This window comes from Lissotriton vulgaris, chromosome 1_2 (genome assembly GCF_964263255.1).
Source record: "Lissotriton vulgaris chromosome 1_2, aLisVul1.2, whole genome shotgun sequence".
Classification (NCBI taxonomy): domain Eukaryota; kingdom Metazoa; phylum Chordata; class Amphibia; order Caudata; family Salamandridae; genus Lissotriton; species Lissotriton vulgaris.
The window spans coordinates 257,328,230-257,472,408 of record NC_141686.1 but is presented as its reverse complement, the minus strand read 5'-3'; the positions used below and the strand labels follow the sequence as shown (position 1 = coordinate 257,472,408).

The 144,179-nt window shown below is 45.1% G+C and overlaps 1 protein-coding gene across 1 annotated transcript; it reads left to right on the top strand.

The window, feature by feature from the left end:
* Nucleotides 1-23,526: 23,526 nt before the first annotated feature.
* Nucleotides 23,527-113,690, top strand: LOC147736454 (uncharacterized). The gene is made up of 3 exons (XM_086953184.1): nucleotides 23,527-23,689; nucleotides 56,897-57,003; nucleotides 110,380-113,690. The coding sequence occupies exon 3, from the start codon at nucleotides 111,403-111,405 to the stop codon at nucleotides 113,059-113,061; it is 1,659 nt and encodes a 552-aa protein (XP_086809310.1). The 5' UTR covers nucleotides 23,527-23,689; nucleotides 56,897-57,003; nucleotides 110,380-111,402; the 3' UTR covers nucleotides 113,062-113,690.
* The last annotated feature ends 30,489 nt before the right edge of the window (nucleotides 113,691-144,179 follow it).

The window sequence follows — 144,179 nt, the reverse complement described above, 5'->3', positions numbered from 1 at the left end:
ACCCACTGATACGAGGTAGGACCAGCGTTGGGGGAACGTTGTTCTGGAGTGGGGTGGAAACCCAGTGCGCTTCGAAGCATTGTTTGGAATGCTCGAGCTGACCCTTGGGAACTATACGGTAACACCAGATATGGAATTCCCTTACCCGTAGTATGTGGCATCAACCCACACACCCAACAATTAGTAGTGTTAACCACTAACTGATGCTGATGGAGGAGCTGGATAAAGGAATTGTTGCGGAATTCTACACGTCTAGCCTGTTCGTGTTCTGGTAACATATGAAAGGAATGAGGAGAAGCAGTAGAAGTAATGTTAGGGTAAGGAGTAGGAGTAGGGGTAGGAAGTAAGAAGTAAGACATAGTGTAATACACCCCACCCGCCAAAAATGCAGAAGCAGTTAAAAACAAAACAAACAACTGGGATACAAAACATTTCGTACGACTAAGTTTCTGCAGCTTGACTCTATATGCCTGAGCTCCTTCCAAATCATTCAGCTTCGAAAATGCCATTTCCCTACGACCGTCCGCAACGTTTCTTGACGCACTTCGTTCTGTGCAGCAATAGTCAATCCCCAGGAGTTCCTAGGAACCGACGGTCTTTAACCTAGTGTCAAGACCTACTGTCCAGAAGGAAGTACGCGCGCGGCCCTACGGCCCTCAATACACAATATGTATATATTAGCACAATATTTCTCAGCTGTGGAAGAAAAAGATACAAGGAAGAAGCTTGATATATATATATATACAAAACAATTTTCAATGATACGAATGTTCAAAGTTGATCATGGGAAACGAAGATATTGCAGTTATCAATTTCAGCAAAGCAAGCAAATTTTTATTTGTCCTTAGTGTGAGATCGCAAAGAATATCGATGTTTCCCGGGACGTGTCTGCACGTCGAACAAAGGATCTGTCGAAGAGACAGCGTCCTGCTGATCAGTTCGTTGGTCTGGTCTTGAGTCTCTTGCTGACAAATGTTCAACAGTGGCTTTCTGCTGCGCTGAGGGTTCTCCAACAAGCTGTGCGTCGCTAAAAGGTACAAACGCCGGCAATGTTTCTGTTTCTGTTGACGCAATGCCTTTCCTTACCCACGGGTCTGCCGACAAAGGAATAGGGACTCGCTTACAATGGGTAGCATGTACCCAATTTTTCCGCCCCTCAAGACGAACGGCAGTCCTCGTGGCCAGGAGCACCTGGTAAGGTCCGGTGAAGCGAGGGTCCAGATTGTTTTTTCGTGAAAAATTTCGGGTAACCACCCAATCTCCGGGCTGGAGCTGGTGGCCTGGACCCTCCGTCTGCGTCGGCAAGGCGTCGTAAACCTGTTGATGAATTAACCTCAGTTTAGCAGTCAAGTCATGTAAGTAATCAATCAACATCGGAAACTCAAGATCAGAGAATATTCCTGGCCTAGGAACCCCCCACACATTCGCAGGACGGCCGAACACTATTTCATAGGGACTGAGCCCTATTCGGGAGTGTACAGTCGCCCTAGTTGACAGTAATGCTAGAGGCAAAGCATCAGGCCACGAAAGTCCAGTCGTAGCTTGAATCTTCGCTAATTTTAGTTTAAGGGTGCCATTGTACCCTTCAACCAATCCAGCTGACTGGGGATGATTGGCGCTATGGAATTTCTGATTTATTCCAAGGCCCTTACACACACTCTTCATCACACTTCCAACAAACTCACTTCCGTTATCTGACCACACGACTCTAGGCATTCCATACCGAGGAAAGTATTCCTTCAGTAGGATTTTCGCAGTAGACAAAGCAGTATTGTCTTTGAGGGGATAGGCCTCGATCCATCGGGAGAATGCGCAAACCACAACCAAAACGTATTTCAGGTTATTGCATCGCTCCATATGGATGAAGTCCAATTGGATCACCTCAAAGGGATACAAAGGAGGAGCAAAACTGCCAGGGGGAGTTGGGGTTCCTTTGCCAGGATTGTACATTATACACACCATACAATTCTTCACCAAACGTTCAGCACACTTAGTAATTCCATCATTCTTCCACACATCAGCCAACAACTTGCAAATACCTTTCGCGCTAATATGTGCTAACCCATGTGCCATTTGCACAACGGCCAGTACATACGCATCAGGCAACATCCATCTTTTCTGATCTGACAAATCAATCCAGCAACCATTCACATCCAACCTTCCCGTACTTTCTTTCCACTTCATCTTTTCAGTGTCGGTGGCCTCATTCTGAATTGCTTTCACACTCTCTATAGTATTCTCACACATACTTGATTCTGTAGGCCACCTAACCGAATTCGTCACATACATTCGAGTGCTAAGGTTCCGGGCAGTCTCCTTAGCAATCTCATCTGCAAACGCATTACCACGACCAACATCATCCGTCACTTTACGATGCGCACTACATTTAACAATTGCAACTTGAGCAGGCAAAGTCAATGCATCCAAAAGATCGTTCACAAGCTGGCCATGCTGTATTTTCGTGCCATGTGACGTCAAGAAACCACGTTCTCGCCACAATCGTCCGAAACTATGCGCTACACCGAAAGCATACTGACTATCGGTGTACACATTCACACGTTTACCTTTTGCTAATACACATGCTCTAGTAAGAGCGATCAGCTCTGCAGCTTGGGCAGAATTCTGATTCAATCTCGCAGTCTCAACAACAGTATTCAATGTCACCACAGCATAAGCAGTAGTCACATCACCATTCGGCAATTTAAAACATGACCCATCCACATACAGGATGCCATCCGGGTCTTCCAATGGGGTGTTTTTAAGGTCCACACGACCTTTTGTTTCCTCCTCTGTCCGCAAGTAACAGTCATGTTCTGTTACTGCATCTGACTCTGCACTAATTGGTAACAAAGTTGCCGGATTTAGGACATTACAACGTTTTATCTGAATGTGGCTTGCCAAGAGCGTCAATTCGTACCCAGATAACCTCGCACTCGTCAAGTGCTGAGTTTTCGTACGGTTCAAAAGAGTATCGACTGCATGCGGAACCATCACCGTAAGCATATTATCCATGACCAATTCTGCTGATTGTCGGATGGAGACCGCAGCTGCCGCAGTTGCTCTCAAACAACTCGGCAATGCTCTAGCTACTGGGTCTAAGGTCGAGGAAAAATATGCACATGGACGTTGCTTACCACCAAAAGGTTGCGTTAAGACGCTTAAAGCACAACCTTCCCTCTCGTGAACATATAACGTGAACGGTTTACTGTAATCAGGGGTACCTAACACAGGAGCCGAACACAATGAATCACGTAATTCAGAAAAACTTTTCTGACATTCTTCCGTCCATGGTAAAGGAGTCGAAACATCCTTGCACGTAAGAGCCACCAATGGTTTCGCTAGCAATGAAAAATTAGGAATCCACTGCCTGCAGTACGATGTGATACCTAGAAAGGCACGCACATCTCTTTGGGTTTGTGGCACAGCCATGCGCGCAATCGCTGCAATTCTCTCTGGGGTCAATCTCCTTCCCTCCTTTGACAATAAGTGACCTAGGTAGGTTACTTCTTGACAACAATATTGGAGTTTAGAAGGTGACACCTTGTGATTTAACTCACAGAGATGTTGCAGCAACGACACTGTAGCAATTTTGCAAATGTCCTGAGTATCAGCAGCCACCAATAAGTCGTCGACGTATTGGATTAAAGCCGCACCAACCGGCAACCTAAACGCATCTAGTTGACCCTTCAAAGCTTGACTGTAAATCGATGGACTTTCACAGTAGCCCTGAGGAGCGCGTTTGAACCGGAAGCTACGTCCACCAAGAGAGAAACCGAAAAGGTCCCTGCTCTCTTCGGCAATCGGGATGCTGAAAAACGCATTTTTCAAATCAATCACCGAAAACCATGAAGCTGTAGCTGGAATCAGAGTCAGTAGCGCCGTAATGTCAGGCACAACAGGGAATTGAGGAACCACAATTTTATTCACCTCCCGTAAATCGATAACAAAACGATAAACAGGCGGTTTGGTAGGATCAGTACGTTTAAGAATGGGCAGTACAGGACTATTGCACACGTTTCCCCGAGTTTCTTCAATGACATCTTTCTCGATCAAATCATAGATGATCGCTAACAAAGCTCGTTCACCATCAAGGGAGATACGATATTGGGGAATACGTGGCAATCGCACATTCGATTTCAACTGAACAACATAAGGGGAGATATCAAGTAGGCCCACGTCATTTGGACCCGTCGCCCACAAAGATGCAGGAAGAGAACTCAATTCCGGTGGAAGCTTATCGAGGGACAAGTACATGGGAGAGACTACCCTCTCTCCTAACGTAAGCTTTACACCCGCAGGAGAACAATACAAAGTCGCATACAAGCGTTTAAGCAAATCCAGACCCAAAAGATTTTCGCCACAACCAGTAGACAAAATCAATGGAGCTTCGAGCTCACGTGGCCCAATTTTAAGGGGCAAAGGGCGCGAAACTGGATTGCTAACGGGGGCGCCAGAGAATCCAACGGAAACATTTGTTAAGCCAGACAAAGGTGCGCCAGGGAGTTTCGAATGCATGATAGAACTTTTCGCTGCACCAGTGTCCAACAGAAAAGGCTCAACGACGCCCGATGTAGCAACTGCGACGTAAGGCCCTCTCTGATCAACCGGAACTGATACCACTCCCTCTCCTTGTCTTTGGCTGTCCTAGTAATTACTATCGTCAGGTCCCTGATCGACGTAATAATCGTCTACATTGTACTGCGCAGATCGTCCTTGCGATGATCCACGTTGATCGAAACAGTTATTAGAATTTGATGAATGGTCAGAGCGATCATTCTGAGCACCACGACCTCTACCACGTGATGCGTGCTGTGCACCACCACGACCTCCTCTAGACGAATTACCACCACTACGGTCATTTAAAGCAGGACAATTGAATTTAATGTGTCCCTCCTGTCTACAATAAGCACATTGATTGTACCCTAATGAAGATCTCTGAAAAGATGAATCATTACGCGGCTGCGATCGATTCGATTGCGACTGCGATCTATTCTGCTGAGGCGCATTCTGATTAGAACGCGGCGGATATGCTTGTTGTAACAACACTTTAGTTTTCAGCTCTTTCGTCTTTTTATCGGCACGGTCATTTTCCTCTTTTTCTCTATTTTCGTAATATTGTGCCGTAGCCAATATCTGAGCTGAGGTAGAAACGGCCCATGAACTTTCTGAATTTTTCAATTTATGGCTCAAGTCGGGCAATAAGTTCGATACGAATTTATCCACAAACAACCTCTGTCCACCCTCAGTACCCATATCCTGCCCACTATGATCGACGAATGTTTCCTCGAACCTCGTAAAGAAGTCTGAAACACTCTCATCTTTCTTCTGCTTACAGGCTGACAACTTGTCCCAATTTACCCTCATAGCTGGCATAAGCGTTTTCATTAATGTAATGATTCGCTGGGGAAGAAGTTCAATCAACTGATCGGGTTTAGTAGCAGCCACTTGTCCAGCGTCTGCCGCTGTAATGGCAGCCCAATCACCACCTAATTCATTCGCGTGATCTTGGTGACGAATCTTGGCCCATACCGGTTGCGGTACGACATTGCCAAACAACATGTCGATATCGGCCAGATTCATTATCGTAGCGTCTACGAGCTGCGATAATTCTTTGTAATACCCCGCAGGATTTTTGCGAGGATCAGGCAAAGTTTGTTTCACCTGAAGCACTTCCGATCGTTTCCAAGGGAGGTGTATCCACACTCTCTGGAAATGTGCTGGTATTGGAGCATTAGCATTAGTATTATCAGCGGGTACCCAAACTGGCGGAACTTCACGCATAGGATATTGGCCAGACCCATCTCGTTGTTCAATGTCCTCAACGAACAATGCATGAGGAATAGGAGCGGGACGAAGAGATAGCAACCGCTCAATAGCACGTCGGACATTAGTGTCGACTATCAGTCCAGTTGCGAACTGAAGCCGGAGTTCAGACAGGGCGGTCAGCACCTCGTCAGGCGCATTGGCCGCTATCTGATCATGTAAGAACTTGCACATTTCATCAAACACATATCTCTGAGTAGGTATGTTGAATTGATCAAACGTTTCGAGGACAACACGAGGTGGATTTCTAACAGGGTTTATCATCCAACCCATCGCCATATTGTATAGCGCAACACGTTCTCTATTACCAGGAAGCTGGCTACGTCTCTGTGGACCATCAGAACCTGCAGACCCAAAAACAGGTCCGAGCGACTGAAAGAAGTTTGTCGCAAGGGGAGAATCACGATTACGAGTAGAGGGAGAAGAGTAAGACACAGGACTAACAAGAGAAGGAGTAGAGACGTTAGCAGCAACAGGGGTTAACAACACAGGAGCAGTAGCGTGAGCAGTAGCGGGAACAGGAGTATGTGGAAGCGGAGGAGCAGTAGGAATAGAAATAGGCAAAGGAGCAGGAACAGTCGGAAGAGCAGGTGCAGGTTGAGGAACTGGTGGAGGAATAACAGGTGGAAGAACAGGTACGGCAGGGACCACAGGAGCTGCGGTACCCTGTACGTACGGAGGTGGCGACTTCATAAGATAGGACATTAAAGAATCCTCAACTGCCTCTTCCTTCTTATCCGACTCCGTAGGCAAAACAGGATAGCATTTGTCTATGGACATACGCTGTAATCTCTCAAACACTTCCTTATCCTTATCCTCCTTATCACGCTGAAACTGCTCAGCTTTCTTCACTATAGTAGCAACAGTATCTCGCTGACTACGTTTATTTTGTCTGATCTCTTTCTGTCGGGCTTCTTTGCGCCAGAACCGAAAGGCATCAAACATGGCCGGCCTTGATTTACGTTCGAACAACTTTATTTCCAAATTATCTAAGATCGACGCTTCGAAGCTACCGTGAGGTGGCCAACGAAGATCGCCGTCTTTCTTTGTATATTTGATCCAATAATCGTTAAAAGCAATCGGGCCTAGCCCATGTTTGCTATATAAGTCATATGTAGGAGTTCCAACCGGAGGTATCGGACACGAGTCCTCCAGCAGGGAATCCGCACCACAAGGTCTAAAGCAACTGAACAAAGTACTGCGACCAGGCATCTTGCACACTAGCCGAGTTTCACAAACTTCAAGGGTTACGGGATTTCGGGATTTACCAAGTCCCAGCAAAGAACTAAACCCTCGGTCTTTGGCGGCTGCAGTCGTCAAACAAATACAACAACAACAAAGTACGCTAGCAAAGTGTCACCGACAAAAACACTCACACAGCGTGTACAACAAAGACACCCGCTAAAGTGTCTACAACAAAAACACTCGCTAAAGTGTTTACAACAAAGACACTCGCTAAAGTGTCTACAACCAAGAACTCTGGGAGCGACCCACAAATACTTAACTCAAAGATCAATGGCGTCCTCAGGAAGGCCCGTCAATCGTCTCGCTATACCAAGGTCTACGCCAGGCGCCAAAACAGGTCTACAGTCAGGGCAGCAGTCCGTCGCAGCCGTTAGGAGGCGGGAATCTTCGCGGGAAAAGTCTTCGGGCCACTTATTTCGACAACAGGATCGATGAAGCGGGGTGCACCTTCCCTCGGAGATTTCACACGAAGTTCCTCACGATCGTCGGGCTTGGACCGGTACCACTGATGCAGCCCCACGTTGGGCGCCAACTGAAGGACTGGGTTCTTTGGACCCAGCGGTGCCAGGGCACAACACCTGAAACCTTCGTGGGTAACCTGCTCCGGCGTACAAGTCACAGAGACACGGGACACTTCCTTCGGCGTCAAAGAGTCAAGGTTTATTTACTGCAGGGAACACAGAAGTCACAGGAAGTACATCGAGTGTAGTTCGGGGAGACTGCTTCAAATTGTATTTGTGGATCGCTCCTTTTATACAGTTTTTACCCATAGGATAACATGATACACAATAGTTTACAACCTGGTTCCCACAAGTCGCTCTCAGAGGGGTCGCTTAGATCACTTTGAAACACACAAGATCCGGAACATAAGTGCGGAAACATTTGGCGGTTCCCAACTGTAAAAACCCATCTTCCCACCATTAGCAAATTCCAATCAGCAGTAAAGTAGATCGAAATAGGAACGAAGACAGGTGCAGAGGAAGACGGAGACAGTAGGGAGATCGGAAAGGGTGTAAAAGGGGAGTGTCGAGAAGCACGAGATACAGGCATCAAAGGGACGTGCCTAATGAGATGCACGACTGAGACAATAAGCCCGTGCGGCAAGATGAGCCTCGAGCGGCGCCATCTGCCTTACAGTAGCATCCCCCTCGTCATAAAGACACTTACAAAGAACATGCGTCTTCCGCCATATCTTGGGAGTCCCAGGGTCGCGAAGCGGACAGCGTCCGTTCGCTGGCTACTTGAGGGCAAGAGACAAAATGGATGCCGTATCTAAGATGGAACCCGTGGGTACAGATGACAAACCCACATAACAAACGAACGGTTTAAGTTAGCACAGCGAAACTGCGCACACTTACAAAACTCGTCATTTGCGGTTCATAGATACTAGACTCGACCATATTCGTGCGAGTTAAAAACACCACTTACAATTGTCACGGAACCTCAGGCGGGCCGGAAAATCAGGCGAGGAGGCCGTATGTAGTGTGCAATGGTGGGTCTTTAATAGCGTCAAGAACACAGTTAGTACAGGTGATGGAAAAGATAGTACAGATGTACGGTCGTCCGCGACGGTTTCTTGTCTTCTCCCTCCGGTGATGGAATGGGTCCGCCGGGATGGATACGTACTGGGTGGTCCTCGGAGGGAAGAGAAAGAGGACAAGGAGCGGTTAGTCTAACCTGTCTCGCTATGACACTGTTCTACAACCAGCACCGGGAGTGTACGGGAGTAGAAAAAGACAGTGAGGGAAGGGTAGCGGGACGGATTCGGAAGGAGAAGAGAGACAGGGTGTAGGTGAGGGGTCGTGAGGGTTCCGCCTATGTACAAAGTGCTGTACAAGTGAGAACGTGCTATACAAAATCTTTACAGGCTTTGTGCTACTAAGGAGAGAGGGTCGAACACTATATACAAAGCACCTAACGTGCTACAGAGGTGGGTTCGGTAGTACTCACACGCTCCGCCGCAACTCCCAGGTGAGTTGCGGCCGCTCTTCAGCCTCCTCCTCTGGACTCCACCAGTCTTCGCTCCACTCTTCTGCCTCTTCTTTCGTCTGGTCTGCTTCAACGCCGGTCCGAGCCTCCTGCCACGAGATCGCTGCTCCGACGGCGTCTCTGTCCTTGCTTCCGCTTTTACCCTGTTCCGGTGGTGATTCCGAGGCGGGACTTCCGGGGTCAGGTGGTTGCGGTTCCGGGAATCGCCCGCTCCTGATTGGCTCCTGGAAGACAGAGAGGGGAGGGAAGCTGGTCGTCAGGTTGGTGTCCCAGGACGGTACCTCAGGGGCTGTCGTGAAGGGTGAGTGTCCGGGAATGGGAGGTACGAGAGGGGTTGGCTTGAGTCCCGTATCACAGTTAACAAAAGTCCATATGCCAAGGGTTACTTCACTCATTAGCATTCTAATGTGGTGACAGTTCATTTCTTGTGTGCACGTCCTGCAGTTGCACTCTCAGGGTGCTGACGGCTCTCCCTTGAGGCATCTGATGGTGTCCCCTGCCTCACACTACACTCACACTACACCGTCTGGGTTCTGCAATTGGTGGGGTGATGCTGCTTCGGCTGTAGAGTTCCTCATTGTCCCCTGAGCCCAGGAGACCTGTGCCACCTATGGTAGCTGTATGCAGCTGGTCAAATGCATTTGTGGCCTGCATCAACCCTTTGGCCACATCCTGGCTGCAGTGTGCCATTTCCACCTGCATGGTCACTGTGCAGCGTGACAGTACCGAAGTGGCCTTTGACAAGCGGTTGACCTCCTTGCTATATTTGTACAGACAGGTGAACAGACATTGTTTTTGTAGTGACTTAATTCTCTCTAGTGCATCCTCTTCTTAGTTGCTCAGCCAGAATGAATGTGATGTCTGTGTGGAATGTTGGAATGCCTGATGACAGTGTGGTTAACAGTGTGGTTAGAATGTGAGTGTTCTTGTTGGTATGTGAGGAATGACAGTTGAAGAGTGTAAGCTGAGCAACAACCATCTAGCTCCTGGTGGGACGTTATTTTATTATGGCAAGTTGGACAATTACAGTTGTGTGGAATTTACACTTTCTGGGTTTCTTGGGTGTCCTCATCTTTCTATGTCCTGCACTTTGCCTTGGCACTTGTTCTTCAGAAGTGCGTTGTGGGGGGTTTACCCACTTCTTGGTTGGCATTGCGCCTTGGGCGCTGCATTATTGTTGTTTTGTGCCTTAGTTGTACTTTGGGCTTTGTATCCTTTTGTGGATATAGATATATATATTACATGACTATTCATATTGTGTTTGAGGTGTGTGGCATAATTTGAGTGTTTGGATAATTTTTCTCTTTCTATTGTGTCCTCCACTCTCTGAGATCCACACCATACCTCCATGGTGCGATGTGTAGAGACATGGTTGGGTGTGGTACTTTTTGTATCTATTTCACTCAGCCTCCGGCTACACCTATTCTTTCTTGATTCTGATTCGTTCCTTTATTCATCACTAGTACAGAATGCTTTAATATTTAAGTTATGCACCTTTTCCATTGTTTTCCCTAGGAAGGGGCAAGTGCTGTCTTGCATCCTGAGCTTTAATCTGTGCTAATTCTTCCTTTGCATTTCTTCTACTTTTTAGATGAATTATGCACAATGTTTCTTGCACATTCATTCTATTGTTTATGCTGCATTGTTGCAACTCTTATTGTTTGTTGTTCCCAAGGGAAGAGGATATGTAGTGACTTAATTCTCCCTAGTGCATCCTCTTCTTAGTTGCTCAGCCAGAATGAAAGTGATGTCTGCGTGGAATGTTGGAATGCCTGATGACAGTGTGGTTAGAATGTGAGTGTGCTTGTTGGTATGTGAGGAATGACAGTTGAAGAGTGTAGGCTGAGCAACAACCATCTAGCTCCTGGTGGGACGTCTAATGAACTTAACAAGACTTACAACTTATATCTACTGGAGCAACTAATAAACCTTTACATGATAATACTTCATGGCTACCTCTGGTCATCCTTGAAATCTACTTATAACAGTTTTCCCCTACGTCTGGATGCCTGGTCTCTTTTAATCGCGGCACAGAGTTCTTTTATTGCTCCAGTCATTTCCCCAATGCTGTCTGGACAGACCTTATGTCCCTTATTGATTTTCAGATTGAGTTCTCTGACGCCCTCCTTCGTGTCTGTAAGGTTATGGTTAACAGACACCAGCTGCCTGTGTATTGATTTCATACTTCTGGCTTGCAGGCTCTGGACCTTCACCATGGTGCCTTCCAGGCCCCAACAGCGTCTGCGCTGGTTTGTGCCTTTGGCCTCCGTCTCCTGCAATTCTCATCCCTACGGTGCATAGGGGGTTGATCATGGACCTGATGTGCACGCTGTTCCTGCTCTGGCTGTGCCTCATCCTCTATAGATTCCAGTTCTCCCTTCAACACCGGGAGCGGAGGTACATTGTGACGGTGTCTCCGTGGGACAGGTGTTGGCAGTGTTGTCTGCTCTGTGTCCTCTCCCCCTGCCTGGTCCTGTATGTGCGCTGCCTCCTCGGCTTCAAAAATCGGCCTGGGAAGTGGGGCCACACGTACCCCCACCCCTCCATTTATAATATAAGCTACACCTCACAGAACCTGGCCCTCCAGTGGAGCATATAGAAAACAAACATAGGAGACCACACTTGTTTTTAGTTCAAAATGATTGTATTGAATTTTTTGGCAGAGAAAAACACAAAGAGAAAAATACAAGTCATATCATTAAATTACAAGCAAGTGAGCAAGAACAATTATAAATAAGCAGTCATAAAAAAGTACAATGCAAAGTACAATCGTCAACCAAAGGATAACCAAAATCAGGAAGGGAAGGAAGGAGTGAAAGGGAAGAAGGGAAAGGGGTAAAAACATTTAATAGCATAATAAATTGAATAAATAGAGTTACCAATAATAAGCTAAAAAAAGAGCATAATAATCAATAACTAAGACAGCAACAGTGAAAAACATGAGTCATAACTTTAAATATGAATCAATAGGAGACGAAAAAGATTGAAAATGCATAGAATTATTATGAATACCTTGTAATGATAATTGAGCACCTCTTCTTGTAAAGATAATCCAAGACCACCAAGCATGACCTGAAAGAGAAGTGGCATCCTTCCAACAAAAAGTAATTGATTTAACGCAGCTGAAACCATAAAATTAAATAACTTTGCCTCAGCATCTTCAAGAGGATGAATCAAAACAACTGATTTGCCAATTATTAATTTATAAGAAAGCAGATCAGAAATAGGCAAAATTTTCAATATTACATTCCAAACTTCAGACCAAAATTTCATAATAACAGGACAATCAAATAACATGTGACGTAAAGATCCAGGATGCAATTTACAGTGCCAACAGAGGTCTGATGGTAATAATTTAGCACAAAATAAACGGAATGGGGTCCATAAAGAATTAAACAAAATGTAAGCATTAGTTTGATAAAGTGAAACTGGTAACCATCCAGAAATACTATTGGTCCAAATTAATGACCAAGAGTCAACAGATAGGGAAATGGAAAGTTCAGCATTCCAAAAAGTTGAAATTATATCAATGTTGGAGCCCAATGAAGAGGTAAGTTTTTTATAAAATACAGAAACTGCTTTAGAAGATACAGAAATAGTATTGAGGTAAATTGAAAAATCAGCTGAGGACATAGATGGAATACCAGTTGGGAAGGAGTCTAAAATGGAATTACACAAAAATTGGTATTTTAGCAAATCGGTCTTTGGCAGGTTAAATTTTAATTGGAGTTGAGAAAAGGAAATAAATGCACCATCTGAAAAACATCTTTAAGATAGAAAATGCCTTTGTCAATCCATGAGGACTAAAACGTGACATTTCTATTTAATTTTATTAAAGCGCTGTGCCATAGTGACAAATGCACCGTAGAAAATAAAGGAGAGGCAAAATTAGAGTCCAAATCATTAAAAATTAATCTTGATGTTTTGATTATGGACGAGTAATGTACAACCTTAGAGGTATGAGACATAGTTAACAAGGAGGGCAATGGAAAAGGTTTTGCAAGTGATTTTTCAATATGAAACCAGATAGGAGGATTAATAACAGGTGAAATATTAAACCACAACAAACTCTGTTTTAAGATGAAAGCCTTATGTATGGTACAGATAAAAATCCGGGAGGGCAAAACCAACTTGGCATTTAGGAATCTTCAATTTTTTATAAGCAATACGAGGAGGTTTATTATTCCAAAGAAATTCGGACAATAGTTTATCAATATCTTTATAAAATTTGAGCGGGAATTGAGTGGGTATCATTGCAAGAGAATAAAATATTTTAGGGGCAATATTCATTTTTATAGATTCCATTCTCCCCCACCAGGAAAGATGAAGGGAAGACCATTTAGAAGTTTTTTGCTTGACATAATCAAATATAAAATCACAATTTAATTTCAACGTAGCATGCAAGGAGGATGAAAATAATATGCCAAGGTATTTCAACTTGCTTTTTTGTCAAACAATATCAGGTGAAGGTAACATATCGGGAGTACAAAGCATATTTAAAGGGAAAAATTCAGTTTTACTAACATTTAATTTATATCCTGATACAGCTGAATATTTGGAAATAATGTCAAGTAAAAATGGAACAGACGAAGTAGGATTATTAATAAATAATAACACATCATCAGCATATGCTAAAGTTTTAACAGTAACATCTTTGATGGTGATACCCTGAATATCCTCACACTTACGTATGAAATTAAGAAAAGGCTCTATTCCTAATAAAAATAAGAGAGGGGAGAGGGGACATCTCTGACGTGTACCTCTAAAAAGGGAAAATTGGGTAGAAATTTGACCGTTAATAAACAATCGGGCAGGGGGAGCATAATATAATGCCGAAACCATACGAATAATAGAGGGGCCAAAATTAAAGGATAATAAAGTTTTAAATAAAAACTGCCAATGGATTTTATCAAAGGCTTTTTCTGCATCCAAAGCCATAACACAAGCAGGGACAAGGAGTGTGGAACTCTGTTCAATCACATTTAATAACGTTCTAGTTTTGTTAGCGCAGTATCTATTCTTCATAAAACCTGATTGATCCGGGTGAATAATGGAATGGAGGATAGGAGCTAATCTAGAGGCAAGGATTTTAGCATATAATTTACAGTCTTGATTAATTAAAGAAATGGGACGGTAATTAGGGACAAGGGTAGGATCTTTATCAGGTTTGGGGAGTACAACAATTAAGGCTTCTGAAAAAGAGCCCAAAATGGTACCTGAGGAACCAAAATGTGAAAAATTTAGTGCAAATGAGGCAATAGATGAGATTGGAATTCTTTGTAAAATTCAGCAGGGATACCATCAGGACCTGGAGATTTATTTTTTGGGAGTGATTTGATGGCATTCAGGATTTCATCAGTAGTAATTGGTGAATCTAACCCAAGTCTGTCAGAAGGAGAAATGTGAGGTAAATGAGAAGTGTTTAAAAAAGTATCAATTAAAGAATTATCACAAAGATCTGGTTTGTTATATAAGTTGGAGTCGAAGTGTAAAAGTTCCTGAACAATATCATTATGGGAAAGTGCAACTTTTCCTTGAGGGCCCGGAATGGAGGTAATTTGTGCTTTATCCCTTTTAATATGCAAATAATTTGCGATGAGTTTCCCAGACCTATTAGAATTAAAGTGTAACCTAGCATTGGATTTAGAGAGCTGGACCCCAGCCCTAGTACTAAGGATAGCATTAAACTCATATCTAAGTTTTTGTAGTTTAATTTTATATTGAGGGTCATTGGAAGTAATAAATAAACGCTCAAATTGGGCTATTTGCTTCTCAAGAAGTTTGATGTTAGAGTTAAATTGTTTATTCTCATGGGCGATAATAGAAATTGTGGAACCTCTAATGTAAGCTTTAAACGCATCCCATCTATTAACAATAGAGGTAGAGTCTTCCGGATTGAACATAAAATAATCCTGAATAGCTTGTAACAATTTAGGCTTGTGAGTGTCATTGAGGACAATGCCAGTATTCATATGCCATCTAGATTGTTTAGCAAAAGTGGACGAAACATTCAAAACAAAAGAAATCAAGGCATGGTCTGAGATATCAATAGTTCCAATGATAGGATTAGTTGCAGATTGAATAAGAGAAGGGGAAAGTAAAAAATAATCAATTCTGGAATGGGAATTATGAGGGTTGGAGAAAAAAGAAAAATCTTTACCAGTGGGAAAGTGTAATCTCCAAATGTCAGCTAATTTGGTGGTATGAAGAAAAGTTTTAAAGGCATGGAAAATCTTGGACGGACGAAATCGAGAGGTAGATAATCTGTCTAGCAAGGGGTCAGCAATAACATTAAAATCCCCTCCAACAATCAAAGGAACTTTTCCCAACTTCAAAACTTCAGTAGTAACTGTAGCCCAAAATACAGGATCATCTGCTGTAGGGCCATAAATATTAAACAAAAAGAAAATAGAGTCATGAACTTTGATTTTAACTATAATATATCTCCCTTCAGAATCTGAAATCTTACTAAGAATTTGACAATGTAATCTTTTAGCAAAGAAAATAGCGACCCCATTTTTCTTACCTTTGGCAGGTGAGGAGACAATAGTATGTACCCATTTTTTATTCATGTACTGCAAGATTTTATCTTCAACATGTGTTTCTTGAACAAAACAAATATCAGCTTTGCAACTACCTAGATAATCTAGAATTTTCGTACGTTTTATTGGATGTCTCAAACCCTTTACATTAAGAGAAACAAATGTAATATTATGAATGTTAGCCATTAAGACTTAGAAGGAAGGAAAGAAAGGAATCAGAACAAGAGGAAGGAAGAAATAGCCAAGTTAAAGGAGTAACTCTATATAGAAAATATGAAAGGGAGAAACAAAAAAGAAAGAGGAATGAACAAACCCGAAACATGAATAGAAGCAAGGAAACGCACACCCGTTCCACAAGCATGGCCAGGAACCGTTGAAGCCCGTGAATATAAGATTATGCAGAGATGTGACAAGTGAAGTCAGACTAAACGAACTCAAGTATTAGTATCCTGAGTGTCCATGGATGGAGGAGCTTGTTGGTCAAGAAACAGCCGAAGATCTTCAGGTCGTTGGAAAGTTTTGGAGACATTGTCTTTCCATACATGCATCGTAGAAGGATCAAAAAGTCCATATCTGAAACCAAGGCTCCTCAGCTGCGGGCGAAGGGAAGAAAACTCTCTATGAATAGCCACAGTTTCTTTAGCAAAATCCTGGTGAATAAAGATTTTGGTTCCATTCATCAACAATGAAGGAATTTCTCTCGCAGCTTTTCGAATGAGAACCAAATGATGATGACGCAGGACCTTGAATATCATTTGCCTGGGTTTAGTATGTCGAGGATTCCGATGTGACGGGACTCTATGGGCTTTGTCAACCTCAAATTTTTCTGTGAATTTAATATTCAAAAGACCAGGTAGAAGAGATTCAAGATATAATCGACAATTTGTCCCTTCAACATCTTCAGGCAAATTAAAAATACGAAGGTTATATTACCTATTACGATTTTCCATGTCCAACAGTTGAGTATGCATTGGAACTATTTTGGCCATTAAAGGTGTGAAAGCGTCAAGTTTATTTTTGTTATCTTGAATTTTAATGGCATTATCCGAAACCTTTATTGATATAGAGGCCATATCTTTACGGAAATTTTTGACTTCAGAAGCAATAGTATCAGTGTTTAGACACAACGCTTTAATTTCCTCCAAAATTAGTGCAAGAGAAGGTTCTGAGGATTCTACCACCTTAGATTTGGTTGGAGGAGGAGAAACCTGCTGCTTCCTTTTATCAGTAGTTGAATTCTTGGAATCCATTCTGAGGTGAAAACATTTTCAATAATACGTAAAAATAATAAAGTGATGAAAACCACCTCAAAATGTGAGAGAAATTATGTAACTAGTGAAGAAAACACCAAAAATCTCTTCAAAACTACAGGTGCAGCAGCTAAATTGGACTGTAGGCGTGGTTAGGCCCAAGCCAGGCACTGTCATAGATATTACTCCGCCCCCAGGCACTCAAAGCCGGTAATACCTGCAGGTGAAGCTGGGAGCAGGAACCATGGAGCCTTAAAGAGCACTTCCGTCGAAGGAAATTGTCTATAAAAACACTCCACAGGTAGGGAATAGCATGTAGAGGCAAGCGCTGCTATTTTCGCCGACTTTTTGACACAAAATTCGTCGTCATAGAGAAATTCGGACGTAGTAATCACGGAGCTCCGGTGGCGGCGGCCATCTTGGTTGACGCGCTCGCGCCTCTCCGACCGCACTTGTTTTTATTTTCAGTTTTGCCACAAATTTGCGGATTAACAGCAATTTCACGACAAAATTGGAAACAAATGTTTTTGGTCGCTGGCGGAGTCCTTGTGGAACTCCACCACCATGCCTAGGGGCTCAGGGTATTGCTATACTGCCCCCTCATGTTTTATTTAACTTTGTTTTAGGGGACTCCCTGAGTCTAAGTTCCAAGATGACTGCCAACACTTCCTGGTTGAAGTGTTGGCAGTCAATCAGATCTCAGCATGAGATCTGTCGGATCTGTGGAGGATTTGCGTGCCTATATATCTATAAATCTTTTGTCTTAAAAACTCCAGAACTACTGCGCAGATTTTCACCAAATTACAAAACGTACTCTTTCTGGACCAAGAGCAACCTTTCTGCCAAGTTTGGTGTAATTCTGTTCAGCGGTTCGGGCTGTAGTTGTGTCTACAATCTCTATGGGAAATTGCATGGGAAACGCACGTTTTTTAACCCCTCTTTTTTCTCGGCCCATTTGACAGATCACCCCAAAACATTCCATGAAGAACTGGACAAAGTAGGCCACTAATCTTGGAAAATTTCATGAAGATTTGTCAAATGACCCAAAGTTATTAGCAAACCAAAAAACACCTTGTCAATGGAAACTAGGTCCTAACTATACCTACTTACTGGGAATATATATTACAATCCTACTATATATTACAAATTCTACTGGCAGTCGCCACTATGTAGTTATAGTTAAGTCTTCTTTTCCATAGAAGGATTATTTTTTTAATTTGCTAAGACATTTGGCCTTGTATGAAAATTTTTCACAAGCCTGTCAAAAAAAAAATTCACCTACCTCGGCTCCTTTCTATAAAGTTTTGGGGTGATCCCTCACACTAGTGCTGAGAGAAAAAAGGGGCGTCCCAAAATGCTAAATCTTGATGCATTTTCCCTAGACTTTTTAGACAAGGCTACAGCAAAATCTGGTGAACATAATTACTCCAAATTCAGCATGAAGCTAGATCTTGCTCTGCTGGTTGTGCTTGTTGTGATTAGGTGTAATTCAGTTCAATAGTTTTTGAGCTGGGTCTGGTAGCTCAGTGGAGTAATGCGTCCATTGCAAATGCCTGTGTTTGACCTCATGGTCACAAGTTCAAATCCCGACCGTTCTGCTCAGCCTTTAATCTATCTGAGGTTGATAAAATGAGTACCATTGAGTAGGGTAACAATAAACAAATCTTCTTCAGTGCCAAGAATGTGCGCTTTACAAATACTTATGTTATGATCAATATTCCCTCTAATTTTTTTCCTGTGTGTGTGGCTGTGTAAGGCCCATGTGCGCTGCAACCAAGGCTATGTGTTCCAGTAACCAGACTGCCCATGTGGGTGCAGCTCCAATTGCAGCTCATGACGGGTGCTGTGATTAACATGAAAACTTTACCAAATGCTCTCTGAGCATTTGGTAACATAGTTATTATCATTTTATTTTTTGCTTGTTCAGGGCTGGGTTAGGGTAGGGCCGGGCTGGAGGCACAGGGAGAGGTGTGGCTTACACACTCCAAGTGCACATGACTGCTTAGCCAGCCGTCTTGGTCCAGTCAAACAGTCATGCGCACTTGCATGTTACCCACCAGGCTGCATTACACAGCCTGGTGGGTAGCATGCCCAGGCCCCCCCCACCCCCATCTGAGCGCTCAGACCAATCACAATGCTGTATTGCAGCATTGTGATTGGCTATGGGAAACCTGGGTGCTTCCTGTTTCCAGGACTCGCCAGAGAAGTAGGAGGAGAGACGTGGCTGATGGAAGAGGTAAGTGGTATTTGTTTTCACGCACTTCTTGCACTCCCCTGGTCTCTTTCGCCCCATCTTTGTTTCTCTCTATCTCTCTCGTTCTCTAACTCACCCTTTAGCTCTGTATTTTTTCTCCCCCCTCTCACCATTCCCTCACACTCCTAGGCACACTCCACGGCACCTAGGGACTGAATCCATTTGGGAAAATAAAACTACTCTGGCTAAATAAGCCCGAGTGTAACAACAGGTAGGGGAAGAAAAGGATCAATTGTGATCCAGTAGGGCTTAGATTACCATTCAGAGAGAAGAGAATGGAAGGTCCAGCCACAGTCGTAGCCCCAGATATTTAGACAACAAAAGAAATGACTGGGCTGTTCCTAGAGGAAGAAAGAAGATGGTCACTAAGGTATAAGGGCTAGTGCTCAATGCAGGACCACCCCTGGGGATCCAATTTGTTGGATATAATGGCCTCACACACCCTTGCGAGTGTCATGCTTCATCACGGTGGCGGCCATCTTGGTTGACGCGCTCGCGCCTCTCCGACCGCACTTGTTTTTATTTTCAGTTTTGCCACAAATTTGCGGATTAACAGCAATTTCACGACAAAATTGGAAACAAATGTTTTTGGTCGCTGGCGGAGTCCTTGTGGAACTCCACCACCATGCCTAGGGGCTCAGGGTATTGCTATACTGCCCCCTCATGTTTTATTTAACTTTGTTTTAGGGGACTCCCTGAGTCTAAGTTCCAAGATGACTGCCAACACTTCCTGGTTGAAGTGTTGGCAGTCAATCAGATCTCAGCATGAGATTTGTCGGATCTGTGGAGGATTTGCGTGCCTATATATCTATAAATCTTTTGTCTTAAAAACTCCAGAACTACTGCGCAGATTTTCACCAAATTACAAAACGTACTCTTTCTGGACCAAGAGCAACCTTTCTGCCAAGTTTGGTGTAATTCTGTTCAGCGGTTCGGGCTGTAGTTGTGTCTACAATCTCTATGGGAAATTGCATGGGAAACGCACGTTTTTTAACCCCTCTTTTTTCTCGGCCCATTTGACAGATCACCCCAAAACATTCCATGAAGAACTGGACAAAGTAGGCCACTAATCTTGGAAAATTTCATGAAGATTTGTCAAATGACCCAAAGTTATTAGCAAACTAAAAAACACTTTGTCAATGGAAACTAGGTCCTAACTATACCTACTTACTGGGAATATATATTACAATCCTACTATATATTACAAATTCTACTGGCAGTCGCCACTATGTAGTTATAGTTAAGTCTTCTTTTCCATAGAAGGATTATTTTTTTAATTTGCTAAGACATTTGGCCTTGTATGAAAATTTTTCACAAGCCTGTCAAAAAAAAAAATTCACCTACCTCGGCTCCTTTCTATAAAGTTTTGGGGTGATCCCTCACACTAGTGCTGAGAGAAAAAAGGGGCGTCCCAAAATGCTAAATCCTGATGCATTTTCCCTAGACTTTTTAGACAAGGCTACAGCAAAATCTGGTGAACATAATTACTCCAAATTCAGCATGAAGCTAGATCTTGCTCTGCTGGTTGTGCTTGTTGTGATTAGGTGTAATTCAGTTCAATAGTTTTTGAGCTGGGTCTGGTGGCTCAGTGGAGTAATGCGTCCATTGCAAATGCCTGTGTTTGACCTCATGGTCACAAGTTCAAATCCCGACCGTTCTGCTCAGCCTTTAATCTATCTGAGGTTGATAAAATGAGTACCATTGAGTAGGGTAACAATAAACAAATCTTCTTCAGTGCCAAGAATGTGCGCTTTACAAATACTTATGTTATGATCAATATTCCCTCTAATTTTTTTCCTGTGTGTGTGGCTGTGTAAGGCCCATGTGCGCTGCAACCAAGGCTATGTGTTCCAGTAACCAGACTGCCCATGTGGGTGCAGCTCCAATTGCAGCTCATGACGGGTGCTGTGATTAACATGAAAACTTTACCAAATGCTCTCTGAGCATTTGGTAACATAGTTATTATCATTTTATTTTTTGCTTGTTCAGGGCTGGGTTAGGGTAGGGCCGGGCTGGAGGCACAGGGAGAGGTGTGGCTTACACACTCCAAGTGCACATGACTGCTTAGCCAGCCGTCTTGGTCCAGTCAAACAGTCATGCGCACTTGCATGTTACCCACCAGGCTGCATTACACAGCCTGGTGGGTAGCATGCCCAGGCCCCCCCACCCCCATCTGAGCGCTCAGACCAATCACAATGCTGTATTGCAGCATTGTGATTGGCTATGGGAAACCTGGGTGCTTCCTGTTTCCAGGACTCGCCAGAGAAGTAGGAGGAGAGACGTGGCTGATGGAAGAGGTAAGTGGTATTTGTTTTCACGCACTTCTTGCACTCCCCTGGTCTCTTTCGCCCCATCTTTGTTTCTCTCTATCTCTCTCGTTCTCTAACTCACCCTTTAGCTCTGTATTTTTTCTCCCCCCTCTCACCATTCCCTCACACTCCTAGGCACACTCCACGGCACCTAGGGACTGAATCCATTTGGGAAAATAAAACTACTCTGGCTAAATAAGCCCGAGTGTAACAACAGGTAGGGGAAGAAAAGGATCAATTGTGATCCAGTAGGGCTTAGATTACCATTCAGAGAGAAGAGAATGGAAGGTCCAGCCACAGTCGTAGCCCCAGATATTTAGACAACAAAAGAAATGACTGGGCTGTTCCCATTATATCCAACAAATTGGATACCCAGGGGTGGTCCTCCATTGAGCACTAGCCCTTATACCTTGGTGACCATCTTCTTCTTTCTTCCTCTAGGAACAGCCCAGTCATTTCTTTTGTTGTCTAAATAAGCCAGAGACCAGCCTTTGAAGAATTTACTGTTCGAAACTGTACTTTGCTTGGAGTCACATTTCTCGGTTAGACATGCATTTTTCAGCATTTGAGCTGGAAAAGTGGTAAAGTGTTCTGAATTCAGGTAGAATAACAAATAGTGGGAGAGAGAAAGAAAGAAAACAAGAAGTGCATATATCAGGTCGCGTATTTTCAAAATAGATTTCACTTTGTTTTGTGTCAAGAAAGTCCTTTTTCATTACGTGACTGTAGGCCTCTCACTTTGATGGTCGGTCTGTTTGCTGTGGCGGTTCTAAACCTTCAGATTCTTTTTAGAGCCACACTATAAGTTTTACGAGGGGAGTGCAAATGGCACCGTTTCTGAGACATTTGCGCATGATGTTGCATCCAGACTCAAACTGACCCATTATTCTCCTGGCACCCCAGACCATCTATCATTGGTTGTCAACTCAAATGTCACGGAACTTCCTACTGCACAATCATGCGCCATAGGATAACCCAGCTCCTTCAGCAAGTAATAGTTTTTCTCAACCCAAGCGACAGTCCAATTCTGTCGCTATTTATTTTGTGTAATTTTATATAGTGCAAACTTGTACCAAGGCCATAAAAGCACTTTTCATGAGCTCCGGATTACATTTCACATGTCAGGTTTTTAAGGCACCTGGAGATTTCGTTATTTTCCCAGAATCACAGGACTTTGAGTTAAGCTGGAACTCACGTTTCAAAGTCTTGCAGCTTCGGGCCGTTAAGTCACATGTGCTAAAAGAGGGGCATCATTTTGAGCTTAAATTTGTGTTATTTTGCCGGTCTTTCTGTCTATCTGAGGCAGCCCTGCTTGCTAATTATGCAGTACGGCTGCCTGTGAGGGAGTTTAGTTATGAATGCCCCTTTTTTTTATCTCTACATTTTGCCGTATTTCCATGTGTCGACAAAGTCAGGTCTAGCGGGGATTCGTTGCAGACAAACGCGCCATGCAACGGCAGCCCTACTATGTCTGCCGCTTCGAGTACGACATCTGCAAGCCAGGACTGAATCCAATGCGGGTGAGAACTCAGGGGGGGAATGACAAGAGCTAGGGGTTTGTGGAGGACGCAGGAGCCCACACAGATCTGTAAATCACACGTCTTTGTTCCTCTCGGTGCACCTGTGAACTCCAACATTCTAAAGCAAGCTTTCATTACATTCTGTTCAAGGGATTACCTCAAATAGATACAGGCAGAAAGGTTCCATTCTAAATCATGCAAGACACTACAGTTCTGTCATATTAATAAATTGTGACTACAGTCTACTTATTTCTTCGTTTTATAAATGAACCTTTGTAGGGAGGCTGGTGGACAGCAAAGCAGCAGACAAATGCAAAACGTAATTAAGGCAAGGCCACGGAATGTTGTTTGAGGATACGCAGCAATATTAAATATAAAGAATATCCCCCAGAAATAGGAACATTAGAAAACGCTGTCCAGTTTAATTGAACTACCTACATTTTCTTATATTCAATGAAATACAGTTCACTCTTGGAGAGTGAATGCGGAGGTTCTGTCTACGGCGACCAGAGGGCGCTCCTCGTTTACTGATGAAATCCACTGAGCACATCGTATGAAAGGGAGAAATGTTTCCTTTTCCGGGTCACTAGCGGCAGAGACAGCACTAGCAGATGATACTAGCCTATCCTTGTGTGTCCAGGCTGCTGAAGAAGAGGTAGGACCCCCCTGTCTGTGCAGTTATCCTCATCTTCATACCCTCACAGACCTCCGGGGATGAGGAGAGAGCCTGGAAATGTTTGCACCGGTTTCTGCACAGGTAGGAGATTGTCAGCACATTCTATCGTGTTTGTTGAAATAGACCGAATAATCCTTTAGGAAATCTCTTCAAGGACTTGGGCTGAGCTGGGCTTGTGTAGCCGGAGACCTGGTGGGGTGATGGGGTGGGGGGAGGAGGAGGGGGGGGGGGGCTTTCTTTCCTGCCCTGGGTGTGTGTGTGAGCCACATTTGTGTTATAGAGGGGATCTGTGCACTGTACTATATCTTCCTGCACTATATGGAATCTGTGCCAGGAGTAGGGTGACCAACTGGCATTGGTGCAAATTCAGGACGGTGAGTGTAAAAATTCAGGACAAAGGGTCAAAATTCAGGACACAAATTCAGGACAGTAGGTCAAAATTCAGGACAAAACTTCAGGACAATTGGATACGTTTTACAGGCACATCAGAGGTCGCACAATAGTATATAAGTAAGCCCAGCCATATATAAACATATTCAACTATTTGCAAACCTATCCATCATGTATCCTTCCATCTATCATTTCACTCATCCATCCCTTCATTCATCCTTCCACTCATCCATCCATTATCCATCCATCCACCCTTTCACCCTATCTATCCGTAGACTCATCCATCCACTCTTCTACCCATCCATCCATTCACTCATCCATCCAGCCATTTACCCTTTCACCCATCCAGCCATCCTTTCACTTACTATCCATCCACCCAGTCACTCATCCTTCCACACTTTCAGTCATCCATCCTCCCTTTCTCTCTCCATCGACCATTTCACTTAGCAATCCTTCCTTCCATCCATCTACCCACCCACCCATCTACTCATCCACTCATGAATCCGTCCATTGACCCTATCACTCATCCATCCTTTCTCTCATCCATTTATCCTTTCACTCCTTCACTCATCTATTTATCCTTTTGGCCATCTACCTTCCTTTTCACTCACTCACTCACTCATCCATCCTTACATCCACCCTTTCGCTCATCTGTCCATCCATTCACCCTTGCACTTATCAGTTCATCAATCCATCCATCATTTCATTCATGCATCCACCCACTCACTCACTCAGCATCCACCTTTTCACTCATCCATCCTTTCACTCATCCATCCACCCTTTTACCCATCCAGCTACCCTTCCACCTATACATCCAGCTATTTACCTTTTCTCTCTTCCATCCTTCCACTCACTCATCTATCCATCCATCCATCCTCTCATTATCCATGTATTCAATCTTTCATTCATCCAATCAACCTTTCACTAATTCATCCACCCTTCCCATCTCTTGCTCACTTGCCCATCTTTTCATATACATTTTGAGCTGAGCCTTTTTGAGAAGAGGCCCATCAAGAACTTCACCCTCGCTGCATGAGCCATTCCAGGACTGGGACAGAAGCCACCCAAGGCAGAGACAGGATCCACCACAGGAGGGGGGACAGGAGCCATCACAGGCGGGGGGCGGGGGCAGGAGCCATCACAGGAGGGGGAACAGGATCCACCAGGGTGGGCACAAGGGTGGGCATGCAGTATTCTGGTATCATCTTGGTCTCTTCCAAGGTGGGGTAGGGCTCCTCACCCCCTCCTGGACAAGACAATGAGACGACTTAAAGGAGATGCTCCAAGAGAACTGATTTAAATGATTGTCCTCCATCATTTGTTAATCAGTGTGAGTGCGATTGTGCCATTTCTTTATTTTCTTACATTATAGACTGCATGTTTGAAGAACCGAGGTTTGTGTACAATCTATTGACAGTAATTAAGCTCATTGAAGAGAACCACGTGCTGCCTCAGTGTAATCAGGGCCGGTTCTAGGATGTTTCGGGCCCTGTGCAGAAATGGAATGTGTGAAGCCCTCCTAAATCGCGGACGCACAGCGCATTCAGGGCTGCTTGCATCTGAATAGATGCCCTGCTCCTGAAGCTGCCGGCCCCCCCTCCCCTCCTCCCAGTCACCTTCAAGCACCTCTTAACAGGTCATCAAGGGCTGGAGGTGTGAGGGCTGCCACCCCGCTGTGCCTCTCCAACTCTGCTGGGTATGTGAGCTTTGGTCCTGCATCGGAGTCTGTTACACCCGAGCTCAGCAGCATCGGAGTCAAGAAGGGGGGTGGGTGGAAGCTGCGCCACCTTCAGGGAGTTGCGACCGGTGCCTGGTTAAAATTACGGACAAATGGCGTCCGTTAAAGAATCCTTCACGGACAACGGACAGACGGACGAAATTACGGACTGTCCGTGAAATTTACGGACGGTTGGTCACCCTATCTGTGTTCCATTTAATGCCCCCCTCCTATTCCCCCCCCCCCTCCACCAAACTTCAAATCTGCTGTCCTTGTGACTCCTGGGAGGTGGGTTCAAAAGAGGAGACCAGGGTGCAGTTTCTGGAAATCCCTCTTACAATGGGGCTCAGTAGGGGGTGCTCATTCCTGCCAGCACGGCTGCTTAGATAATTGTTGCTGTAATTCGTTGATCATCAGAAATCTTGAATATATGAGGAAAACATGCTAGAAATTTGCTGCACAATAAATAACATGGCAACATAACGTAAATTGTAAACTGGTTCTTTGACTTTCAGGTCTGCATAGTTAAAATGTTCCAGGTCAGATCTCAAACAGGCGAGCATGCAGACCGGTCAGGCTTGGGGCTCAGAGGAAGGGCACAAACATGGACTTAAGACATTCTTGAAAAGCACTGCGCTTGGAAAGCAAATTTCGTCCACAGTGCTTCACATTGTTCCACACCCACATCACCTTATGTTTAAAATGCTCCTGGAGGATGTGTAAAGGAAGCACAGGCTTTAATATTAAATCACAATGTTACATAAGAGCAAGTCAGTGACCTTCGTTGAAGGGAGGCAGATATTTGGTAATAGTACAAGTATGGGCACCTGGTAAAAATAACATTGGCAAAACCAGTATGTCTGGCTTACAAGAGTGCTTCTTCATTGATTGTGGAATTTAGTTACTGTGTCACTCTTCATACATATATGGACCTGTGCATTCATTCATCCACTTTTTGACTCATTCTATAATTGAGTCATCCATCTACAATACTCGACCTGCACTCGCACACCATCAACGAAGGGTCACATTAATTTACAAGCCAGACTTTCTTACTTTGCCAATACATATTGACAGACAATGTTTGTAACGGCACAAATCTAGCTATAAAGGCAGCTGAGTGCTGTACAAAATAGTATTTACTAAGTACATCATTATTTCAGGAGGAATCTCTTGTCGCAGTCATGTTAAAGCAAACTCTACTGCAGCCATCTGGACCACACTAGCACAACTTTGTAAACAGTGATGGTTTTAATTTCTTGCACAGTTTATTCACCAAAATTTAACCATTGCAGTGTTGATTGCACTGTCACTTAATCATTAAAAGTCAGAAGTAACATTGCCTTAGCAGAATCTCTACAGAGCATGTTTTGTAAAATGTACTGCTTAAAAACTTGGGGCCACTTCCATTGCATGCCTGACGCACCATGCGGACAGCTTTAAATTGCACGCTCCGTCTAACCAGCAGTGTAATCTACTCAAGTGGGGTAAGAATGATATATTCAAAGAAATGGTTGTATACAAGACGCATTCAGTGCTGTTTGCATCTGAATAGATGCCCCTGCTCCGAAGCTGCCGCCCCTCCCTCTGTCACCTTCAGCACCTCTTAACAGCTCATCAGGGCTGACGGTGTGAGGGTTGCCATCCCGCTGTGCCTCGCCAATGCTGATGGGTATCTGAGCTTTTGTACTGCCTCGGAGTCTGTTACACCCACCCTCAGCAGCATTGCAGTCAAGAAGGGAGGTGGGGGCCAGCTCTGCCGGTTGTGCGACCACTTAAAATTACGGACAAATGGCGTCCGTCAAAGAATCCTTCACGGACAACGGACAGACGGCCGAAATTACGGACTGTCCGTGAAATTTACGGACGGTTGGTCACCCTAGCCAGGAGCCGGGCTGCGCTGGATTCTTCTATCCGTGGACCTCTGCTGGGCGTTCCTTCCGGCCCTGGGGTTGTTTGTGCATAGCTACCAAGTTTCCAGAATGTCTCTGTGTGACATTTCCATGGTTAGAGTGCGTATGAGTGACATTCAGCGACCAAATGTGTGACATTTTGAGTGATACTTTCTTGCAGGTAAAACCAAGCAATGAAGTACAGGCAAAGATATAAATACCATAAATGATACAATTTTGAGCGAAGAGAAGCTGTAAAGAGATCTTCTAAATGATCGTACTGTAAAAGTGTATGGTTATTTATATGTGGTTACCTGTAGATGAAAAATCTAAATAGGTACAGAATAGCTCTCTCTGACAGACATTCCATGGAACTTCTTCAGTGCTCTGCTGGACTCTCATTTGTGCCATCATGACCTATCAGTGCCAGCCTGAGCCAGAGTGCGTATTTGGCCAAGTTCTTGGGTAGGGGGGCACTTAAGCTGCAGGCAGTAGTGCTGTAGGGTGGCTGTACATTGCTGTTGTCTGAGCTGCTCAGAGAGACCTGGTTGACTTGCCTGATTGCTGCATGGTGGAATACACCGGCTACCTAAATGGACTTTTTGGAATTTTGGGCCCCCACTTGCCAAAGGAGACTTCACCCCCTGTCTTCAGATGTTTCAGGAGGCGTGGGTGCAGTACGAGGCCAGCCAGCAAAGGGGTGGGGCCAGCCACACTCTGAAAATTGCTTCCTGTCCTATTGTAGCACAGGACGTGCCCAGGCAAAGGTCGGGCCAAGGGCAGCCATCCTGTGCCTGTCAGCAACAGGAAGAGCCGGGGCAGGGCCACCACCCTTGGCCCTGTAGTGTAAATCCTTCTTTTCTCCTGGTAAGGCTGTTTAGTTTCTTTTTCTCTCCACTTCACAAGGTGTTTTGTCTTTCTGATTTTATATCCCCGTTTGCCTTGTAGTGGCAAACCTTCATTGTTCCTGGGACTCAGTGTGAGCTTTGGGACAACGCCTCATGATGAGGAAATGCAAGATCGGTGTCACAAATCCTATTTACAGTCAGGCACTCTACCAGAAACACTATTATGGACGATTTCCTTGCTAAGGCTGCTGGGGTTCTTAATATTGAAATTTTGTTTGTGGAGAGGAGACTGTCTCTTATTAATGCTAGCCCGGTTATGTCTACTCCTTCCCATAGGACTGAGTCGGCCTCTTTTGGGGGCACACTATGTGGGATCTTAACATGCTCCGCCAGGCTCGTCTCAAGCCCTGGCCAGTCCCACGTCTATGACACTCTTTTACCTTCTCGACCTACAGCCGGTAATGTGACCAGCCACCATCCAGCAAATCGCAAACTGATGGACAAGCAAGCTACATCTTTGTGATTGCTTTTTACTGTTATTCAGTTCCTACTGTCTGTCGGGAATGGGGAGGTACCGGGCGGGTCTTGCTGTCTGGTTTAAAGTCTCCCTTGAATGTGTTATTGATCCAATCCCTACACACAACATGCTACTTCAAGATTTCTTTTTAAAAACATCTATTTTTATTGTAATAAGTAAACATAATGCTGCGATTACAGCACATCTCATGGTACATGGTATTGAAACACATTACAACAGTGGACACGCCCGATATATTTCTCAGATATTACAGGTTTCTCGTTTCTGCAACATTACAACATTTTTAAACCCCTTCATGCAATGATTCCATTGCGTTGACTCTATTGACATGAGCATAGCATTCCCCTATATTCATTCCACTTTCCCCAAACTTTCTTCCATTTATGTGGACAATTCTGCCTTCAGAGACCACCCTCTCATCTTGCATGCACCAGTCCATTCCTACACTGTTGGGTGGACATAGCTCTCCACATCTTAGCTATGTTACGCTTGGCCACCATGAAGCCCAGTGTCACCCAGAGACGATCCTTGCTGTTCAGGTCTGTTGCCTCCCATATATTTAATAGGCACCATTTTGCCACCATCATAATTTTTCCTCTGCATACTGTCATAATAGAGGACGTCAACGCAACCCAGTAAACCTGCAGTACAGGGCAGATCCACAACATGTGAAAGAATGTGCCCTCTTGACCGAACTCCCTGGGGCACACCACAGACTCATCCCTGACCATCTTGACCAGCGTTGTACAAGCGTAGTAGGACCAATGTAAGATCTTAAGGGCATGCCGTTGCCTCTTGCCATTCATCATCCTCCAACTGCCCCAGGTTCTCCACCCAGCTTTATCGCAGACGCGTCAAGAGTTCAGTGCAGTTGTTTAGGAATTTACGATACGTCAGTATAATTGCCTTTTTATCTATATATTTATTAAGCAGACTCTCTTCTAACAGAGAGAACTCCGGGGAGCTTCCCCGCCTCCCCATAGATTTCCTACTCATGAAAGGCCTATCCGGTTCCATTTATCAAAGCTGTGAGGTGTCCCATAATGAAGTAGCACGATTTGATAGTACCCCGCCATCCTAGTGCTGCCAGCGTAGCGCGCCACACCTGATTTGTCACCCAAGTCAGGGTAGGCATTGCCTTGTAGCATTTCCCCCCCTCCATAGATGGCTCTAAGGTAGCCCCCCTTTGCATATTTCACACTTCCAATCTGTACGCAGGTTCATGATGGAGGTGAACCCAGTGATTTACTGTTGTGAACTGGACTGCCCAGTAGTATTTCTGAAGGACCGGGGGTGGCAGTATTTCGTCCTGGATGTAACAACAACAAGAATTAAAAAACGCCAAATTGAAGAATCTGAACAGTGTGGACTCACCAAGTAAGTGATAAATGTGTGGTGTTTGCGAACCAAAAACTATTTTACCTATCCTATACTTGGGGTGAAAATAATTGTTGACGGGTGTGCTTATCAATGCTCTTTTTTCTATAGCTTGCACACACATTAGGCTTCTGTGTGTATTGCATCTTTTGGTAGTGGGTGCTTTAGAGTGATAAAAGCACCCCTGAATTAATTTGATAGACTTAACTATTATTTATTCACACTTCATTACTTTGTATTTTGATACTGATTAAGTTGTTGATGGGCGGTTCCTTTTCCTCCAAGGGAAAACACTACTACCTCCTCTACAACATATTTGTATTATTTGCGTTTAACTGCCAAACTATGGCGCACTGCCTCCTGGTCATCTGGCGCCAGGCGGGCCTCCAACTCCTGAATATCCAGCTCCAGGGATTCTAGCTTGGCTTTATTTTCCTTTTCATGTCCCACAATCAGGGAAATACTTAAATGCCTCCTATAGCCTCTGTGCAGAATCTACCATTCCTTCATTCTCTGCAAAATAATGATTGGTGGCCTCTTGGAGGCATGTTTGTATTTGGGGCACCTTAAGATACCAGGGGTTGAGTACCACCGTGCTTCTCTAATCCAGAGACCCCCGTCCATATGTTGCACACACTGGGAAGTGATGAGAAATACCTCACGTGAGATGATGTATCTCACTGAAAGAAGGAAGCTGATGGACCAGAGCGAATATGTAGTCAATGCAGGATAGGCTGCTGTGTGCTCCAGAGTGAAAGGTGTACTGACGGGCTGTGGGGTTGAAGGCCTTTCACGCGTCCGCCATGTCCATTGCGGATATTAGGTCAGCCAGGGCTGTGCAGGAGGCTTCCCCTTGACTCAAGGCCTGCGGTCGATACTTTAGCAAAGAACCGCGTTACAGTCACCCCCAAATAACAATTTACCCTCTGGGAGACGGAGGAGAAGAGTGCTTAGGTCCGAAAGCATCAAAGCATATAATCTCTGGGGGATATAGAGTGAGATTATGTTACCTAATTGGCCCTCCCAGTGCCACCAAGCACTTATGAGTTGTCATCTGTGATTTGTTGTATAATGAAAGGAAAAGAGCTACAAAGAAGTATGCCTACTACTCCACAGCTCCTCGTGCAACCAGCAAGGCCCACCATCTTGTATCCCCATCTATTTAACGCACATTAGGTTGTCCCCTGGAGGTGCGTCTCCTTTAGGAGGACTACATCAGGAGAGTGTCTTTTCAGATAGTGCAGGACCACCCCTCTTTTAATTTTATTCCCTAGGCCATTTACATTCCAATAGAGGAATTTAAAGCTTAGTGACAACAGTTTAGTATTCATCAGGTATCCTCATTGGGCACTCCTTGCAGGATCGAGACCGTCAACCACCATTTTGGCCCGATGGTCAAAGGAGGGGTTGCAGCCACAGAAACCTGATCAGTGTGAAAGCTCCCCAATTATCTGGCATATAGAACTGGCGGGGGAAATCCTCAACACTGCGGCTGTCTTTAAGTGAGGCCTGGGTAAGATAGCGGTATTTACAACAAGGGGTGGTGAGGGACAGAGTCTCTGAATTAAGCAGAAAGCTCTCACCCAGTCAAGAGATCAGGGCTAGATCCAACACCGTTTTTTAGCTCACTGCACCATCCCAGTTTCAGAACCTGGCTGTATGCAAATTAGTCTGTTCCTGTCCCAGTGCATGATGGGAACAGGACAAACCAAACTACAAAAGCCAATTCTTACACTGGGAAGGAAACAAGCTCCCGGGGACCGGTTTCTGGCATTACAGCCGTCTTCGGCCCGGTTTGCTTGAATCCTGATGGTGCAATGAGCAAGGGTCTCACATCTGAGAATACCCTTCCACGCTTAGGGTGGACAAAAATATTTACAACAAGGGGTGGTGAGGGACAGAGTCTCTGAATTAAGCAGAAAGCTCTCACCCAGTCAAGAGATCAGGGCTAGATCCAACACCGTTTTTTAGCTCACTGCACCATCCCAGTTTCAGAACCTGGCTGTATGCAAATTAGTCTGTTCCTGTCCCAGTGCATGATGGGAACAGGACAAACCAAACTACAAAAGCCAATTCTTACACTGGGAAGGAAACAAGCTCCCGGGGACCGGTTTCTGGCATTACAGCCGTCTTCGGCCCGGTTTGCTTGAATCCTGATGGTGCAATGAGCAAGGGTCTCACATCTGAGAATACCCTTCCACGCTTAGGGTGGACAAAAATATTTACAACAAGGGGTGGTGAGGGACAGAGTCTCTGAATTAAGCAGAAAGCTCTCACCCAGTCAAGAGATCAGGGCTAGATCCAACACCGTTTTTTAGCTCACTGCACCATCCCAGTTTCAGAACCTGGCTGTATGCAAATTAGTCTGTTTCTGTCCCAGTGCATGATGGGAACAGGACAAACCAAACTACAAAAGCCAATTCTTACACTGGGAAGGAAACAAGCTCCCGGGGACCGGTTTCTGGCATTACAGCCGTCTTCGGCCCGGTTTGCTTGAATCCTGATGGTGCAATGAGCAAGGGTCTCACATCTGAGAATACCCTTCCACGCTTAGGGTGGACAAAAATATTTACAACAAGGGGTGGTGAGGGACAGAGTCTCTGAATTAAGCAGAAAGCTCTCACCCAGTCAAGAGATCAGGGCTAGATCCAACACCGTTTTTTAGCTCACTGCACCATCCCAGTTTCAGAACCTGGCTGTATGCAAATTAGTCTGTTCCTGTCCCAGTGCATGATGGGAACAGGACAAACCAAACTACAAAAGCCAATTCTTACACTGGGAAGGAAACAAGCTCCCGGGGACCGGTTTCTGGCATTACAGCCGTCTTCGGCCCGGTTTGCTTGAATCCTGATGGTGCAATGAGCAAGGGTCTCACATCTGAGAATACCCTTCCACGCTTAGGGTGGACAAAAATATTTACAACAAGGGGTGGTGAGGGACAGAGTCTCTGAATTAAGCAGAAAGCTCTCACCCAGTCAAGAGATCAGGGCTAGATCCAACACCGTTTTTTAGCTCACTGCACCATCCCAGTTTCAGAACCTGGCTGTATGCAAATTAGTCTGTTCCTGTCCCAGTGCATGATGGGAACAGGACAAACCAAACTACAAAAGCCAATTCTTACACTGGGAAGGAAACAAGCTCCCGGGGACCGGTTTCTGGCATTACAGCCGTCTTCGGCCCGGTTTGCTTGAATCCTGATGGTGCAATGAGCAAGGGTCTCACATCTGAGAATACCCTTCCACGCTTAGGGTGGACAAAAATATTTACAACAAGGGGTGGTGAGGGACAGAGTCTCTGAATTAAGCAGAAAGCTCTCACCCAGTCAAGAGATCAGGGCTAGATCCAACACCGTTTTTTAGCTCACTGCACCATCCCAGTTTCAGAACCTGGCTGTATGCAAATTAGTCTGTTCCTGTCCCAGTGCATGATGGGAACAGGACAAACCAAACTACAAAAGCCAATTCTTACACTGGGAAGGAAACAAGCTCCCGGGGACCGGTTTCTGGCATTACAGCCATCTTCGGCCCGGTTTGCTTGAATCCTGATGGTGCAATGAGCAAGGGTCTCACATCTGAGAATACCCTTCCACGCTTAGGGTGGACAAAAATATTTACAACAAGGGGTGGTGAGGGACAGAGTCTCTGAATTAAGCAGAAAGCTCTCACCCAGTCAAGAGATCAGGGCTAGATCCAACACCGTTTTTTAGCTCACTGCACCATCCCAGTTTCAGAACCTGGCTGTATGCAAATTAGTCTGTTCCTGTCCCACTGCATGATGGGAACAGGACAAACCAAACTACAAAAGCCAATTCTTACACTGGGAAGGAAACAAGCTCCCGGGGACCGGTTTCTGGCATTACAGCCGTCTTCGGCCCGGTTTGCTTGAATCCTGATGGTGCAATGAGCAAGGGTCTCACATCTGAGAATACCCTTCCACGCTTAGGGTGGACAAAAATATTTACAACAAGGGGTGGTGAGGGACAGAGTCTCTGAATTAAGCAGAAAGCTCTCACCCAGTCAAGAGATCAGGGCTAGATCCAACACCGTTTTTTAGCTCACTGCACCATCCCAGTTTCAGAACCTGGCTGTATGCAAATTAGTCTGTTCCTGTCCCAGTGCATGATGGGAACAGGACAAACCAAACTACAAAAGCCAATTTTTACACTGGGAAGGAAACAAGCTCCCGGGGACCGGTTTCTGGCATTACAGCCGTCTTCAGCCCGGTTTGCTTGAATCCTGATGGTGCAATGAGCAAGGGTCTCACATCTGAGAATACCCTTCCACGCTTAGGGTGGACAAAAATATTTACAACAAGGGGTGGTGAGGGACAGAGTCTCTGAATTAAGCAGAAAGCTCTCACCCAGTCAAGAGATCAGGGCTAGATCCAACACCGTTTTTTAGCTCACTGCACCATCCCAGTTTCAGAACCTGGCTGTATGCAAATTAGTCTGTTCCTGTCCCAGTGCATGATGGGAACAGGACAAACCAAACTACAAAAGCCAATTCTTACACTGGGAAGGAAACAAGCTCCCGGGGACCGGTTTCTGTATCGTGTTCCCTTTTCTGTATCGTGGGTAAGATAGCGGGGCCCATCTGTACATTTCGTCTTCTAGAGATTGTCATCGCTACTACAAACACAATTACTAAATACATACTAACTATACAAACCTCGATTGTAGCCTCCCCTCCATGCCTCCCTGCGTGGCGGACTTAGGACTGCCCACCCCCCAACTTTGCAGAATGCCTTTTACCCCAACATATTGTAGGGGAACGTGGACCCACTATAATGCTGTCCCACCACACCCTCTGTGAATAACAAGTATAATCTGTTACCACTTAGTTGCATTCAATCTTGCAGTAGAGTTCCTAGTGTTCATGCAGTAAAGATTCCCCACAGCATGTGGAGAAGGAGGTAACAGTCCACCCGGCCCACCAACTCTGAGTATCAAGTAGTCATAAAGCGAACCAGTTATATACCTTTTGATTACTTAGACGGTTCATGTCCTTTGTGAAAGATCTCTAAGATGTCACAGTTCTGGATACCTCATCAGTGGTTTCCTCCTCAGCCAGGTCTTGTTGCTGTCTCTGAGGTCTAGGGTCCTTTCCATTCTTAGTCTGTCGGGAGCAGGAGCTCCTATCCTTGACAATTCAACAGCCATCAAGCCAATTTCATACCTCTTCCGGGGTTTCAAAAATCCAAGTATTACCCTTTGCAACGAGCTGCAATTTAGCCGGGTACAACCTTGCATATTTCGGTTCACTTTCCTGAAGCGCTTTTTTGACTTCGAGGAAGGAGAGCCGCAACTTCTGCACTTGATAGTAAAGTCCAGAAATGGGGTGATGGTATTATTTTCCAATTTGAGCAGTGGCACACTGTGCACCATCTGCAAAATGACATCACGATCTCTGTAATTGAAAATTCGTGCTCCAGTTCTCGGTGGGGCACAAGGTACATGATGTGCTCGCACAGTTGAGAAAGGATTTGAAAGTCCAGGGGGTTGCAGGTGGTTAAGGACTAGGTCTTCTATACATAAATCCATTGTCTGGACCTCTGATTATGTGAACATTATAGTGGCGCGAACGCTTTTCGAAGTCTTCCACTCTAGCCTCCAGGATACTTGTGCTGACTTGCAATTCCTTGACTTGGGACTTTAATGTTTTTGTTTCAGTCTTGAGTGTTCTTATTGACTCTTTGGCATCTTGGCAGGTATGTCCAAATTTTGCAGATTGGCGTGCATCAGAGTAACTCCGGTTATTACTGAATACATTTTGCCCTCCAGGGCTGTTCTGTTTTTTCAAGTTCAAGTAAAGGTTTAATGAAATAATGAAAGTGGTTACAAAAAACAATATTTCGTACAGACAATCATTTACCGATGCATAGTAAACGGAAAAGGATACTTAAGAATACTATTGATATACAAAATCTTCAAGGTAATAAAAGTATAGCTAGGAAATAATATGAATACATTCAGAGGTTCATAGATATCACTAATAATAATAATACATGTTCAAAAATATACAGTTGAAGAGGTATAATAGGGAGTAACAGATTGAACATAACTATGTAAAAACAAACAATAGGAAGTCAGGGAGGCTTGGTAACTTCTTGCATTGAAGGAGCTGGTGAAGAAGTGTTCTTTGCTGTTATATTTAGAAAGTGTGCGAGAGGAGACCAGAGGTGTAATATTTTCATAGCTAAAGAGATAGGGTGGACAAGGGCTGTATCTAAACAATGATTATGACTTACAGCATACCACCATGCTAAATAGAACAATTTAGAAGAGTATTTCCAATGTTGTGAAATCTGTTGAAACGCTACAGCCAGTAGCAGGTCAAAGAGTCTTAGTTTGGATTGATTCCCCCTCACCCCCCCTCACATTCCGGTGCTAAACTACTGAGGAAAATATTGGTAAGGGAAAGGGGTGTTGTGGTGTGAAAGATAATGTTGATTTGGTGCCAAACTTGTCCCCAAAATTTTAAAACGTGTGCATGTAAATAACATGTGTTTGAAATCAGGATTTGTGTTATGTATCTGGTTTAGGTAGAATGGGGTGAAAAATAACCGATTGTAAATAAAGAAAAGTGTTTGTGTTGTGCTAGCAGCTCTAGAGGATTTCCTGAGCTTCATCCAAATTCTATTCCATAGAGTAATGGGCCAATTTATTTCCAGATCAGATTCCCATGATAGTTCTACTTTGGTTTTGTGTCTAGTGGGAGGTGCCTTCAGACGAGAATAAATATTGGAGGTCTTGGGGTTTATGAGCAATAAATTGTGCCATGGAAATATGGGGTGGGATTGTGAGGGGGGTGAAGTGATAAGTTTTGCGTATGACTCAATTACGATCTGCAAAGTCATACATTTAGGTTTAAAGGAAGGAGGTAAATGATAGAGAGTTTGTATTTGTGTGAATTGAATGGATGAGCCTTGGACAAAAAATTGGTGAACCCAAAGTAGAACTTGATTCCTCTATACCTTCCAGTATATAGGTTTCCCTTTAAAAAGGATCGATTTGTTATGCCAAATTGTGGATTTGAGAAAAGTTTCTGAGTTGTGTGTAGCTAAGTGAGGTGCAGTAGATAATAGTTTACATGATTGCCTAATTATGGGAGTAGTGAGCTTTAGTGGCTTCCGGGTAAACTTGTCTTAGTTGGAAAGCTTTATGGTAATTGGAGAAATGGGGAAAGTTAACCCCTCCTTTGGATTTTGGTCTAGTTAATTTCTGTAGCGCCATTCATGATTTTTTAGCATTCCATAGAAAGCAAGTTAGGATGGAATTAATTTTTTGAAAGGAGTTAGATGGAATGGATGTTGGTATGTTAGAAAGGATATACAGGACTATGGGTGTCAGCATCATTTTAATAGTGTCTAGGCAACCCCACCAGGATAGATGGAGGGGATGCCATCTTGCAGCTAGTGATTTAAGTTTGGCAGAACATTTATTAATGTTTAGAGAAATTGATGTTTTAATAGAGGGAGAGAACCAGATGCCAAGATATTTTATATGTTTAGAATTCCAGGTGAAATTAAGAATCTAGAAATCCTCTTTGAAGGTGTATTTAGTTATGAGTAAAATCTCACATTTCCCTTCGTTTAGTTTATAGCCTGACACCACACCATAATCTTCCACTTCTCCTAGAAAGACTGTGAAGGAGGATTGTGGTTGGGAGAGAAAAACTAGAATATCATCAGCGTATGGTGCTAATTTAATTTGTTGAGGGCCCGAGACAAAGCCTATGATGGAATGATTTTGGCAATTTTTTGACAAGAAGGGTTCTAAAGCTAAATTAAAAAGAAAAAGTGATATGGGACAGCCCTGAAGAACACCTCGCTTGAGACCGAAGTAAGGAGAGATAAGACCATTAGTTGAGATTGCAGCTTTGGGATCTGAGTAAAGTAGGGCAATTAAGGATGTGATTTTTGGTCCCAAACCGAACCATTTGCGAGCGTGAAAGATAAATGGCCAATAAACCCGATCAAAGGCTTTTTCCGCGTCTAACGCAATTGCTGCCAGAGAATCCGGTTAGTGTGATGATTTGGATATAATGTCGAAAAATAGACGTGTGTTGTCTGTGATATTACGACCTTTGACAAAACCTGATTGTTCCTTACCAAGTAACAATGGAAGATGCGATTTTATAATCTACATTTACTAAGGAGATGGGGCTATAATTTTTGCAAAAGCATAAGTCCTTATCAGCTTTTGGAATTAGACAGATCAAGGCTTCAGAAAAAGAACCAATGGATTTACGTGAAGTGATAAAGGAGTATGTAAGTGTGGGAGTAATAAATGGGCAAAGTGTAGATAAAACTCCACTGTTAAGCCATCCGGGCTAGAGGCTTTGTCTTTTTTAAGGGGTTTTAAAGCATTCAATAATTCTGTTTGTGTAAGATCAGATTCTAGAATTGTTAAATCCATCTGGGGATTGATGTTTTTTTAAATTGTGGAAAAATAATGGGAAAGGTCTGTATCTGAAGGTTTGTTTTCTGGTGTATAAAGAGACTTCTAGAAGTGTACAAATTCTTGGAGAATTTCAGTGTCTTTAAGTTTTGGTATTTGATTGTCATCTATAATGGAGTCAATGTGTAGTTCTTTTTGTTTAATTTTCAAATAATTAGCCGGAAGTTTGCCTGATTTATTCTGGCCCCTGTAGTACTTAGCTGAAGATTTAAGTAAATATAAGGAGGCCTGTTTAGTAGGTGATTAATTAAAGGCGATCTTTGCATTAATGACAAATGTGAGAGATTCCTTTGATTTGGAAGTGTGAAAAGAATGTACAAGTTTTTTAATCTTATTAAGAAATGTGTTATGTGTTATGCGGCGAGCTTTGCGTTTGTTTGATACAAATCTAATGATAAAGTCTCTAGCAGGAGCTTTGAAGGCATCCCATACTGTGTGAAAGGAAACCTCTTCCTTTAGGTTAATAGAGAAAAACTCTTGAGAAGAGGAGCCAAAAGACAAGTTAAATTTAGGGTCGAGAAGTAAAGAGTTGTTGAAACGCCATTTCTTTTGGTGATATGGATTAGCTCAGAAGGTCCAATTGAATTGAAACAGGAGCATGATCTGAAATAAGTATAGGGCCAATATCAGTAAAGTGCAAGATTTGGGAAATGTTCCGTGAGATAAAAATGTGGTCAATTCGGGATTGTGTTTGGTGTGGATGAGAGAAAAAAGAGTATTCTCTTGTGGATGTGTTACAAAGGCTTCATGAGTCTTATACATTTCTTTGTTTAATGGTTTGTATGAAAGCTTTGTGCGCTGCATTTGAGGTAAAATGGGAGTTGGAGTGTCTGTCAATGAATGGATCCATCACTTGATTGCAATCGCCTGCAAGGATGAAGTTATCTGACGGATATTTAAATAACAATTTGGTTATGTGTGACCAGAAACTAGTGTCGCCGTTGGTGGGGGGAAAAATATTGAGCAAGGATAATGAGGTCCGTCCTAACAAGAGATTTGTAAAAACCCATCTTCCCTCTACGTTGGATTCTTGAGAGACAAGCTGGGCTTTCAGTGCTTTGTGGCAGAGAGTTATGACCCCATTCCTTTTACTATCTCCTGGCGAGAAGAAACCTCATCAACCCAATTTCCTTTGAGTTTTAGTGATTCGCTTTCAGTGAGATGAGTTTCTTGTAATAATACAATATTAGAATCCAACTTTGATAAGTGGGATAAGACCCTCTGTATTTAAAGAGGGGAATTCAAGCCTCTAACATTCCATGAGATAATTTTTAAGAACATGTGTGAATTAGGAGTACTAGAGACATAGGTGTACCAAGAAAACTTTGTATGTTGTGAACAATATTTTTTTTTCCAATAAATTCAGCAACAACAAGATAATAAAGCATTGGAGTAAATCTCATATTAAGTACAAAGGTATTGAAAGTGAAAACCAATTGAAGAAAAAAGAAGGGATAGAATATAAAAAGAAAGAGAGAAAGAGGCACAGGAAAGATTGATGCATACTGGAGGCAGAAACATATATGAACTGGGAGTGATAAAAGCATAAGTGAAACCGTAAAACCCGGTATACTGTGAACAACAATACTTGTGCAAAATTCAACAATGAAAGCAAAAAGAAACCTTGAAGTAAACCTTATAATGAAAGTTAAAACCAATTGAGAGAAGGTGGATAGGTAGAAAACATAAAGAAGAGAAAGAAGCAAGATTGAAAAATGAGACATATGATAGAAACAAGTGTGATAAAAAGAAAGAAGAGGGAATCAAGGAAAAGGAGAGAAGGCTGTAAATTAGAATATAAGTAAAAGGAACATACCTACATAAAAGTCAAAACAATGGAAGAATGGGGGTGTTGGGGAGAGAACGCATGGAACGATGATGCACCCGGACTACATGAGGTAAGGCAGGCAGGACTTCGGGTTGTAAACAAAACTAGTAGGTCAGGCATATCGGGTTAGGTCCTGTGTGAAAGGGGACAAATGAAACAAGGAACAAAAATGGTTAATGCGAACAGGATGGAATATGACATAACATATTGTAATAGCAAGCATTATAAAGTCATAACCTTCAATGAAAGAATTCTAAATTTTTGTAGGAAAAACAACATTCTGAAAATCTAAACCCTATGCAGGTGTATAACAGAAGAAGATTTATTTAAAGCGAGTACTGGAAGTTTCCATCTTTTCTGGGCATTGTGTATTAAGGAAACTCTTCAGCTTTGTTGGATCTTGGTAGGCCAGGGTGTTGTTGTTAAAAGTGACTTTAAACAAACAGGGATGAAATATCCGAATCTTGCTCCGATTGAACGTAATGCTGGATGCATAGAAAGAAATTCTTTACGTCTGTCCGCTGTGGATTTGGCATAGTCCTGTGAAAAGAACAGTTGGTGCCCTGAAAATGAAATACGCTTCAGGAGTCTGAATGCTGACAGAACTTTAAGGAGATCCGTATACTCAAGAAAATACAATATGACTCCTCTTGGTCTCTTCGTATTTGAGGATGATGAATGTAATGTGCCCAGTCTCTGAGCATGTTGTATGTTGAGAGTAATGACCTCTGGTAGATTTAGTATTGACGGTAAAAACTTTTTAAAGAAGGAGATGGGATCTATTCTATTCTATTATTCTATTAAAATTATTTATACAGCGCACTATCACCATCGGTTTCTTGGCGCTCCTTGATATAAAAAGCATTGATCCAGGGTGGGGATTAGTCCTATGCCGCTTGAAAAAGGAGAGTTTTTAGGAGTGTTTTTAGGATCTGACCCCTCCTCGCCTTCGGATAATCCATAAATGGTGAGGTTATTATGTCTGTTTCTGTATTCAACCTGTTTGTGCAAAGATGTAATTTGGGAATGAAGAATGTCTACTTTGGTAGAAGATGCACTGAGAGTTTCAACAGTATGGTCAACCTTGGTGACTCTTTCTTCCAGTTTTTCCCATCCTTCAGTTAGAATTTGTATCTTAGAGTTTGTCTCTACAACAAATGGTCGCAAAGCCCAAATTTCCTCAAAAGAAGATCCATGGAGACAGACGAAGGTTGCTTCGGAGGAGAAGGAGGATCCATTTTAAGGCGCTTAGTTGTTACTTTATTAAGGGAAGAGGAACCAAAAGCCATAGCCAAAGGAGCAGCTGTTTTGGGCGTTGGTACTTGGAAGTCTTCCATTTGAATAAAGTTCACACGTGGCTTTGGACGGATAATGAATCTGCGCTGAAATATTTATAAATTATCCATTCTAAACCTTGTGGGTACCAAGACTCCAATCTACTGAAATAATTCAAGCTGAAGATTCCCTGTGATGTTTGTTGCACAGGCATCTTCGATCGCCTTTTTAAACATCAATATATTACATTTGAAGGCTGCAAGACTCCAGTCTACCAGGGTTTTCAAGAAATGACTTACAAATCCTGAGGATGGTTTCTTCTACTCAAGATTAGAGACTGAATCGTTGACATATACGCTTTGTCTGCTTAATCAACAAATCAACTGTGAACAGGCAGATAAGCACATACAATTGTTATAGAGAGGCTTTGTTTGATTGCTACATCTGAAATATTCTTCCTATAACATTGTTATTTATTCTGTACCCTTGTCTCAAATCAATCTTTGAGTATAAAATACTATATTTTTCATACACATCTATTCCTCTCTTCTATATTGGATCACTTGAAGTGACTTATGTATATTGATTGAACATTTGCTAACTGTTGCTTTGCACTATCGGTCTCATGTGTATAGGGCCGCCAAGTATTGTTTGTAGTTCTGTTAGAAATATATAATAACAAAATCCCTTGAAGGTACTTATACCCTATCCCATCAATTATTTCTGAGTTTGTATAGCGCCTGGTTACACTGTCAGTGTGTCCCCGCGCTGTCAGAAGAACTAGTTGCTCAGTCAGTAAGACAAAGGCGGGGCTATTCTTTAGGAAAGAGGAATGTTTTAAGTTTCCTGCGGAAGATGAGCTCCGATGTTTCCAATCAAGAAGCGGCCATCTTGATCAGCGATTGGCCAAACCCTTAATTCAAGATTTCTTGGTCAAATGGTCAAAACCATTCAAATTTGTATTAATTAATTTTTATAACGATCATTTTACCTCTAACCGAACCCGAATTTTATTGTCCTTTTTGAATTTATTGCTGGTTTAAAATCTATTCACACTTTTCAAGACTGTAGTTTTCATGTTGTCTTGGCAGGGGATTTCAACGTCAAATTTGGGTTCAGGGGTGATTGGGGGCTGTGATTTGGAGGCTTGTGTCCCAGATTTGTATGACACAAATGTTGTGACCTGACCCAGTGACGAAAGAGGGCATCTTAGTTTTTATTTGGCTTGAGAATCCACTTCCCACCTTTCACCTTTGAACCAATGGAGATTACCTGCGGTTTCACCCAGGGCTCGTCCCTTAATCCCAATCTCTTCAGCGCATGTATGATCCCGCTGGCCAACATCGACAGATCCCACTGTCTCAAGATAATTTCCTACACAAATACACCCAACTCATTCTCACTCACCAACGACCCCACCACCACCAAAACCAAAACCAACTTCCACAGACGCATGACCAATGTCACCAACTGGACGAAGAACAACTGCCTGATGCTGAACACAAGACAGAAGTACTGATATATGGCAACAGCAGCAACACACAGAACAATTCCTGGTGGCCATCAGATCTAGGACCCGCACCCACTCCCTCCAACCATCCCAAAAACCTCAGGATCATCATTGACAACAAGCTCACCATGAAATCACAGATCAAAGCTGTCTCCTCCGCCTGCTTCCTCACTCTATTCATCAAGTTGCTACCCCTACACACAAGATGCACCATGACACAAACCCTTATCACCGACTACAGCAACGCCCTCTACATAGAAATCGGTATTCATCTTCTACGGAGACTTCAGACCAAACAGAAGGCTGCATCCACACTCATTATTGGCCTTCCCTGACGAATCCACATCACACCCCACCTCAGGAATCTTCACTGGATCCCCATAAAGAAGAGCTGCCAATTCAAGCTGCTGACCCACACACACAAGGCTCTGGAAAACCAAGAACCTTCTACATTAACCACCGCCTGATCTTCCACCAACCATTCGAGAAGCCTATGCTCCTCCTCCCTTTCACTTGCCCATGCTCTCCGCATCTACCGAAGCAGAAGTGGAGGATGCTTACTACCGCCTGAACTTCCACCAACCATCGATAAGCCTGCTCTCCGCCTCCTTTTCACTTGCCCATACTCCCCCTTCTACCACTTGGCAGCAAAGACCAGATACAGCCTCCCCATACACCTCCGGACCATCACCTCACTTATGGAATTCGGAATGGTCCTCAAGGCCTGGCTGTTCGAATAAACCTCCGGGGCCTGCAAGCGCCTGGATACCCTATCGAGTGATTAGCCGCGCTTTATAAATTCTCATTGACTGATTGATTGACTGATTTCAGAAAAGGTACTCATACGTTATGATGAATATACTTATTTGAAAGTAGATCATCCGAGGGTGCCTGTTTTCTGTTTAATCCCAAAAGTACCCAAGAGTACAACGAACCCCCTCGGGAGGCTCATTACATCAGTTATTGGGAGCCGACTAGAAAATACTTCAAAGTACATTGACAGCTTTTTATGACCACTTGTATAGAATTTGTCTTCTTATTTCACAAGATATATCAGATTTTCTCTGATGCACTTGTGACATTATCAGCGAAGATGACTTTCTGTTTATGACATTAGGTGTGTCTTCTCTTTACACCAGCATTAATCATACTGACAGATTAAGAGCAGCCAAACATAATTTTAGGTCGAAATCACTGAAATTGTCTTGTTACACCAAAATTCTGCTTGAAATGATGTCTTTCTTCGTAAATGAGAATATCTTCTTATTCAACAAAGAGAGGATTAGACATAGGAGAGAGACTACTATGGACACCTGTTGGACCCCAGCTATGCTAATTTGTATATGGGCTGGTTAGAGGAACAGGTGATCCATAGCATCCATATGGAACAGTGTCACATCACATTGTATTGTGGCAGCAATATATAGACAACCTCAGTGGTCTTCCTGGACCTGGAAGTCATAGTTGTTGGTCGAAAACGATGCGCTAAAATGCATAGAAGACCCACTGCTGTTAACAGCAGATTACATGATGACAGTTTTCATCCTATCAGACTGAAAGAAAGTATTCCACCCGGTGGGCTCTTACAATCTAAGAGAGTCAGTACCAACGATTCACTATATGTTGAGATAAGGGAAAATACACAACAAAGATTTCGGGACCTAGGGTACTAAGTAGACTGAGAGCAAAGTAAAAAGTTAACAACTCGAAGAGAGAAAACATATTGTTCAAAACAGAGGAAATAAAACAAAGTCTGAAACTGACTCTCACTTAAATATATAGCAAAAAAACATGTTATGTAATACTAGCTTACTTTACAGAGTGATCCAGTGCTAGGGGAAAATCTAACTAGCAAACTCTTTGTAGACCATCCTCCATAAGAGACATGGTAGTACCCAGTGATATAAAAGAGGAAGAAGCAGGGGGTTAATTTGAGCCCGAGAAAGGCTTTTTTTAGGTGTATGAAGTGTAAAGCATTTAAACATGGGAAGAACAGAAAGTTTGTAAACAATCCCTTCAGGAACTGAGAAATTCCTCATACACCACTACAGATGCGGGGATGATTTTGTGGTATAATTGTTAGTATGCCTGTGTCAGAAAAGGTATACAGGACTTTATACGGAAGAATGTTGCAACATCTGAGAGCAATTGAGAAACAGACTCACAGCTATCTGGTGGTGAGACACTTCCCATCACAGCCTCCAGTAAGCCAAAATAGTCTACTTGGCAGAAAACAAATACTCTTGCCTCGTCCACTCTTTTAGGAGTGGGGAGTAATGTCAGAACCATTCCAGGTATCCACAGTTTTAAAACGCAAGAACAAACTTTTTTTTAATTTAAGGATGAAATCAGAGGTCACAGACAAATGCCCAGGTACTTAACTTTTTACAGCGAAACCCGGCGTAGGCCAAAGTTCTGGCTTCCTGTGCTCCGCCAATGAAAAGACCAGTTTTGTTTCTGTTCATCTGTAAACTTTTAGTAGTCGCAAGGACTTGAATGGGTGTCAAGCAGACCCCAGAAGACTGATGCAATAGTCAGACTCTTTTTCCAGTCTAAGTAACAGCTGTGTGTCAACGGCTTAGGGTGATACTGAAGGAGTGGAATAACTCCTCTGTAGTGCACATGCAGAGTAAAGCGAACGGGTGAGAAGTAACATCCCATGGGCTGCCCCATACACTATTGCCTACATTGATGAGCAAAAGGACAGAAAGAGCAACAACCTGTGTGCACCTATACAGACATAAGGAGAAGCATTGGAAATCCAGGCCGCAATACCTGCCTCCAAAGGACGGCTGAACAATATCAATCAATCAACAATGTCAAAAGCAGACATCCGCTCTAACAGCACCAAGCCCATCATTGTGAGTAATTTATAACCTTGTCTTGGAAGGCCAAAAGAAATGTCTCCAAGCTATGACCAGGATGAAATACTGGATTTTACCCAAACAAAAATACATTGTTCTCTAGAGCATTAGTTGACATTGAAAGAGTATGCGTCTCTGAGATCCCTGCTCTACGAGGGAGAAGAGTGATTGGGCCATAGTTTTTGAGGATCCAAGCAATTTTATTTGTTAGTTTTGAGTTATGGTGATAATTACTCACACTCTCTGCTAGCATCTAGAACCAACTCTCAAACAAGGGATCAATTGTTAATCAGCTGGTGCCATTAGTGGACCCATATCTGTCACCATCCTCCCCAAAGAGACGCCCAATGAGTACCTTCAAATTATGAGACCAGTTGGGGCTGTGTAGTAGAACTATCATGTCACATTTTAGGGACATGCCATTTTCCTAGTGCTTATTGCCATTTCCTCATCTTCAAACTCCCACCACACCCTTCCACCCTTGCAGCCATCCGGCCTATCGCAATCAACATCCAACCAACAATCACCCAGAGGACTACCCTGGCCATCTGGCCCACCATCACAGTTGTGGTGGTGGGCTACAGTAACAATGCAGCCCATACACTCCAGACCACCCTCAGACCTGCTGCCCTAACTAGGTCTTCATCAAAAGACTGGACCCCATTAGTGCAGCCCTCGCCCCGATCCTGAATGACTCCATCAACACAGCCACTTTCCCACATGCCTTCAAACACTCCACAGAACCCCCACCATTCCTGGAGAAACTCTCAGCCAACCCAAAGACACTAACCAAATATCAACTCATCTCGCTGCTAACCTACCTGGCGAACATTATGGAAAAGATGATAAACTAACATCTAGCCATCAACCACATGGACTTTACCCTCTCGAACACCTCCTTAGTCTTGATTCAGGCACAAGAGAGGCTGCTCTCGTCGTCACCACAAACAACATATGATAGAGGAAAAACCTCTCCCTCATCCTACTGGATCTATCTGCAGCCGTCGACATAGTCTCCTAACCCATCCTAACCTAACGACTGCACGAAGCCAACATCCAATGACCTGCAATTTGCTGGGTCTACTCAATCCAGACAGGCTACACCCTGACAGTCAGCCTGACTCCCTTCATCTCAAATGCCAATTTCATCTGTAGAGTTCCTCAAGGATCTTCACTGAACCCCAAACTGTTCAATGCCTACATTGCCTCCTTCGCCAACATCATCCGCGTACATGGAGTCAACATCATAGCCTATGCTGCCAACATTCCGCTCATAATCTCACTCTCTGAAAACATGCCAAACATCCAAACCAGTTTCTCCACATGTGTGACGGAAGTCGCCAAATGGATGAAAACTGCCACAGGCTCGAAACAGACAAGACACGAGTAGTTATCTTCGGCAAGGAGCTCTTTCTCTGGGACTCCACCTGGTACCGTATAACATGCCCCGGGGCACAACATGCGTTTGCACATGCTTTGCGCGCCCCCAGGGCACTTTGGTATTATAGAAGGGGGCACAGACGCTTGTGCGCCCCCTACTATAATAGAGATAGCGCTGGTGCACTTAATACGCCAGCGCTACCTTCAGAGGGTGTTCCTTAATTAGCATCGGGGCGTGCCCTATGCACATGAGGGAATTCCTTTGACTCTGCGCCCGCGCCATATTACAGACGCGGGCGCAGAGTGAATAGAAGCCCTCAGAAGGCACACTGACAGTGCACCATTTAAAAGGTGGTGCACTGCCTGTGCGCCCCCCTGAGAGCAGCCCTCTGCAGGGGGCAAATGGGGTCCCATGGACCCCCCAGACATCCCCTTTCATTAGGGTGCAATCACTGACTACACACGCCTGCAAGGGGAACTCTAATCCCCTTTGAAAGTGCAGGCAGGTGCCTCCTGCACTGTGAAAACACAGAGCAGCTGCTCCTTGTTTTCACATGAATGCGCTGCTCTCAGGGCAGGCCAAGTTCGCGGATGCCCCCCGGCCAGCGGGTTCCCCATATTGGGGCGCATTGGTATTGTTTGCTCCCGGTGCAACTTTTCAAAGGTGTGCTGGGTGCAAACAATGAAAATACATAATACAGCCCCTGGTGGCTAACCAAACTAGGACCTACACCCTTCCCGGCAATCCATGCTAAAACCCTTGGACTAGTAATAGGGATCCAACTCATTATGACTGGCAGAGTTAACGCAGTCTCTGTCTCCTGCTTCCACGCATTCACAGTGCTCCAGAAGCTTTTCCAATGGCTCCCCACCAACATTCGCCTGGACTTTATCACGAGCAAGCTGGCCTAAGTCAATGCATTCTATGCTTGAATCATCACAGATGACTCAAGACCATGAAAACTCAGCAACCAGACTCGCGCTCAACCTCACTCCCTGCACCCATACTATCCCACATTTCATACAACTCCACCCTACTCTCAGTCAACAAAAGAGCACTCTTCAAACTCCTCATTCACACAGATAAAGCCGTACACAACAGACTCCTAGTCGCACACTTCCCTTGCTTGTGCAGAATCGGATCCAGCAGTTGTCTCTTCTCCTACGCTCCTAAAGCTTGAGACGACCTTCCCCTATATATCAGAGCCGCCCCCTCAGTCTGTGAATTTTGCAAGAAACGGACAACCTGGCACGGCTCATGTAGCTCTTGCTTTCAGCTTCAGGATACCCTCTTAAGTGAATTGTGTGTAATATAAATACAAATATCATAACATTTAATATAATGCCATTTTCCCAGTGCTTTTTGCCATCTCTCCAGTTTCTCTTTGCGGTACCTCTACGACATGCCACCAAGTTTGGTTGGTGATCCATTTCTCTTCCCACCCTGCAAGGCGAGTTACACCAGCATTTGTCTGAAGTAAATCTCTAAGAATTTCTAGCATGGGAAATGGTCACATTGAAGTTTGTGAAATGCACACATTCTCACAAGTTTGTGGTCATTCACAAATTGTCAAGGCTAACTACACCTTCCTCCTTCGAATCCTCAGTGTTTTTATGACTGGATGAGAATTACACAGAGTTAAAAAATGTAGTACTGGCAAGATCATTATGTGGCTAGCTATCAGGGGAGCCATTTACAGCAGTAAACATAGGTATACAACCATACACAGCTTTCTGACTGGACACAGAGTTTTGGCATCATAAAACGTATAGATTATGTGGCTTTTGCTTTGCTTAATTATTTTTTTCTACAAAGATGGATTTTAGATTGTTTATAATTAAAATACAGTAGCAGGGACTCCGACCCAATGAGTTGGCCAGTTTCTACTAGGCACCACTTTCCATTGACTAGTTTTGTTTTCAAACATTGTAGAAAGATCTACTGAGTCCAAAAGAGTTATGAGAAAACGCAAGTACTATGCCTGAGGTTAACACTTGATTCAATGTAATTTCAAACTCCAACTCTATGCGCGTAAACACGATAAGTGCTAAATATATGTATTTGTTATCTTTGCCCAAGAGGTGCCAGCACTTTCGGTATATTTTTAACTGCTCCTTTTTGTACCTGTGGATGAAAGACCTCTGTTTGTCTTTGACGTTGTACCTCTGGTTGGACGTTGGCCTTATTGTGTGAGTGTTACTATGTTGTGCCGTCCTGTGCCAGAGCGTGCCTTGACTGCATGACTTTACTACTTCACTGCCCTCCAGAGAGACAATTACTCTAAGGAATAGCTTGGATTTTCAGTTACAGCGTAGTAGACACCAAGATAATGTTGCTCCTGCTTGAGAGTACCCAGATAGTGTTCTACTGGGTGTGTTCAGCACTTCTTCCAGCTCCAGTACCTCACAGATCCTGCCTGAGAGCACCCAGATGGAGTGTCCTGGAGAATGTTTTCAGCTGTTCTGATCAGCACTTCTTCCAGCTCCCGTTCATTGCACTGCACTTGGATCCCTTAAAGTTTTATTTTCACAAAGATGATCTCTCTAATTCCTATAATCTCCATGCTCACTGGCTCAAATATCGTTTCATGTGGCGGTTGGGATCTAGACTTCAACTGCATTTAGCATGCACTGGTTTCTCAATCATTTCAAGAAGTCTCCATATTTAAATTCTCACCAAATCTCTCCATACCTGGAAGGTTTCATGGTTGTAAATTCTTTAAACCAGCCGCTTTAGATTCAAAGTCACTGCAGAAATGCTATTCCACCTCTAGAAAAGAATACAGCGTCAGCAGGCTATATTGCCAGAACATATGTCAACAAAAAGAGAGGTAGGGAGTAGTATGCAACACTCTTATTCCCCGGTTATATTCAGAAAGCAAAAAAAGAGTGTCATATGGTTTCAACGAGACCACACGAAGGAGCAACGAAAGTGGGGAAACGGCCTCACTCAGGACGTTTAGGAAAGCCCTCACTCACCACCTGGTGATGACATGCTTCATCATTGGGCCCCACTGAAGAGGCCGAGTGCCTCTTCAGTGTGCTTCGACGCCAGATCTACTGCGGAGCAGGATATGTGAGTTCAAGGCGGGCAGTGAAACATAAACTAAATAGTGGTGAGGGGATTAAAAATGTTTTTAGTGTATCGGGGGTCCGGGTCCGGTCTGAAGGTAAAGCAGGTATACTGAGGGTGCCTAGCATCAAGGGCGGTGTGCAATTACCCCTGTTACACCACAAAAGTGCAGAAACCTTAATGCAGGAAGCCTCCTAAACCAGGAGTTATTAGGAAGACAGTTTTTCTTCCTAATTTTTTGCACTTTTTTCACTTTTCTTTTTTCACTTGCACGTCCCTAGGTAAGGGTGGGCCTTAGTGTGCCCATACCGCCAGGGTTTAGTACCCCTATAGAGTCCTGATGAATGCCTGGTAACTTTACACCGTTTCAGAGGCAGAAACATGTTGACTGACAATTAAGGAAATAACCACACGATTAACTGTGGACTGCTTTCCTACACATAATTGTAATAATATGTCCTAAGTGATCACATATTAAATCATTTTTGATACACTAAAGACATTTTTAATCCCCTCACCACTATTTAGTTTATTTTTCACTGCACGCCTTGAACTCACTTATCCTGCTCCGCAGTAGATCTGGCGTCGAAGCACACTGAAGAGGCACTCGGCCTCTTCAGTGGGGTCCAATGATGAAGCATGTCATCACCAGGTGGCGAGTGAGGGCTTTCCTAAACGTCCTGAGTGAGGCCGTCTTCCCCCCTTTCGTTGCTCCTTCGTGTCGTCTCGTTGAAACCATATGACACTCTTTTTTTGCTTACTGTATATTGCCTGAACTGCATCTTGCCGTATATTGTGTCCTGCTGCTGAGGTGGGATTAATATCCCCCAGCAGCCTTGAGGAGCCTGCAGCATGGAGGAGGGGGCCCCACTGATCTTGCGCATAAAAGTGCTTAATGAATCACGCTATGCAGGAACGTTGACTGCTGCATATTGTGTCCTGCCGCTGATGTGGGTCTACATCTCCCAGCAGCTTTGAGGAACCTTCAGGAAAGATGAGGGGGCCCCCTGATCTTGTGCTTAAAAACACTCAGTGTGTTCGCGGCTCAGGACCTTTGACAGCCACATATTGTGTCCTTCTGCTGGTGTGGAACAACATCCCCCAGCAGCCTTGAGGAGCCTGCATCAAGGAGGAGGGGCCCCACTGATCCAGTGCTTAAATGCTCTCTGTGAGTCTTGCGGTCTGTCTTTGCCCACCATCAACTGGAAAAGGCCAGGCTTGGACATCTCTCTTTCCCCTGGACTCAATACTAACACACAGTGTGTGTTTATTAGCCTGGTGTACTGTGCACTTTGATCCTAAAGTGTACCCTAGGGGGGAAAACATGTCCGTCCTAACCAGGTGAAACATAGGCAAACAGAGCTACCTGGGGATAGAGACAATGCCAATACCAAACAAACAGGAGGTATCACGCTTGATTCCTTCCTGGCTCGTGCTGTTGGAGTAATTACCAAAGAAATTAATCTTACAGGGAGAGATGTCCATCTTTAGACCTTGGTGAGGACCAAAGCTGTCCTTTATTGGGTCAGCCTGGGCACCATGTACGTGCGGGAAATGATGAAAAGCCTGCTACATGTTGCCCATCGTCTTATGTGCCTGAAATACTAGGTCATTCATCATCTACCGGCTTACCTACTAACTCTGGTTCTACTAATGTAATTGACTGTAAACAAAACATAAACTCAAACAAGCGGGTACATCAAATATATTTCAGACCTGCCACTGCAGAGTCTGTGCACATAGTTTCAAACTGCCATGTTGACCTGGCAATGGCACCCACTTGCCTGGCCTAAACCTTCCCTTTGTATACATATAAGTCACCCCTAAGGTAGGCCCACGGCAGCCCCATGGGCAGGGTGCAGTGCATCTAAAAGGTAGGACATGTATTGGTGTGTTTTTAGGTGTCCTATAGTGAAATGCTGTGCATTTCTTTTATCACTGTTGCAAGGCCTATCTCTTCCGTAGGTTAACATGGGATTAACATTTGTGCAGATTCCCATTGGGAACTGATAGAAATTTGGAGTTTGGGATCTCTGAACTCACAATTTAAAAATACATCTTTTCTTGAATGTGGCTTTTAGACAGATGAGATCCAGATACCAACATCACTAAGACATACTATATAGTGTGTGCGAGGCAGACCCGCAAAACTAGGCCAATTTCCATGAAGGATAAATTAATTAGGAGGGTTTGCGATGTCCCCTATCTGGGCATTATGTTTGATTTGCGGAATTGATGGACACCTTGCCTCTTAAATTGTGGTATGCACTTTAACCAATCTTGCCGGGCACTGTTTGGGTTTGCTGTTAGTGTTGCCTGTAAACCTATCCTGCCCCTGATGGAAGTTCACAAACTGAAGTGCCTTCCCATTTTGACTTATGTTGCAGCCATATGATGGTACCGTGAATGTACAAAATGACAGCAAGAGGAGAATAGTTTTTGCAGACTGTTGTTGGGATTGGGCCCAGGTAAACATTTTTATATTTTATTTATGAAGAACTGAACCTAGCAGATGTGGGCGATACAATCAGATTTGACTCTTTGCTTTTAAGGATGGCGGTTTGGTGCAATCAGCATACTGCTTTTAACCGCAGTGTGATCCTGGATTGTTTTAGCTGTGAGCAGGGTCATAAGATCCAGTGGCTGGACTAACTGCTGAATCACTGGACAGACCTGGGCTGTTTACCTGCCCTGAAGCACTGACCAAGGGTGAGCCGCGAAGTTCAGGGAATTATTCCCCAAGCGCGCCTTTGAGGACAGAGAGAGTTTGGCCCTCGGAAAATCAGCATTGAGAGATTATTTGGTCATTATAACCAGTGATGGTCCGGAGCCTTATCTTTCACCTGTGAGGAATCCAAGGGAAAGGTCCCTTCTAACTAAATTCTGAATAGGCTCAATTAGATCTCCCCTCTGTTTCCCAGCTGGCCAGTTTGACCCAAATCTTATTTGGTTCTGTTCGGGAAGTTATTTCTTTTCAAACGCTGGAACACTTTACTCTACTTTGCACATTCTATGAACCATTTTGACGCAGACACTTGTTGTCCATTCTAAGGACCTGTGGTTTCTGCCAACACATACCGGCCTTTCTCTATCTTCGTATGCTGTTTGAGCCGGCAGTCTGTTCTTCTGTAGGTGGCCTTCTCTTGGCGGAATACAGCACATTTTTAGCACATCTTGATTATAAATGTGTATTCTTTTTTTTTTTTTTTTAAATTTTTGAAAACCTTTATTGGTGCATCCACTTAAATACATATACGGGCCCACAACCCTCAAGCCGGCCACGAACATCGATTAAGCACAGGTGCATACAATACGGTGGCGCGATAGCTCAACAATAGCAATAAGCAAGCATTCAGCAGTTACACAGTAAAGAACGAGTTATCCCGCCTAAGGAGCAATGAAGGTTAATTTTAAAGGTTTTATCTAGCAGCTATGAAAGTCCAACTGTTCCATTTTAATAAAAGGTAAAATATAAGCTAAAGAACAAGGTCCGTGCAGGCGTGATATGACAGTAGCGATTGGGTCACGTACAGCCCAGCGACCCAAGTGTCCAGTCTCCCCAGGCGGCACGGCGGTCAATCAAGTATGCAGCAAGGGTAGCAGAGCCAGGATCCCAACAAGTATGCACCGCCGCCCGCCCCCCAGCAACCTCGACACGGTCCCAAGATAAAAAGGAAAAGAAGAGAAGAGGAAATTAAAAAGAAAAAACAAGGCACCATAGAAACAGAGAAAAATTAAAAACCCATCCCCCAACCCCCGCCCTACACGCATGCGAAGGCTACGGCCTACCCCCCCCCCCCAACAGTGTGTCTGTCGCCCCATAAACCCGAAATATAGAATGGGAAAGGAAGAGAAAGAAGGAAAGAAAAATCTCATAACACCTAAGATATAGGGAGCAAGAAAAGGGAACCTAATCTAAAACTCCCAAGAAACACCCAACCCCGGGGGAGGCCAAAATTACTGAGTCCCGGACCCCGCAACCCGCACAACACCTACAACCCATCAACAAGGCCAGAAAAAGTACAGAAGTTGTAGCCGCAGATGAAGAGGGATATCTCAATGAGAGCCCCTGCATGTAACAAAATAGCGCTCCAATCCGGGTCTCCCCCAGCAGATTCAGATACAAAGTTCGAGATCACAAACCGCTACTTGTGCCCCCGGACCCACAGCTCGCAAAGACAATCACCCCACCAGGAAGGGATAAAAAGGACACACAATAGTACAGTCGCAACTCGAAATAGAAAAAAGAGCAGTGCACATAATAGCAATTGCAACCTGAAATGGGGGGTCATTGCATGTGGAACGCGACCAATATATCAACCAACGTGCCAGTCCGGGTCTCAGCCAACCAGTCAATCAGAACCAGTGAGAGAAACAGCATCAACCTTGTCCTGAGCGTCGAAACCCCAGCAGGCTTGGCCACCGCTGTGAGCGCACTTCAGGCAGAACAAAGGAGTAAAATGGCCGCCCTCGGCATGGAAGAAACGGAAGAGGAAGAAAGGAGTGTCCCCAATCAGCAGCCAGAGTGGCGTCCAAGGTGACGGGCTCTACTTTTTCCGCAGGGTGGCACACACTCCGATAGTGAAGAAAAGACGATGGCAGCATTCTCGTAGGCAAAGTCTCAATATTCTGAGTGGAGGGATACTTTGTAGCTGCAGCCTCGTCAGTAAGGAAACACTCTACACTGTAGCCAGTGACATGGCCGTCCTCCGTGTTCACATGTTGCAACACTGTGTCCATCTCGGGAGCAGGGAGAGGCAGCAGGGGGCCAGCCAGCCGTGATTGCCCCATGTCATGAGCAGCGCTTTCGATCTGCCGTTCCAGCTCTCGAGCATTACTACGCCATGTCGCCCGTAGGTCTGCAATTGCCACCAGGATGTCTCTATAAGTCAGGACACTCTGCAGTACTGGCCGGTCAGCTCTGCTCAACGACGCCCTCGGTGTAGCTTCGAGCCCCAGGACAGGCAGGGCAGCGAGTACTGGAGACAGGGGATCTGCCACTCTGTCGGTCCGATAGGCAGGCGCCATTACCACCCCTACAGGCAGCCTACAATGGAGGGAGAGGGGGCCGACTCCGTTACCTCATGAAGCAGGAGTGAAAACCACCAAAGGTAGCGCGGCTATCAGTCCGGGGGCTGCGCGAGTGAAAGCCCCCTCGCTGGCTGTTGGTGCAAGCGTCCCACGGCGGAGAAAGCGCTTCAAGATGGAGTCCGCTCAGATTGCCCGTCTCGGAACAAAGAAAAACGTCGCCTGCATAGCCCCAGCCCCACAAATAGACACTCCGTCGTTAAATGGGGTCTCGTCCCAGTAGAGAAGCAAATCCGCTCGTCTCAGCAATCGGTCGCGCTCCGCTCAGGATCGGCTCTGCCACAGCCCAGCCACGTCTCGTTCCACCCCCAAAGTCCAGCAGCGTCAGGCGGGGAACATCGGAGCAGATTCCAGGGGCTGCGTCGGAGGTCGGCTAACTCCACGAGTCCTCCATCAAATCAGCCGAGAGAGAGACCTCAGGAGAACGCAGTCATCTCCAGCGCGTTCGTGGCTCCGTTGAAGCTAGATACGATCGAGGATAATTATCAGGATTTTAAGTAAATAACAGACGGGTCGCGGAGCCGGGAACTCACACGTCCGTCCCGTCCGCCATCTTCATAAATGTGTATTCTTAAATCTAATGATTTTTAATGTTCTTAATGATTTTGTATTTCTATATCATCTGCCTATGTATTCTTCTTGTGCTTTTGTCCAATTGATATTTGTCAGGTGTATGTTTTACTCTTTAATGATTCTTTTTTAATAATTGAATAAAGATTTACAACAGCAGCATCTTGCTAAACTGTTGATTGCAACGCTATGTCCAAACATTCATGCTTTAGATTTATAACTATTTGTGCAAAGTGCCTGCCACAAAGTCTCGCAAGAGTTTGATCCTCCTAGAAACATCTAGTCCCTCACGAGATTTCCTCCCCATTGCTAGTGGTCTACCACACGAGTCCGCACCTGACTGCATGTGCCCAGTGGCAGCTGCTCCTCTTCTTGTGCTGAGGCATTTCCTTGTTTTAATTCAATCACCGAACATGAAGTATGATCTGTCCATCAAAGCATGTGTATATCTGTAATAGAGTCATTGTCTTTCTTTTTCAGCTGCAGAACACCACAGCCACTTTACCAAACACCCGCTGCACAGTCATGTGCCACAGGTTTGATCAGTAAATCTTCTGGGCTGCCAAACTCAGCAGGTCTTACACCTGGTAAGTCAAATTAGTTTATCAATGTGAGTAACTCTTCATATAATGTTCTTAAGATCTGGCTGCTGCAGACTTTGTTGTTGGGGATGCTGAGGACTACAAGGCCCATAATTCTTTGCTAAGGCCCTGCAGGGGTGGAAAGCTGAAGCGCCAGTCAGGCACATAAACTCCCACTGGGACACAGGAGATCTGACTGCTGCAGACTTTTGTTGGGGCGGCTGAGAGCCACAAGCCCCATGATGTTTTCCTAAGCCCCTGAGGCAGGGCAAGGTAAAGTGCCAGTCGGGCGCATACTCTCCCGCAGAGCGGGATGCATCTGGGCTGAGCCATTTCTTTTGGCTCAAAGTTCCAAAAATCCTCTTAGGTGAGCGGCAACCTTTATCTCATGATATTTATAGTTTATCTATGCCTTGGCCCGACTGCGTGGTAACTGCAAGTGTAAACATTTTCGGTATGGTTGTGTTGTTAATGTGCTTCCTATGATTGCTAGTCTGGTGGGACTTGTCTACAACCTGTCACTCAAGGGTATTTATTTTATTTTTCATCAATTAAAGATCTTATGGGAAAGAGACAGATGCCCCGGGTCAAAGATCAAGAAAAAAACAATTGTGGGTATTACAATGAACTCTTTCTGGCCAGAGCAGTAGGGGTGGTCTCCAAGGAGATAGACCTTGCGGGCCATCGCCTTTCCCCTGATTTAGGTCTGTGCCCGGTTGCTCCTGTTATTCTCCCCAAGCCAATCAGCCATCTGGGGAATCTTTAGCTACTGGCAGTGGACCTGCAGCTGATTCTGATGGCTTGTAATATTTGTAAAGAGAGTGGACTCAAATGACACAATAATCTCACAAGTGAGCGATGGAAGACCTCCAGCCAAAGGGATAAGACTGCCAAAATGGGCTGGTATCATGAATAAACACCCTGTCAAGTGTCCTGGTAAAGATTCCCCAGCTATAGAGTGTAATGAAGCTTCCAGGAATAACTTTAATGATAGTAATAAAACCATCCTGGATCTGCTTCTTGAGCAATTCAAGGTGATTATTGAGCCAGCTTGGCTCATTTGTTGGAGAGGTTGAGGATGATAGAGTCTACTGTTCAAGATTTTATTAGAATGCATAATGAGGGGGCAGTGTGCTGGTTGAGACCAATAATGCGGCAGTTAACCAGGAAGGGCCAGCACAGACACCGCCCTCTTGTTCTAGCGACGCAATACCTGCTGCATGTAGAGACTACGTTTTCTCTGGCCCTTTAAAGTCTCGTCGTAGGGGAAACTAAGAACAGTGCATTGGTACAGAAAATGAACGAGCAGTTTTTAGTTTTTTTAACACAGACTTTATTACATTTTCAGTGTTGATGAAAATCACATTACATTCCATCATGTGTATGCTAAATGCCTAACATCATATAGAACCAATGATTACAATGCTTACACAGCAAATCATGGATTTATAAACAATGCTTCTAGAGGTGATCCATTTAGACATACAGGTTGCATATATGAACAAGGTGGAGTAAACCAAATATGTATTACACATGGATAGATAATATGATGACACCAAACATAACTAAACTAAACATTATCGTGCAGCTAATCGGTAAATCTGAGTCAAGATTAGAACAAGCATTTACAATGCAATGGTTTCGCCTTTGGAAAAGTTAGAGCTATTGGCATTGTAAATGACAACATTTGTATTTATGTGTTGGTTTTCATAAACCATAAATAAATGGCATTGTCATTTACATTGCCATTAGCTTAATCTCTTGCAAATGTGGGACCTATTGTACCCTACGGACGAGCTCAGCAGACAGCAATTACTACCACACACCCACACCCAGAGCCACACACACACACCCAGAGGCACACACACACCCAGAGCCAGCCACACACACCCAGAGCCAGCCACACACACACACACACCCAGAGCCACACACACACACACACACCCAGAGCTGCACACACACACACACCCAGAGCCACACACGCACACACACCCAGAGCCACACACACACACACACACACACCCAGAGACACACACACACCCACACCCAGAGCCACACATACACACACACACACCCAGAGCCACACACACCCAGAGCCACACACACCCACTCAGAGCCACACACACCCACCCACCCAGAGCCACACACACACTCAGGAGAGCAAGCACATTGAGGGGGCAGGGAAGCAAGCACAGCGAGGGGCAGGGAAGCAAGCACAGCCAGGGGGCAGGGAAGCAAGCACAGCGAGGGGGCAGGGAAGCAAGCACAGCCAGGTGGCAGGAAAGCAAGCACAGCCAGTTTGCAGGGGAGCAAGCACAGCCAGGGGAAGGGGAACTAGGGGGCGGATGCCAATCATCTGCACTGGCACACCTCTGCTGTGTGCCGTCGCAAAGATACACGGTACAGGACAAACATCAACTGCAACCTACGTGTCTGATATGCATACCTAAAAGGAACAACTGCACTCCTAACTCCAAAGTGCCAGCAGACACATACATTGTGTGTACATAGAGCCATTTCAGGAACCTTTTCTTAGCGCCACCACCTCACATTCACACTTGGGCAACTCTCCAGGCGGGGCACAAGCTAGACATCCACTAGCAGCTTTTGAAGCAAAGAGGAGTATGTAGTCGAGGAGTACCAGCCATGTCATTACAGATAACCTCTTAAAAAAGTAATTTCTAAGTACTTGGAAACTGAGCAAAAAAGGGTCCAAATAAAAAAAAAGTGCAAAAATGTAAAGAAAAAATGCATATAATTCAAAACAGGCTTAACTTTTGGCAGTGTTTTAAATGTTTGAGACTGCATAACCCTAGGAACCACGTCTGAGATCCCTCATGGAATGGATAATAAAAACGGTAGAGAGGCTCATCACAGAATGGTGCACGACTTAGCAGTTTTTCTACAGAGATCCACACACATCCCCTGTCGCATAGTCCTCCAAACTCAGCACACTGTAATATAAAGAGATAACGACTTCGGCAAAGTTAACTGGGCAATGTGCGACACAACACACAAACCTAAAAGGATCCGTTTTAGGAAAGCAACTACAAAAACAAGGGACAAAAAATAAAGACAGAAAACCAAGGTAGAGAGATGAATGAGATTGGACAAGGGTGTGTGTGAGAAGCCCTCAAGTCGCATCCTCTACTCTAACTCATCCAAGCAGTGAGAGGGGTCATCTCTCTTTAAACAAGCACCAACATCAAGTCACTGCATGTGCAGGCAGCTACTTGCAAGCACAGAAATAGCCACAAAGCAATCCATATTCAGTTTGCATCCACCAACAGTATGTCACAGTAGAGCTCTGCCATGATTTTGACGCCCTCATCTAATCAAGCTTCGTGTGTTCTGGCAGCATAATTACCTTATGCAACATTGAGGTACTCTGACTTCATGAGGATGCCGAATCAGAATCTGTCAAAGGGTGGCTGTGACCTCACCTCTGCCACCTTCACAGGTCCTGGATGCATATAGCACCCTCCTTCTGCAAGCTCTGCATGTACTAGCTGCGTAAATGGACCTAACCTCTGTACTCTTCACGTGTTCTTCTGCATCAATTCCCCAACCACTTCTTGTGTAGGCTGACTGCATTCACTAACCCACCAATACAATCCTAGTGTGGGCCGCTTGAGTGTATGGACTTCGCCTTAACAGACATCACCTGTCACAGCTGCTTGCAGCAACCTCGCTCTTCAATACTGGCATGCTGTATCTGAATCCAGTAACCTCACCACTGAGTTCTTGTGAGAGTCGGCCGCATTGTTGGACCATGCCAGCGCGATCTTCACACATTCTTGCGGCATGCAGCCACCAAACCATACATTCCTTGCAAGTTCTGGGTGCACACAGTAAACTAACTACAGAATCTTGTGCTGACATGTTTGGGCCTTACATCTGCAATTTTAGTATGTTCTGACAGCAGACAGTGATCTCACAGTAAACTCTTTCTACAATAGGCAGAGATCTTACCATGCAATCCTAGCATGTTCTGGCTGTGTGCAGTGAACTACAAAACCTTGTTTGGGCAGGCTGCATGCTGTGCCCTCTCATCACAGACCTCCTTGGCAGTAACGAACTTGGATCAAGCTTAATTTGATGATCATCTTGATTTCAGTTTGCACAATAAGGCTCTCCAGAAAGCATACTGCTTGATAATATGGGATGCTCTCGTCAGGCATTGAGGTATCCACTTGCAGTGCTGTACATCAGCATGTACCGTTGGAACTACAGCATGAAGGCTCAACAGGACACTACACACCGTACTTACGGAAGAACTGAGCGGTGCACTCCCAGCTCAGCAATGGTGCAATGTGCTCCCTGTACAATAACTGTTACACACAGCACTATCCACTCTCCTCAAAATAGCATTACTGCTCCTCACAGCACTGGGATGTGCTCACCCAGCAGAACCCACCGAAATGATAACAAAAAGTTTGCTTCACACAGCACCACATTCCTCCCTGCAGCATTACCCCTGCACACAGCACTACCACCCTGCTCATCAGGACTCCAACGTCTCCATACACAGCTCCTCGCCCTGTGCTGTAGGCCCATCCCTCACCCAGCTCTGTGCAAGCAGCCGTGTCTCACACAACACCCAGCTCTGTGCAAGCAGCCGTGTCTCACACAACACTTAAAAGCTGAAAGTGCAGACAAAACAAACGAGGCGGAGGAGCGCCTTGAATCAGAGGTGAAGGTGGGGCAGCCTGCCAAGATGAAGACACGAGATTCCATGGGAGAAAAGGAGGGTGGAAGGGAGCGGGGGTAAGGAGGGCCGAGATGGGAGATGGAAGAGAGGAGACTGGAAACGATCCCAGCTCTGGAGACAGAGTGACTGACTCCGGATCAGCTGAGGGGGCGCTGGGACTTGTATAGAGAAACTCATGAACTGAATCACATCTGGCCTCGTGCTGACTACACGCTACCGTCCTATGCTTACACCAGGTGCAGCTTCATTCTCACCGAGGCCCTGGGATTTGCATTGCTAAAGGTCTCAACTATTAAGGCTTGGTCGATTAACTCAGAAGCGACATCCACTGGTGTCCAGCTGCTGAGACACAAGATGCCGAAATCGGGACTCGAACCTGGCCCCCAGTTACAATGCCGTTAGCCCCCCCTCCGCCCCCGAAAAACAAAAGATTCAAATATGAACCCAATAAAGTACTCTATGGCCGTTGGGGACGAACAACGTAAGCAGAGCTGGTTCATGCACGCAACACTGAAAAAAAAAAAGAGGAACCAGGCCGTGACCAGCGTTGACACTATACTCGTATGATACATATATCGCCGGGTACTGGAGAGGACGAGGGGAGATTAGCACCTCTGGGGCCCACAGATTAGGCGCCTGAGACAGTGAAAGGGTCCGTCAATCCCCGCCCAACACGAGGGCCCAGCTCGGCAGACAGAGGCGCTTTCAAAGGCTCCACAGAGAGGCCCTCAGCGCCCCACGGGGCCACTGCCAGCCCAGGCTCCGGGCAAAACAAACACAGCTTTCGGAGGGCGACGCAAATCATTTCAATGTTATGTTATGTTATAAAGTTTTTGTATAGCGCCTATCACCGCCGGTCTCTAAGCGCTTAAACAGAAAGAACTCAACATACTGTCACCCCGAAACCCTCTGCCATCTCTGATTAGGCCGGAAGTATTGCCTTTTTAAATAGGTACGTCTTCAATTTCTTCCTGAAGGAAAATAGCTGTGAATCTTCCCTCATACTGGCCGGTAGCTCATTACAAAGTTGCGTAAGAATCACAGAGAAGGCTCTGCCTCCTTTAGTTTTTAGTTTAAATCTGGGTTGAGTCAGATTGGAGGCCTGACCTGAGCACAGAGTTCTGCCGGGAACATACCTCCTCAGGCGCTGCTTAATGTACTTTGGGGCTTTACCAAAGAGTGCCTTATGGGCCACCCAGAGACATTTAAACTGAACCCTGAGCTTCACAGGCAGCCAGTGCAGCTTCCAAAGGAGTGGGGTTGCATGTGAGTTTCTCGGTAGAGAAAAAATCAGTCTAGCTGCGTTGTTCTGCACGACCTGCAGCTTCCTCAGTAACTTCTGTGGCAAACCAAGATACAGAGCGTTGCCATAATCTAGCCTCGAGATGACTGTAGCAGACACGATGGTTTGTAGGGTGGAGGCTGAAAGAATAGGGGTCAGCTTGCATAATTGCCTCAACACACCCGTGCAAGAGCCTACCACAGCCGAAACTTGAGGGGCCATGGTAAGATCTGCATCGATCTTTAGACCTAGAATTTTTACCACCGTACCGGGAGTAGGAGTTTTTCCTAATTCTGGGGGCCAGTACAGATCACCCGAAGGATTTGCCTGGTTGGTGAGCACCAGTACCTCCGTTTTCTCAGCATTCACCTTCAAGAGGTAGTTGGTCATCCAATTGACCGTGAATCTGAGCAAGTTCCTCACTGATTCCTGAGCCTCCCTTGTATCTTCTAGCTGCACCAGCAGCTGGGTTTCATCTGCGTAGTTAAAGATTTCACAATTCCTACGCATGAGCTCCTCCATCAGTGGTTGTAGGTAGATGTTAAAAAGTAAGGGGGAAAGTGCGGACCCTTGGGGCACACCCCATGTCACCTCACTAATCCCTGACAGCTGGTCCTCCATCTGAACCCTCTGAGTGCGTCCTGACAGGAAGGATTCTAGCCACTTGAGCGCCCCATGTGCGTCTCGCTCGCTTCTGCAACACTGCAAAAACAGCCGCCAAGCTATGAATTACCAGCCGGCTTCAATTAAAGAAATTCATTTGCATTTCATTTGGGGTGGAACTTTATAGCGATAAATGGCACAGATCTAGCAGTGCATGGCGCGCGAACACCACCACATTGTATGGACTCCGTTTACAGGGATCTTTTAAAGTTATAATCGTGCACACGGCAGGGTGGCCAGGGGTCCCACACACAGTGGGCATTAGAGTCACGGTTTTCACAGCACTTCATCCCACTTAAAAAATGTACTTTGTTTTTAGTTACAGACCTGATTCGAATCCGTAACTAAAAGTAAAAGTACAAAATGAAAAAAACGCGGCCACAGCATTTTAAGGGTCTCAACTGCATGGGTATTAAGGCTCGGTCAATTAACTCAGAAGCGACATCCACTGGTGTCCAGCTACTGAGACACAAGATGCCGAAATCGGGACTCGAACCTGGCCACCAGTTACAATGCCGTTAGGCCCCCCCCCCCCTCCCCCCCGAAAAATAAAAGATTTAAAGATTCAAATATGAACCCAATAAAGTACTCTATGGCCGTTGGGGACGAACAACGTAAGCATAGCTGGTTCATGCACGCAACACTGGAAAAAAAAAAGAGGAACCAGGCCGTGACCAGCGTTGACACTATACTCGTATGATACATATATCGCCGGGTACTGGAGAGGACGAGGGGTGATTAGCGCCTCTGGGGCCCACAGATTAGGTGCCTGAGACGGTGAAAGGGTCCGTCAATCCCCGCCCAGCACGAGGGTCCAGCTCGGCAGACAGAGGCGCTTTCAAAGGCTCCACAGAGAGGCCCTCAGCGCCTCACGGGGCCGCTGCCAACCCAGGCTCCTGGCAAAACAAACACAGCTTTCGGAGGGCGACGCGAATCATTTCAACCCCTTGTGCTTCTCGCTCGCTTCTGCAACACTGCAAAAACAGCCGCCAAGCTATGAATTACCAGCCGTCTTCAATTAAAGAAATCCATTTGCATTTCATTTGGGGTGGAACTTTATAGAGATAAATGGCACAGATCTAGCAGGGCATGGCGAGCGAACACCACTACATTGTATGGACTTGCGGGACCAGGACATTCGAACAAATGATGAAAAACAGCCATGTAAAAAAATAAAAAATAACTACTCGCCCACAGTGGACAAGTCTTCATGACGTTGCAAAAAGCCTAAAAATCGCCGGAACGCCCACGAATCTGCTCCGGCTATGACTGACAGATCTCTGTTCCAATGGCTAGCCTCCATTTATGGAGCTAGCCAATGGAACAGAGGGGCGGGACAACACACACATACTATACACATAAGATTTCGCCTGCGCGGAAAAACTGCGTGGTGCGCAGCTTTCGACAGGCGAAACCTAAAAATAAACAGAACAATACAAAAACACAGAAAAGGAGTGCTACTATGAACTAAGTGTCTGTTCCAATCCTTTGCCGGGCTTTGCGTGAACACCAGGGCCCAAGGAGGAGGGGGTGGGGAAGAGGGGTGCAGGGTGGGGAGGAGGGTCGAGAGAGAAAGGAAGTACGGATCAGTCATCGGCAAGAGTGTCATCTTATACTTTGAAGTGTTCCAGTAATTGGGCCCAGTCCAGCGATATTGGTTTCTTCCTCAGCCCTCTGTACTCTTCGCGTTGCAACGCCTCTCTCTCAGCAGTGGCCCATTTTATAACCTCCTCCCACCATTTCCCTTCGTGTGGCGCCCTATACGATTTCCACCGCTGCATGATGAGTCTCTTGGCCAGCATTAAGATGAGGCTTGTAAAACGACGCAGTACCTTTGCCTTCTTGGGAAGAGGAAAGAGCTCTAGCAGGCAGGCCTCAGGTGTATCCAAGAGGAGCATTCAGTAAGAAGTGTAAGGCCTTGTATAACCTATGTCCAACATTCTACAAGGGAGGGGCAAGTCCATAACGTGTATAAAGTCTGCTTCTGGGTTGTGACACCGAGGACACTGGGAGGATGAAGTTGGGTACATGCGCTTTATCACCATGAACGAGCAGGTTTATTAAGATCATACATGGCAAACCTTCCCCCTGATTGCTGCCCATATGTTGCGGTTTTGACAAATGTGCCACCGATGTCCCCTTCTGTTTGAGAATCTACCATCCAACTTAGAAATAAGGTCTGTTATTGGCAAAGTCAAAACACCAATTTTCATGTTATGGAAAATAAAGATATTCTGTTTTTCAGGAGGGTCAGGTGGATTAGCTCTTCGGCTACGCAAATGAAAGAGGATTGTATTGTTATCAATTGTCATTATCCAAGCTTAGCTCATCCTTGCAATAACCAATAAAGCCATATGGCCAAGAGTATTAATCTGGTACCACTGGGGTTCTTTTAAAAACACTCGCAACCAAGGGTGGAGCAGGCACACAAGTGACTTTTGACAAACATTATGGCTGTCGATGCTCAATTGCCACTCGAATTTAGCCTCTAGACTTTTGGGCCTCTCAAGGCTATCAGGTGACTACCATCTAATTGTAATATATCTGAATGTAATACAAATCGTTAAAGTACTGCCCTGACTCTGTGAGGCCTTTGTCTTTGGTTACCAACAACAGGATAGACTCTTTGATTCAATTAGTATGTTGGAATGTTGATGGCTGTCAGTCTACGTTGTGGGACCAGGAACACACTAAGTACAATTCTACATTTGATATAGTGATGATGCAAGAAACCTGGACATTGGAAGATCTTATCTGGGATGGTTATGAGAGTGTCTCTGTCCCTGCTGTTGTTACACCTGGGTACAGAGCTCTGGGGAGATGGTGACAGTGATGTGCATTTCAAAGTTGTTTTAGGGTTTTTCAAGTCACCTGTAACCATCAAGGTGTATACATTTCATGCATTTTTGCGGGTTTATCCCCAAACTTTTTGCTTTCATTCTCCTATTTTTTTCTGACCTATTTTTGTTGGTTTTAGGGCTGTGGGCATCTTGCCACTTCTATTTAGTGCTAACGAGTATATGCTCTCTGTGTAAATTATATTGATGATTGGTTTATCCATGATTGGTATATTTGATTTACTAATAAGTCCCCTGTAAAGTGCACTATGTTTTCCCATAGCCTGCATCACAGATTGTTCTACCCACACTAGTAACCTTTCAAATGTGTCTCAGACCTGCCACGGCAGTGTCTGTGTAGGTGCAGTTTTAAACTGTCATGTCGACCTGCAAGTGCACCCACTTGCCCAGCTCAAACCTTGCCTTTTATTACATATAAGGTTTTCAAAAAGAAGAAGTGGTTGAGAGGGATCAATACCAAAAATCCTATACAAATCAAGGAATATTAGTTTCCTGATTGGGGGAACCCAATTCTCAATTTTAACTTTTAGAATATTTTATATACAGAAGAACACATGCATGATCATTATCGTGATTACTAATTTTATTTGTAGTAATCCGTATTTTAAAGTAAATAGTTTTTTTCTTTTATTTACATTATATCATGTCAAATGCACATATATACATATATCTCAATTTCCAAAAACTATCTATATACACATTCTCAAGTACAAAAAAACAGAAAAAACACACTCTATTATATAGAGGCAAATCTTGTTTTCTCTCTTTCTTTTTTATACCCAACAAAGAACTTATTAAATCAAATCAAGTAACCCCCTATTTACTCAGGGGTCCACTAAGAGGAAGTAGTGTACCAACACAATCGATTCTACAGATTTGTGAATCAAAATTTCAGATTGTGGTCAACAAAACATGTTCACACAACATGTTCAAACATGTTCACTCCTCTTGTCGAAAAATGGCGTGTCTATGCGGACGCGTTTCGGCCTCCAGGAATCTTGGCCTCCTCAGTTCAAGGGTGATAAGAGATCCTATACATATACAAAAAAACAACATACCCACAGAGTGTCAGGTCTATTTGATTCAAAAACAAATGTCTCTGCGCTACCCTAGCGCAATGCGACTGCCGCAACACCAAAAAGTGAGAACGCGTAGGAAGAATCAAACACCAAAGTGTCATTCAACCACTCCAAAAGAGTGTGTATCCAAGTGAGGAAAATAAAATAGCCCTTAAACCTACCACGGGCAAGTCCACCTAAAACCCTTTTTGCAGGGACATGCATGTAAATACTACGCAAAGCAAATAAACCGCCCCAATACAAGACTTAACACAGTAGCTCCAAGGTAGATCAAAATGGTTTACACAAATGGATCATTTCCGCATTCTCCCTAGGTAACATGTGGAGCCAACATCTGTGAGAAGTTGGCCTGATGTATGATGTCCACAGTTCTGTGGGCACCCTGTATCAGTCCAAACAATCCCTTATGGTGGTGGTTGTAAAGTCAACCTTATAGACAAGTTATCCTAGGGGTAGCATGGAGGCTAAACTCAAGAGGGCATGTGAAGCCAGCTGTTTTACCATATGCAATCCTGTAATATCAAATGAAAGGACACCACACAAGTTATATATTAAAAAAATATATGTATTTATTACTAGAATAATCTTCTGTACTCTTTATGAGTGCAGAGACACAAGCGTTTAAACAAAAGCACAGTTAAAAATTCAAAAGTTGCACAATTTTGGATAGGCCCGGTGGCCACTCAAACCATATACTAAAATAGTGGTATAAGTACCACCTCTCGAACAATGGTAAGGCCTAGGGCGTTGTGAATCGATGGGACTACTCGGGACTAGCAGTGATGAAGTCGGGAGAGGCCCGCGGGACACGCATGCACCAATGCAAAGTCAATGGCGCGTAAAAGTTATCGAGTTACTGTTTTGGAAGTCTTCCGACTGGAATAGAATTACCCCACTTTAAACTAGGACACTAGAGGTGTAAACCACTACAGGAGCACCAGTGTTAGATCGTTACCTCACCCACAGGAAGAGGGTGCATAGGTGCCAAAGTGTGTCGGGTTTCGTCGTGGAGATCTATGGAGCCTGGAGATGAAGATGCTGCAGGCGGCCAGGAGAGAAGAGTCCGGTTGGATCCAAGGGTGGATCGAAGATGTAGAGTACCTTAAAGCAGAGAAGACAGAGTCTGGGTCACTAGCCAGTGACCAGGATGGAACCAGGAAGGAACCAGGCGATGTCTGGCGCAATCAGGTGGTTTGTCTCCGCTGCCACGTGGACTCTGGGGCATCGACGATGACCAGGAGTGGAGCACGAGCACGAGCTGTCCCACGAAGGCTCTCGCTGTTGGCGGTGTCGGCTTCCGGATCGGAGTTAACAGGCCATGGCAAATGCAACCCAAGCAGGACTCGAAAATCGCTTCTTACTCGGACCAGCAAGGTCAGAGCGGTGGCTCCTTTTCAGGGGAGCGAGGGCCAGTCTGGAGCAACCAGACTAGCAGTGTAAATTTTAAGGTTCGTCAGTTCTGGGGCCACTAGCCAACGGGCAAGCGACCGAACCAACGCGTCGAGCAGGAAAATGCAAAAGGGCCCCACGCAGCACTCGATGAGTGTGGAGGGGAGATCTTCGGTGCACAAGCTGCTCGGGGCTGGGGCTTCTCAAACCCCAATGCACAGCTTCGAGGGTGCCTCGGAAGCTGCACGGTCAGCACTTCGCAGTCTTTTCAAGATGGCCGGCTCCACGCTTCACGTCTCCTCCACGGGTATCAGATTCACTGGGACTGTAGATCGGGCTGTTAGAAGTCAGGGAAGCTGGGTCTTGTCGATCTCTGTCACTCGAGTTCCAGCGGGAACTGCAACAAAGCAAACTGTTGGGTGCTGGATGGTGCCTGTTTGCACAGGGTGGTCACTCCTTGACCACAAGGTAGATTCTTCAGTCTTCCACGTCGAGTGGGATGTCGAAGGGTCCAGAGTTCTGTATCAAAGTTTCGTTCAGGATAATCTAATGCTCCTGGGCATTTCTCCTACCTTTATTCCTAATCAAGGTGCTGGATTACCTGCTAGGTCCCTCCTATGGGTGGGACCCAGGAAGGGGGTGGTTACACCCCTTTCCCTTTGTCCAGTTTCGCGCCAGAGCTGGGACTGGAGTGTCCCAGCACCGGTTTGAACTGGACTTTGCATGGGAAGCCTTGTGCTCCCCAGGCAGTGTCTAGTTTCATTCAACCCTCCCTGCTACAATCCACTATCTCCTGTCTGGGGTGGTGTAACGCCTCCCTGTGACAGGATACCATTTGTCCAGGCCTCCCCTGCCGAAGTTTCAGTCAGCAGCAGGAGGCCAGACTTGTGTCTGTGGCAGCTGCATCAATTTTGTGATGCTGGGGCTTTGGTTGGATTTAACCGCGTTAAGCAAAGTAACATGTCTTCTCCCTCTAGAAGGGTGGAATGCTACCCCCGTCGCCAGGACTGGCGAGGGGGTAGTATTCCAAAGCGTATGACACCTTACACGACCTGTTTTGATAAAGCCAAACCAAAGTTAGCAAGTAACCGCAAGGAATATAATGCATTTAAGAGTATATGGTATGGCAATATCCCGGAACAGCTAAGGGAGTTGGTCCCGACAGCTTAGGCAGGCTCAGCTCATGCTAGAGCACCATCTCACATAAAACCAAGTACTCTGCCTCCAGGATTGTTAAGGCCTGCCATAGGTGTGACTTATAGGTATATATGTGCCCAGATATATGTTTAGATATAGGTATACTATATTTAAGCAAGGGGTGATTACACCCCCTTGTCCCAGCTGAGTGATCAGCCAGTTTTGCCAGTTTGGATAGCCAGCCAGGGGTGGCAAAAGATATGCTGCAGCCCCTGGTAGGCTTTGGATACACCTATGCCTTGGGTACCTATAGTACACTGTACAGGGGCTGATAAGGTGTCCCAATGTCCAATTGGGTATGTACCTAAAGTACATGGATGTGAATTTAGAGAGAGAACAGCAGGCTGTGGGTCTGATTAGCATGCCCACAGCCACATTATGTCGAAAACCAGTGAAGCAAAAAGCAAAAATCTGGGGTGACCATAGGAAAGCAGACCCTACTCTCCTACAACATCCATACAAGCAAAACAGGGCAAAGGAACTTACTAATAATCCCATAAGTGTGTGGTCACCAAGATACATCAAGGGGACTGGATAACCTCCTAAAGGAGTAAATGTAAGTGCAATAAACAAAAAATGAAAAGTCGGTCCATGGCTAGAACAGGCCAAATAGGGTGTCACATCAAAAACAATTTATACAACCACAAATAAGCACATTCTCTTACCTCATAAAAGCGAGAGTATATCGTAATTATTAATTGCTCCAGGTCACTACACAGGATGCTCGCCGTCCTCTTCAAGTGAAAATACGGTATCTGCCGGCTCAAAAAAAGTACAAGGCACCCGTATTAGAAAGTGCGCTATCAGTCACCCTCACCCACGTTAGACAACGCGCTATCGGTCACCTTCACCCAGCGCTCCATTTATACCCTCGAAGCAAAAGGTCTTCTCAGGGCGACTAAGGCACCGGGGCCACGTACCTGTGTGTTTTTCTCAGTCAGCACGGCGGGCCTCTAAGTACTCTCCAGCTAACTGAGGATGCGGAGTAGGGCGCCCGGCTACTACCTAGCTCGGCGTCCCACGTGATCAACAACTTCCGGGTCACATTAATAACACAAATATTGGACTACGGGCTTCAAGAAGTAGGGAAGTAGTGGATCCCAGAGGGGGAAACGGAGAGGAAAAGCCTGACTTCGAAAAATCTATCGAGGAGATCACAAATCCCACCTATTCCCAGGGATCCCACAACAATAAAAGGCAAGTGTGCTAAGAAATAAAACAAAAAATATAGATAAATACGTACAGAAAAAGGGGGACACGAAAGAATGCTAAGCAGACAGTTCAAAAGAAACAAAAGGAATAAGAGGAATAAAAAAGAAACCATATCAGAAAATTAATATACAGTCGCCCACTATTCAAAGAACCGGCATACCCCACAAGAAGGGTCACGGGCGATACAGAAATCATCCTCAAACTTCAAGGCGTTAGGTGATGTCACAAAACTACCGGGTGCAGCGCAGAGACACAAGACAATCAAATGTCAAAAATAAGCATATACATACATACAGACTGCATAAGAAATTACATACATATCTACAAGCACATACATATTTAAAAATGCCAAAAACTATATGTACACAATATATATATATATATATATATATATATATATATATATATATATATATATATATATATATATATATATATATATATATACAACATATATTGCCTCAAGAGGGGGAGAGCACACATGTATATTTGGGTTCTAATATATACAGCACATCTATCAACTTATCAGTCTGAACCCCCAACCAAGGGATTCAAGTTCCATCTCAGAGTGAGTCAGTGCTATAAAATCATCCGATCAGAGCCCATATTTCATCGCGGTCATTCAAACCATTTGTCGCTGTGTGGTACTTCTCAATCAACCTGGCTTCCAGTTTATTCAGAATTATTTGTAGCGTCATCTTATTTTGGGATTTAACAACCAATAGTACAGACCACCTGATATAATTTTCACTATAACCATTTTCACAGAAATGCTGAACTAAGGGTGCCCCCAGAGTTCTACAACGAATTCTTGAATGATGTTGCATTACTCTCTGCTTAACAGCTTGTGTAGTTGTCCCTATACATACATTATCACATGGGCAAGAGATGCAGTATGTAATATTTTTTGTGTTGCAATTAGAAAAGTTGTTTTGGACATGTTTCACATTGTTCAACATCACAAATTTGGAGTTAGGTGTGTGGATACAAACTCCACAGTTGGTACATTTAAAATGTCCAATAACCGGGGCTAGACCTAACATGTTTCTGAGTCCTCCTGCTGGTGGTGACTCACATTACAAATAAGTCAACCCTAACGTAGGACCAAGGCAGCCCCATGGGCAGGTTGTAGTGTATTTGAAAGGTAAGACATGTAGCAGTGTGTTTTTAGATGTCTGGATAGTGAAATACTCTGGACTAAGGACTCTGCCAAGAAGAAGAGTTGGAAACACTGCCGGGAGGACTGCCACTTTGCTGCGTGCTTTGCTGTTTTGGCCTGCTGTGGGCTTCCTCTGTTTGGACAGTGAAAGGACTGAACTTTCTTCATTCTGCTGTTTAAGTTTCTCTACGAGCTTGAAGTAGAGCTTGCCTCCTGTTGGAAGTCTTCATCAGATCAAAGACTTCAATTTCATCTGCTTACCAGCACTTGGAACTGTGTGTTCATAATGCAACAGCAGAAAAAGTAACAGCGGTAGTGTCACTGACGCCTCTGTCTGCACATGGCCTGACGGCCCGTCATGAAGCATTGCCCCACTTTACAATGCAACCCTGGTCTCACCGTCGCTGCCTGATGAGTCATCAAGTCGCTACTTGCACCTTCACCAGTGGGCACCGCACGTCGCATCACCTCACTTCACATCGCAGCCTTGGTATCACTGACGACGACCCAACATTGTCAATAATGCCTTGCCTGCAGTGTGGGCTGTGGATGCCGCTCATGAGTATACAAATCATCGCCGGTCCCACACTGCAGACCTGATCTTTCGACGTCAGGGCCATCGACTCCAGCATCGTCAACTGATGCTGCTGCTTGCACTGAGACCTGTGGGCACTGCATGATGCATCGCTGTCATGGGTCTACCGATGACAGCGCTCCAGCAACACACCACACCGCTGCCTGCACCGTGACCTATGGACACGGCATGTCTCATTGCTCTGCTTCACATCACAGCCCTAGTGTCACCGACTAGGCCAGATGACATCAGTGAGCTGCTACCTGCACCGTGACCTGTGGGAACCACACGTCGCATTCCCCACTTCGCTGCCTTGGCCCTGTCGATGCCAGCGCTCCTCACTGAGTTTGATCTGCAATGCGTGTGACTTCAAGGACCCGATGACTTCCGATTTGTCTTTCTACTGCCTTGCCTGATGGGATTTGGACCCTTGCTGCTGGTGTAGCGCACTTGCGCTGTGAAACCCGTGTGCTTACAGCTTGAAAAACGCTGCTCCTCGCCGGACCCGCTCCGCGGGTCCCGCTTCGTGGCCCTTGACTTTTGGGTGCAGGAGACAGAAAGGATTGTTGTGGGCGTAAGTGTTGCAGGGCTGCGAGCGTGTTGGCAACTGGACTCCGGTTCCCAGGAGTCCCTGCTGTTGCTGACCTGCCCGAGTCACCTGGGCAGCTCTCCCTGTTTGGACACGCCCCCATCAGCCTGCTCAAAATCACCGGACCTGCTAACTTCGTGGGATTTGTCTTTCTACTGCCTTGCCTGATGGGATTTGGAACCTTGCTGCTGGTGTAGCGCACTTGCGCTGTGAAACCCGTGTGCTTACAGCTTGAAAAACGCTGCTCCTCGCCGGACCCGCTCCGCGGGTCCCGCTTCGTGGCCCTTGACTTTTGGGTGCAGGAGACAGAAAGGATTGTTGTGGGCGTAAGTGTTGCAGGGCTGCGAGCGTGTTGGCAACTGGACTCCGGTTCCCAGGAGTCCCTTCTGTTGCTGACCTTCCCGAGTCACCTGGGCAGCTCTCCCTGTTTGGACACGCCCCCATCAGCCTGCTCAAAATCACCGGACCTGCTAACTTCGTGGGATTTGTCTTTCTACTGCTTTGCCTGATGGGATTTGGACCCTTGCTGCTGGTGTAGCGCACTTGCGCTGTGAAACCCGTGTGCTTACAGCTTGAAAAACGCTGCTCCTCGCCGGACCCGCTCCGCGGGTCCCGCTTCGTGGCCCTTGACTTTTGGGTGCAGGAGACAGAAAGGATTGTTGTGGGCGTAAGTGTTGCAGGGCTGCGAGCGTGTTGGCAACTGGACTCCGGTTCCCAGGAGTCCCTGCTGTTGCTGACCTGCCCGAGTCACCTGGGTAGCTCTCCCTGTTTGGACACGCCCCCTTTCACCCCTCCTCCCATAAATTGCGTTTGTCATCCCGCTGCGCGGGAGCGTCCCGGGTGAAGCCCGGGACAAGGGCGGGACCGTCTGTGGCCGTCATAGGCCGGAGTAGGCTGGGCTGGGCCTACCCTCTTGCGTTAGATATCTGAGCTTTGGTCTTATCATCTGACATACTTTTCCATACACTACCAACTCACTTAAGTAGAAATGCCTTCTCCTGCAAGGGAGGGTACCCCCATGAAGCAGGGAGGAGTTAAAAACAGGACCCTAGATAACTACTTTCCCCGGGCCGCGGGAGATGGGGATAAGGAGAGCAACTTAATCCGGCTCAGGGCGGAGCGGAGACGTTCTATAGATAACTTGAAACATAGGCCCCTTGGTGAATATTCTACCTCACTCAGTGAAGAGCCAACCTCTATAGACGATGTCCCCCTCCTGCTGAGGGATTGTATCAACACCCCACTAGTCCCAACTACGAGTTTAACCCCCGCCAACAGCCCAAGCTCAAGCAGGGTGACCATTGACTTAATTTCTCAACCCCCCCCAGCCCCCAAAGCTAGGAAAGCCAAACCCAAGCCAGCCACTGCACAAGGAGCGTATGGGCCCCCTCCAAACAAACGTAGGAGGAAGTCGAGGGGTGCTCAGGGTAAAAACAAATCAAAAATCCCTCACTCTGAGTTTGGGAGGACATCAAAACTCCCCCCACCGACTGAGAGATTAGTGGATGAAGTACACCCCAACCCACTGTCCAGGATGCCATCGCTCCCGCTTTGATAAAAGACACAGGAAATAATATTGCCAATGTCCCCCTTTCTGTTGTCCCGCTAGGTAACTTGGAATTCTTGCTCAGGTCGTTACTACTACCAATCAGCGAGAGTATCAAAAAGGTCGAGATCAGACTTACTATCCTGGAGGCTACATTAAGCAGCATGAAAACTCCGGCTGGCCTCCAGGGAAGATCTCCGGAGCTCATTCCCACCCCCACGGCTGCCCAGCAGCCCCGAAATAGAGCAGTGAGCTTAGCCCCCCCACAGGCTGTGAATGCCGAGGCCCCCCCACAACCTCCAAGGACTAACTCTGCACCAACCAAGTTACTTAATTCCAATAGGTCGGCTCCCCCCGTAGACCCTGTCCCTTTAATACAATCTGTAGACAGTACTGCTCCAACACCTTTAATGAAGCCTCCCCCCAGGCCACGTAGGCCTAATCTACCACCAGAGGCAAATGATTACATGGTAGTCATGGCGGGTGTCCCGACACTTGAAGCGGGCGAAGCTGAGGACTTTTGCTCTCTAAAAAGCAGGGTAATCAAGTGGCTAAATGTAAACAGACCCCTCCCGGTATATCTAAATAATGAAATCATAATGGTTAGAAGGGTGCCTTGGGTGGGGAGAACACACAAATCCATAATAGGGGATTGCATATTGGTGAGTTTCAGGGATGCTGGAACTGTTTCCCACATATGTCAAGGAAAGAACAGATCACGGGAATCAACTATTCAAACCCTTCATGTGTCTTTCTTCTTTCCCCCTATCCCTACCCCTGTACACCCGTCTCAAACCCATGATAACTGGATGAGGGTTGGTCGGAGGGGAAGACATCATGAATTCAACCCCAGGCCACTATTTAGCCGCCCAGAGCCACCCTTTCACACTTTCAACCGGTTCAGTTGCTTGAACGGCCTTGAGGGTGTTGATTGACAAACAGGTACTGTCCCTTTAGGAGATGGGAAAAAAGGGGCCTTAACAGAGGAGTTGGAGCAGCAAAATCCCCCTGCACAGCAAACTTCATCTAGCTGGGTCGGGAGGTCTGTGTTAGATGGGTCCGGGGTTATAGATATTGAAAGTATAGGAGGAAGACATGGGCAGGACACACAAGGGTTAGAGATTAAGACACAAATGGGGCCTCAAGGGGGAACAGAGCAGAGTTGTGAGAAACTGAGAATGATTTCTTGGAATATAGCAGGTTTGGCAGCCAAATTTAACAACAAAGAGTGGCTTGAGCACATTAGAAAATTCCATGTAATCAGCCTGCAGGAGACATGGGCCCCGGAGAACAATTTTCATTTGCAGGGGTATAAGTGTTTCTTTGTACCCGCGCAAAAATCCAGATCAGGGAGAGCCATGGGAGGACTTTCCATTTACGTAGACTTAGACCTCCCGGGCAGTTGGTCTTCCTCAGATTGGAATTCCCAAGGGATTCAAGCAGTTCAGTTCACCGGGAAGGGGCTAAGATTCACTGTTTTTAACTTTTATAACAAGGAGATCGCTGGAGACCACACCTCACTTGTAGCAGAATTGGATTATAGGCTGGGCCAGGAAATAACAGTCCAGAAAAAGGGGCAGTTATATGCGCTGCTGGTCATAGGAGACTTTAATTGCCACCTTTGTCCGGCATTGGTTCCAACAAATACAGACTGGTCCCAATGCCTCGTGGAGAAGGGGCCGCATTTTTCCCACACGTCGACAGGGTCAGCTCTCAGTATGCTCCGGCTCAAGTATGACCTTGAGCATACTATTAATATGATGGGCACACAGAAGGATGGCACACTCCCACCCACATTCAAGGGCAGAGGCTGCTCATCCATTATAGATTACATCCTGGTCTCAAGAGCCCTGCTAAATAAAATAATTAGTGTAGGGATTGAATGGAGCAGTTTCAGCGACCATAACCCACTTGTTTTGGAGCTGATGTATAGGGTGGGCTCAAAAAGTAGAGATCATCGCACAATCAAGGAGAAGGTAACAGATCAAGGCAGGAGATTAAAGTGGTCCAAAATAGATGGGGAAAGGTTTTATAAGGCCCTGGTGGACGCAGGTAAATCTGCTATTAATCACTGTTTAGACACAGAAGTCCATGGACCAAGGCTACTGGAAGCTTTCGGTCAGATTGCCAACCTGATTGATGGCTTATTAAAAACTAGTGCGCCCACAAGGAACCATGGTGACCCTCGATGGTTCGATAAAGATTGTTCAAAAGCATTGAGGGAGCTTAAAAGCAGCCTTAAAATTAAACCAAGGGACCCCCAAAAAATCAAGGCGTGCCGGGAGAAATATAAGAAAGAGACCAAGAGGAGGAAACTCGCTCTGCAGGGAGAAGCGTGGGCAGACCTTAGAGAAGCAGGGGAAAGAAAGGATATAGTGGGTTTCTGGAGAATCATCAACAAACCTACTTTCCAGGAAAACGACACCCCGGAGATAGGGTCTAACATCCTTCCAGAACAGTGGGTCACTCACTATAGGGGTTTGTACAATTATGATTCCGGTACTCCTGTAGAACCACCTGAAACCCCAACCCAGGCTTCAACAGTTGTATTCACTATCAAGGAGATCACTGCTGGGATAGAGGGTCTGACCAAAAACAAAGCCCCTGGCCCTGACGGAATCCCCCCCGACCTGTTTCTGAGCAGCATAGAACTCTGGGCCCCCTTAATGACCAGGGTCATAAACACTGCCATCACCTGTGGTCTGCCACCGTCCTGGTCCAAAGCCATAATTGTGCTGATTTTTTAGAAGGGCAATAGGGACGACCCCAAGTGCTATCGTCCTATCTCCCTGATTGATGTATCGGCTAAACTCCTGGGTAGGGCGATCCTCAATAGACTGTCCGAGTGGACCGAAGAAAATAACATCTTCTCGGACACTCAATATGGATTTAGGACAGGGAGGTCCACCAGTGATCAATGTTTGAACCTTTACATGCTGACCGCCAAATACACCATGGCCAGTGATGAATCGATCTATTTGGGATTCATGGATTTGGCGGCGGCATTTGATCACGTCAACAGGGAGAAACTGTGGGACATGATGTCTCGTATGGGGATAGAGAGTGGCCTAATCAACATACTTAGGGAACTGCATAGTGACACCACGGCTAGGGTTCGATTTAACAGGGAGGGGGCGCTGACCGACTCTTTTCCCTGCATGAGTGGAGACAGGCAAGGCTGTATTCTTGCCCCCTTTTTGTTCTCCCTTTATATTAACAATCTGGAGCAGTACCTGTTAGGTTTAAAGGCAGATTGCCCAAGGGTGGGGTCGCGTCATATTCCTGTTTTGCTTTACGCAGATGACGCTGTCCTGATTGCACGCACACCCAGGAGCTTACAAATCTTGATTGACGGATTTGTTGAGTTCATGGGTGCCCTAGATCTCTCTGTTAACCTGGGCAAATCCTATGTGCTCCTGGCTGGTAAAAAAAAAAAACCCTCTAAATTCACTTACACAATAGGAAGTCACATAGTAGAAGAGGTCAAAACGTTTCCTTATCTAGGTGTAATTTTTGATGGTGCCTTACAGTTTAACTCCCTGGTGGAGGAGCGTTGCAGTAAAATGATCGCTTCTAATGGGGCAATAGCAAGCTATGGCAGGAGGTTAGGTAGATGGAGCCCGGAACAGGTGATGAACCTGTATAGCTCCATATCATGCTCTAAAGTAACTTGTGGGGCAGAAGTATGGGGCTTTGTCAATACCACAAGAATCCAACGGGAGGAAGACAAATACCTAAAAAACATCCTGAGGGTACCCCCAAGTACTGCTGGACTCATAGTACACAGGGAATTAGGGAGGCCACACCTAGATGATCTGGTAAAACTCAGGCCAATTGTGGCCTGGTTAAAAATCTGGGCTAATCCCGATGCGTCCCTAAGCAGAGAAATTTTATCGGACTGTTTAGAGAGGGACAAATGTATGCGAATTCCCTGGCTCAATTATGTAAAGAACACCCTAGAGGAACTAGGTTTTGGGAAGCTCTTTACTAACCCTGCAACAATTGTAGCCCAGCACAAGATGCAAGTAAAGAAAATTTTCTTAGAGCTGAAATGTCAACGTAGAGCTGAGGCTGAAGGGCCTAAAAAGACAGTGAGGGCCCACAACCTGGTTAAGAGCGTTGAGGGAATGGAGCCATATTTGTACCTTATGCACAATGCACAGGACAGATTTTTGATGTGCCGTTTTAGACTTAACCTACTCCCATTTATGTTGGCATCACCAGCAGGGTTTTTAACATCAATTGAACAGAAGGGATCCTGCGGCTGCGACAATAGGTCTCCGCAGGATTCCCTTCACTTTGTTTTACTCTGCCCTTTTTTCACAATGCCCAGGCGCAGATTTCTTGTAAAAGTTTTAAAACAAGCTAAACTGGAACATGCCAGTGAGGCATTAGTCTTTTTACAAAAAGCATCGGACCCCTTAACACTGTGTTGTATAATGAATTTCATCAAGGTAGCGGTCCGTTTAAGGCTAACGAGGGGAGATGAATGATGTGTTCCTGATTTTACCTATCTTAATGTGCTGCATTTTTTCTTCGCTTTGTGTTCCATGTTAATATTAATATTTTTGTATCAGGATCTTGAAAATGTTTAATGACTTTTTATTCATGTAATTATGTATGTGCTTTTGTGGTGATTTTTAATCATCGAATAAAAATTCCTGAATTGAAATTGACTTCCTCACTGACCTCCGGAGCCGACTCCTGCCAACAACGGCTATGCCGCATCTTCGTATCTCATTGCAAGGTCTACAAAGCCCTTCATTTCCAAGGTACTGATTGCGGGTCTTCCGGACGCATTATCTGGCCTGCGCCCCTCCCGGTCGGCCTGAAGTGTTGGATTTGTTGATCACGAAGCCGCAATAGCCCCGGAAGGGACTATCAACTTCATGGAGCTTTATTTTGAGCTGGTTCTTACAAAACTCGTATCTTGATTTATGGAAGTTGGATTTCGGTCGTTTTGGTCTTGTTATGCACCGATAAATATTGGCTATTTCTCTAAAACGAGTGTGTTGTCATTTTGCAGTGTTTTCACTGTATTGCTGTGTGATAATGTACACACGGTGTACACATTGCCTCTGAGATAAGCCTAACAATCTCTTGCCAAGCTACCAAAGGGGTGAGCAGGGTTTATTTTAAGTGTGTAACTCCCTTATCCTTACCGAATGGAGGGTCCCTACTTGGACAGGGTGCAAGCTACTGCCAACTAGAGACCCGGTTTTTAACAGTTATTCTTATCAATACATTTAATAGGTTGAATTTTTTGTTATCAATTTTTGTAACCCAGTTTATGAGTTAGGTTGTCAGATTGATATTTTACTCTGTATTCTTACTGGCCTAAAACATAGATAGATAGATAGATAGATAGATAGATAGAGTATCAAATGAATGTTATGTTATAATAGGAGGGGATTAGAATGCTAAATTAGGAACTAATACAACTATGCTTGATCCATTTGAAGTCAGGGATAACCCGTTGTTCACTCTGACTGTTGATTGCAGTGGTATGAAACTTTTACAGGCCCTACCAAAGTATGGACTACATAATACAGCTGAAATTGTGGGTGGTCTAACTCCAAGTGTCTCAAACCAGTCCATCATAAGCTGCCAGTATCTCACAGACACCTTCAGAGTAGCTGACAGCATTGCGTTAATTTTTCAATCAGCATAGGGTCACATTTGCTGCCTAAGGGAAGTCTGTGTTTATTTTACAGTATTATCTTCAGGCTGCAGATAGCAGAGCCTGATAATGAGCAGTACTTGAGTCAGATTTATGACACAGTGCACAGAGATGAAGAACTAAAGCACTGAGGGCCAAATGTACAACCATTGGCATTAGCGACTCTTTTAAATAAAGCAGTTTTTTTTGTTTTTAATGCAGCCCTTTTTCCTTAAAGGAAAACGGGATACATTTAAAAAAAGAAAAATGAAATGTTTTCGTTCAATTTTTTAAGGTTCTTTTCCCGGGTGGGGCTGGTAAAGGGTCTGCTAGACGTATGAAATTAGCTGCAAGGCTAAAAGAGTTCCAATATTCAGTTGAATATATTCAAGGATGGAAAAATGTGCAAGCAGATTGCCTTTCTAGAATGTCTTTGGATTGGCGTACCTTTCACAACTCTGAGGTTTCTGTAAGCATGGATGACATTGCTGTTGCTTCTATAGAAGATGCTGTATTTGTTGGGGAAGGTGTTTTTATGGCTAGTGACTGGGAGTGAGAGATGATTAATGATCATACCCTCCAGGAAGTTATTAAACTCCTAAAACTTGGTCCTAGGCGGGAGATTTCTGTCTCTGTCCGACCTTTCATCAAGGTTTTGGATGACCTTTCCATCATTAATGATAACATCTATACTACTATTATAAAGAAAGAACACAAACCTTTGAGCCAGGTAAACTCGAAAAGTACAGCACCAATCAAAACACCAAAGACATCTTTGAAAACCTCAGGGCAAGCAGAAGGACATAGGCTATTAAAAAGAAAAAATATACGTTGTTTAAAAAATTTTGAAATAAAAATAAAGTAGTCCCTTGCAAGTAGCGCCGGCCGCAACGTCTGCGTGATGACATCATTTGCGTTTGCGCTCCCTGGCAACACTTCCGGAAATGGCGCCGAAGATCGCGACCTGCTGGGAGGACTGCCTGCTTGCTGCTGGGCGAAGTGGCGGCCTGTGCGGGCGGGGCGCCTTGAGAGTGGCAGCCTGTGCGGGCGGGGCGCCTGGAGAGTGGCAGCCTGTGGGGGCGGGGCACCTGGAGCGGGACCGGCGGCTGAGGTAAGGATCAGGCGGGAGGGGGGGCCAGGACGGGAGGAGGCCGGGACGCGCCGGGACAGGCCGCGAAGGGGCCGGGGGCAGAAGTGCACGCAAGCCTCAAATGCTGCCCCCAGCCCCTTTCTGCCCCAGGCAACGCTGGGGTGGGCTGCTAGTTTTACATAAAGATGAGAAGTTTATACCTCCATTTGGCCTCAGGAATAAATTATTAGCCTTAGCTCATGAAGGTCATGTGGGCCAAACTGTCACTCAGCGGCAGCTTAAAAGTCAGTTTTGGTGGCCCGGGCATTGATGCTCAAGTGGTGGAGTGGGTGGAGAATTGTGTCATGTGTAAAGAGGGTGAGAAGCGTTTGAAAGTGGGGCCAAAATCAGGTAAGACACATATACAAATTCCTGGCTTACCCTGGCATACTATTTGCCTTGATTTTATCGGTCCTATGGGTGAACCTAATGAGAAAGATAGTTTTGCCATAGTGGTAGTGGATGTTTACTCAAAATGGTTGGTTGTACATTTCACTAACGACATTACCACTGAGAGTACGATTACGTTCTTAGGCAATCTCTTTAAAGATGAGGGTATACCTTCTGTCATTATCACTGACAACAACACACAACTTACTTCGAAGGAGATGCAAACATTTTTGAAGGGGTGGGGCATATCACACCATCGCACGTCCTTGTACAATCCTCAAGGTAATGCAATATGTGAGAGGGCCAACAAGGTCGTTAAAGGTATCATCCAAATGGCATCTACTAATGGGGGTATTGTGAGGAAAATGGTCAATGAAATGTTATGGGCCTATCGCACAACTCCTTTAGTTCATGGTCAGGAGTCAGTTTTTCAGATAATGAGGGGACGGAATCCTGGTTTGAAGTTAGTACCAGCTTGGATGAAGCAAGTGGTCACATTACAAACAAAGCATTCTGTCATTTCTTCTGCCACGAGTGTTCCACCTCCTTTCATGGTAGGTGACCTTGTTAAAATCAAGAGTGGTAGGGTGCAGAGAGGGTTGTCGAAATTCAAAGGGCCTTTTAAATTGAAGAAAGTTTTATATCACTGTGTTATCCTCAACAATGGGGAGTGTTGGAATTTTAGGAGAGTGGCTCTTTACAAGTGAAAGTGGTCCGAGTTCAATGATAGTGTAGATTCTTCTTCTCTGAGTACTAGTGGTTATCTCTTAGCTGCTCAAGCTCCAGTGGAATCTTTGCCTCTCAGTGAAGTCAGCAATTCTGGTGCTGGAGATGCTCGTGTACATCAAGATCACACTTTTCGAGCTCAGGGTCTACCTGAGGGTAGTTTGTCGAATGAGCGTCTTCCAAGGTTTTCGCAGACCACCTGCATACTTACAAGACTTTGTATGTTAGTTTTTTTGTTTTTATTATGTTTTTATTTCATCTCTTTTGTTCAATAGAAAGGAAGAAGATGTGTAGTACATTGTATTATATTGGGTATCGCTCTAGTCTTTCTAGAATACTTTATTAGAATGTTTAATGTAAAGAACGTATTTACCTCTGTGTTCTATGTTGTGATAGACAGTTTACTGGTTGCTGCTGCAGGGAAGAGTCCACTCTTGTTATTCCTCTACAACTTTATAAAGAATTTCCTCAACTCTATGTGTTTCATTCCATCGCAGGTTAAGGTCACCAAGAATTAAGGTGTTGGTGTCTCCAAGAGCACAGTGAGCAGTCAGGTCTGATAGTTGTTCCCCAAAAGCTGAGGTATTGCCTGGTGGCAGGACAGTGTTCCATTATCTTTGGTCTTTATGTTTGTGGTAAGGCATTCAAAGGTGTTGTATTTGTACGAGTCTATTTCCATGATGGAGATGTTATCTTTATGGATGATGGCTACTCCACCCCCTCGTTGGTCTTTTCTGTTTTTGTTGATAATGGAATACCTGGGGGCACAAGCATGTCTAGGCATGGTGAGGAGAGCTGATTGAGCCAGGTCTCCGTGATGAACGCAATGTCAACGTCCTGCGAGAGAATGGCTTCTGCTAGTTCGGTTGCATGCATGGAATGCCGTTCTGCAGTTGATGAGCATGCAGTTGGTGGAAAGCTCTTTAGAGCTAGGGTTCAATTCCTTGGGTGCTCTGGGAAGGGAGGTGAGGCAAAGCGGTCTGGGGAGTTTAGTGCACAGAGGGTCTCTTCCGAGACCCGTGATCACTTGGATCATGGATTTAGGGGAGTCAAGGGGAGGGGCGGTCCTACGAGGAGGAAAGATCAGCTGCTTCTTTGTCAGACATCAAGGCTTCGGTCCTCGTAGGTCTAGAATAGACGGGCTCAGTGTCAGTATTTGAATGAATCTAAACTCTAGTGCCGTGGGCTGTGTTTCTTAGGGTTTTTTGTTACAAGTCCTTCTTCTCCATTCTAGGGGGTCTCTGTACCTGTGTCACAGGGATTGCAACGGGCCTAGAGGGGCACTGGTGGTGGGGGGAGTTGGATGGAGAGGGTGACCTGGTTGGTATTATTGGGGCCTTCGGGCCTTGACGAGGTTGGTGAGGATTTTGGTCAGGCCCCGGGAAATGGTTTCTAACTTGTTTTCTAGTGAAGCAAGATGCTGCGCCATGGTGTTGTGTGCAGGGGTGAGGTCATCAAGGGGCGGGCGGCCAGAGTAGTGACGGTGGTGTTTATGCTGAGATGTCTATTGCTACTGGTGTAGAGCATGTTGTTTCTTTTTTGTACCCCAGGAAGAGGGTCAATCAATCAATCAATCAATCAATGACACTTATAGAGCACGCTACATACCCGTAGGGTCTCAAGGCGCTGGGGAAGGGGGGGGGTGCCGCTACTACTCGAACAGCCAGGTCTTCAGCTTCTTCCTGAAGGAGAGGTGGTCTTGGGTCAGGCGGAGGTCGGTCGGGAGGGAGTTCCAGGTCTTGGCGGCCAGGTAGGAGAAGGACCTTCCTCCTGTAGTCGCTCTTCGGATGCGGGGGACGGCGGCGAGGGCGTGGTTGAATGATCGGAGGTGGCGTTTGGGAGCGTAGAAGTTGATCCGGCTGTTGAGGTAGCTCGGGCCTTGGTCGTGTAGGGCTTTGTGTGCATGGGTGAGGAGGCGGAAGGTGATTCTTTTGTTGACGGGGAGCCAGTGAAGGTCTCTCAGATGTCCGGAGATGTGGCTGGTTCGTGGGATGTCGAGGATGAGTCTGGCTGAGGCGTTCTGGATCCGCTGGAGTCTCTTCTGGAGCTTGGCGGTGGTGCCGGCGTAGAGGGCGTTGCCGTATTCCAGTCGGCTGGTGACGAGGGCCTGGGTGACGGTCTTCCTGGTCTCGGTGGGGATCCACCAGAAGATCTTCCGTAGCATGCGTAGGATGTTGAAGCACGCCGAGGAGACGTTGTTGACTTGCCTGGTCATGGAGAGGGAGGAGTCCAGGATGAAGCCCAGGTTGCGTGCATTGTCTGTCGGTTTGGGTGCGGTGCCCAGGGCGGGAGGCCACCAGGAGTCGTCCCAGGCGGAGGGTGAAGAGCCCAGGATGAGGACTCCGTCGGAGTTCAGTTTCAGGCGGCTGGTCGTCATCCACTCGGCTACCTCTTTCATCCCTTCGTGCAGGTTGGCTCTGGCGGAGGTGGGGTCGTTGGTCAGGGAGAGGATCAGCTGGGTGTCGTCGGCGTAGGAGATTATGCTGAGGTTGTGTTGGCGTGCGATGGCCGCGAGGGGGCTCATGTAGACGTTGAAGAGGGTGGGGCTCAGAGAGGATCCTTGAGGGACGCCGCAGATGACTTCGGAGGCCTCTGACTTGTACGGTGGTAGGCGGACTCTCTAGTTCTTCCGTCGAGGAAGGAGATGATCCATTCCAGCGCCTTGTCCTGGATTCCGACGTTGCTGAGGCGCTGTACTAGGGTGCGGTGGCAGACAGTGTTGAATGCCGCGGAGAGGTCTAAGAGGATGAGGGCCGCTGTTTCTCCGTTGTCCATCAGGGCTCGGATGTCATCGGTGGCGGCGATGAGGGCGGTCTCGGTGCTGTGATTGGCTCGGAAGCCGGACTGTGAGGGGTCGAGGGATCCATTCGTCTCGAGGAAGGCGGCCATCTGCTTGTTGACGGTCTTCTCGATGACTTTGGCTGGAAACGGGAGGAGCGAGATGGGGCGGTAGTTCTTGAGTTCGGTGGGGTCCGCTGTTGGTTTCTTGAGTAGAGCGCTGAGTTCGGCGTGCTTCCAGCTCTCAGGGAAGGTGGCGGTGTCGAAGGATGTGTTGATGATGTCGCGCAGGTGGGGTGCGATGACGGCGTCGGCCTTGTTGAAGACGTGGTGAAGGCAGGGGTCGGTCGGTGATCCGGAGTGGATGGAGTTCATCGTGCGGATGGTGTCTTCGGTGCTGATCGGGGTCCAGGCGTGGAGGGTGGTGGTGGAGGGTGGTTGTTCGGTCATGGTGTGCGTTGGTTGGTTGTTGAAGCTGTTGTGTATGTCCGCGATCTTGTTGTGGAAGTAAGAAGCGAGGGAGTTGCAGAGGTCTTGCGATGGGGTGATGTCGTTGTTTCCTGCGCTGGGGTTGGATAGCTCTTTCACGATGTTGAAGAGTTCCTTGCTGTTGTGTGCGTTGTTGTCCAGCCGGTTCTTGAATGCAGTTTTCGTGGCGGCGCGGATCAGCTGGTGGTGCTTCCGAGTGGCCAGCTTGAGGGTGGTCCTGTTGTCCGGTGTAGGTTCCCTTCTCCAGACTTTCTCGAGGGCTCGGCAGTTCTTCTTGGAGTTCTTGAGTTCGTCGGTGAACCACGGGGCTTTCTTGCTGCCGGGTCTGCTGGGCGGGGTCCTCGGCGGGGCGAGCTCGTCCGCGCAGATGCTGATCCACTTCGTGAGGTTGTCGGCGGCCTGGCTGGGGTTCGCTGAGCTGGCAGGAGGGTGCTGGCTCAGGGAGGTGGCGAGCTGGTCTGCTGTGATCTTGTTCCAGCTTCTGCGGGCGGCCTGTTGCTGGTGGTGGTGGGTCGTCGTTCTCTTGAAGGTGAAGTGGACGCAGCTGTGGTCTGTCCATTGAAGCTCTGTGGCGTGGCTGAAGTCGATGTCTGTGCTGGAAGAGAAGACTGCGTCGAGTGTGTGTCCGGCGAGGTGGGTGGGGGTGGACACCAGTTGCTTGAGTCCAAGATTGGCGAGGTTGTCGAGCAGGGTGCTGGTGTTGCGGTCGTTGTTGTTCTCCAGGTGGAAGTTGAGGTCCCCCAGGAGGATGTAGTCAGCGAAGGGGAGGGCATGCGGGCTGACGAAGTCGGCGATGTCCTCGCTGAATTGTGTGCGTGGTCCCGGGGGTCGGTAGATCAGGGTGCCTCTGAGGGTGGTGTTCGGGTTGGTGTGGATCTGGAAATGCAGGTGTTCGGCGCTGGTCAGGGTGTTGTCGGTGCTGGTCGTGAGACGGATGGTGTTCCTGTGGATGATGGCGATGCCTCCTCCCATCTGGTTGGAGTTGCGGTCCCTCCGGATGATCTTGTAGCCCTCTGGGATAGCGATGGCGATGTCGGGAGCTGAAGAGGCGTTCATCCAGGTCTCCGTGAGGAAGGCAACGTCAGGGGCTGTGGCGTCTAGGAGGTTCCAGAGTTCGATGGCGTGTCTGTGGACGGAGCGGGTGTTGAGCAGGATGCACTTGAGGTGGGTGCTGCTGGTGTTCGACTTGGCGGGTGCTGGTGCGAGGCAGGTCCGGATGCAGGTGAATTTGCAGGCGTGGCAGCTGAAAGGTCCGTGGGTGCGTCGTGGTGTGGCTTGGTGGCATTCTGGGAGTCGGCCGGTGTTGAGTGCGATGAGGGTGGCGGCGGAGTACGACAGGCGGGTAGGTCGGGGTCTTCGTGGGCCAGGGGTCCTGGCGCTGGTCGCGATCCGGTCGCGGACGGGCGCAGACGGGCTTACCTTACCTTATATAAGGCGAAGTGCGCGGGTGGGCGGAGCAGCTGGGAGGCGGGAGCGGGGAGGGAACAGAAGGAAAAAAGGGGCGGGGTCAGCAGTGGTGGCGGGGAGCGGGGAGGGAAGACGGAGGGCGGCGAGGTAGGCGGGCAAACAGGAAGGAAAACGCTAACACGGGCAACAAATACCAATAACAATACAAGGCACAAATGAAGGTCAAAACGCTAACACAGGCACAAAAGTAAGATTAAACAGGCACAAATGGAGGTCAAAACAAAACAAAAACAAACAACAGCAGGGTGTGTTGTGCCATGGCGTGAAATTGACCTTCTAAGATCTGGGTGAGTTCTAGTGTTATTGGGGGATGAAGGCGGCCGAGCGGGTTCAAGGAGATGTGGAGGGTGGGTCAAATTAGGAGGTCGGGTTTGTTGTCCTTTTGAGAGTTGGAAGACATCCTCTATGGAGGCGCTGGAATGGGGGGTGTCTCTGGGGTGTCGGGAAGAGGAGGAGTGGGAGGAGGCAGGGACAGATTGAAAACCCTGGTGGGGACAGTTATCTGTTGGTGGGTGCTGGGCAGAGAAGGAGCTAGGGATGCGCGGAAGAGTGGAGCGGAGTGTGGGGAAGAGGGAGTCGTAAGCCTCTAGATTCTCGTGGTTAGCCTGAATCAGGATAGTACTGTTAGTGTAGATGGTCACAGACATGCTCCCACCCCTTGGCGAAATGTTATGGAGCAAAGAAGTAAGTTTGCAGCTTTGTGAGGTAGTTGTGGTTTTGGAGATGTAGAGTTTTGTTCTGAGGGAAGCGTTCCATTCCTCTGGTCTTTCAGTGTGAAATATCAAGTCCATCTTAATCTGTCCTTTGGAGGGGCAGTGATATATGTCCGTAAATAGAATTTCTATGTGTTGTTTGATCAGTTTTTGCTTGAAATTACGTCTCGCTGTAGGAGTGAGGTTGGGGGGAAGCTAATTGTGAATGTTTTCGCGCTGTGAGGTTTCAGGTGTGTCGATGGGGATTGTGAGGAGTGGGATGACGTGTCCGGAGCCATTGTGGAAATTTCTAAGAGAAGGGGCTGTGTATCAGAGAGGGGGTCAAGGCCGTTTGAAGAGGTTGGGCGAATCAGCTGGGGGTGAGATGATAATGGGCGTCTAAGTTCGTGTCGGGACGGGAAAGAGGGGGAAGGGTGAGCCCATACTACCTACAGTGAAGATCAGGAGGTGATGACTGTGGTGACATGGGAGGCCATCGTGGAATAGGCGAAGTGAGTTGCATGCGGGAGAATGGGAGGCTGAGTAGAGTCAAGAAACTGCTGGAGCGATTACATTTTAGGACAGGCATCGGTGGACTGGTGGAGCGAGGCTCAGGTAGGGGCTTGCGCACTTGTACCTTTACAGAGGAGCAGTGCAGGATTCACACTGGTTTAAATCCTGCAGTCCTTGCCCCAGTGAATACGCTCGTCAGGACGGAGGATTCATTTGCGCATATTAATTTCTTGCGTACGCAACCAACAATGTTAGTGCCACTCACTTTCTCATACCCAAACGCAGTTAAGTAAAGGCATACCGATCCTATTCATTAATCAAAACGCTACGGAAATTACATAGTAGCGTCTTTAATATTTAAGAGCATTGTTCTAAAACAGGGGTCTCCAAACCGGTCCTGGGGGGCCGGATCCATTCCAGTTTTTTTGGACATCCCCATTGAGATACATGTAGATATTTTAAAAATCTGGCATGGATCCGGCCCTCCAGGACCGGTTTGGAGACCCCTGTTCTAAAACTTATGGGTCACTGCTGTCTCGTCATGGTACTAGCTTATGGTGCATACTACTCTTATCATGTATTATGGTGCCCTATGTTTAATATCTATTAGAAAAAAGAGGGGGCGAGATTACCTACGATTACGACTGATCAAACTCTAACACCCCCGGTAAATTGCAACACTGACCTGTCCATAAGCATTCGGGGCCGTTCCGAGTAGGTTAGCAAACAATTTGCTTCCTCTTGGACCTCTTTTTAAACTCCTTTCCGTCAATTAAGTAGGACGTCTTTCCGAAAAGGTCGCGTATGGCGTTTGTTTCATAAAAATAAAGAATGGACTGCTAATACAAAATCATCATATCCTATTGCAACTGCGGCGGCCATTATTAATTAGTATTTGTTTATGAATTCCGTATTAAGTTGCATATCCGTGCTTATAAAGTAGGCTACATACCCTAACAAAGTTTAAAAAAAAGGGAAAAGAAAAGAAGAAAGAAAACTTTTTTTACAGTGAGCGTTAGTACGTGAATGCCATTTACAATGGCCTCATTCACCATTATTGAGTGCCATTAGTTTCTGTGCAAGTATGAGTATATAGAAAAAAAAGAGAGAAAAACTATATGCTTGTCATTCAACCATGATAAAAGCATCTACCATTGCAAAGTTCCACATATTCTTTGTTTCTAGTAAAAATATTGGAATGATCATATATCGCAATGTGGTTACAGACTTTTTGTTTCAGTTAGATATTCCAACAATCATATATTGTGCACTAAGTGGCTTATCCTTGTCCACAAGAGAAAGAAATGTATATATAATAAAACACAAATCTGGCTCATGTGATGCATTATATACAATTTGATCTGAGCAATGAGACTCTATCCTTTTGATTTTCTCGTCCCTCTGCTTTTTATGATATATTGAAAAACAATACTCTTTGGAAAACTTGTATAGAGATACAACATCTATTTAGATTAGTCTTGCACAGATCAAATTGTATATAATGCATCACATGAGCCAGATTTGTGTTTTATTATATATTCACTTCTTTCTGACAGTATAAGTCATAGTCTAATATAAAGTAACAGAAAACACATCAGTATATGCCTATTATACCAGTCTACTTCCTCTAAAGACATATGTGTAGTTACACACATGCCATGGTTAAGAATCATATTACATCAAATATAACATTCAGCATTCTATCAAATATCCCTCAAGCACACCACAGTGTATGCAGAATAATCGCCTCAATTCTTATTTTCAAAGAAGGTTTCCCTAATAGCAGTGATGTACTCAAGTTTCAAATTAAAGGCAGTTCTTGGATAAAAAAATAAAACAAAAGGTAAAAGAAATGGTAACCATTACAAGTCTAAGTACTGACTGTAAAGAATGTATATACTTAAAACTTCACCTTTTCTCCATGAGACTACTCCACTTTTGTAAATGTTTGAGGCTGCAGGGGGAGCCCCAGGCCAACGTGGGCCTTTCTGTTTTCAAAAGTGGGTGCCCAACCAGGACACCCACATGTTCTTTTTTGTTGGGAGAGTGCGGGGAGAACCCCAGGGTTTTTTGTTGGGAGAGTGCGGGGAGAACCCCAGGGTCCCCTTGGAACCTGCCAGATCCCCTACTGTGGTGGGTGCCCCGTTGTCCACTCGGATCACCTCTGGTTCCAGTTCATTTGAGGCTGCGGGTGGAGCCCCAAAGCCCCTGTGGCTGCAGCCAGCTGGCAGGCCAGCAACGAAAGGATTTCTGGCGGGAGTCGGCTCATTAAATTTGCGCAGTTCAGATAGGAGCAGCATTTTTCTCTGCTCCTACCTGGGTGTGAGTAAAGTTGTGTATTTTTCCCGGGAGAGTGGGGGGCAGGGTTTGCCTGCATTCTCCTGTGCAGAAAACAGGAAGTGTCCAAGGATGGAGTCCCTGGGCGCTGCTCAGATCAGGCCTTGGGGGATGGGGTTCTCAAGACTGATCTAGGCTCGGGTAGGAGGGCCTTGTGCCCCCTCTCCTAATAATAGTAACATCTCTGGGGACCCCAGGTCCTCAAAGAGGCATGGGAAGGGGTTCAGCATGCCTCTTCCCATTATTATCAAAATGGTCCAATGGATGGATCCTTCAGGCCCCATAGAGGCTTGGGAGAAGGGCCATGCGCCCGCCCCCCTTATTAGCAAGAGAGCCCTGAGAGATGGAGACCCCTGGGCCTCATAAAGGATCAGTGAGGGTGGCCAGCCACACGCCCCTTCCCCTCATAATGAGACAATGTGATGCCCTCCCTGACCATGGCCCACCTGCGTTATTTTGTTTAAAGAGTGATTTGTTTTTTAAATACTAAGGCTTTGTAAATCCTCTATTAGTTTGCTGTAAAATTAAAAAAGAAAGAATCATTTTTAGGTCTCTGCTAGCCAGCACATGCGCTGTCTCGTATTCTATGGGCTTCAGCCCACCCACAGGCTTCCCGTTTCCTTGCTCCACTGTCTGTCTCATATTCTTTGACACCATTTGTCCCTGGCATACTTGGCCATGCTTCTTTTTGTGTTTATAACCTCCCCTGAGCATGGACCAAGTGCTTGTTAACATCCACTGCTCTTGTTTTTACGACCATTTCAGGACCTACTTTTTGCTTTCTTTTTCAGCACTCTACACATGGCTCAGGCTTTTACCAGTTGTCTCCAAACCACCCGCCCCATGCCACTTTTGCAGATCACGCCTCCCCAGTCACTGATTTTCCTATCATTGCTGCTTTTCGTTTTCCCCACCTCCTCCCTTCCGTTGCTGCTTGCCCCGTCCTCAAATTACCCACTCCCCGTCACTGCTTTTTCCTTTGTTGCTGCTTCCTGTTTCCGCACCTCCTCCCCTCTGTGTCTGCTTGCTCCCTTGCACCTTCTGTATTTGCCACCTCCACAAATCACCCCTTCCCCAACCCCATCACTGCTTTAAACCTCGATTCTAGTCTATTTTGTTTTTGTGAGTGGTGGTGGTCTGCCTTTTTATGACCTATTCGTGTATAGTTGATGTGCTGATTGGAGCATGTGTGCACTGCTACTATTACTTGGCACATGTGTAGTCTGTGTTTATTTTCTGCGCCTGTTGGCACTAGGTGTGTGCTTGTTTACACCACATGTGGTTGTTCGACAGTGGTGTTTTTGGCTGGAAAATCAGCCCTTCAGTGAATCCGGTATACATGATCACAGGGCATGTCTGAGCTTCTAAAGTACCAGTGGCTTCTGCTTTAATTATTTAGTCATGTTCCTCCTGTATGAAATAATTAAACTGTTTGTGTCTCACCTTGTTTCTTCTCATTTCATAGGGTGGGACTCTATTTCTTACAATTTCTCTTGTATGGAAACTTTATTACTTTTTCTGTATTCACCGGTTATTGTTGCTTAACTTTAGTTCTCTTCAAGGGAGTCTTGTTCTGCCTTCCCCTCAGTGTTCATGGCATGGTCAAAGTAGTCCTTGTTATGTGATTGTCGGTGCAATGTATTTCCTCTTGTTCACTACCGTAAACCAGCCTATCAGTTATTAACAGAACCACAACATCACATGTGTTATACATCAATCTAAGCAATAAAAACTAACAGAGAAACATTTATGACTTTGTCAAACCAATCCCATAGCCCTCTCCTGGCGCATGCCATCCTGCAACCAGGGGAAGCTCTGCATGGTACACAGGGCTAAGTGAGCCTGATAGTCTGTCAATATCATCTCTGGGACAAAGACAATAACAATAGTTTGCGGAAAAAGGGAATAACTTGAGAACCACCGGCCCCTCCTGGCCAAACATAAGTTACGCCTAATCTCCCAGGTCCAAATCTGTTTCCCTAATGTCCCCATTGCACCCTGTAACACAACCAGGGCCAAGGGTACCAACTGTATATTTCCAGTGGTCCAATCGACCAACCCCTCTTCCAGATACATACAGTGTTAAGAAACCGGTGGCACTGAGACACCCTTTCAGATTAAAAAAATAAGTCTGAGATGCCAACTCAGTCACAGCCTGTATTACTCCCAGGGGCCAAGCGTACCATCTATCTGCGTCACACCGAGCAGTCCAAACAACCAATAAACATTAACCTTTCATTCCACGCGATCGTCTCAGAGGCCGCCTTGTGACTACTAAGTTCAGACATATGTAATCGGTAATATGCCAGATTTCTGTCAGTGGCAGGGCTCTCAAGTCATCTTTCTACGTTTCTTTCTAAGTTGCTATATGCCTAATGCTATTACTAATGTTCTGATGTAGTCTCTTACCCTCTGTGATAGCAGCTTCAGGATAGATCTCTGCCCACAGATTCTTCAGAACTTCCAATCAATTGTGGTGTCTGCTCACCTTCCTTGATGTGCAAATGTGAATCTGCCCAGGAAGGATCTCCTTCCTTTGGCTGCAGTCGAGTTTGAGGTACCAATTAGCTCCTAGCCAGCTCGCCAAAATGTTGTTCGAATATATAGGTTGGTGAGGATTTTGGTCAGGCCCCGGGAAATGGTTTCTAACTTGTTTTCTAGTGAAGCAAGATGCTGCGCCATGGTGTTGTGTGCAGGGGTGAGGTCATCAAGGGGCGGGCGGCCAGAGTAGTGACGGTGGTGTTTATGCTGAGATGTCTATTGCTACTGGTGTAGAGCATGTTGTTTCTTTTTTGTACCCCAGGAAGAGGGTCAATCAATCAATCAATCAATCAATGACACTTATAGAGCGCGCTACATACCCGTAGGGTCTCAAGGCGCTGGGGAAGGGGGGGGGTGCCGCTACTGCTCGAACAGCCAGGTCTTCAGCTTCTTCCTGAAGGAGAGGTGGTCTTGGGTCAGGCGGAGGTCGGTCGGGAGGGAGTTCCAGGTCTTGGCGGCCAGGTAGGAGAAGGACCTTCCTCCTGTAGTCGCTCTTCGGATGCGGGGGATGGCGGCGAGGGCGTGGTTGAATGATCGGAGGTGGCGTTTGGGAGCGTAGAAGTTGATCCGGCTGTTGAGGTAGCTCGGGCCTTGGTCGTGTAGGGCTTTGTGTGCATGGGTGAGGAGGCGGAAGGTGATTCTTTTGTTGACGGGGAGCCAGTGAAGGTCTCTCAGATGTCCGGAGATGTGGCTGGTTCGTGGGATGTCGAGGATGAGTCTGGCTGAGGCGTTCTGGATCCGCTGGAGTCTCTTCTGGAGCTTGGCGGTGGTGCCGGCGTAGAGGGCGTTGCCGTATTCCAGTCGGCTGGTGACGAGGGCCTGGGTGACGGTCTTCCTGGTCTCGGTGGGGATCCACCAGAAGATCTTCCGTAGCATGCGTAGGATGTTGAAGCACGCCGAGGAGACGTTGTTGACTTGCCTGGTCATGGAGAGGGAGGAGTCCAGGATGAAGCCCAGGTTGCGTGCATTGTCTGTCGGTTTGGGTGCGGTGCCCAGGGCGGGAGGCCACCAGGAGTCGTCCCAGGCGGAGGGTGAAGAGCCCAGGATGAGGACTCCGTCGGAGTTCAGTTTCAGGCGGCTGGTCGTCATCCACTCGGCTACCTCTTTCATCCCTTCGTGCAGGTTGGCTCTGGCGGAGGTGGGGTCGTTGGTCAGGGAGAGGATCAGCTGGGTGTCGTCGGCGTAGGAGATTATGCTGAGGTTGTGTTGGCGTGCGATGGCCGCGAGGGGGCTCATGTAGACGTTGAAGAGGGTGGGGCTCAGAGAGGATCCTTGAGGGACGCCGCAGATGACTTCGGAGGCCTCTGACTTGTACGGTGGTAGGCGGACTCTCTAGTTCTTCCGTCGAGGAAGGAGATGATCCATTCCAGCGCCTTGTCCTGGATTCCGACGTTGCTGAGGCGCTGTACTAGGGTGCGGTGGCAGACAGTGTTGAATGCCGCGGAGAGGTCTAAGAGGATGAGGGCCGCTGTTTCTCCGTTGTCCATCAGGGCTCGGATGTCATCGGTGGCGGCGATGAGGGCGGTCTCGGTGCTGTGATTGGCTCGGAAGCCGGACTGTGAGGGGTCGAGGGATCCATTCGTCTCGAGGAAGGCGGCCATCTGCTTGTTGACGGTCTTCTCGATGACTTTGGCTGGAAACGGGAGGAGCGAGATGGGGCGGTAGTTCTTGAGTTCGGTGGGGTCCGCTGTTGGTTTCTTGAGTAGAGCGCTGAGTTCGGCGTGCTTCCAGCTCTCAGGGAAGGTGGCGGTGTCGAAGGATGTGTTGATGATGTCGCGCAGGTGGGGTGCGATGACGGCGTCGGCCTTGTTGAAGACGTGGTGAAGGCAGGGGTCGGTCGGTGATCCGGAGTGGATGGAGTTCATCGTGCGGATGGTGTCTTCGGTGCTGATCGGGGTCCAGGCGTGGAGGGTGGTGGTGGAGGGTGGTTGTTCGGTCATGGTGTGCGTTGGTTGGTTGTTGAAGCTGTTGTGTATGTCCGCGATCTTGTTGTGGAAGTAAGAAGCGAGGGAGTTGCAGAGGTCTTGCGATGGGGTGATGTCGTTGTTTCCTGCGCTGGGGTTGGATAGCTCTTTCACGATGTTGAAGAGTTCCTTGCTGTTGTGTGCGTTGTTGTCCAGCCGGTTCTTGAATGCAGTTTTCGTGGCGGCGCGGATCAGCTGGTGGTGCTTCCGAGTGGCCAGCTTGAGGGTGGTCCTGTTGTCCGGTGTAGGTTCCCTTCTCCAGACTTTCTCGAGGGCTCGGCAGTTCTTCTTGGAGTTCTTGAGTTCGTCGGTGAACCACGGGGCTTTCTTGCTGCCGGGTCTGCTGGGCGGGGTCCTCGGCGGGGCGAGCTCGTCCGCGCAGATGCTGATCCACTTCGTGAGGTTGTCGGCGGCCTGGCTGGGGTTCGCTGAGCTGGCAGGAGGGTGCTGGCTCAGGGAGGTGGCGAGCTGGTCTGCTGTGATCTTGTTCCAGCTTCTGCGGGCGGCCTGTTGCTGGTGGTGGTGGGTCGTCGTTCTCTTGAAGGTGAAGTGGACGCAGCTGTGGTCTGTCCATTGAAGCTCTGTGGCGTGGCTGAAGTCGATGTCTGTGCTGGAAGAGAAGACTGCGTCGAGTGTGTGTCCGGCGAGGTGGGTGGGGGTGGACACCAGTTGCTTGAGTCCAAGATTGGCGAGGTTGTCGAGCAGGGTGCTGGTGTTGCGGTCGTTGTTGTTCTCCAGGTGGAAGTTGAGGTCCCCCAGGAGGATGTAGTCAGCGAAGGGGAGGGCATGCGGGCTGACGAAGTCGGCGATGTCCTCGCTGAATTGTGTGCGTGGTCCCGGGGGTCGGTAGATCAGGGTGCCTCTGAGGGTGGTGTTCGGGTTGGTGTGGATCTGGAAATGTGGTGTTCGGCGCTGGTCAGGGTGTTGTCGGTGCTGGTCGTGAGACGGATGGTGTTCCTGTGGATGATGGCGATGCCTCCTCCCATCTGGTTGGAGTTGCGGTCCCTCCGGATGATCTTGTAGCCCTCTGGGATAGCGATGGCGATGTCGGGAGCTGAAGAGGCGTTCATCCAGGTCTCCGTGAGGAAGGCAACGTCAGGGGCTGTGGCGTCTAGGAGGTTCCAGAGTTCGATGGCGTGTCTGTGGACGGAGCGGGTGTTGAGCAGGATGCACTTGAGGTGGGTGCTGCTGGTGTTCGACTTGGCGGGTGCTGGTGCGAGGCAGGTCCGGATGCAGGTGAATTTGCAGGCGTGGCAGCTGAAAGGTCCGTGGGTGCGTCGTGGTGTGGCTTGGTGGCATTCTGGGAGTCGGCCGGTGTTGAGTGCGATGAGGGTGGCGGCGGAGTACGACAGGCGGGTAGGTCGGGGTCTTCGTGGGCCAGGGGTCCTGGCGCTGGTCGCGATCCGGTCGCGGACGGGCGCAGACGGGCTTACCTTACCTTATATAAGGCGAAGTGCGCGGGTGGGCGGAGCAGCTGGGAGGCGGGAGCGGGGAGGGAACAGAAGGAAAAAAGGGGCGGGGTCAGCAGTGGTGGCGGGGAGCGGGGAGGGAAGACGGAGGGCGGCGAGGTAGGCGGGCAAACAGGAAGGAAAACGCTAACACGGGCAACAAATACCAATAACAATACAAGGCACAAATGAAGGTCAAAACGCTAACACAGGCACAAAAGTAAGATTAAACAGGCACAAATGGAGGTCAAAACAAAACAAAAACAAACAACAGCAGGGTGTGTTGTGCCATGGCGTGAAATTGACCTTCTAAGATCTGGGTGAGTTCTAGTGTTATTGGGGGATGAAGGCGGCCGAGCGGGTTCAAGGAGATGTGGAGGGTGGGTCAAATTAGGAGGTCGGGTTTGTTGTCCTTTTGAGAGTTGGAAGACATCCTCTATGGAGGCGCTGGAATGGGGGGTGTCTCTGGGGTGTCGGGAAGAGGAGGAGTGGGAGGAGGCAGGGACAGATTGAAAACCCTGGTGGGGACAGTTATCTGTTGGTGGGTGCTGGGCAGAGAAGGAGCTAGGGATGCGCGGAAGAGTGGAGCGGAGTGTGGGGAAGAGGGAGTCGTAAGCCTCTAGATTCTCGTGGTTAGCCTGAATCAGGATAGTACTGTTAGTGTAGATGGTCACAGACATGCTCCCACCCCTTGGCGAAATGTTATGGAGCAAAGAAGTAAGTTTGCAGCTTTGTGAGGTAGTTGTGGTTTTGGAGATGTAGAGTTTTGTTCTGAGGGAAGCGTTCCATTCCTCTGGTCTTTCAGTGTGAAATATCAAGTCCATCTTAATCTGTCCTTTGGAGGGGCAGTGATATATGTCCGTAAATAGAATTTCTATGTGTTGTTTGATCAGTTTTTGCTTGAAATTACGTCTCGCTGTAGGAGTGAGGTTGGGGGGAAGCTAATTGTGAATGTTTTCGCGCTGTGAGGTTTCAGGTGTGTCGATGGGGATTGTGAGGAGTGGGATGACGTGTCCGGAGCCATTGTGGAAATTTCTAAGAGAAGGGGCTGTGTATCAGAGAGGGGGTCAAGGCCGTTTGAAGAGGTTGGGCGAATCAGCTGGGGGTGAGATGATAATGGGCGTCTAAGTTCGTGTCGGGACGGGAAAGAGGGGGAAGGGTGAGCCCATACTACCTACAGTGAAGATCAGGAGGTGATGACTGTGGTGACATGGGAGGCCATCGTGGAATAGGCGAAGTGAGTTGCATGCGGGAGAATGGGAGGCTGAGTAGAGTCAAGAAACTGCTGGAGCGATTACATTTTAGGACAGGCATCGGTGGACTGGTGGAGCGAGGCTCAGGTAGGGGCTTGCGCACTCGTACCTTTACAGAGGAGCAGTGCAGGATTCACACTGGTTTAAATCCTGCAGTCCTTGCCCCAGTGAATACGCTCGTCAGGACGGAGGATTCATTTGCGCATATTAATTTCTTGCGTACGCAACCAACAATGTTAGTGCCACTCACTTTCTCATACCCAAACGCAGTTAAGTAAAGGCATACCGATCCTATTCATTAATCAAAACGCTACGGAAATTACATAGTAGCGTCTTTAATATTTAAGAGCATTGTTCTAAAACAGGGGTCTCCAAACCGGTCCTGGGGGGCCGGATCCATTCCAGTTTTTTTGGATATCCCCATTGAGATACATGTAGATATTTTAAAAATCTGGCATGGATCCGGCCCTCCAGGACCGGTTTGGAGACCCCTGTTCTAAAACTTATGGGTCACTGCTGTCTCGTCATGGTACTAGCTTATGGTGCATACTACTCTTATCATGTATTATGGTGCCCTATGTTTAATATCTATTAGAAAAAAGAGGGGGCGAGATTACCTACGATTACGACTGATCAAACTCTAACACCCCCGGTAAATTGCAACACTGACCTGTCCATAAGCATTCGGGGCCGTTCCGAGTAGGTTAGCAAACAATTTGCTTCCTCTTGGACCTCTTTTTAAACTCCTTTCCGTCAATTAAGTAGGACGTCTTTCCGAAAAGGTCGCGTATGGCGTTTGTTTCATAAAAATAAAGAATGGACTGCTAATACAAAATCATCATATCCTATTGCAACTGCGGCGGCCATTATTAATTAGTATTTGTTTATGAATTCCGTATTAAGTTGCATATCCGTGCTTATAAAGTAGGCTACATACCCTAACAAAGTTTAAAAAAAAGGGAAAAGAAAAGAAGAAAGAAAACTTTTTTTACAGTGAGCGTTAGTACGTGAATGCCATTTACAATGGCCTCATTCACCATTATTGAGTGCCATTAGTTTCTGTGCAAGTATGAGTATATAGAAAAAAAAGAGAGAAAAACTATATGCTTGTCATTCAACCATGATAAAAGCATCTACCATTGCAAAGTTCCACATATTCTTTGTTTCTAGTAAAAATATTGGAATGATCATATATCGCAATGTGGTTACAGACTTTTTGTTTCAGTTAGATATTCCAACAATCATATATTGTGCACTAAGTGGCTTATCCTTGTCCACAAGAGAAAGAAATGTATATATAATAAAACACAAATCTGGCTCATGTGATGCATTATATACAATTTGATCTGAGCAATGAGACTCTATCCTTTTGATTTTCTCGTCCCTCTGCTTTTTATGATATATTGAAAAACAATACTCTTTGGAAAACTTGTATAGAGATACAACATCTATTTAGATTAGTCTTGCACAGATCAAATTGTATATAATGCATCACATGAGCCAGATTTGTGTTTTATTATATATTCACTTCTTTCTGACAGTATAAGTCATAGTCTAATATAAAGTAACAGAAAACACATCAGTATATGCCTATTATACCAGTCTACTTCCTCTAAAGACATATGTGTAGTTACACACATGCCATGGTTAAGAATCATATTACATCAAATATAACATTCAGCATTCTATCAAATATCCCTCAAGCACACCACAGTGTATGCAGAATAATCGCCTCAATTCTTATTTTCAAAGAAGGTTTCCCTAATAGCAGTGATGTACTCAAGTTTCAAATTAAAGGCAGTTCTTGGATAAAAAAATAAAACAAAAGGTAAAAGAAATGGTAACCATTACAAGTCTAAGTACTGACTGTAAAGAATGTATATACTTAAAACTTCACCTTTTCTCCATGAGACTACTCCACTTTTGTAAATGTTTGAGGCTGCAGGGGGAGCCCCAGGCCAACGTGGGCCTTTCTGTTTTCAAAAGTGGGTGCCCAACCAGGACACCCACATGTTCTTTTTTGTTGGGAGAGTGCGGGGAGAACCCCAGGGTTTTTTGTTGGGAGAGTGCGGGGAGAACCCCAGGGTCCCCTTGGAACCTGCCAGATCCCCTACTGTGGTGGGTGCCCCGTTGTCCACTCGGATCACCTCTGGTTCCAGTTCATTTGAGGCTGCGGGTGGAGCCCCAAAGCCCCTGTGGCTGCAGCCAGCTGGCAGGCCAGCAACGAAAGGATTTCTGGCGGGAGTCGGCTCATTAAATTTGCGCAGTTCAGATAGGAGCAGCATTTTTCTCTGCTCCTACCTGGGTGTGAGTAAAGTTGTGTATTTTTCCCGGGAGAGTGGGGGGCAGGGTTTGCCTGCATTCTCCTGTGCAGAAAACAGGAAGTGTCCAAGGATGGAGTCCCTGGGCGCTGCTCAGATCAGGCCTTGGGGGATGGGGTTCTCAAGACTGATCTAGGCTCGGGTAGGAGGGCCTTGTGCCCCCTCTCCTAATAATAGTAACATCTCTGGGGACCCCAGGTCCTCAAAGAGGCATGGGAAGGGGTTCAGCATGCCTCTTCCCATTATTATCAAAATGGTCCAATGGATGGATCCTTCAGGCCCCATAGAGGCTTGGGAGAAGGGCCATGCGCCCGCCCCCCTTATTAGCAAGAGAGCCCTGAGAGATGGAGACCCCTGGGCCTCATAAAGGATCAGTGAGGGTGGCCAGCCACACGCCCCTTCCCCTCATAATGAGACAATGTGATGCCCGCCCTGACCATGGCCCACCTGCGTTATTTTGTTTAAAGAGTGATTTGTTTTTTAAATACTAAGGCTTTGTAAATCCTCTATTAGTTTGCTGTAAAATTAAAAAAGAAAGAATCATTTTTAGGTCTCTGCTAGCCAGCACATGCGCTGTCTCGTATTCTATGGGCTTCAGCCCACCCACAGGCTTCCCGTTTCCTTGCTCCACTGTCTGTCTCATATTCTTTGACACCATTTGTCCCTGGCATACTTGGCCATGCTTCTTTTTGTGTTTATAACCTCCCCTGAGCATGGACCAAGTGCTTGTTAACATCCACTGCTCTTGTTTTTACGACCATTTCAGGACCTACTTTTTGCTTTCTTTTTCAGCACTCTACACATGGCTCAGGCTTTTACCAGTTGTCTCCAAACCACCCGCCCCATGCCACTTTTGCAGATCACGCCTCCCCAGTCACTGATTTTCCTATCATTGCTGCTTTTCGTTTTCCCCACCTCCTCCCTTCCGTTGCTGCTTGCCCCGTCCTCAAATTACCCACTCCCCGTCACTGCTTTTTCCTTTGTTGCTGCTTCCTGTTTCCGCACCTCCTCCCCTCTGTGTCTGCTTGCTCCCTTGCACCTTCTGTATTTGCCACCTCCACAAATCACCCCTTCCCCAACCCCATCACTGCTTTAAACCTCGATTCTAGTCTATTTTGTTTTTGTGAGTGGTGGTGGTCTGCCTTTTTATGACCTATTCGTGTATAGTTGATGTGCTGATTGGAGCATGTGTGCACTGCTACTATTACTTGGCACATGTGTAGTCTGTGTTTATTTTCTGCGCCTGTTGGCACTAGGTGTGTGCTTGTTTACACCACATGTGGTTGTTCGACAGTGGTGTTTTTGGCTGGAAAATCAGCCCTTCAGTGAATCCGGTATACATGATCACAGGGCATGTCTGAGCTTCTAAAGTACCAGTGGCTTCTGCTTTAATTATTTAGTCATGTTCCTCCTGTATGAAATAATTAAACTGTTTGTGTCTCACCTTGTTTCTTCTCATTTCATAGGGTGGGACTCTATTTCTTACAATTTCTCTTGTATGGAAACTTTATTACTTTTTCTGTATTCACCGGTTATTGTTGCTTAACTTTAGTTCTCTTCAAGGGAGTCTTGTTCTGCCTTCCCCTCAGTGTTCATGGCATGGTCAAAGTAGTCCTTGTTATGTGATTGTCGGTGCAATGTATTTCCTCTTGTTCACTACCGTAAACCAGCCTATCAGTTATTAACAGAACCACAACATCACATGTGTTATACATCAATCTAAGCAATAAAAACTAACAGAGAAACATTTATGACTTTGTCAAACCAATCCCATAGCCCTCTCCTGGCGCATGCCATCCTGCAACCAGGGGAAGCTCTGCATGGTACACAGGGCTAAGTGAGCCTGATAGTCTGTCAATATCATCTCTGGGACAAAGACAATAACAATAGTTTGCGGAAAAAGGGAATAACTTGAGAACCACCGGCCCCTCCTGGCCAAACATAAGTTACGCCTAATCTCCCAGGTCCAAATCTGTTTCCCTAATGTCCCCATTGCACCCTGTAACACAACCAGGGCCAAGGGTACCAACTGTATATTTCCAGTGGTCCAATCGACCAACCCCTCTTCCAGATACATACAGTGTTAAGAAACCGGTGGCACTGAGACACCCTTTCAGATTAAAAAAATAAGTCTGAGATGCCAACTCAGTCACAGCCTGTATTACTCCCAGGGGCCAAGCGTACCATCTATCTGCGTCACACCGAGCAGTCCAAACAACCAATAAACATTAACCTTTCATTCCACGCGATCGTCTCAGAGGCCGCCTTGTGACTACTAAGTTCAGACATATGTAATCGGTAATATGCCAGATTTCTGTCAGTGGCAGGGCTCTCAAGTCATCTTTCTACGTTTCTTTCTAAGTTGCTATATGCCTAATGCTATTACTAATGTTCTGATGTAGTCTCTTACCCTCTGTGATAGCAGCTTCAGGATAGATCTCTGCCCACAGATTCTTCAGAACTTCCAATCAATTGTGGTGTCTGCTCACCTTCCTTGATGTGCAAATGTGAATCTGCCCAGGAAGGATCTCCTTCCTTTGGCTGCAGTCGAGTTTGAGGTACCAATTAGCTCCTAGCCAGCTCGCCAAAATGTTGTTCGAATATGAATTACCTTGAAAAAACAAAAGACAAGAAGCGTTTGGCAAAACGCTTCAGCCAGTAGACAGTTAAAGGTGCGGAGTCTGAAGACTGTCTCAGTTTACATTTGGTCTGAAATTAAGTTATATACAGTACATTGAATGCCATAAACCATTCCGGTCATCCTGTTGTATTGGATGACGAATCCAGGTGGGCCTCGACTTTGCATGGTCACAATGCGGCTAGTGGGCAACGTGTCCAGATGTCTGGCATGGGTGAGTAATCACTGCTTGTACTGTGTCCCCATTGGCTATGTGTTCCTAACTTCATGTGGCATCTAACTTTATGGTGTTTTGGGAGCGCATGTATCTCTCCAGTCATTTGTGTTTTATTGGGGCCAATCTCCCTGAACCTTTGTTGTGTTGCTGGACCCATCTGTGCAAATGATCTGGGGTTTCCTGTTCGCATGTTCCTCTGTCGGCTGCGTGCTACCCCACCTGTGACCTGTCAATCAGTAACCTCAGGCCTAGGTCTCAGAGCCTGCTTAAGTATGTATTTCTTCTGAGTCAGGGTTGACAAAGAGTGTTTATGTTGGGTGAATTCGATAATAGAGAGAGAGCAATTTTGTTTTAGTACATGAAAGTATTGTTATTCATATTTACTTCGACTTTCTCAATACTACCAGGTTTATATAGCGCCAACAACACCGAAGGTTTTGGAGCGATTTACATTAGCACCAGTTACTTTTTGTGTGCAGATCTGTAATACGGCAAAACCACCCAAATGTATTTGAGAGCTTTACATTAGTACCACTTACTTTATACATGGACACATTAATTTTTGTAGGCACGGCGAGATTAAGTGATTTGCCTAAAGCTAACCGTGGGCAATGATCTCCACTCCGCTGAATAATATTCACAGCACTCTAGAATCTTGTCCAATAATGCTTTGCAGGGCCTTTGGTTGGGATTGTATTTTTGAACATAACTGTGCTTGGGGTGGTCCTAGGAGGATGGAACCACCACCGAATTGTTCAGCATGATATGCTCTTTGTGTTCAAGGATTCTGCTTGGTTCTCTCCCTAGGTTAGGCAGGACCCCAACATCATCACCTCTCTCACTGCTTGCTATATCTTCATTTTCACTTGTGAGAGGACTATATGCATTTTAGCATGTAAAAATAGATATACTTGTTTTTTTACCAAAGGTATATGAGGTTTCTGTTTTATTAATTGGGATGAGACGGAACGGAGTTACGGAGCGGAGTTTCAACTCCGCGAAATTCCGCGTAGTGGTACTCCACCAACTTACCCAAAACCCGGTTTGCCAGCTCCATAGTCAGTAGCTCTGACCCTCAAGCCACATCCTCTCCTGAGCCTCGGCCTCAGTTCCACATTTTGTGATTACGGAAAATCACTTAATCTCCCCTTTTCTAAATTAAATAAGCATTGGCAAAGCCAGTAGGTTTCACCTGTGCAAAATCTATTGTTTTTAGGTCTCCGCTAGACAGCAGAAGCGGTATCTTGAAATGAAGTGTTGTGTTTTATATGTGGGCTTCAGGCTGCCCATCTCTTGCCATTGGGAAACTTCAGCATCATTCGCATTTTCTATGATGCCATTTGTCATGGCATGCAGGCTTCATGCCTGCTTCTTGTTTTTAGACCTACCATTACGTATGGGCCAGGTACATGTCTCCTTACACTACTCCCTGGTAGTATAGCTATTTGTTCTTTGTTTTCAAGCACTCCCTTGTGTTTTTAGGCCGTCTCCATTGTAGACATACTAACATGCCACTAAAATGCATGCATGTGTACATAAACAAATGCATTTGTTAAAAAGATATTAAAACCCAGGAAGTTTCGGGTTGATTTATCTCACGGGGCCAAGATAAAAAATATGTGGCCCAAAACATTGATTTCCCATGTTAAACGGTAACGAAAATTCTGTTGCAGCTACAGAAAGTGGCCTAATTAAATTATACCAAATTCTGCAGAATGCGTGCTTTTTGTTACTTGGTGTAAATCGTTCAGCTGTTTATGAGTAATCTGCCGGACTTTGAGTGCTCATGAACAGCTAATTATTGTTATATGCAGACAGATGGTCCCGTGGGTGTACTTTGGTACTGTAAAGTTAAAAGAATGGGGCCTTCTGATTAGCTGGGAGAGCTCTTTCTTCCTTCCCTCAGTACAGGGCAATCTGACTGTCCTCAAACCCAGAGAAAAATGTTGCTGCTGCAATTACATAACTCAGGGCTGGACCCCGTGTCATAGAAATGTTTTTAAAAAGTTATAAAGGGAAGAATAGGGACATCTTAACCTCTTATCACTGGTGGGGAGTCCAGAGGGACCTCTAGGGCCCCAAAAAGCTTTTTGTTTTTTTTGTGCCAGTGGTACTCCTACCAGAGCAACCGCACAAGCTTCATCTTCATGGTACCATTGTATAGTGCAAACTTCAGAGGAATGCTTGCAAAGTACCACAGTTCCCATGAAAGTGAGGCTTTGGGGTTGGTACCACAGGATTACCATGGTATCGAAAAAAATATAAGAATAAATAATAAAAAAAAAATTAATTTGATTTTGGAAGGGATGGTTGTCCACTGGGGGGTTGGTGCGCAGGTTCTGGCCTTAGGCCAACCCGGGCTGTGCCGAAGGCCATCAACAGCCTGAGGTAGGCTGTGCTTGTAGAAATAAGTGCGTGGCCTGGACGAAGTCTAGGCCTTGTTGCCAACCCACCGTGGCACACAAGAAAGTTTGTGCACAGGTGGGGATTGACTGGCCATCGTAGGGTTGGGTGCAGGACCTGACCCCAGCCAATCTCTGCTGCACATGTTCAAAGTCCCTGCACAGTGAGAGGTTAGACGCTCAAGCGGAATTGGGCGAAGTACGTTGGCAGGTGGGCATTTGGTTGAATATTTTTTTTATAGTAATTCACTGGAATAAAAGGAACTCACATGATATCTCAAATAACATAATTGATGACATCTCTGATTTCATCATCCAACATACTGCTAATCAAATTACTCGATAAACCAGTACAGCATTTCAGATATGAAAATAAGTACTAAATCACAGAATACAGTACAGAATCATGTAAATCATAAATCCCTTCACATAAGCAAGCCTCCTTAGGTGAGCTAAGCTTTTCCTACACACTGCCTTTGCCCTGTACCAAACATTTTGTGGGTAGCCACCCTCATGTGTGCAGTCAACAGATATGATTGGGCAAGTCCTCAACACCCCGTAGATTGTGAAGAGCCTATTATGCACAGCCCTGCCACTGTACCGAACACTTTGCAAATAACCTATCTCTTGTGGGTAATCAAGCACACATGAGTGGGCAACTATCTGTTTGACACAATCTTCACCCCCAGGCAGAATATTTCATACAGAGCCTATTCCTTTCAGACACTAAAGGATTCTTAGACGAGTAAGCATTTAATACGTACATCCTTCCCGCTGTATTAAAGCTTTTACAGATAGCCAAGCTCTTGTGGGCAATCAACGAGACACGAGTCAGCAAGTCTCAACTGTGCACTGTGTTTGCCTGTGCACAACCATTCATGAAGAGCTTACTCCCTTCATACACCCAAGTCCCATTAGGAGTGTAAGCTTGTGGCAAAAGCTTACACCCAGTAGCAGTAAAGAGGCTATAGAAAATTAGGTCTAGATGTACCCTTCTGAATACCTTTCAGTGTGTTACACATATACAAAACTGCCACTTTCTTTGAATGATGTCATCAAAGATGTAATCTGAGCTGATATCCGTGATGTCATCAATGGTGTCATTAAATATGACATGACTGAAGTAATGCATGATGTGCATGGCAGTGGCGCACAGTGTAGTTAGCTCAGTAAAATATTACCGGTGAATTTCAGTGTTTTTTTTAGATTTAAGACCTGACTCTATGACTGACTTTATAGCCTAACTAGAACCTCAATTTTCTTCAGGGAATTTCTAGGGTTGTTTTTTAACATTAATTGAGATGTTATTATCTTACCTGCCTATAATGTCACTTTAACCTTTTATATAGAAAGAGAAGGAGAGAGAGTTTTAAAATGGGGTTAAGAGAAGTAGAACATACTACTGTTAATAGCGGATGGGTGACCTCACTTCATAATATCTATAAATGTACAATATAGTTCATATTTCAAATATAAAGTTTGTATCATGTCCATAGACACTGGACACCAAGCGCAGAAGAGCTCAGGACAAACCGCACATAATGTTGTGGGAGCAGCTGAGCCCTGTTGATGCACTGATGCCTCTGCTTTCTCTTTATGGGAACTGAGAAAGCTCTGTGACGGTAGCTATATAGTCTGTTATGATCTGTTATGATAAAAGATACAATGAGTAGTAACCCTTCCTGTATTGCAATGTAATTAGTCATTGTATCTCCCATTGAAACACAAGTCAATATTTCCTGAAAATAGCGGATTTCAGCAAAGTTGAGGTTTTAGATTGTATACTGTGCAGCTGTACAAGTGATGGTAACTGACCTGATAAAGTGGAACATGCTGGGTTCTGTAATTTGTTGTTTTTAAGTTACTGTCCTACAATTCTCCATTCATGCAACAGTTGACTTGTTGTATGAGGTTATTTTAGAGGCTTGTGGTTAATGTTTAAACTAATTTAACCTCAGAGAGGGCATAGACACCAACCATCCCCAGGCCCTGGTCCTCCTCGATCTCTCCGCCGCCTTTGACACGTTGATCATGCCATCTTACTTTCCCGTGTCAGAGCGGCGGTGATCAGAGGCTCCGCCTTGGTCTGGCTGTCCTCCTTCCTGAGAGACCGCACCCAGGCAGTGCGCATGGTGACTTTTCGGCGGACTTCTGTGCGGTTCAATGCGGGGTTCCACAGGGCTCCTCCCTTTCCCCTCTGTTATTTAATTTGTATATTGCCCCCCTCATCTTCGCCCTCCAACAGCTGGAGGTCTCCGTCTACAACTACGCGGATGACCTCCAGCTCATTTTTTCTTTATCCGCATCCTCTGATTTCATGTCCAACTTTCAGTCTGTCATGATGTTCATCCAGGACTGGATGAACTTCAACCACCTGAAGTTAAACCCCGACAAAACGGAGTTGGTATTGACAGGTGGTTGCTCCAGTCCCTGGTCTTCTCTCTTCTGGTCCCCCTCCTTAGGTCTCCCTCCCACTCCGTCTTCCTCTGTAAAAGCCCTCGGGTTCAAACTGAATGACCAACTCTCCCTTCATTCCCAAGTCAGCTCGGCGGTGTCCTCGTCCTTCCTCTCTCTCCGTACTATCCGCATAGTCTCTCGTTTTTTTTCTCTACCGGCCCTTAAAGTCATAGTACTGGCAATGGTTATCTCCCGCCTGGACTACGGCAATGCCCTTTATTGCGGCATGCCCGCCTACAGTGTGCAACGACTCCAGCTGGTCCAGAACCAGGCGACCCGCCTGGTATTCAACCTGTCCAAATCACACCACGTCACTCCTCTCCTTAAGTCCCTACACTGGCTCCCAAACCGAGAACGAGCCCTGTTTAAACTGGGCTGCATCACCTTTAATGCCCGAACTGGCTCAGCCCCTGCCTTTATCTCTTCAGAAATCCAACCTTATGACCCGACCAGGGAGCTACGCTCATCAGTCCAACAACTGCTCGTAGTTCCTCGTTTTAAACGAAAAAAATGGGGAGGCTCCAATTCTTTACACTCGCACCTGCATTTTGGAACTCTCTCCCGGTTCACCTTAGATCCTGTGCCTAGTACACCCTTTTTTGTAAGGCACTAAAAACCTTTCTTTTCACACAAGCCTTCTCCCCATAAGCTCCTTCCCTCGTTTTCCCGCTCTTCATGGCCCTCAGGTTTTCAGTACTTTATAGCGCCATGAAACCGCTAGGTGTACCGCGCTTAAGAAATACTTTAAACTCAAACTCAAACTTAATTTGTATAGTTATTTTCAGCCACGTTTTGTTTTTATCAGTATATAGAACTGATTTTGGATTTGTAACAGCCTCTGGCCTATGTTCTCATTGGCCATTCGTGTTCCCCAGTATCTTTAAACATTGTTTCTTTCTAGGTTAGTCTAGTAGGAAGGACCAGTTTGGAATCTTGATAGATTTTTCATTATTTCATCTTTACCTCCATTGCTTGACTGCTTATGGTCCAACTCCTTCCCTAATATTGTACATTTACCTACATGTGAGACCAAAACAACTTCTTTCATCTCTCTTTCTTAGTGTAACTGTTTTGCAGTTATCTCTTCCCACCAGCTGTAGACTAGCAACACCTAGATTGTTCCTCTGTCTTACAAATGAGCCAATAAATGGTGATAATTTCTCTTATACAAAATCATTCCTGTTGACACTATTATTAGTTATTAACAAGCAAGATTTCTATGAGATTAGTTACTGTGTGCCTCAGTCCTTGTCCTTCTGAAAAGAATACTGCAAAACAATCCGGCAGTAGCTGCAAGGTCTTTTTGCCTCTTCATGCTTATTGTTCACATTAAGGATGTTCAACAAGCTTTCTGGCTAAACCTTATTTAATGTATATTCTGACAGTGTTCAACAAACACTCTGGCTAAACCTTGTTTATTCAAATGCTTTTCAACAAGCCCTCTGGTTATACCTCATAAAAACCTCATGTATTAGGCAGGTGGTTAGAGCGGAGTTTAGCATCACTGATATCAGCTAGAAGAGGCACTACATCAGCACAAACTTCAATAGAAGTAAAACAACTAAATCATAAAAGAAATATAGGTTGTACTTCGAATGCCTGTGTCTCTAAATATGTTACTGTTTAACATTGAAACAGCTCTTACATGTTATTTTATTGTACCAATTTACATTTAGTGACCTCTCTGTTTTTAATCCTACAGGTGAATGAACCCTTGGCAAAAAAGCAAACCAGTTATTTAAAAATTAGTATCAAAATAAATACTTTTTTGAAGAACTTAAGATGCCCCGGAGCGCCACGAATGAAATGCTGCCTAGATCACATGAATTTTGGAGCCAGACCTGCATTTAACGTGTAAAGGATATACACATGCATGTTGAAGCCCAAAGTACAGACTAATTGAAAGAATATTTCAAGTTCTAGTATACATCTTATGATTTAAGCAACAGTACAAGGTGGTTAAAAGTAGGACCCAAAGCAACAGAAAATCTGGCATATGAAATTCACCTCACCTCTGTTATAAATTCAGTTTTGTGGCAAACAAGGAATGCTGCACAGACCTGACGATGCTGAGAAAAACTATAGCAGTGCATAAACTGTGAACTCTTTGTCAGAAAGACCATCAACTTCAATATGAAAAAACAAGTTTTCCTCACATGTCCCATCTGAATCAGTTGATATTTAAAGATCTTTTTATGATCTTAGGAAACCAAAGATACTGGAGCATCATATCAAGTGTGAAACGATCCTCACCATCATCTCTAACCTTGGAGATTGTCCAGGTTCTTATAACAGGACAAAACATTCCGACTCAGTGCCACCCTTACTGGTTGACATGCGTAAATGAAAAATAAAAGTTCTGTTTATAATGGTGCATATTATTATCCTAACATGGACTACCTTCCTGCCAATTCACGCGTGTAAAAATGTATCTAACTTGTAATCAGTCACCCCCAGTCAAAGAACTTATCAGTGCTATATAAAGTCCTATATAATAAAAGCTTCAATCACAAAACAAAATATCATAGGTGTAAAAGAATGTTTAAAGAAGGTTTACAGGATGACTTGGAAAGACAACCTACAGATGTGACAACTTGTAAAATCCCAACAGAAGCGATCATGGTTCAATGCATGTGTTAAGAAGAACACTTGTGGGGTCTTAGAGAGGTTAATGATGAACATTATGTAAACATGTCTTGACTGTGGAATACAGTTCAGCCATACCATGGGAAATATCCAGGATAAACCCCAATTTGAAGACCTTAAATCCAGAAAGACATTTTGTAAGTGCACTCGATGTGAAGAAACAGTTAGTTATCAGTCGTATCTCACTCAACATGAGAGAACACACCCTGGGGAATCATCGTATCCATGCTCTGAGTGCCAGAAAAGCTTCAATCTCAAAGTCAGTTTAATTCAACATGAAAGAACACATACTGGACAAAAGCCTTTTCAGTGCTCCGAATGCCAGAAAAGCTTCAGTCATAAATGCAATCTTACTCAACATGAAAGGACACACACTGGTGAAAAACCTTATCAGTGCACTGAATGTCAGAAAAGCTTCAGTCATAAATCTAATCTCTCTCTACACAAGAGAATCCACACTCGTCAAAAGCCTTACCAATGTTATATATGCCATAAAAGCTTCAGTTGCAAAAATACTCTCATTAAACATAACAGGACCCATACTGGGGAAAAACCGTATAAGTGCTCTGAATGCCAGAAAAGCTTCAGTCAGAAATCAAATCTCACTCTACACGAAAGAACCCACACTGGGCTTAAACCTTATCAGTGTTCTGAATGCCCAAAAAGCTTCAATCAGAAAGGCAATCTCACTCAACATCAGATAACACACACTGGGCAGAAACCTTATCAGTGCTCTGAATGCAAGAAAAGCTTTAATCATAAAGGCAATCTTAAACTGCATGAAAGAGCTCACACTGGGCAAAAACCTTATCAGTGCTCCGAGTGCCAGAAAACATTCAGTCAAAAATCCAATCTCAATATACATGAGCGAACCCACACTGGGGAAAAACCTTATCAGTGCTCTGAATGTCAGAAAATCTTCAGTCAGAAAATTGGTCTTATTCAGCATGAGAGAACCCACACTGGTGAAAAACCTTTTCAGTGCTCTGAATGCCATAAGGGCTTTACTCATAAATTTAAGCTCACTCAACATGAGAGAACACACACTGGGTGTAAACCTTATCAGTGCTCAGAATGCCAGAAAAGCTTCAGTATGAAAGGCAATCTCAAATTACATGAGAGAGCCCACACTGGGCTGAAACCTTATCAATGCTCAGAATGCCAGAAAAGCTTTAGTCAAAAACGTTATCTCAAACTACATGAAAGAGCCCACACTGGGCAAAAACCTTATCAGTGCCCTGAATGCCAGAAAACTTTCTGTCATAAGTCCAATCTAAATTTACACGTAAGAACCCACACTGGAGAAAAACCTTATCAGTGCTCTAAATGCCACAAAACCTTCCGGCACAAAACTAATTTTATTCAACATCATAAAATACACACTGGACAAAAACCTTACAAATGTTCAGAATGTAATAAAAGCTTCATATCTAACAGTAATCTTACTCAACATGAACGGACCCACACTGGAGAAAAACCTTATCCATGTCCTGGATGCCAGAAAAGTTTCAGCTGCAAAAGTAATCTTACTATACATGAGAGAACCCACACTGGACAAAAACCATATCAATGCTCTGAGTGTCAGAAAAGCTTCCGTTGCAAAAGTCATCTCACTGCACATGAGAGAACCCACATAGGGCAAAAACCTTATGAGTGTTCAGAATGTCAAAAGAGCTTCAATCAGAAAGGCAATCTCAAAAGACACGAGAGAGGCCACACTGGGCAAAAACCTTGTTAATGCTCTGCATGCCACAAATTATATTGGTGCAAAATAAGCATTAACCAGCATAAAAAAATACAGTCTGTCTTGGCAAAAATCTAATTCATGCGCTAAATGTCGGAAAAGCTACAGATGCAACAATAATCTTACTCAACATGAGGGAACCCACAATGGAGAAAATATTTATCCATGTCCTGAATGCCAGATACGCATAAATTGCAAACATTATCTCACTGCACATGAGAGAACTCACACTGGAAATAAAACCCATATCCGTGCTCAGAGTATCAGAAATTTTTTAGTCATACATTCAGTATCACTGTACATGAGAGAACTCATGAAAGGGAAAATATTATCATTGTTTGAATGGCAGACAAACATCAGGTTTAAAACTAATCTGAATCAACATGGGAGGATTAAAGTTATGCTCTAGACATGCCAAATAAATGTATCAAATTTACAGTGATGATGGTAGAATTCATGTTTGGATTTTCCTGTTTGAGGGGCATAGATTTGCAATATCGTCAACCCCTGCCAGAGCCTTCTTTGGAAATCTTCACAGCTTGAAAGAATAAATGAGTATTTGTAAAGCGTTCGTTCTCCTGTGGGCATCTTGCCACTGAATAAAATATGTTTATTAATAAAAAGTAGGCCAAGGTGATTAATTCATGGACATGAGATCCGAAATGTGATAATGTGTAGCAAAGCACTTGAAATAATCTGAATTATTGTAGCTGTAAAGGAACTGTGAAATTACATCTTTTGAGGTATCAGTATTCATGGCAGCACATGAGCTGCCAATAATAGTAATACCTCTAAAGCCCAGAGTTAAGCATTGTCTGGCACAATATAAATAACATGGCAAGCATTTGTTTATGAGAGATTCTCATTCCCTAAACATTATGACTTGTGTTCTCTCTATATAACCAACAACAAAGGAGTGACTATAGAAACAAAACAATATGAAAGTGCCTAAAGTGAAGTGGAACGTGAAAAAAAATAAACAAAATTTTTTTGTATTACCCTCACTCACCCAACTATTGGGTGACATGCTTCATCATTGGGTATTTTTCACCAGGTAGGTAAAATACCTATCTGGTGTGCTACTACACCTGCAATTGCAGTGGAGCTGGATACGAATAAAAACAGTGAAAGTAGTGATCGTGATAGAATTAAAAAGGTGCGGACCCTGATCCAAACCAAACTTTAATGAAGATCAATGTGAGCGCCTGACTAAAAAGATGAGAAGGACAATATAGACTATGAATTTGAGTCAGATTATCCTAATCATAAGGTCAAATGGTCGACATGTTTCTGCTCTTGGAGGCCAATTTGGCCGAGCTTTCATCAGGACCAAACAAAATTCAAACACTGGGTGGTGTGCGCACTCTAAGGCGTACCCTAACCTCAGCCTTTCCTCAAGTATTTCACAACTCACGGTTCTTAATACCGGTTCACCCTGGGATTTCCAGGTTTTTAGGATCTGTGGAAAAAGGGGAGAAAAAAGCATATACAAACAGACATGTTACCACCAGTATTATGTGTGAAAAGCATTTTTTCTCATACCACTGTATCAACGTGTACTCCACTTTACTATGCCTCATGAATATGCAACTGTCAATACCATGCATGGATGAGCAAACAGATTCTGACAAAAATTGGTATTACATTCGTAATGAACAATTGTGTGGGGTGATATGTTAAGCTCATTATGTTATTGCTATCAACCCCCATCGGGTCCAGAAATACTTGGACAATGTAGCGTGTTATTAATTAATAAATCGCCACTGCTAATATCAAAGAACACGACTTTTATCTAAAACCAAGTGCAGGAAAATTTCAGCGTAAAAGTACCCAGCCGGTACTTGAGGTAACCGAAACGCACGACAGTGTGGACCCAATAGTGCTAGCACATCAAAGGAAATTAAATATAATTACGTGAAACCAGAGTCTGTCTCACGTCATGGGCAAAGTGGTGGGGGTGACTTCACATCGGAGGGATCTGTGGGCGAATAAAAATGCCATCACAATACACGTCGACCACCATAATCCCTTGTTCATTCAGAAAGGAAGGCAGAAAGAGTAGTTTGTCGGCGAGATCTTTGATTATGGCAGGTATTACTCACTTTCACTCCGATGGCTCCCCGCGTTGTGACCTACACAGTGCACAACCACCGCCCGAATGTTAACCAATGTGTATTGCCGTAGCGGGGATATGGAGTCACATAGGTCACGTGTTAAAGGACAGTGAATCATAGCATAAGTCTCTTGGTAGAGCGCTCGTAGACGGTATTTAGATTTTAAAGAGACAGTTACGATTGAATCAGAATGTAACTTTATCAATCCTCAGTCCATGCACAAATGTTAATGCACATCTAGATACAGGCAAAAAGGTCACAGATGGAACGCGTGTGTTATATCATTAGTACCAGAGGTATTCCACCGGTTCTCTCTAGCCATAACAGGTGTGCAAAACATCTCGTAGTGCATTACACATATCTGCCCACTGGTGAGACTAATGAACGGGGGACCCTCAATGTCATTCAAGGAGTACAACCTAGAACTGGATTCTTAACTAGGAATGAGTCAGCCTGAGGTCAGAGAACAAGCCCTTACAGGCAGGAGAGCAAAAGAAGCTATGAACATGGGTCAGCAGTTAAAAGGTAGAGTCAGACTTGTTTTTAGGGCAGTCTGAAAAATACATGCAAGTGTTGGAAGGAATGGGTGAGCTAATCTAAGCAATTGGTAATTACTCTGGCTGCATCCCAGTCAATAGTTCTTTGCCCACCATGTCACATCAGACAGGGCACAGCCATATGCAGTTCAGCCTGGGTCCTGCTTGAACTGTCAGGCCTGAGCCCCCTGAAGTGACCTGAAACAAGTTCTAACCTACTTAGGTATCATCAGTGAGATAGAGTTTGGTTCCAATGGCGCAGTGAGCATATGACCCAAGTCTGGGCATATCTGTTGCACTTTGGTCATTGAACTTAGGAATACAAAAAAGAGTAGCCTGGAACTGTTTCTCTTTGAGTATTGCAAAATAAAACATTGATCTATGTACTTTTACGATTATGCTGCTTTGCTAGTTTAAAAACTCCACTATGAAAGCTACCAATGATGCTGTCACTGGTACCATTCAATATTGATACCACTTTTTATTCACACAGGACTTTAGGCTTGTTGAAGACCATGGAATCTGGCTCAGACAGATTGATTTATCAAATCAAACACCCTGATTTTAAACTGAATGTAAAAACAACCTTTAAATGTGTATGTTTTTAGCTTGGTAGTTTATATCATCCATGTTACGTATAAATAGGTCAGCAAGATATTTTTAACCATGAGAATATGATTTGCCTCTTGAAAATGCTAACCTCAATTTACAGAGTTAAATTCAAGGGTATTGAAATATTTTAATTTAACAGAAAATGTACTTGAGTAACGTGGAAGTATTAAGTTTCCATTATTGTCCCAGAACTGCCGACCTTTCTGCAATGGTGGATCGATATTGGGTTTCTGGCCAGCACGGAGTCCCTACACTTTTCCTCAACTATCATCATTCTTCAATTTTCAAATGTGAGAATAAAATGGAAACATTCTCTCTATTAAGTAAAGGTAACACCCCTAGCTCAATTACTGTTGAGCAATTAAATGCCTTAAAATGTAGTATACAACAGGTCCAAAGGCAACTGCACATTAACTGAGAATGTAAAGTCTGAAGGCTTATTAGTTTAATCTAATCCTAAAAACTGAAACAGGATTCCCACTGCACTGGCAAGATGTGCTGAGCAGAGGGTCTAGCCCCTTCTCTGTTGACTTTGCCGTAGGTCTTTCCTTATAAAGAATTCACTGCCCTCTTTAAATATTGCTTGTTTTAAAAAGATATTTGATGTGAACGATGTTAAATTATTTCAGATTCATAAGATTGTTTGTATTCAAGATACCTGGAGTATGTCTGATACAGCTTACATTTTAATATTAAAGCTTCATCAAGTCCATGTGGCAGAGCAACAGGAAGTGTTGTAACTAGCAAGTACTGGTGTAACAGCATCCACTTTAGAGGGAGTAAATGTGTCAGAAGTGATAATTCCTGTTCTCATCCAGGCTGTCTTTAAATGCAATAGAGAACTATCCATTTACTAATTAAATAATGTATTTATCTTCTGTGTCCGTAGGGAACTCTAACGACTTATGATTGAGCATAAATTATTGTTATGTGGGTAGTATCATAAAAATAATGTGGGTGCCTTAAGTCTACAGCTATTTTATGATCATTTCTCTTTAGACTCAAATAAGGAACAATATTCCGCTGTGGCATATCAGAATGAAGGCGTACACCTCAGATAACACATGGTAAAAGACACTGCCTAGATCGACTCGTATATCTGTCAGTTGTATGCAGTTAAAGGAGTTCAAAGAGCAATTGTCCATCAGCTTATATACATTACTCATGTAGAGATCGACTGCATGAGATTAGACTCTGGTTACTGGCCCCCATTTTTCACCTCTTTAAAGTGTTTTTAATTAGTGCCAGGCATGAAAGGGAGCCCTTTCTGAAGTCATTTTCTATGGCTGTGTTACTTTTATTCTAGCTAATAAACACATTTTTTGGTAGGATGAATGCTATAGCATCCAATAAAAAAACTGAAGGGGTCAAACAATTAGTTAACTTGGTTTGATCTATGAGTATCACAGTAACCCTATTTGTTCTAATTTGTAAAAAGAAAAATGAATTGATGCTAGAAGGACAGTGCTTATTGGCAAGAACGGTAGGCCGGATTTATGATTTATGAGTATCTAAACATATTGTAACAATTTCACGTTCTCCAGCGCCATACATTAAACTTTGATACAATCATTTAATATATTAAGAAAACCCTTTGAAAACATATTAAAATGTAAAAAACAACAGTAAATACATCAATGTAAAAACAAACTAGAACGTAAAAAAGAAAAGTATATACTCCATCCACCTTGGAAGTCATTAGGCACCAGATGGAAAGAATGTACATGGCAGGACCTTTTTATCATTATAAAGCAAAAGAAACAAGGAAAGGTTTTGGAGACTGTAAATACTTTAGATTGAAATGTTAATTAGGTTCCACAAAAATATTTTCTCTTCAGGACTTGTTCTAGATGCCTAGTGTGATGCTATGATACATTAAAATTTAAAAAGGGATATGTTAAAGAGATTAAAAAAACTACTGATTCATAACCCTTCTTGGTAGCAATGCTAGAAGATTTATTAACATTTATTGAACCCAAGTATGGTTGGAGTCACTAGGATTTCCTCCTTTTTCACAATGACATACCCACCACTAATAATATATTGGCTTTTGCAATGCTGCGATGTAGGTACACAATACTCATTATGGATGACAAACTTTATACATGCTTCAAAGACTATATGGCTGCATTCAGTAAGGTGCTTGAGTTAGGCTTTGGCAGAACTACACAGTTCAGATATTTCTCCGATATTTCTTCCAGATCACCATATTGACAGTTAGATGTAGGGCATAATAATCAACTGACCAAAGGTATTAACTCTAATTACGGAGCAAAGCAGGGATGTTTCTTTGCTACCTTTTTGAGTTTTTTTCTTCTGATTCTCCAACAAATTCTCTGAAGGTTGCACATTCTGTCCATAGGTAAGGGGGCAAAGACATAAGAAGTTTAATGTACTCTTTGATATGTCTTGTGGCAACGATAAACTGGAATAGTGTAACAAGCTGAAGGATTTGACCGATAATTTCACCTAAACTAACAGTGTGGTTTTGGGTCTGGATTTCCTTTTAAATTCAAGTGTTCTTTGCAGTCTTAAGCTCCGATACCTACCACCTCTGACACTTACTCAGCGGTGCAGTTGTCCTTGTACATAAAACGATCTCCTTGTATTCCAGCAATCTAATAATTCCACTAGTTATGCTTTGCTCAAATTATATAAAACTCAGACGTGCCAAACTATAAAACGTGAAAAAATATGCCTATGTAAACTGTTTCTGAATATTTTGTACCAATCCATTGCACCCAGTGCACTTCTTACTACTAGATATGAAGGTGTCTTTTTCAAGCACTTTTTCTGAAGATAAAACACAGTCAAAGCGTATTTCCAATACATGGATGTAATATGTTTCTTTTATTGCTGCCAATTATGGTTTAGGGGATGTTAACACTCTACCAATAACTCAGATTTTAAAATGCAGCTACAGCATGTGTAGATTATAAACTCTCTCAGTCTGAACCTAGACTTGCTGCTTAATGCCAGATTAGCTAAATATCTATGTGGCAGTAACGTTACTCCTGCCCCTAAAGTTAAGAGTACCACTCTGGTTCCATAGCACTAAGATTTTTTTGTTTATAACTACTGTCTCACCAATTCTATGGAAAGAGAATAACTGCCAGAAATTATATAAAGAACTGTGGGCTCTGTAATAAAAGTGAGCCTCTAGCTCAAGTATTGTGTAACTGTCTAGAACTGATGTTGAAATCAAAAACACTACTAAAACTTGTTTTCCTTGAAAGTATTAAACTCACTCTGACGTGCCTTGTATTTATGTCTTGATGCACCAACTAATATGCTTTGTAGAGCGTTGCTGAATTTGTCCTTTTGTCGTCATATGAATGTCAACAAGATGTTTGAATTAATCCATTTCTTAGCAGTCCTGAGATCGTGATTAGCTGCTTTTATTTTCTGTATTCACTGGGCCGGTCTCTTTCTATTGTTCATTCTATATTGTGTGTCTAATTAGTGGATGGACTGCAGGTTTTTAATGAAGAAATAGACAATTTTATTTTATGATCTACTAGTTTTCCTGACTTGGGATTTGTCTTTATTCTAATAATGCTAATGAATCAAATAAAATATTTTATTATTATTATTAATAATTTGTCATGCACTTGAGTTGATGAATGAGATTTTCTCACTGATACTATCTATTAGCTCGCCAAAGCACAGCCAAAGGATCAAGATTGGCAAAAGCAATGGGGAAAAAGTACCTGGTGAGCTTGACTCTAGTCTGGCACTATGAAGAGACATGCAAGATTGAGGCCAAGTGTGAAGCCCCAACTGCTCGGCGTTTTTCACTGACATTTCTACTTTCAGATATAGCTGCTTGTCCACAGCCACTATTATTAAAGAGTCAAGAAATAACAAGCATTGGCATAGCCAATAGGTCTCGCCTTTGGGACTTTACAAGTGCTTAGCTAGAGCTATTGGCTTGTTTTTAAGCTATGTGACCCAACCAGTGCCTTAGAAGACAATAGAGCATTTGATGTACCCAACGATTGGAGATCTTATAAGTGTGGATTAAAACTTTACAAAGACCTTAATGTTTTAGTAAAATGTGGTGTTTTCAATATATTCACTTAGAAGGCTGAGGGACTGAGATGTTGCAAATTCACAATTTTTGGCTGAAGCAAAGTACTGTGTTTTCATTGTGCTGCTGGATTCAAGCTAGTGTGGCTAATGAGGGGTGATACCCCTAAACAGATACCAGGATGCTTGTTTCCAGTCCAGGGAGGGGCTGACTTGGCAGTTAGTGCTGGACTGGTCCCATGAGCACAGGTTCAAGACTGATTTACATATGGCTGGTTCCAAACTGGGTGGCATGGTGAGCAAAAGAAAAATGGATTTAACCCAGATCTCTTGACTAGGGTGAATGTTTTGATGTGTTCTGCATTCCGTCCATCGTTTGTAATATCATCAGACTCCAAAAGATCTGCAGTATCATCTGATTTCAGCGGATTTATGCATCTGTAGCATCATACTACAAAAGATCTACATGCCTGTAGCATCAGACACCAGAAGATCTACGTGTATGGAGCATCAGACAATCTACACGTCTGTAGCATCATCAAACTACAGAAGATCTACATGTCTCTAGAGGGAAAGAGAGGGAGAGGGAAAGAGAGAGAAAAAGAGAAAGAAAGAGAGAGATAGAGAGAGAGAGAGAATCAAGGATCGTCCTGGAGACAAATAGGAGGCAGTTTAGCGGAAACCATCGAACGCTTTAAGAATGAATAGGCATGTTGATAGACTCACTCAGAGCATGTATAGGCTAATCACTCCTTCAGAGTGAGCAGAGAGCGCTTTTAGAGCACGTTAGCGTCTTTAGAGAGGGAATTGGAGAATGCTAATGAGGGAAAGTCCTATAGAGAGAATCGCAGCTTTGCTAAGTGAATCCTATAATCAGGTATTTAGCGTACAATCCTATAATCAGGTATTTAGTGTAATCAGGAAGGCTGCTGCACTAACCAGAGAGCGTTTTGAAATGATCGTGGTTCAGGCGGGGATCAGAGAGTGCTTAAGGTGGGCATGGGTGAGACGTATCAGTCTTGAGAGGGAAGAAAGTATACTCGGGGTCAGTCTAGATCGACTGGTTAGATGGATGTATATACGTTGGAGATGCAGCCGACTGGATGAAGAGATGTGGAGATGAGAAGGCAGGCTAATTGATGGATGGGGGTTGGCGGTTGACTGACTGACCTAGGTAGTAAGGTAAGCAAGACGTTCTTACAGAGGCCTGACAGCTACAAAGAGACAGGTTATTTTAAGGTCTTTAACAGATACATGCCTTTTTTGGCTTCGTCCGTCATAGTTGCACAGGCTCCTGATTTTATCCTGAGCTGCGCAGTGCCGTTGGGTCCACAGCTGTTCACGAGGTCTCGAAAATCAGCTAATTCTCATTATTTCAGAATACAGTGCACCTGTTACTGCTTCCCCCTCCCACAAGAACACCAAGCATATGCAAAGTTATATTATATTTTTCCGGGTGATGCTATCGATCTCTGAAGGATGAAAGGAGGAGTAGCCTGCTCCATGGAGTTTACATTTAGGAAATTACTAATGTAAATGTGTGTGTCTTGTAAAGCGCACTGCTACCCGGAGGTGTCCTGGCGCTATAGACCGCTGGGGAACCCGTCCTGGCTTTCCCTGTGAGATGTTCCCTCCTGGGTATCTCCAAGGTGAAACCAGGCATCCCCGGTGTTTGTGGGGGGCCGTTGTGGAGATGAGGCAAGCTAATGCCCAGAGTTGCCGAGTGTGATCCCTGGTTAGTGTAGGCACCAAGGCGAGAATTATCGAGTCCGCTGACCCTGGTTCACGACCCTGCCGTGTCGGGAATTGAACCCTGGTCCCGGGCCGTCCTCTGCTTCTGGGTCTGCCGCCTCTAACCAGTGAGCCACACCACTCCACAATGACACAGATCTTCACAGCAGGAGTTCGCTCATCACGCAACTTGGCAGACGGCACTTCAGCACTACAGGACCAGACGGCCATGTCGTGACATCACAGCACCCTGGTTCCAATGATATCCTGAACAAATTAATTTCCTATCTCAGCCCTGGTAGACACGGTCTAGTGGTACTAAGAAACCCTGTGTCATGGATCTCAGCTTCCCTCTTGAATAAATTGTGTGACCGTATGCAAATTGTCTTTTCTCACAGTACCTGTAAACTGCTGCTGCTTAAGAAAGAAAATCATATTTAAAATATGTTCACAAAGGTTTGTTGAACAGTGTACCATTACCCTCCTTTCCCACCACACATGTCAGCAGTAGGAAACACATTAAGTACAACCCAGCACAGCTGGATTTTATAGTTCGTCTCAGTGATAAACCGCTACAGAAGTTCTCAGAAAGCCCCAATCTCTGTTCACCATGGTCTGTTGGGCTTGCCAATGTTTGATGCCTGTGCTGGTCCAGACAAGCTCAGTACTTTTGGGGATAGCAAGTGGAAAAACCCAAATGAACAAGCGTGTGCGCCTTGCGCTGAAAGTAAAAAAAAAAAAAAGGTTTGACGAAGAGAGGAGGAGGCAGCAGGGGGAGAAGAAAGGAGGGGACTTTAGTCGGTTTCCCTTGCGGGGGCGAGCAACAGCCATCTGTTAATTATAAACAGATGGTTTAAAACTTCGCTCCCGCAAAGGAATCGCCAAACGTGAACGCATTGCCATTGAAAGCAATGCAACACGGGCACGTTTTTGGGGCAAAAACGGAATCGATTCCTAAAGGTCTCCTCCTATGCAGCGCTTGTGCGCAGCGTATGCGAAACCTAAAAAGGAGCCTTGACTAATGACTGTTAGCCAAGGACCCAGTAGTATTATGGACAAATTAACATATCAATCACATGTACTACCCACTTCTACCCTCTACATTCTGGAATCTTGGAAGACCTGAAGAAAAGGCCTTACACCTTCAGCCAAACACAGGACAATGAATGAGAAAATCCTGTCAGTACTCCAAATGTGAGATACGTGTATTAGCGATAAATTAAGTGGATTGGTAGGAATCGTCTTAGCAATTTATCGTGAGAAAGGCTTGTGTTGTAGTATCAATCATGAGCAACACAAGAGAAAGCACCAAGAAAACATTCCTGGGTATATGGTAGGGAATGGAAAGAACACATTTTACTGTAGATATGTATTTTTTCAAAAAATAAAACCAAACCTATCCATAATTGCAGCATTCCCATCAGAAGGTGATGTGTAGTATTCAGCAAACACTTCAAGTGTCTGATCTCACAAGATGTATATAGAGTGACTTTAACATACACAATGGGGGCTTAAGTCATGTGAATCTTTTAAAACAGTCTTTAGGGTACTACCCCATGTCTTGCAAATTGAGGGGCCACTTAATTTTTTGAAGGGTGTGGTTGGCCAGTTTTGTGGGCATGTTTGGGTTGATGTCAACGTCTCATAATTATAATGCTGCACCAGCACAGTGACTGCATGTGGTGGCAGGCCATGCGTACAGACAGCACAAGCAAGGTGGACTGAGCACTGGAGCTACATCATATCAGGCCTTGTGTGGCGGGCAGAAGTGTATGCTTTCTAGTAGCTGCTGAACCTTCCCAACTCTTCTACCCCACACTCTGCCAAGTGACACACTGCAAGGATTCAATAAACAATCATTGACAAGTCATGCAAACAGCAGCACCAGCAGATAATTGACTGGATGCAGTTTGGTGGCTCAGTGGGGAAATTTTCTATTGGCACTTGGCCTTTGCAGTACAGAGATGTGAGTTTATGTTTTGGAGGGGCCTTACATGGATACAGTGTTAGCTGGAAGGCTCAAAGTACCATGTGAGAAGTGCTGCATGAGGGCACTTCTACACTGCGAGTACTCAATGGGTCACAAGTCTCGCACAATTTCAGACTAGGCAAGAGGGTAGGCAGGCTGGGTTACTGGAACTAATGGATTTGTCTGGGGGTGATTGGGGATGAATGCACTTCCTAGCCTTAATCACCCATCATGTGCTGTGGCTTTGTAGTACGGAGTGTTGTTTCCTTCTTACATCCCTGACTGTCAGCCTGTTGTACGTGTTATAACTACATAAACCTGTCAATAGATTACAATATAGCAGACACAATACGTTTATGGCCGGAGTGCTGAAACTTTTCAGACACTCACCCCAGTGCTGCGTTGAATCCATCATCGTTCTTTTGCTGACCACGCAACCACAGTTTTGACTCAGCTATATGCACTACAGTCTTGACCCTGCTCCTCATGGTAGCAGTGCAGCCCGAACTGCAAGGCCCGAACTGCAAGGCCAGTTCCTCCTTGGACCGGAAACATGCATCCTGGGACCGGTTTCAGGGTATCACCCCATATCAGCCAGCCTAATTTTAATCCAGTGGCAGAGTGAGCAAGAGACCCATGTCTGGGCAGACCCTGGCGAACATAGCAAACACAATCAGATGGACGAAGTGTTGAAACTTTTCAGACTCTCACCCCCAGTCACACATCTGGGTTGAATCCGCCATGGTTCTTTTGCTCATTAAGTCACCCCAGTAGATTACAATGCACTTTGCAGAATGCCCTGTACTTAAACTAGCAGGCTCTGATGTGATGATACAAGGAGAAAATGAGATGAAAAATCACATACACAACTATTATTGAACAACAACTCCATTGCATCTTAACCGGAAGTGCTCGTCCACGATCACTCCACCTTCAGATGTTTCCCATCTTTAACAATGTAGAGACTCTTGGTGATAAATGTTGTTTTGAATTGATATTAAAATTAGGCCTGGGCGGTAAATTCCGTTCCGCTCGCGGAAATTGGGTAATTTCGCCTCCTGCAGAGAACAGGCAAAAAGCATTGTGAATGGGTGGAACAAGCAATTCCGCATGTTTGGTGAACTTTTGCTTGCTCGCAGAGATTTTTTACCGTTTCGCTGAGCTTTGCGTTGCTCTACTTACGTCCACCCCAAATTAAAATGCAGTTAAGTGTAACATACAATGGAGTTAATCTCAATACCTTCAGTGTAAAAAAACAAAAGGTATTTCAAATTACTTCAGGCGTGGTTATATTTTATTATAAAAATACTGTTCTAGATAATTAATGCTGAGAAAAATTTACTAGAGCTAGAAAGTGAGTGGAAAACCAGGATTATTTTATTTATTTATTTATTTAGTGTTTTATAGAGCGCGAACGCGGCCCGTTCAGCGCACTTTACAGAGTTAAGCAAGATGTTTACAAGATAATTCAAGACAGACGAAATCATGAGAGCGTTTTGCCATCAGAAGCAGGGTAATGCAATGATAGGGAATAAGCAACATGGGTACAATTTAATGGGGAAAAACAAACATTAGCTGGAGCAGAGACAGATTGTACAGCACTAGACTCTTCCCCATAAAGTGAACAGAGAGGTACGAATGAGGTTGTAGGAAATAGCAACCGTGGTACAAGATATTGCATAGGCTACATCAAGGAAGTCCACATTGGCATACATATGTAGAGGTCAAGAAGAGATGCATGTCGCTAGGCAGCAAGCTGTATAAGTGCTGAGAATGTTAAGGAAGGAATTTGTATTTAATAAACAAGAGCTAGCTACCTGGAAAGGTTATGTGTCTGGTAGTTCAAAAAAAATTAATTTTTACAAAAAACCTTTTTGTTTTTTAAGAAAGCCCTCACCCACCAACCTAGTTGTTGGCATGCTTCATCATCAGGCCCCATCGCTTACAGTTAATTTCAAAAATACAGTTGTAGTTATTAAATTATTGTTCACTCACAAGACGTGGTGAATGTTCTATTAGGACTTGAGAGGTTACCAGAAGCATTTGCAGTCTAAAAACTTACATTGCATGCAGACAGGCGCTTGTCACTGAATTGCGACCACCCAGTCTTTCTTTCACTTCACATAAAAACACAACCGGCGGAAGCATTTTCCTCCAGAGTTTTGCGAATTGTGCTCACCGCAATCCAAATAACAACAAAAGAGGAATATGAGTGTGCGTTTCTTTTTAATTAATCCCTGCTAATCAACAAAAAAGTCGGTCTGGTTTCAAAATCTATTTTTTAAAATAATGTATTTTATATAGCAAGAGGATTGTTCTCTCGCGTGATATTAAAATTAATTATCTCAAACAAATTACTCCGACTCTTTACCGTAATTTTTGCCATCATCAGCTCTATCGTTATTTTCTGTCTAGAAATTCTGTTCCATTCCACTGAGTACAAAATACTTCCTTTCCAACATGTCGGCCATGTTCAGGGGCGCTGTCCATGTCCTGCTATGACGCGCTCTATCAGGGCAGGGCATGAACAGCTGTGCTGAGGAGTCCTTTCACGAAGTTCACACTGATTGGCTGCCACTTTCAATACTTCCAAAAATAAACCTTCTGCATGCACCATAGAAGGGAATGCGAGTGGCATAGCTGCTGAAAGTCAATCAAGCGACCGCTGCAAGTGTTTTCAAGCTGGTACCATGCTGGAGATTAACTGGAAGGTAAGAAAGAGTGTGTTCCACAAGTGAGGCTTGTGGAGTGTCCTAAATCTAGAAATGCTGTCTCTGGAACATTTCCAAAGAGAAGCCTTTTTTATGCAAATGTGGCTTCCCCACAGATTGTTTAGGTTTAATTTTAAAGCACTGTTATCCAACTACAACTGTCTTGTAGAGCCAGAGTTTTTTTTATTTGAAGCTGCTTTCTTCAGAAAAAGGTTTGTATGTAGGAAACTTATTCATGTTGGAAATGCAGCAGCATGGTATTATCCGTCCATAATATTGTGTGCTAATAAATGGGTGATAAGAAACGTCAGGCAGGCATTGCTCTAAGGATACATTGTTGTCGTTATTTTGATAATCCTGGTTTTATAAAAACCTCTCAATATGGAATTGTGCTGGTGATGTGGGGTATTATTTACTGAAGAAATAGTTTTAAACAAGCAAACATTAAGATGGGTAAATACATTGGAACTTAATGGAAAACTGAAGGATGTTACTGAAGCACTAGTACCATTGGTTAATCTCTTGTATGGTGGCAGAAGGTGGGTATTAAATGATTTAATCTTTTCATTAAGTAGTTTAGCTGTACTTGTATGTGTGCAATTGATTTATTAGTTAATATGAGGTTTATGGATGTTGCAGTTGGATTGTGTACACTCCTTGAACTATTTTAAGGTCAGTTTGTTTGCAGTGTTATCTGTTGTAATGCTGGGTTGTTTTAATTTTTTGTCTGAAAACACAATAATAAAACTGATACACCAATTTAAATCCCTCTTCATGAAAGTGTGAAAGTGGAGCTTTGTTATCTCAACCTATTAGGCACATGTAAGTTAGAAATACTTCTTAAATGCCCAAAAATCCTATTAATATGGGATCTACAAAAACATTATTTTCCAAGGGGAGCATATATCAGCCAAATCTCATTTGTTTTAATTGCTATGCCATTGAACGAGGAAGAGCAATGGATGTGGTATAGATTGATTCCAACAAAAGCCTTTCACAGTCCCCCGCCCACTCACAGGAACTCCCAACCCCAGAAATGGGCAAGCAAATATATCTCACTTTGGATGCTAGTGTGGAGAACGAAGAGACAAAGGTAAAGTGTTCTATTAAATCACACTTCATCTACAGACCAGCAGAGGGAGGGCTAAAAAAGAGAGAGAGCTCATGTCTTTTTTATCAGTTGCATTACACAAGTGCTGTAGGGAAAATTTTGGTCTGGGGACCGATGGTAGAAGGAGTTGTCAGAGTTCATTTAGGAGCAGATGTACTAGCATTGGTGATAGCGATTTCCAAATTGCTATTTTCTGCGATTCGCAATTAGGAAATCAGTATTCCTAATTTATGACATTTAACAACTTTTTATTTTTGCTTTCTAGTGGGTCACAAATCTGCCTACCTCATGAATATTATTGAAGTAGGTCACAGTTTGTGACCTATTAGGAATAACAGCCATCATAGGGATTGGTGGCCTGCTGGAGTCAGCAGATCACCAGGTCTGTGATTGGTTTTAAATAGGGACCCTTGCTTCTAGTCAGGGTAAGGGGGATACACACTTTAGATAACCCCTGCTCACCAACTTGGTGCTTGGCACGAGCAGACAGGCGTAGTCCAAAGGCAATGTGTCAAGTATTTGTACCAACACTCACAGTAACAAAGTGAAAACATCACAAATGGATACCACACCAGTTTAGAAAAATAACATCTCTTTTCTAAACTTAAACATGACCAAAACGATAAAAATCCAACATACAAACTCAGTAGAATATCTTTAGAAAGGTTGTTGCAAAAATAAATTTGTATAAATCAAATAGCACCAACTGGGGCTATCACGATATCAGGACAGGGCAAAATACAAAGTACGGTGACGCCCGCGAGGATAGCAGTTTCAGGCGTGGAGTCGCACAGACCATAGAACAACAGTACCTTGAACAAGCATTTGCAACGCAATTGGTGTCGCATTTACGCCAGTTTAAGCTATTGGCATTGGAAATGACAATGCCTTTTATTTACATTTTAAAAACCAAAACATAAATAAAAGGCATTATCATTTACAATGCCAATAGATAAAACGTGTGTAAATGCGAGACCTATTGCATCACCAATGCTTGTTGAATCTAGCCAAGCATGGTATTTTTCTGATGTGGGGCGGCAGCAAGTTCCAGTTTCTGGGTGCGGGCCCATAGAAGCTCTGTTGTATGTTTTCTTCTTCCGGAAGAGAGGAGGTTTCAGAACAAAAAAGCCCTGGCGGACCGGGAGTGCCTGTTTCCTCTGGAGACCATGATTTTCTGGGCGAGATATGCTGGAGAGTTAGAATGTAGCGCTTTGTGTGTGACGCAGGCCAATTTGAGTTGCATTCTGGCTTTGTACGGGAGCCAGTTCAGCACTTTGAGGTGCAGAGATATATGGTTGAATTTTTTGATCCTGTTTGGAGTCTTTCGGCTGCATTGATACAAGCATTTAGGGGAGACTTTGAGATCTAGGGTAGTCCTGCGAGGGTAGAGCATCCGTACTCAATCCTAGAAATAACTAGTGCCTGAACTGCCATTTTAAACCGTTCCGTCATGACTGCGCCCGCGCAAGGCGGAGTCAGCACAGGCGGAAAATACGCCCCGCACGCAAGGGGTTAAGGTCCGATGTATCGAGGAATGGTTTTAATTTGCTCAGGTAGCTCAGGTGAAACCTTGCATTTTTGTCTAGAGTGCTGATGTGGGCTCTCATATTCAAGTTCTTGTCCAGTGTGATCCACTATGGTCGGGGTGCAGTTCAGCGCGGTGATCGAGTTGATCCATTCTCGGATGTCAGTTGAACTTTTAAGGGGAAGATTAGCAGGAATTCCATTTTTTGCCCTTTTAGCTTGAGCTGATTGCTAGCAAGCCATTTCACAGTTAGCGTTAGAGCCTCATTCATTGTTTTGATCTCTTCTAGAGAATAGATGTTGATGTAAATCTGTGTGTCATCGGCATACATGTGGAAAGAGATGTTGGCGCTGCACAGAATTTCAGCTAACGGTTCCAGATAGAGATAAAAAAGCATGGGGGAGAGAGTTGAACCATGGGGAATTCTGATTGCGATTAGAGAAGGATTGGATAGTTTTCGATTAACTTTGGGAGTGGTTACAAAGGAAGGATTTAAACCATTCGAGGATGGTCCCCTTAATCCCATCCTTTTTTCAAGACGTTCTAGTGACTTCTCATGTTTGACTGTGTCGTACTCCGATGATAGGTCCAGAAGAATTAAGAGACACGTTTTGTCCTGGTAGGGCATCATCTACTATGTGGAGAATAGTAGTTTCAGTTCTGTGATCTAGCCTGAAGCCTGATTGGCATAGATCTAGCTGGTTGAATTTGGCGATGTGTTGGCTATGTTGCTGTTACACGCATTTTTCAAGAACTTTAGCTAGAAGTGGAATATTGGATATAGGTCTGCAGTTGTCCGCTTCAGCAGGATTCAGGGTGGGTTTTATTAAGATCGAGATGACTTGCCCAGCTTTTAGAGAGCCAGGTATCGGCCCTTGCGATAGAGAAGCATTGATTATTATGGTTCAAAGGGGTGTAATAAATTGGATGGTTGCAGATAAGCAGCTGGTTGCTAGCGGGTCATTAAAGTGGTTGTTTGGTTTAATGGATGCTAAGATTTCCGAGATGATATGGTCATCGTATAGGTGGAAGGTAGACCAGTGAGCTGCCTGGTAGAGGTGAGTGGAGTTGTTGGTTTGTGTTGCTGGAGGCAGAGAATTGGTGCTAGCGGCGCAATTCAACTCGTTTCCCAGAGAATTGATTTTGATTGCAAAGAAGGAGGAGAACTCATTACAGTTTATTAGGGATTTAGTTTCCTCTTGAGCGGCTCTTGCCAGTTTGTTCGACTGGTGATTTATTATTTCAAAGAGTTTGCGAGGTCTATTCTTAGCGCTCTCCAGTTCTAGACTAAATAGTTATTTTTTTGATTTGTGAATGCTCTTGTACTAATTTCTGGTCTTTCTCAGAAGTTAAAGCTGGGGGAAAGAGGGGTGTTGTCTTCATTTAATTTCTGTTAGCCAAAGAGTACTCCTTTCCTTGTTTAGGGCCCCATTGAATCAGGGTTTAATGTCTTTAACCTGAATTCCTTTAATTTAGGCGGAGCAAGAGAGTCAAATATATCCAACATTGTTGAGTTGTAGTGCTCTGTGAGATCGCAAACGTTGAATAGCTTGGGGGGGAGGGAGAGGTCTTTCTCGCATTGTGCTGCTAGCTTCTCATAGTCTATGTTTTTTGTGTCCCTAAGCCACATTTTCGGTTTCACTTGTTGCACTGATCTTTCCTTATGTAGACCCTGTATTGGGATTGGATAGGATATAGCCAGGTCCGGACTGACTACTGGGCAGTTTGGAATTCAGCCGAGCTGCTGGCTGATTTTACTGCAGTGGGGGCTGATTTCGTTCAAGGAGACCTGCGTGTGCTTCGATAATAATGAAAGCAAAACGAATTTCGTTTAGTACACGCAGGTCCCATCAACAAAATCAGCCCCCAGCTTAGCAGCATTCCAAACTGCATGGTAGCCAGTCCGGCCCTGGATATAGCTGAAATGAGATAATGCGAGATCTAAGTAGAACAAGGATTAAATATAATAGACCTGAATTGAGATAATGTGAGATCTGAGGAGATGCTGGGTTAGATAAAATATACCTGACATTAGATAATTCAAGATCCAAGGAGAGCCAGGATAACTTTACCTGGCATGAGATAATGAGAGATCTGAGGAGACCTGGATTAGTTAAAATACACCTTACATAAGAGAGCGTGAGATCTGGGGAAACCAGTATTATATAGAACACACCTGACGTGAGATAATGTAATATCTGAGGAAAAACAAGATTTTGATAAGATACACCTGACCTGAGATAATGTGAGATCTGAGGAGAAGCTGGATTAGATAAGATACACCTGACATTAGGTAATATAATATCTGAGAAGAACCAAGATTAGTAAAAATACAGCCTACATGAGTGAACGTGAGATCTGGGGAAAACCAGTATTACATGAATTACTCCTGCATGGGATAATGAGAGATCTTAGGTGAACCAGGATTAGATAAAATATGCCTAACATGAGATAATGTAATGTCTGAGGGGAAACCGTATTAGTTAAAATACAGCATACATGAGAGAACGTGAGATCTGGTGAAAACCAGGATTAGATAAACTACACCTGACAAGAGATAATGTAATATCTGAGGAAAAAACAAGATTAGATAAGGTACACCTGACATGAGATAAAGTGAGATCTGTTCAAACTTGGATTTGCCAGTGGCACTAACATGACAATGTCTGCCAGTGGTGTCCAACGTAGACATTTTATGAAAAACATGCATGCTTCAAAATGTAACTCATGCAACATTTTTTAAAGAAGTAAAACAATAAAGATAATAACTTTGGGCCAGATGGTGGTGGCCAAATACCGATTGCTAACGCTGAAAATCGCAGAATTTCAGTGTTTGCGATCAGTAATAAACCATGTGAAATGTAGAAGCAGAAACACCTAATCGCTAAATAAGGAATCGCTAAAAGCAACGGAAAACAACTAGTGATTCCTTATTTTGCGAAAATGCCACACTGACTCACTATTTCGCGATTAGTAAAATAAGGAATCGTTAAAAATATTCATTGGGGGGCGTGGCCAAGATGGCGGGCTGAGCGGTCGCACTCGCTGTGAGCTCCGCCGGACCCGAGCCCTTAACCTACTAATTTAGCACTGGTCTTCCCCCCGGGACCCTGCATTTAACGAGATATAGATGCTGGAGGTTGGTGTGGAGGCTGTGAAGGCCGAAATTGCCGGAATTGGAGGTTGAACGGTCCCGGAGTCCTTGCTGGGAATGGAGAAGGCCTTTGGCCCGGGGCGGAGGCGGAGCCGGGGCCTAGCTTTGGGAGACCGCCCGCCTTGGTGACTGCTGAGGTGCCGCCACTGCTTCTCGTCGGGCTTCGACTTTCAACACGGCACCCTACCCTGAGGCGAACCCCGAGGAGCTGAGCGGCTTGGTGTCCGGAGGCGGGACATCGACTGAAGGAGCCTCGGGGCTGGACATTGCGTGAGGCCGTGGCTTTGGCCTATACCCCCGGACGGCGACGGCGCCAGGAGGTGTGAGGCGCTGCGCTCGCCTGATAGCCTGTCGGAGGGACCCTCTGGGTCCCGCTCTGCGTTCTCGGATCTGAAAGTATCGAGAAGGGGATCGAGAGACTTTGTACTGCGGCCTAGGAGGAGCACGCACGTGGTGTCGGGACTGCGGCCTACCTCTCCGGAAGCCCCGGAGGCGCACTTGTGGAGGTTTTCAGCGGATCAATGCCGATTTATCGCCTTCAAGAGGCTGGAAAGGAGGGCGTTTGGTGTGTACTGCCCGGTACTGACTGGTAGCGAAGCGGTGGTGCGTTTGAAATTAACGCGGCCCCCCCGCGCTGTGGTGCCTGAGAAGAATTTGCCGGACAGAATCAAAGAGGGCCATCTGAGGAGTAGTTGAGTCTTTTGCCAGTGGTGTCGGCGGTGGTGGACGAGGGAACAGGGCCGGGCTGGTCGAGCCTAGGATAGGGGGCAGCCATCTCCGAGTCTTCCGGGTGGCTCCCAGGGAGCGACTGGAGGGGAGCCCCCGGTCACGACATCCTTCCTTGAGTCCCTCTTCGGCACGTTGCAGGACGACTTCCAAACCCTCAAGCAGGAGGTGGCGGGTGAGGTCCGGGAGATACGACGAGAGGTGGATGGCCTGGGAGAGAGAGTGGCGACGGTGGAGGGCGCTGGCCATGCCCGGGACGAGGAGATTATGCAGTTGCAACAAGAGGTTATAAGACTCCGGGACCAGAACCTTGATCTTCAGTCACATACCGAGGACCTTGAAAACCGTTTCCGGAGGAACAACATCCGAGTCCGTGGAGTTCCGTCCCGAGAGGAGGGGGAGGATGTGGCTGCATACCTGCGGGACCTATTCAGAGAGGTGCTGGGGGAATCGTCTGATTTCCCTATTCGTATCGATAGGGCGCACAGAGTGGGCCTACAGCGTCGGGCCTCGGCGCCTCCTCCAAACATCTTGGCCTTTCTGCCGGACTATCCCCTGAAAGAGCGAATACTCCGCGAGGCTCGGAAAAGGTCGTCCTTGGTCTTGTCATGATTCCGTGTGAAGCCTTTATTGATGATAGGCTTCACTTATTTCTTGGCATAATTTGCCATATGAAACCCCGCCCCTTTCCCGTGCACCAGCACTCCTTATATGAAGTAATGTGGGGATAGGTGTTTGGTACTTATTTCAGTGATAATGGTTGCTTTGAAGAAACATGAAGACTTTGATTGCCGATTTTGTAAAAGCCTCTGATTACCGTTTTGTTGTCCTGTAATATGAGTGTGTCATTCTATTATGCCTTTTTTCTTTAACAAAACGCTCTTTTGCCCCTTGAGGATATATTGCAGGCTTGTTACAGGATGGAATTGTGTGTGTTTGATCCTGCCTGTGCGCCCTGCTAGAATCTGGCCGAGCGCACGCATACGTAAGGTGCGGCTGGGTGCGGTCAGGTATTTAAACCGCACCCAGCCTTCTGGAAGGCGCTTTGCTTTCCGCCTGCGCTGGAGAATGGACTTGAGAACTCTCGGCAGCTCACCTGATTTACGACTTGGAGGCCTTCCGTCTTCTCCGGAGCAAAAGCGTGGCATCATCCTTCATCGCACCAAGAGAAATCTGCAAAGACAAAAGATAAGTTTATAATTTTCCACAGTTAAGGCGCCCTTCACAAGAAAGGTTATCGGAACAATTTCTGGAACACTACTTGTATCTGCAAGACTTCAGGAAAGCAACAAACATTGAAATTCGATTTAGGTATTTAGTTATTTAGAAATAGTTGAAAAGACAGAATCAAAGGTCAGAGGGTTATTTGGAAAGGCATTATTTCCGAATGCTGTATTTGAGCTCCTAGTGTTTGTGCTTGTTTCTTTTTGCCATACAAAAACCTTATATTTTCAGATCTGGAAACCAAAGAATACCAGAACACAGAACGCAGTTTAAGTAAGTCAAGAGAAGGAGCTAGGCCCTAGTTAATTAAGGTGAAAAAAGGGGATTTCTAGACAAAAGGAAGAGAACAAATGTTTTAATTCTTTTATTAGTATATTACAGAAAATTACAGGCTTGAATTCACAACAAGACAACACAACGGGACAGGACAACAGAACCCCTTCAGACAAAACTGACCAACAAGACAAGCAAGACATACTGGACGGAAGACTGACAACAGCTGTTCGCAGGTAGGCGAGAGATAGAGCTTTGTGCAAGAGAAGTAAGAGACATAGAAGAGGTGCCTATAAAAAGTTTAGAACAAGAGAAGTAATTAGATGTTCATGTTGTTTCGCAGGTCGACAGCAAGAACAATTACGTCCAGTACCGGCCCTCCTCCCCTTTGTCTAGTTCATATCTTGTAGTGTTTTATACTTTCTCCAGGAAGGGGCTAGTCTTTAGGGAGGTTGGTCCCTTGCGTCCCTGCGAATTCACAACGCGTCTCATATCAAGACAAGGTAAGGGACGACGAATTTTGACCTTGACAGAAGGCAAAGCCCAAGTAGACTCATTCGCCTGGACGCAATGGACCAAGTCTCTCTTCAAGATATAGCTGCCATGCTATCAGAGTTAAAACAGGAAAATGTAGCGTTACGTAGAGACATGGTTTCTCTCCACAACACAGTTCACCAACAAAAGCCGATTTTAAAGCCAGCCACCTTTTCGGGGGGACCTTCTTCGTCTTCCGAAGCTCAGACCCAGATCCAGGTAGTCACACCAGTTCCTACGCCTTTAGCTCAACCTGAGAGGTTTTATGGAGATCCTAATAAATTCTCCATCTTCCTTAATCAATGTCATTTACACTTTTTAGCCAAAGTCACAGCCTTTCCAGACGATTCCTCCAAGGTGGCTTTTATGTTGTCTTACTTAGGAGGGTATGCTGCTTTGTGGTCAGTCCCTCTGGTAGAAAGAGACGATCCGGTTTTGTATAATTTTAGAGCCTTTGAAAGGTCATTAAAAAAGATTTCTGCAAAACATGTCTTTGTTCAATCAGCGGACAGTGAGCTCCGGAATTTAAAGCAGGGTTCGTCTGATTTACTACATTACATATCAGTATTTAATCGTTTGGTTCTAGAAGCCGATTGGCCAGATCAAAAAAGGGTGTCTCTATTCTATAGAGGTCTGAAGGACGAGCTCAAGGACATGGTAACTCAAATCTTATAACCTCCCGAGGAGATCGGTGAGTTCATCGATCTGGTTGTAAAATTAAATCATAGAATATTAGAAAGAAAAGGAGAAAGAGGAAAGTTGGATCATAAAGTCTTGTTTCAGAGAGATAGAGTCTTTACTCCTCGAGAAACTACCCAGAAATCAGGCTCTGTAGAACCCATGCAAATAGGCTCCATTCGTGGGCCTTTAACTAAAGAAGAAAAAGAAAAGAGACGAAAGTTGAATCAATGTCTTTATTGTGGCAAAACGGGACATTTTGTGAAAGAATGCCCTTCAAAACCGAATAAAGAAAAACCTAAGTCTGTAAGTTTAGCTTTAACATCAGAGGAAACGGAAAACTTGAGCACTCGGTAGAGTGAGAGGTCAGTTTATAGAGTGGGTGTTCTAGTGTGGCCTCAACAGTCCCACCCAAAGGGTGTCGACACTTTTGTGTAATGGTAGAATTGAAAAGTCTGGCCAATTCTGGGTGTTCTAGAAAGGTAGAAGTAATCATAGATTCAGGAGCTACTGGGAATTTCATTGACACTCAGTTTCTAAGACATCTTGGATTTAGCTCCCTTCTAAAGACTGACCCAGAAACAGTCAGAGCAGTGGACGGTAAAGAACTGACCTCAGGACCTATTAAAAGACAAACCGAGGTCTTAATTATGGACAGTTCCCCTATCCACAGAGAAAGAATAGTTTTTGATGTTATCGATGCCCCACAGTTTAAACTGATCTTGGGACTTCCCTGGCTTGTTTTACACAACCCAATTAGTGATTGGCAGGCAAGAACTGTGACCTTTAGATCTCATCATTGTTTGAGTCAATGTTTTCTGTTAAATAGGACAGGAGACACAATTCAAGGTTTTGAATTACCCATAGAATCCTCAAGTATTCTACTCCTAGAAGGAGTAGCTATGGTATACTCAGATTTACAAGACGTATTTGATAAAAAAAAGGCTAATACCCTTCCTCCCCATAGGGATTTTGATTGCAGGATTGATCTTGTGCCAGGGGCTACCTTGCCATGCAGCAGAATCTATGCTCTGACGGAGAAGGAAAATGAACACTTACGGGGGTATCTGGATGAATACCTTGCTAACGGTTTCATCAGGCACTCTAAGTCTCCTGTATCATCTTCACTTTTTTTCATTCCTAAACGGGGAGGGGAATTAAGAGCGTGCATAGATTATAGAGCCTTAAACAATGTCACAATAAAGAACAGATACCCTTTGCCTCTTATTCCAACTCTTTTAGATCAGGTAAAGAATGCAACCATTTATACAAAGTTGGATTTGCGCGGAGCTTACCACCTTGTTTGAGTCCGGAAAGGTGATGAATGGAAAACAGCATTTCGTACCAAATTCGGCCTTTATGAATACCAAGTCATGCCTTTCGGACTCTGTAACGCTCCTGCAGCTTTTCAATTTTTTATAAATGAAGTATTGCATGAGTTTATTGACATTTGTTGTGTGGTCTATATTGACGATATTTTGATTTACTCTCAATCTGAAGACGAACATGTACAACAAGTTCGCGCCATTCTTCAAAAACTGCTTTCCAATTCATTATATGTGAAGTTGGAAAAAAGTCTATTTCATGTGTCCAAAGTAGATTTTTTGGGATACATTATTAGTCCCTCTGGTATAGAAATGGACCCTAAGAAAGTTGAAGCTGTAACTTCTTGGCCTCAAACCTCATCTGTGAAACAAATACAAAGTTTTCTAGGGTTCGCAAATTTCTATCGTCGATTCATTCAAAATTTCTCACAAACTATAACTCCCATTACCAAATTGTTGCATAAAGGAGTAAAATTCGACTGGACTGAATCAGCTGATAAGGCTTTTCATGACTTAAAGGGAAAGTTTACTTCAGCTCCCATTTTGAGTCACCCCGATTCCAATCTCCCATTCATTGTTGAGGCAGATGCTTCTCAGTTCGCTTTAGGAGGGATCCTGTCTCAACAAAACTTGGAAACAGGTCAAATGCATCCCATTGCCTATTATTCAAGAAAATTGTCTCCTGCTGAAGTAAATTACGCCATAGCTGATAAGGAATTATTAGCTATTAAAGCAGTTTTTGAGGAATGGCGACACTACTTGTTAGGGGCTCGTCACCCTATCACTATCTACACTGACCATAGGAACCTGCAAGCTTTGCAAAAGGTAAAAGCTTTATCAGCGAAACAGTTAAGATGGTCTCTGTTCTTCAATGATTACAATTTTGTGATAACATATCGACCTGGGAAAGAAAATCTAAAGGCTGACGCTTTGTCTCGTTTGGGAGAAAATAGTGTGAATCAAGAAACTGTTGTACATCCTGTACTACCTACTACTTGTTTTCTAGCATGCTTATCAATCTAGAGTATTTCTGATTAAATTCAGAAGGAGTTAAAAACAAGAAGTCTTGAAGAATGGAGAAAAGAGTATCCATCCCTTCAAGAAAAAGATGCATTTCTTTATGTGCATGATCTAGTAATGGTTCCTACTAAAGCCCTCCAGGAATCAATTATCCACATTTTTCATGATTCACCTCTTTCAGCTCATCCAGGAATTGCCAAAACATACGAACTGATCAAAAGACAATTTTGGTGGCCAACAATGTTCAAGGATGTACAACTTTTTGTAACCACTTGTAGTGTTTGTATCCAAAACAAGCCCTCTCATCCGTCCCCTAGTGTTTTATTAACACCTCTACCTATACCTCCTCAACCATGGCATTCTATTTCTTTAGACTTCATAGTGGAACTTCCTTTGACACAAGATGGATATACTACTATTCTAACAGTAGTAGATCAATTTTCACGTATGGCACATTTCATTCCGTGGAAAAGACTTCCTACAACTATGGAACTAGCCAAAACATTGATTAAACATGTCATTCGTTTACACGGAATTCCATCTGTAGTAATTTCTGACAGGGGGTCTCAATTCATATCTCATGTTTGGAAAAATTTAAGTTCTCTTCTCTAAATGGAAATTCGTTTGTCGTCCAGTTATCACCCCCAAACTGATGGTTTAACTGAACGCACAAACCAAACCATAGAACAGTACTTACGTTGCATGTTAACCACCATGTCTGAAGATTGGTCTGATCTTCTAAGCAAGGAATTTGCATACAATAACGCTGAACATACTTCCACCAATATGTCTCCTTTTTTCTGTAATTATGGCTTCCATCCTAAAAGTTTCCCGGAAGACATTAAGGTTCATGATTCTGTTCCAGCAATTCATGATTATATTTCTGGGTTGTCTTCTATTCATAAGGAAGCTCGATATAATTTGGCTAAAGCAAAAGAATCCCAAAAGAAGTCAGCCGATAAACACAGAAGTGAACAACCTCAGTACAGTCCTGGAGACAAGGTTTGGTTAAGTACGAGAAATTTAACCATAAAAGGAACTAAGAAATTCAATCCCAGGTTTATAGGGCCTTTTCCCATTGATAAAATCATCAATCCGGTTTGTGTAAAGTTACAACTTCCTCAGAAATATCAGATTCATCCAGTGTTTCATGTATCCTTGATCAAACCTTTTGACCCCCAAACTAGGCTGATTCGACCTCCCTCTTCTGTCTTGATGGTCATCCAGAATTTGAAGTTAAGAAGATTCTAGATTCTAAAAGAATTCGTGGCAAGCTATTCTATTTAGTAGATTGGAAGGGGTATGGCCCTGAGGAAAGGTCATGGGAACCAGTCACTCATCTGCAAAATGCTCCAAGAGTTCTAAAAAAAATTCCATATGCAGAATCCTTCAAAACCTAGACCTATAGCAACAGTCTTAGGGGGGATCTTGAGGAGGGAGTACTGTCATGATTCCGTGTGAAGCCTTTATTGATGATAGGCTTCACTTATTTCTTGGCATAATTTGCCATATGAAAACCCGCCCCTTTCCCGTGCACCAGCACTCCTTATATGAAGTAATGTGGGGATAGGTGTTTGGTACTTATTTCAGTGATAATGGTTGCTTTGAAGAAACATGAAGCCTTTGATTGCCGATTTTGTAAAAGCCACTGATTACCGTTTTGTTGTCCTGTAATATGAGTGTGTCATTCTATTATGCCTTTTCTCTTTAACAAAACGCTCTTTTGCCCCTTGAGGATATATTGCAGGCTTGTTACAGGATGGAATTGTGTGTGTTTGATCCTGCCTGTGCGCCCTGCTAGAATCTGGCCGAGCGCATGCATATGTAAGGTGCGGCTGGGTGCGGTCAGGTATTTAAACCGCACCCAGCCTTCTGGAAGGCGCTTTGCCTTCCGCCTGCGCTGGAGAATGGACTTGAGAACTCTCGGCAGCTCACCTGGTTTACGACTTGGAGGCCTTCCGTCTTCTCCGGAGCAAAAGCCTGGCATCATCCTTCATCGCACCGAGAGAAATCTGCAAAGACAAAAGATACGTTTATAATTTTCCACAGTTAAGGCGCCCTTCGCAAGAAAGGTTATCGGAACAATTTCTGGAACACTACTTGAATCTGCAAGACTTCAGGAAAGCAACAAACATTGAAATTCGATTTAGGTATTTAGTTATTTAGAAATAGTTGAAAAGACAGAATCAAAGGTCAGAGGGTTATTTGGAAAGGCATTATTTCCGAATGCTGTATTTGAGCTCCTAGTGTTTGTGCTTGTTTCTTTTTGCCATACAAAAACCTTATATTTTCAGATCTGGAAACCAAAGAATACAAGAACACAGAACGCAGTTTAAGTAAGTCAAGAGAAGGAGCTAGGCCCTAGTTAATTAAGGTGAAAAAAGGGGATTTCTAGACAAAAGGAAGAGAACAAATGTTTTAATTCTTTTATTTGTATATTACAGAAAATTACAGGCTTGAATTCACAACAAGACAACCAACAAGACAACACAACGGGACAGGACAACAGAACCCCTTCAGACAAAACTGACCAACAAGACAAGCAAGACATACTGGACGGAAGACTGACAACAGCTGTTCGCAGGTAGGCGAGAGATAGAGCTTTGTGCAGAGAAGTAAGAGACATAGAAGAGGTGCCTATAAAAAGTTTAGAACAAGAGAAGTAATTAGATGTTCATGTTGTTTCGCAGGTCGACAGCCAGAACAGTTACGTCCAGTACCGGCCCTCCTCCCCTTTGTCTAGTTCATATCTTGTAGTGTTTTATACTTTCTCCAGGAAGGGGCTAGTCTTTAGGGAGGTTGGTCCCTTGCGTCCCTGCGAATTCACAACGTGTCTCATATCAAGACAAGGTAAGGGACGACGAATTTTGACCTTGACAGGTCTTTAGGGGTCACCGTGTGGCACTCTACCAGGATCTTGCAGCATCTACCCTGCAGAAACGCAAGGCCTTTAAAATTGCGACTGATTTTCTTCGGGAGCATGGCACTCAATACTCCTGGGGGCACCCTTTCCGCCTTATTTTCTGATGGAACGGGACTCTACACCAGCTGCGTTCCCTTCAGGATACATGCGGGGTTCTGGGTATCACTGCTACGGACGACAGAACATTCACACCTAGCCGGCGCCGTATCACCAGGGATGGCTGGCAGACGATCCCTGGCCGGCGGTCCTCGGCCCCCTCAACGAGACCGAGCTCGCCTACTGCAGCTGCGGACCTGGATGATGCACTGCGAGCTGTGGCCACCGATGCAGCGACAAATTAAGTCGCGCTGACTGCCTAAATGAACTCCGGGGGGAGATTGACATCTCCATGACTGTAACGCAAGTTTGGGGGTTCGGGGGGCGGGGGGAAGGGGTAGTGCGTGGTGGCTGGACATCCACTTTTTTGACTTTCCACAGGCTTGTCCGCTGAGGACCGGACTTGGACAATGGTTTCTGATGGGTTGTTGGGGGATCTGGAGGGTGGGGCCGGGGTTGTTGGGACAGTCCCAGTTGCGGGTGGGGACTGGGGTCAGTTTGGAAGTTGGGAGGGGGGGACACAGTTGCTGAGGGGACCGGAAGGGGGGGAGGCAGGCGAGGGGGAGGGATCCGGGTGTTGGCGGGGGTGGGGGAGGGTCGTCCAGTGCACAATGGGGTTCCTTGTTATTCAGACAATGCACGTGCTTCTTGGTTTGCTTAGACTTGACTGCCGCAATCACAGTTTTGACTTTCTATTTGATTTGCTGGAGAGAGGGGGGGGGGGGGGGGGTTGTCCAGTGCTTGTTGTGGCCTATGGTTATCGGGACATTGGTTGGGCCTCTGGTTTTGATTGATCACTTCTGCTTCACACATGCTAGTGCTCTATGCCCTATTGTGTCACCTATATCACTCGGCAACATACATGCCCTTGTTACCCTGGTAATGTGGGGCCCCATTGCTTTCTACTACACCCCTTTGAATGCCTCCTGACACTTGCAAGGTAGTGACTCTGAATGTCCGGCGGCTGAATAATCCAGTCAAGAGACGGGCTGTGCTCTCACTTCTAGAGAATACCCAGGCAGACATTTGTCTTTTCCAGGAGACGCACCTACTACCGCAAGACACGCACAGACTCCGTTCTCATAAGTTCCCCTCGCAGTTCTTCTCCTCTTGTACTACTAAAACGGCTGGGGTGGTGATACTGGTAGCCAGACACTTTAGGGGAGAGGTCCTCCACAAGTTCACTGAACAAAAGGGTAGGCTCCTAGCATATCGGTTCAAGATAGGGGGCCTCCTGTTTACGATTGGATCCCTATATAGCCCAAATGAACGGCAGGCCCGTTTCTTGCAGACCGCAATTGAGGATATCACTTCTTCCCAGGACCGTCATATTATACTCGGTGGTGATTTCAACATGGTCTTTAACTCTGCAATGGATAGATCGGCGCAACGCTCCCCGCAGGTAGGGGAATTCTCCATGGACCGTAGGGCTCAGCTGGCGGAGGTTGACCTCCTTGATCTGTGGCGACACATGCACCCCACAGACAGGGACTACTCGTATTATTCCCATGCGCATAAGACGTACGCAAGATTGGACCATCTCTTGGTTACCTCCCCGGTGCAGGCGCTGACCTCGGGGTCGGAGATGGGTGTGATCTCCCTCTGGGACCACGCCCCAGTTAAGGCTACGTTATGTTTGCCACCGGCCGTTTCTCGGCCCAGAACATGGCGTCTACGTGACACGCTGTTACATAGGAAGGAAGTGGTAGCCCGTGTTGAAGAGGCGATCCGGGACTATCAATCCCATAATGACAACGCCGACACTAGCCGGGCCACGCAATGGGCGGCGTTAAAGGCAGTGATTCGCGGGGAATTCTTGGCAATTTCCGCGGCTGACAACAAGGAACGGCAGGCCAAGAGAGATGAACTCACAGGTCGGGTTAAAGAACTTGAGCAGATTCATCGTAGGACTGGGCTCCCCGGATTTGGAGGCAGCTTAAGGAAGCGAGGAAGCTTCTGGCAGCCTTAGATCTCGATCGGGCGGAGTATGCGGCACTCCGGCTGCGTCACACCTTCTATACTGGAGGAGACCACTGTGGTAAATTGCTGGCACACAAGCTCCGGGTGACACGTCAGAACCAACTAGTTAAGGAAATTTCTGATCAGTCTGGGAACGTGGAGACAGAGGACGCTAGGATCGCGGCCGTTTTCCGCCATTTTTACAAGGGCCTCTACATTGGAGAACCCCAAGACGAGGTAGCTATGGCTGCCTATTTGGATTCGGTTACGTTGCCGTCCCTGGATCCTTTGCAGGCGGATTATTTGGATAGAGACGTCCGGATAGAGGAGGTAATCTCTGCTATTGCCAGACTTAAACACGGCAAGGCACCCGGCCCGGATGGCTTCACGACCCTCTATTATAAGACTTTCTGCACGTCTCTAGCCCCCATGCTCACGCATCTCTTTAATTCCTTTGCTGATTCCCGAGCTATAACACCTGATCTACTTCGGGCCTCTGTAACGGTTATCCCTAAGCCTGGGAAGGATCCGAAACACTGCGGGTCCTACCGACCGATTTCTCTCTTAAATATTGACTTGAAGCTGTACACTGGGATTTTAGCCGCGCGCCTAGCTCTTCACTTATCCGGCCTCATCGACCCTGACCAGGCGGGTTTTGTCCCTGGGAGACAGACTGTGGACAATACGAAACGGATTGTCCACCTTTTAGAGAAAGCTTCCCGGATTCCGGGAGAACGAATGATGCTGGCGGTAGACGCCGAGAAGGCTTTTGACTGAGTCCACTGGCCCTTTCTAGAGCGTGTTTTAATGAAAGCGGGGAAAGGGGATAAGTTCCGATCCATGATTCTTAACTGTTACAAGC

What these genes read in the sequence shown, in the direction of transcription:
- LOC147736454 (XM_086953184.1), top strand. Translation starts at nt 111,403, where the DNA reads ATGGGAAATATCCAGGATAAACCCCAATTTGAAGACCTTAAATCCAGA.